Source organism: Lithobates pipiens, unplaced genomic scaffold (genome assembly GCF_037356315.1).
Source record: "Lithobates pipiens isolate NorthernLeopardFrog02 unplaced genomic scaffold, aLitPip1_a1.2 Scaffold_3, whole genome shotgun sequence".
NCBI lineage: Eukaryota > Metazoa > Chordata > Amphibia > Anura > Ranidae > Lithobates > Lithobates pipiens.
Window position 1 is genome coordinate 269,144,824 of NW_027507790.1, and position 134,676 is coordinate 269,279,499.

The window sequence follows — 134,676 nt, forward strand, 5'->3', positions numbered from 1 at the left end:
TAACAAATATAAATTTATCCGAAGTTATGAATTATCTGAAATAACAAATGCCGCATCGAAACAAATTGGAATGGAACAAATGAATAATAAATAGGTTTTATTGTTATTTATTATTATTAGATTGTTACGCTTCATTTGTTTAGATGCAGCATTTGTTATTTCAGATAATTCAGAACTTCAGATAAATTTGAGCATACACACGGTCGCATTTTCCGACGAAAAGCTCTCATCTGTCTTTTGCTGGCCGAAATTCCGACCACGTGTACAGGGCATTAGAGCGGCAAGGATGTGGAATTCCCTTCCACAGGCGGTGGTCTCAGCAGGGGGCATTGATAGTTTCAAGAAACTATTAGATAAGCACCTGAACGATCGCAACATACAGGGATATACAATGTAATACTGACATATAATCACACACATAGGTTGGACTTGTGTCTTTTTTCAACCTCGCCTATTATGTAACTATGGTGCTGTATATGCCTCTCTGCTGTAGCAGGGAGGTCGGCTCATTACTTTTAACTTTAATACTATTTGTGCCCAATCAGATCAGGGTGTAACAATGCATGTGTATGGGCACGCTGCCAGCCTGTCACTGGCTGCGGTGATATTTGACTGACGTGTCTTTAGCGATGACCATTCGGGGGTCAACAGCCTGAAGGTCTCTGTAGAAATAGATTGAGCCGTGCTGCGTGGCCATGCCCTCTGATGAAGACGTGATGACAAAACGCATTAGGATCTTCCACACTGACAACAGTTTGCAGCTCTTTCCCGGGTATCACCGTGGTCAGTATCCAGGAAGCAGTGAGAGCACACAGGCTGGTTGTTCAGCAACATTGGACTCAATGCGAGTTTGCTACTTTGTTTCTGTAAGCAGATTTTATAACAAATTTTAAAACAGGATTACGCTAGCTAGCTTGGTCCCTTACTTTTTTTTCCCCATGTCTGGCGGAACCGTTTTGATGAGGATCCCTCACTTTGAGTGAACGTTTGTCGATCAAGGCGATTGGAGACACAAAGGCACATTTTTTACTTTTACTTTTTCCCCTCAGTTGTGGCGAGTTTATGACCATAGGGGAGAGGAATTCATGGAATTCAAAGACATTGTCTGCCCCGTTATCACGTCTGAATGGATGGAGGTCACATCATTCATCTCTATGAACTTTCTAGAAGTCTCATTTATTGCACTATTGTGGCTCCACGGTGTACGTTACGGAGAGCGCTGTTAATGCTGAAACAATTTGGTCCTTTTTGCATAGTTTACACTTTGTAATGTGCTGTAAAAAAATAAATAATAATAAAAATAAATTAAAAAAAAGCACCTTTACGCCAGTTTTTTTATGGGGGATTGGATAGCGTACTTTTCAGGCGATCTTCCATATGGGATTAAATTTAAAGCACAACTCCAAACATTTTTTCCCCACTGGGTTATCTATGTACATTGTGGGAAATTTGGGAGTGCTATAGCCAAGAGATGGGTTTCTTTAAAACGCTACTTAACGCTTAAAAAAGTGCAAAAACGCCAACGCAAAACGTGGTAAAAAATTAAGTTTTTTAACGCCAATTTTTCCAGGTGTCAGAGCTAGCTTTGCAGCCATTTTTTTAAAACGTCCATGTGCATGAGCACTTACCATCCGACCCAACAGAACTGGAGAGGATCTGCAAAGAGGAATGGCAGAGGATCCCCAAATCCAGGTGTGAAAAACTTGTTGCATCTTTCCCAAAAAGACTCATGGCTGTATTAGATCAAAAGGGGGCTTCTACTAAACGCTGAGCAAAGGCTCTGAATACTTAGGACCATGTGATATTTCAGTTTTCCTTTTTTTAATAAATCTGCAAAAATGTCAACAATTCGGTGTTTTTCTGTCAATATGGGGTGCTGTGTGTACTTTAAAGCGGTTCTTCACCCTAAAGGGGAAGTTCCGCTAATTTGATCCCTCCCCCCCTCTGGTGCCACAATCGGCACCTTTCAGGGGGGAGGGGGGGTGCAGTTACCTGGATAATCCAGGTATCTGCACCCACTTCCGGGACAGACAGACAGCTGCAGACGCGACGCCCCCCCCCCCCCGTTGTGTTCTGGGAAACACACAGTTCCCAGGACACAGCGGGGACCAGCAGAGACACGCATGCGCAGTAGGGAATCGGGCAGTGAAGCCGCAATGCTTCACTTCCCGATTCTCTGACAGAGGATGGCGGTGGGAGCAGCAGAGAGACGAGCGATCGCTCGTCATCTGTCGCCGACATCGCTGGACCCTGGGACAGGTAAGTGTGATTTTATTAAAAGTCAGCAGCTGCAATATTAGTAGCTGCTGGCTTTTAATATATATATATATATATATATATATATATATATTTTTTTTTTAGGTGCATGAGGGAAAAAAAATGAACTTAAATGATTTTAGCAAATGGCTGCAATATAAGAGTGAAAAATGTAAGGGGGTCAGAATATTTTCTGTCCGTATATATATATATATATATATATATATATATATATATATATATATATAAATAATTTTAAATAAAAACAATATATAAAGTGTATCGCTAAAGAAGAAATAATAGTGCATAACTCTGTGCTATAGTTTTGCTTATGTGTGAAAACTCACATAATTATTGTTGGTCTACACAATAAAGAATATTACATCTCCAACAATCAAATACATATTAGTGTACATACATCAATGGGTGACTGAACCTTGTGTATAACAAAAAAATAACTTTTTTTGTGAAAAAGATAGACAGTCCTTTATAGAAGTGAAGTCCCAAATATGAGATTGAATATCAGATGAACCGTCCAATCATAGCTCAACCAAGCAGCCACCCGTGTGACGATACCACCACCTTAATAGATGTAAGCTTACCAAATGGTGTTGACCCAAACGAAATTATATTCTAAGGGTCATACGTGCTCAATAAACTGGTTGTAAAAAGCGAACTTCCCAGGTCATAGGATGGTCGAAATCAATATAGAAGATGCCCTCCTCCAACGTATGGATATGAACAGATTTTCTCCACTTAACAGAAATCTCCAACATCAACCGAAATATATATATAGGGCAGAAGAACAGGGCCATATAGCGTAATTCTGTTTCAAATAGTATTTATTTAAAAAAAAAAAGTATCAAACTTACATTTATGCAGTTGCTGAAGCGCTTATCAATAAAAAATAGGCATTAGTGGAGTACTCCCCCAACGCGTTTCGTCCTCATGGACATCATTTGAGGTGTACTACCACTGCTGCCAAACTTACTTATATAAGATACCCGTTTGTAATTTTTTCATAAACTGATTGGGTAATTCCCTTGTAAAAAATGCGTTGTGTGTCAACATAACACTTTAGGGAAATGCAAAACAGTTGAGTTTATGTCAACAGTCACCAATAAGAAATATACGATCAAGACGTTCTGCAAGTGTAGTACTAGAAACGTGGTTTATTTGATTACCTGTCCATGTGGTAGACAATATGTTGGCCACACGAAAAGGACTTTTTCAACTAGAGTAGGCAAACATATTGCCCTTATCAAGAGTAAGGACTCTGTAATGTCTAGGGACACTATGTTTAGAGTTCTATAATAGTAACCCAAGGGGAACTCAGTTTGTTGCTAATCGATAAATATATACCACCTCGGAGGGGGCTATGACAAGGGGAGTATCACGATTAGAGACCTATTGGATTTATGAGCTCCAGTTCCACTCCCTGTTCGGTATGAATGTGGAGTGGGACATTAATGCTTTCATCAATGAAGCTTGAAACTATTTTTTTTTTTTGTTGTGTGAACAGAATCCATCTCACTGGGTTGCTTAATTTGGAGTAGTTCCAATTTTGAGGGACACAAGTGGAGTAAGGGTTTCTGTAATATAAATGTGGGCACACAAGGAGAGATAAATTATTTTTAATATAAATGTAGGTTCAATTGAGTGACAACATATATAAATGTGCATAATCAAATGTTTTCACCTGACGAGCATATGGTTCGTTTGGGGTGGCAAAGAGATTTCAAAATACATACCATCTACTATATATCACATTTTTTGTGGGTTACCCATGTGGGATATATGGTGGGGTTATATAGAAGTGATTTTTAATAATGTAAACTAATTAACATTGGTTACATATAATTTAGAATCTCGCCCGACATGATGGCGTGTAATTGCTCTAGGAGTGTCACATTTGAGGCTGCCTAGTTTGAGGTTTAGGGATAATGGAATGCAAACAATAGAGCGATATTGAGGCTTGGTATACAAGCTTCGGTGATATCCGTTTTTAATAACCGGAAGTGACGTGCCGTTTCTTCGCATGACTTCCGGTAGCCCCACAAAGCATCAGTAACGACATCGAGGCTTGGTATGCAAGCCCCGATGGGACCTGGATAACCCAGAAGTGACGCGATGAATCCTTCCGTGTCGCTTCGGCGGTCTGTGTTTATAAATATGAAACCACGGGCGTATGGGGAACCCCTGAGAGCTGACCATTCTTTGTTTGGTCTATACCAAGTAGTGCCCCGATAGGTCATATCATTAGTCTAATGAGACACCCTTTATAGATTCCAGGTGGAACGCAAGTTTGTGTTATGTAAGGGAGGCGTGGAACACACACCTAGCGGCCATTTTGGCCGCATACCGGAAACGGTGCGTGGCGACACAGGGGGATGGAATCTGGCTCATTTGTACTTGGTATCTTATATAAAAGTTTGGCAGCAGTGGTAGTACACCCCAGATGATGTCCATGAGGACGAAACGCGTTAGACGGACTCCACTACTGCCTATTTTTTATTGATGAACGCTTCAGCAACTGCATAAATGTAAGTTTGATAGTATTTATTTAAAAAAAAAAAAAAGTATTTTAAAACGGAATTACACTATATGGCCCTATTTTTCTGCTATATATATATATATATATATATATATATATATTTTTTTTTTTTTTTTTTTTTTTTCGGTTGATGTTGGAGATTTCTGTTAAGTGGAGAAAATCTGTTCATATCAATACGTTGGAGGAGGGCATCTTCTATATTGATTTCGACCATCCTATGACCTGGGAAGTTCGCTTTTTACAACCAGTTTATTGAGCACGTATGACCCTTAGAATATAATTTTGTTTGGATCAACACCATTTGGTAAGCTTACATCTGTTAGGGTGGTGGTATCCTCACACGGGTGGCTGCTTGGTTGAGCTATGATTGGACGGTTCATCTGATATTCAATCTCATATTTGGGACTTCACTTCTATAAAGGACTGTCTATCTTTTTCACACACACACACACACACACACACACACACACACACTTTTGCCATTTTTTTTTCCTCCCACGAAAGTGGAGTTATCCTTTAATTAATGGCTTCTGCGGGTCTCCGTAATGGCACTCAAGAAGAGGAGGAGCCAGGAGCTCCGCTGAGGAGTATTGGGGCCCTTCTGGGCAAATTTAACCAAACCCGATTTTAGTCGACTAAAATGCATTTTAGTCCCGTTGTCCGGAGCTCCAACCATGGCTTTCCGTCGGGTTCGGCGGGATGCGGGGAGCGCAGAGTTGAGAGAAAACTTCCCCCCCTCCCTACTCCTCCCCTCCTCATTTATTGGTCCGTATCCCTCTCCCCCCCCTTTTTTTTTTTTTTTTTTTTGGGTGTGTGTTGTGTGTGTGTTATCTTTGGTTTGCGCAACTATTGACACTCTAATTAAGCAGGGGCCTTAGACTTAGGTCCAGCTCCCAGAATGGGTTTTTTTATTAGCATGCCTTACAAGCAACATGTTTGTGTGTTCTTTTGTTAACCAGTTTTCTTATATCACTGTTAATAGCCTTTTGTACACTGTACTTTGGAATACAACTGCATGTGCATTACTTGTATGTCTGCATATTTCTTGAATAAAAATTGTTTATGGGAAAACAAAAATGCATTTTAGTCAAAAGATACTAAAGAAAACTAAAATCGAAAATTGATGTCAAAATTAAACACTGCTGCTGGGCACCACCATCTTGGATGTAATATCAGAGTGATACTATTCCCCTTCACTCCTCTCCCCTGTAGCTAAATAAAAGTTTATGTAGGGAGGAGAAGAGAAGGGGGTGGAAGAGCTCCAGGAGGCTGACATTGGGATTTGAATCTACCTGGGAGTAGTCACATATATTAGTAAGCTCAATGGCACGTTGCAAATGAAAAAAAAAAAATATATAAAAATTTCTCAAAAGAAAAAAAAAAAAAAAAAAAAAAAAAAAACGCTGCAAGTAACCATTTAAAATCCTTAACTTTATCTGCAATTTTTTTTTTTTTATTTGGCGACAGGGTCTCTTTAAACAACCGCTGCAATAATCATACCTGTACAGCAAACTGAGGATGTCGGAATACAACCTCAAATTATGGTATGAAAATAAGAAATCTATATAAAAAAACAAAAAAATAAAACTTCCCACTTCCCGGACAGTGCAAAACTGCTGTATTCAAATTATTTATATATATATTATACATCACAAAATAAAAAAAAAAAAAAAAAAAATAAAAAAAAGTTCCTGAACTGTAGAAGAAGATTCAGCCTAAGTGCAATGAAGGGGGTGATTAGCTCTGCTTCCAATCTTGTGTGTCTGAAAATTTGTCATCTGCCCCGTTGGCGACCACCAAGGGAGGGTCCGGGCCTTTCTGGGGTAAGGCTTTGGTCAGCGTGCTGTAAATTCCCATCGCCTGAATAGAAGGAAAAGAGAAGAAGAAGGATTACGGCACGGCTGCACATCAGGAGATAAAAGCGTGGTGAGAGGTTTGGTGGAGAGAAGAGTCACTGACCTGGGTGACCATACTACTGATGTCACCAGTGTTGGTGGGCAAGAGGATCGTGTTGGATTCTTGCGCCAGCTTGGAGAAGGCAGTGACGTACTGCTCCGCTATGGAGAGGGACGCGGCTGCATCGCCGTACTGGAAGAAAAAAAAAAAAAAAAGGGGGAGGTATTATAGTCATTATCAGGCATTTGTTTTGCAACATAATCGTCCAAAAGGCAAACAGTTGGGCAACAGACCACAACTATTATCTATATCTAGATATTAACCACATAATGCATACAATGTGGTGGTAAGAGAAGTAGGCTTTAATGTCCAGCCTCTGCACATATATGGGTTGTGTGCGGAGAATGTGCTCACTGTGTGCTCCCAGCACACTGACCGAGCTGTCGCTGACAGCTCTTGGTCACAGCTTCTGATCGGGAGAGCCGGGGGGTGGTCAGTCGATCACGATTTGATAAGTTGCCGATCCCTGGGTTAACTGCTTCCGGAGGGGCCACCACATATACAGGGCGGCCCAGCCGCGCAAAATCACGTACCTGTATGTGGATTTTGTGCACGCGGTGTACAAAACAGATCTGTTTTCCTCCAGTGTGTCCGTCCCCTACACAGTTAGAAAGCACCTCCCAGGGACACACTTAACCCTTTGATCGCCCCCTAGTATTAACACCTCCCCTGCCAGTGTCATTTAGACCCCTTTCACACTAGGGCCGCCCGTGTGTTTGCGGTAAAGCGGCACTTTACCGATGTTTAAGCGGCGCTTTTCGGCCATAAGCGGGGCGCTTTTAACCCCCCAAAAAGGGGTTAAATACTCTTGTGTTGCAGCGCTTCGGAAGTGCTGCCCATTCATTGCAATAGGCAGGGGTGTTTTGGGAGCGCCCTACACAGCGCTTCCAAACCGCCCCAAAGATGCTGCTTGCAGGACTCTGTCTAACGTCCCGCAAGCGCACCTCCCAGGTGTGAAAGCACCCATTGCAATGAAGGGGAGGCAGTTTTCAGGTGCTATATATAGAGCTAAAACGCCTGAAAACTGCCTCAGTGTGAAAGGGGTCTTACACTGCGACACTTTTATTTAGCACTGATCACTGTATTGGTGTCACTGGTCCGCAAAAAGTGTCACTTCGTGCCCAATTTGCCCGCCGCAATGTCAGAGTCCCGCTAAACACAAAACAAATGGAAAAAAACCCGCTAATCACCGCCATTACTAGCAAAAACAATAAAATTTTATTTAAAGTCCCATAGTTTGTAGACACTAAACTTTTGCGCGAATTAAATATACGCTTACTGGGAATTTTTTATTTATTTTTTACCAAAAATGTGGAGCAGAATACATATTGGCCAAAAATTGATGAAGAAATTCGATTTTATACATTTTTATTCATGGGTGTGTTTTATAGCAGAAGAAAAACATATTTTTTTTCTTTTTTCAAAATTTTCGGTCGTTCATTGTTTCTAGAGCAAAAAAAATAAAAATGCAGAGGTGATCAAATATCACCAAAAGAAAGCTCGATTTATATACATTTTTTTTTTTTTTTTTTTTTAAGTACAGCATCGCAGCCCAAATTCGGGCACAATAAACTGACCGCAGTAAAAGCAGTTAGTTATATTCCCCCCCCCCCCCGTCATGCAGGCTTTATAATACATATGAAAAAATCTGCTTGTTTACATGTCAGGGAAATTCATCTTGTGCTGTACTTCCAGGCCACTCAAATACCAGCTCTAGAGATCTCATACAGACCCCAGCACTATGCTACTGTCTCTGCTTCCCTCTCCTCCTGGCCATTTACAAAACCAAGCTTGGGGATGCGTGTTCTGTGACTGGCCAGAAGGAGAGGGTGCCGAGATGCAACCGCTGCTTTGGGGCCATCTGTCTGACCTGCAGCACTTACATCTGAGACTCCCGGAAGCTCTACCAATCCATTGTAGGGATTTCTCCTCTCCCCCACCCCCCCCCCCCATTTTGAGGACATTTCTCCTCATGTCCTGTTGTGTTTTTGGAATACCGGGATAAGGGGTTTTCACCCCTTCCCCACTCAAAATAACAGCTGCATGCTAATATCTCACAAATCAATTTCTGATCTTCAGCTGGAATAGCTCCAGATTTTCCACTTACAAAAACTTTATTGAACACAATGGCGGTTATTTACTAAAGAAAAACACACTCTGCACTTCAAGTGCAATTGCTATAGATCTGGTAGGGACATGCGAGGAAAATAAAAAAACAGCATTTTAGCTTGCACGTAATTGGATGATAAAATCAGCAGAGCTTCCCCTCATTTCAGATCTGCCCCTTAGATTTAGAGCGACTGCACTTCCAAGTGCACTTTCAGTGCAAAGTGGATTTGCCTTTCGTAAATAACCCCCTACGTGTATAAAGTCAGACACTAGAGAAGTGTAAGCCCTTGTACACACGATCGGACAACATTCCGACGGAAAATGTCCGATCGGACCGTGTTGTCGGATAATCCGACCGTGTGTGGGCTCCATCGGACTGTTTCTGTCAGAATATCCGACCGATAAAGTTTTAGAGCTGGGCTATAAAACTTTCCGACAACATGATCTGATCGGACTTTTTCCGATCGTGTGTAGAGAATTCTGATCGGACAAAGTGCCACGCATGCTCAGATCAAATTCCTAGACCAAAGCTATTGGCTACTAGCCTGAACGTAGTCCCATCATAACGAAATAACGTCGTCAGGTTCTGAACGATCGGATTTTCCGACAACTTTGTCCGACCGTGCGTATGCAACACAAGTTTTGGACAAAATCCGTCAGACAAAATCTGACGGATGTTGTCGGAATGTCCGACCGTGTGTACAAGGGCTAAGAAGGGTAACCTGTTCAACAATTTTGGTGAATACGGTCGTCACTATGGTGAGAGATTGTGTTACCTGCTTTGTGAGAGCGTCGGCTACCAGACGAATGGCTTCTCCTCGGGCTTTGGCTTTTGCTAGGATGGCATTTGCTTCACCTGTTGGTACAAGACACAAAAGCTTTATAAAAACAGGGCACAGCACTGATAGAAGGCAGCAGAGCTCACAAGAAAGAGAAAAGATTAATAGGATTAAATCAATCCGGGGGGTCTCTCTGAATGACGTTGTAGATTGTGACACACATTTTTAGATCTATCAGCTTGCTTTCTGGCTCTTTGTATTCTGTCACATGAAATCTCAGAGCCGCAATGGAAGCCAACACTGGAAGATTTCCTTCTGCTAGACGCTACAATAATCCCAGCATGTGTCAACGCAGGTACCCCTTTAAATCAAAGTCTGAATGGAAAAGGATCTCAATCTCAGAATATACACCAGTATCTCACAAGAGTGAGTACACCCCTCACATTTTCGTAAATATTTTACTCTATCTTTTCATGTGACAACACTGAGGAAATTACACTTCGCTACAATGTAAAGTAGTGAGTGTACAGCTTGTATAACAGTGTAAATTTGCTGTCCCCACAAAATAACTCAACACACAGCCATTAATGTCTAACCAGGTGAGGAGTACAAAGACAAGTGTGTCTTGCCTACAGTCAAGCATGGTGGTGGGAGTGTCATGGTTGGGGCTGCATGAGTGCTGCCAGCACTGGGGAGCTACAGTTCATTGAGGGAACCATGAATGCCAACATGTACTGTGGCATACTGAAGCAGAGTATGATCCCCTCCCTTCAGAGACTGGGCTACAGGGCAGTATTCCAACATAACAACCCCAAACAAAACCTCCAAGATGACCACTGCCTTGCTAAAGAAGCTTAGAGTAAAAGGTGGCCTGACCAAGCATGTCTCCAGACCTAAACCCTATTGATCATCTGTGGGGCATCCTCAAATGGAAGGTAGAGGAGCGCAAGGTCTCCAACATCCACCAGCTCTGTGATGTCATCATGGAGGAGGGGAAGAGGACTCCAGTGGCAACCTGTGAAGCTCTGCTGACCTACATGCCCAAGAGGGTTAAGGCAGTGCTGGAAAATAATGGTGGCCACACAAAAATGTTTTGCCCAATTTGGACATTTTCACTTAGGGGTGTACTCACTTCTGTTGCCAGCGGTTTAGACATTAATGGCTGTGTGTTGAGTTATTTTGAGGGGACAGCAAATTTACACTGTTATACAAGCTGTACACTCACTACTTTACATTGTAGACAAGTGTCATTTCTTCAGTGTTGTCACATGAAAAGATGTAATAAAATATTTACAAATGTGAGGGGTGTACTCACTTTTGTGAGGGTGTGTGTACATATTTTTTATAATATATACACACACATTATATATATATATATATATATATACACACACACATACACACACACACACTCTGCATATTCGCAGTGCTTTACTTTTACCACATTTTGTTATGTTACAGCCTTATTCCAAAATGGATTAAATAAATTATTTTCCTCAAAATTCTACAAACAATACCCCATGATGAACACATGAAAGAAGTTTGTTTGAAATCTGCAAATTTTTATTAAAAAACAAAAACCAAAACAAAACAACATGTATATAAATATTCGTAGCCTTTGCTCAATACTTTGTTGAAGCTCTTTGGCACCAATTACAGCCTCAAGTCTTTGAGTATGAGGCTATAAGCTCGGCACACCTATTTATGGTTAGTTTCTCCAATTTTTCTTTGTAGAACCTCTCAGGCTCCATCAGGTTGGATGGGGAGCGTCAGTGCACAGTCATATTCCGATCTCTCCAGAGATGTTCAATTGGGTTAAAGTCTGGGCGACTCAAGGAAAAAAGAGCTGTACCGTAGCCACTACTTTGTTATCTTGGCTGTGTGTTTAGGGTCGTTGTCTTGTTGGAAGATGAACCTTCACCCCAGTCTGAGGTCCAGAGTGCTCTGGAGCAGGTTTTAATCAAGGGTGTCTATGTACATTGTTGCATTCATCTTTCCCTCGATCCTGACAAGTCTCCCAGTTCCTGACACTGAAAAACATCTCCACAGCATGATTCTGCCACCACCATGCTTCACTGTAGGGATGGTATTGGCCAGGCGATGAGCGGTGGTTGGTTTCCTCCAGACATGACGCTTGCCATTCAGGCCAAAGAGTTCAATCTTTGTTTCATCAGACCAGAAAATTCTGTTTCTCATGGTCTGAGAGTCCTTCAGTTGCCTTTTGGCAAACTGCAGGCGGGCTGTCATGTGCCTTTTACTGAGGAGTGTCTTCCGTCTGGCCACTCTACCACACTGGCCTGATTGGTGGAGTGCTGCAGAGATGGTTGTTCTTCTGGAAGGTTCTCCTCTATCCACAGAGAAATGCTGGAGCTCTGTCAGAGTGACCATCGGGTTCTTGGTCACCTCTCTGTCTAAGGCCCTTCACCCCCGATCGCTCAGTTTGGTCGGGCGGCTCACTCTGGTGGTTCCAAACTTTTTCCATTAACAGAGGGGGGGGGGGGCACTGTGCTCATTGGGACCATCAATGCTGCAGAAATGTTTCTTTACCCTTCCCCAGATCGATGCCTCCATACAATCCTGTCTCTGAGGTCTACAGACAATTCCCTGGACTTCATGGCTTGCTTTGTGCTCTGACATGCACTGTTACCTGTGGGACCTTCTATAGACAGGTGTGTGCCTTTCCAAATCACGTCCAACCAACTGAATTTACCACAGGGGGACTCCAATTAGGTTTTAGAAACATCTGAAGGATGATCAGTGGAAACAGGAGGCACCTGAGCTCAATTTTGAGTGTCACGGCAAAGGCTGTGAATACTTCTGGGATTTTTCAATTTTTCTTTTAATAAATTTGCAAAGATTACAAACTTCTTTCACATTGTCATTATGGGGTATTGTTTGTAGAGTTTTGAGGAAAATATTTAATCCATTTCGGAATAAGGCTGTAACATAAAATGTGGTAAAAGTAAAGCGCTGCGAATATGCACTGCGTCCTACACAGCCTACCCCAAACCTTCCCTGTGCGTCCTACCCCAAACCTACCCCAAACCTTCCCTGTGCGTCCTACCCCAAACCTTCCCTGTGCGTCCTACACCAAACCTACCCCAAACCTTCCCTGTGCGTCCTACACCAAACCTACCCCAAACCTTCCCTGTGCGTCCTACACCAAACCTACCCCAAACCTTCCCTGTGCGTCCTACACCAAACCTACCCCAAACCTTCCCTGTGCGTCCTACACCAAACCTACCCCAAACCTTCCCTGTGCGTCCTACACCAAACCTACCCCAAACCTTCCCTGTGCGTCCTACACCAAACCTACCCCAAACCTTCCCTGTGCGTCCTACACCAAACCTACCCCAAACCTTCCCTGTGCGTCCTACACCAAACCTACCCCAAACCTTCCCTGTGTGTCCTACACCAAACCTTCTCTGTGTCCGGCCCCATCCCATGTACGATAATCCCTTTCAGCATGTCCCTCGCGACCTATGTTCTTCTAGTATGAATAAGGTCCACCATCTTTCGACCCACTTTCTGTCTGCCCAAGTTGTCATGCACCCACCCACTAAGCGTGTATGTAGACGTCCTGGACAGCACTCCACTTACACATGATTATGTAGAACTTTAAAAAGAGAAAAAGTTGAGTGAGTCTGTAACTATCAGTAAGCACAATCATCATATGACTAGAGTAGCTGGCAATGAGCTTTAAATAACAAAGGAGACATCCTGGGCGGATCTCATAGAGAACACTGCTGAGACTCACCTGCCACTTTGTTGATTTGGTCAGCTTTCTCAGCCTTGGATGCCAGGATCTGGGCCTGTTTACGCCAAACCACCTCTGCGTGTCCTACACAGCCTACGCCAAACCACCTCTGCGTGTCCTACACAGCCTACGCCAAACCACCTCTGCGTGTCCTACACAGCCTACGCCAAACCACCTCTGCGTGTCCTACACAGCCTACGCCAAACCACCTCTGCGTGTCCTACACAGCCTACGCCAAACCACCTCTGCGTGTCCTACACAGCCTACGCCAAACCACCTCTGCGTGTCCTACACAGCCTACGCCAAACCACCTCTGCGTGTCCTACACAGCCTACGCCAAACCACCTCTGCGTGTCCTACACAGCCTACGCCAAACCACCTCTGCCTGTCCTACACAGCCTACGCCAAACCACCTCTGCGTGTCCTACACAGCCTACGCCAAACCACCTCTGCGTGTCCTACACAGCCTACGCCAAACCACCTCTGCCTGTCCTACACAGCCTACGCCAAACCACCTCTGCCTGTCCTACACAGCCTACGCCAAACCACCTCTGCCTGTCCTACACAGCCTACGCCAAACCACCTCTGCCTGTCCTACACAGCCTACGCCAAACCACCTCTGCCTGTCCTACACAGCCTACGCCAAACCACCTCTGCCTGTCCTACACAGCCTACGCCAAACCACCTCTGCGTGTCCTACACAGCCTACGCCAAACCACCTCTGCGTGTCCTACACAGCCTACTCCAAACCACCTCTGCGTGTCCTACACAGCCTACGCCAAACCACCTCTGCGTGTCCTACACAGCCTACGCCAAACCACCTCTGCGTGTCCTACACAGCCTACGCCAAACCACCTCTGCGTGTCCTACACAGCCTACGCCAAACCACCTCTGCCTGTCCTACACAGCCTACACCAAACCACCTCTGCCTGTCCTACACAGCCTACGCCAAACCACCTCTGCCTGTCCTACACAGCCTACGCCAAACCACCTCTGCGTGTCCTACACAGCCTACACCAAACCACCTCTGCGTGTCCTACACAGCCTACACCAAACCACCTCTGCGTGTCCTACACAGCCTACACCAAACCACCTCTGCGTGTCCTACACAGCCTACACCAAACCACCTCTGCGTGTCCTACACAGCCTACACCAAACCACCTCTGCCTGTCCTACACAGCCTACACCAAACCACCTCTGCCTGTCCTACACAGCCTACGCCAAACCACCTCTGCCTGTCCTACACAGCCTACGCCAAACCACCTCTGCGTGTCCTACACAGCCTACGCCAAACCACCTCTGCGTGTCCTACACAGCCTACGCCAAACCACCTCTGCCTGTCCTACACAGCCTACGCCAAACCACCTCTGCGTGTCCTACACAGCCTACGCCAAACCACCTCTGCGTGTCCTACACAGCCTACGCCAAACCACCTCTGCGTGTCCTACACAGCCTACGCCAAACCACCTCTGCGTGTCCTACACAGCCTACGCCAAACCACCTCTGCGTGTCCTACACAGCCTACGCCAAACCACCTCTGCCTGTCCTACACAGCCTACGCCAAACCACCTCTGCGTGTCCTACACAGCCTACGCCAAACCACCTCTGCGTGTCCTACACAGCCTACGCCAAACCACCTCTGCCTGTCCTACACAGCCTACGCCAAACCACCTCTGCCTGTCCTACACAGCCTACGCCAAACCACCTCTGCCTGTCCTACACAGCCTACGCCAAACCACCTCTGCCTGTCCTACACAGCCTACGCCAAACCACCTCTGCCTGTCCTACACAGCCTACGCCAAACCACCTCTGCCTGTCCTACACAGCCTACGCCAAACCACCTCTGCGTGTCCTACACAGCCTACGCCAAACCACCTCTGCGTGTCCTACACAGCCTACTCCAAACCACCTCTGCGTGTCCTACACAGCCTACGCCAAACCACCTCTGCGTGTCCTACACAGCCTACGCCAAACCACCTCTGCGTGTCCTACACAGCCTACGCCAAACCACCTCTGCGTGTCCTACACAGCCTACGCCAAACCACCTCTGCCTGTCCTACACAGCCTACACCAAACCACCTCTGCCTGTCCTACACAGCCTACGCCAAACCACCTCTGCCTGTCCTACACAGCCTACGCCAAACCACCTCTGCGTGTCCTACACAGCCTACACCAAACCACCTCTGCGTGTCCTACACAGCCTACACCAAACCACCTCTGCGTGTCCTACACAGCCTACACCAAACCACCTCTGCGTGTCCTACACAGCCTACACCAAACCACCTCTGCGTGTCCTACACAGCCTACACCAAACCACCTCTGCGTGTCCTACACAGCCTACGCCAAACCACCTCTGCGTGTCCTACACAGCCTACACCAAACCACCTCTGCGTGTCCTACACAGCCTACACCAAACCACCTCTGCGTGTCCTACACAACCTACACCAAACCTTCTCTACGTGTCCTACACAACCTACACCAAACCTTCTCTGTGTGTCCCACATAGGGATGAGCTCGGGCGTGTTCGCACACTCCATGTGCAGAGCCCACCAGGAAGTCAGCAGGGCGCTGCACTAATCACAGGCAGTGAGGCATTTTCCCGATGTGCGGTTGCAGAGATCGGGAAATGTCTCTCTGCCTGTGATTAGTGCAGCGCCGTGCCGACTTCCTGGCGGGCTCTGCACGTGGAGTGTGCCAACATGCCCGAGCCCATCCCTAGTCCCACACAACCTACACCAAACCCTCTCTTCTTGTCTTATACAACCTACACCAAACCTTCTCTGTGTGTCCCACAAAACCTACCCCAAACCATCGTGTCCCCTACACAACATACACCAATACTTCTGTGTGACCTACACAACGTACACCAAACCTCCTCTGTGCGTCCTATAAAACATACACCAAACCCCCTCTGTGTGTCTGGCCCCATGTGTGCCAATCCCCGTGTGTCCCTCATGCCCTATGCTGTTCTGGTTTGAATAAGGTCCACCATCATTCGATCCACTTTGTGTGTGCCCAGGTTGTCATGCACCCACCCACTAAGCGTGTTTGTAATCCCTCTGACCTGGGTTTTCAGTACTCCTGGACAGCACTCCACTTACACATGGGACTTTAAAAAGAGAAAAAGCGGAATGAGGCTTTAACGATCGGTAAGCACAATCATTGACCAGAGTAGCTGGCATTGAGCTGAAAATTGAAAAAGGGGACATCCTGGGCTGACCTCATCTCATAGAGAACACTGCTGAGACTCACCTGCTGCTCTGTTGATTTGTTCAGCTTTCTCAGCCTCAGATGCCAGGATCTGAGATTGTTTCTCACCCTCAGCCACATTAATGGCGGCCTCCCTGGTCCCTTCAGATTCTAGCACCATGGCTCTCTTCCTCCTCTCCGCCTCCACCTGAAAACACAAGACCGGTAATAAAAATCTGACGGATGTTCTAAACTCACTGATGGAGAACCTTGGCAACCCAGATGTTTTGGAACTACATTTCCCATGATGCTCATCCACTCTGTAGTGTAGTTGACCATCATGGGGACTGTAGTTCCAAAACATCTGAGGGGTACCAAGGTTCCTCATCACTGTTCTAACTCATCCCTCCCTAATAGAAGAACTGATTTGGATTGATTGCTTGTGCCCCCAATGGAGAGATTTCCCCTCAGTTCATGTCTTGTCTGACATCCTATAAGTGAGATAAAATCTTTCTAGCTCCATACCACGCTATACAAAATATGAAACCTTTTGGCTGGACTTAGGTATTATAGAGGAAATCTCTCTAGTATCATGCTTGGACAATGTTAAAAAAAAAAAAAAAAAAAAATTTATACATAAAGTCTGATGATATGGACACCTCTGCCATATAGCGTAGACCGGTGGATGAACTCAGTTTTCTATACTTCAATTAGGAAGCACAACTTTTTTACCAACCTGCCCCCAGCATTGGACAATGAAGGAGAAAAAGCTTGGAGATCAGGGTCATAGATCAGCTCTTTGCTCTAGTAGCTCAAACGGTTGGTTAAGATAACTGGGCAAAGCAGTAGTGGTTTAGAAACTGCACTCAGATGGAGCCTCATTTTCTGGCTGGATGACATCCAGTATAATTTAGCACTTTCCTCTCCATGTCAGGCTGTCCCCAACATGCCCCTTTAACCACTTGCCATCTGGGCCATGTTTGACATTTCTCACGTACCTGTCCATCTTTGGATGGGAAGGATGATCTCTCAGTCCCCCCCCCCCCACCCCCCGGTTTTATTGGGCTCTCCCGTCCCATCAGGGATCCCAGTAAGGATGTGACCATTGGCATCCATCCGCTTCCTGGGACACAGCGAGAGGAACTGATGTTGTTCCCGCGTGACGTCAGAAACCGGAACCAACGGGGGATTTTGTCACTGCCAGTATTGGTCTGATGTAAACAAGCGGTTAACGGCCTGTGAAAGCATTGGATAAAACTGAACTCCGATCACATGCTTTGGAGGCCAGAAGAGAGGTCTGGGGTCCAATAAACCCCACATCTCTCCATAAAGCGGAGCTGTCATGGCCTATGCTATCACAGGGGATGCCGTCCATTCCTTGTGATGGCAGTAAAAGTGATCAAAAAACAGTAAAAAGGGACAGTGTAAAATAAATAAAATTTAAAGCGCTCCCATTGCCCCATGCTCACGCACAAATGTGAAACGTGCACATTGGTCCTGCATGAATATGTAAAACGGTGATCACACCACACGTGAGGTATCGCCGTGAACATCAGAGCGTGAGGAATAGTTGTAGCACCAGACCTCCTGCATACCTTTAAACTAGTAACATGTAAAGACTTACAAAGCGTCGCCTATGGAGATTTTTTAGGTACCGTAGTTTGGCACCATTGCACGGGCGTACACAAATTTAAAGTGTGTCATGTTTGGTATCTAATTACTCGGCGTAATATCATCCTCTATATTTTACCAAACAATTGGGTATTATATTGTGTGTTTGTTGCTAAAATTCATTAAAGTGTGTTTTTTTAAACAAAACCTACCGTATTTATCTGCGTATAACAAGCACATTTTCAGAGGGAAGTTTTAGGGGGGGGGGGGGGGGGGGGGGGAACTCAAATTTTAAATAAGGAACTTTGAAGCAAAATAAGGGTCAGTGCTCATCTGTAGCCTCACAAGTGCCATCAATGACCCTGATCAATGCCCATCTGCAGCCTCACAAGTGGCATCAATGCAGCCTCACCATTGCCATTAATGCAGCCTGATTAATGCCCATCTGCAGCCTCACAAGTGCCATCAATGAGCCTGATCAATGCCCATCTGCAGCCTCACAAGTGCCTTCAATGCAGCAGCCTCACCATTGCCATCAGTGCAGCCTGATTGATGCGCATCTGCAGCCTACAGGAGGACAAGGAGGGGGGCGGGACGAGTGCGGACAGATCACATACAGTGAGAATCTCCTATGATAGACAGAACAGTGGTCCAGTGGTGGCCCAGGAGACGGGACTTCCTATTACAGGTTTCACGCTAAAACTAGCGCTTACTCATAGCTATGAGTAAGCGCTAGTTTTAGCGTGAAACGTGTCAGCAATTTTGTTTTATACTTTTTCCCTCTTGCTGCTGTTATTTGTGTGATGTGAGGTTTTTTTATTTTGATGAAATAAAGGCATTTTTTACTTTTCATCTGATCCGGAGTGCGGCTGTCCAGAGTTTGTTCACCCTTCATCTACTTTGTTTGTGCAATCAGCCTGCAACTGGGACCCCTGGAGAATGAGCAATCTTTTGGTGGACTGACCTGGAGCGGTGGGTTCCTGTTTCTCTTATCCACTTTCTGGATTTTCGCAGAGGCCACCAAGTAAACGGGAGATTGTCACTGTATGTAATCTGACGGCGCTCGTCCTGCCCCCCTCCCTGTCCCCTCTGAGGCAGCTAAAAATTGAAGTATTGGCGTATAACACGCACACACTATTTGCACCCGATTTACATGGTGAAAGAGTGAGTGTTATACGCCAATAAATACAGAATGTATGATGTGTGGTTAAAATGCTGATTTTTATATGTAGGAGAGGAATGTCAGAATTGGTCCAGACAGAAACTGGTTAAGGAAGTATCAATGATTAGGAGAAGCCGCAATAATGTGTGTCCTTTATATCCCCCCGGAGTTCAGGTTTGAGTGAGAGAACAGTGCAGGGGAATTTGCACTTTGTACACAATGCAACTATCCTCATGAAGATTTCACTGAATTACATAAGACTTCACATTACTCTGCATTGCATCAGCAAGTTTTTAGACACAGATTTGTGTAATACACAGCAGAATTAGTACAGGGGACCATTTTATTGGCTTTCTGGTCCCATAAAAATCATATGACACTCTTATCCTTTCAGCTATATAATACTAATAGAATGCCAGCCACATTGGGAGAACCAATTTCTATTTGTTACACGTTGCCATTCACACAGCATAGAACTTTAACTACCGTATATACTCGAGTATAGGTCGATCCGAATATAAGCCGAGGCCCCTAATTTACCACAAACAAAATGGGAAAACGTATTGACTCGTGTATAAGCCGAGGGTGAGACATGCCTGCCCATCCCTGTGTGTCCGTCCATCCCTGTGTCCTGTGCCTTTGTCCTTCTGCAGCCTGTGTCGATCTGCATGTAAAAACATGCCAGGATCGCCGCACCTCTTCTTGTCTGTGACAGACGGCGGCCATTCCACTGTTCAAAAGCCGCGCCTCCGTCTGTGATAGGCGGAACACTCAATTTCCCAGCAGTCAGTGTTCCGCCTATCACGGACATCCTCTCATCCTCGTCCATAGTACGAGGATGAGCGGATGTCCGTGATAGGCGGACCACTGACTGCTGGGAAATTGAGTGTTCCGCCTATCACAGACAGGGAGGCGCGGCTTTTGAATTGTGGAATGGCCGCCGTCTGTCTGCTCGACACGCTGATCGGGTAGACAGACGACGGTGACTCGAGTATAAGCCGAGGGGGGCACTTTCAGCCTCAAAAAAGGGGCTGAAAATCTCGGCTTATACTCGAGTATATACGGTATATCAAAATTGCTGCTTACCTACTTGCTGAAAAATCTTACTCAACTTCCTCCTTCTATGCAATGTTGACGCGTCGCCATCGACTGTACGCTATATACGTGGCAGCATGGCGGTGGGCTTTAACAACGTGCAAAACACATGTATGTACAAAGCTGCCACCGCTGTTCTGTGCTGGGAGCACGCTCACTTGCACCCTCTGGCACCATCGCCAACAGCTCCCGCTCACATAGCAACACGCCAGTGATAGGGACCACCACTTATCCACTTGACCCCTGAAAGATTTACCCCCCCCCTTCATGACCAGGCCATTTTTTGTGATATGGCATTGCGTTATTTAACCACTTGACAACTGGGCACTTAAACACCCTTAATAACCAGACCAATTTTCAGCTTTTGGTGCTCTCACATTTTGAATGACAATTACTCAGTCATGCAACACTGTAACCATATGAATTTTTTGTCCTTTTTTTCCCCACACAAATGGAGCTTTCTTTTGGTGGTATTTAATCACCTCTCGGTTTTTTATTTTTTGTGCTATAAAAGAAAAAAGACCGAAAATTCTGTAAAAAAATGAATTTTTCTTTGTTTCTGTTATAAAATTTAGCAGATTAGTAATTTTTCTTCATAAATTTCTGCCAAAATTTATACTACTACATATCTTTGGTAAAATTAAGTACAAATTGGTGGATATTATTTGGTCTTTGTGAAAGTTAGAGAGTCTACAAGCTGTGGTGCCAATATCTGAAAATGTATCACACCTGAAGTACTGACGGCCTATTTCAATTCTTGAGACCCCAACATGCCAGAAAAGTACAAATACCCCCCAAATGACCCCTTTTTGGAAAGAAGACATTCCAAGGTATTTAGTAAGAGGCATGATGAGTTTTTTGAAGTTGTCATTTTTTCCCACAATTCTTTGCAAAATCAAGATTTTTTTTCCTTTGCCACAAAATTGTCATATTATCAGTTTATTTCTCACACACAGCATATGCATACCACAAATTACACCCCAAAACACATTCTGCTATTACTCCCGAGTACGGCGATACCACATGTGTGAGACTTTTACACAGTGCGGCCACATACAGAGGCCCAACATGCAGGGAGCGCCATCAGGCGTTCTGGAGCACCCAGGACAATTCTGACATTTCTCTCCTACATGTAAAAATCATCATTTATTTGCTAGAAAATTACATAGAACCCCAAAACATTATATATATATATATATATATATATATATATATATATATATATATATATATATATATATATATATTTTTAGCAAAGACCCTGGAGAATACAATGGTAGTCGTTGCAAATTTTTATCTCACACGGTATTTGCGCAGCAATTTTTCGAACACGTTTTCTTGGGGGAAAAAACTTGTGCTTTAAAAAAAATAAAAAAGTAAAGTTAGCCCAATTTTTGCATAAAGTGAAAGATGAAGTTACGCTGAGTAAATAGATACCTAACATGTCACTCTTCAAAATTGCACACGCCCGTGGAATGGCGCCAAACGTCGCTACTTAAAAATCCCCATAGACAACGCTTCATTTTTTTTTTACTGGTTACATGTTTTGAGTTACAGAGGAGGTCTAGGGCTAGAATTATTGCTCTCGCTCTAACGTTCACGGCAATACCTCACATGTGTGGTTTGAATACCGTTTTCATATGTGGCCGGGGCATACGTATGTGTTCGCTTCTGCATGCGAGCACATGGGGACAGGGGCGCTTTAAAAAAAAAAAAAATATGTATTGTTCATTTTACTTTATTTATTTTAGTTTGACATTTTTTTTCCCCAAAAATAAATTTTTGATCACTTTTATTCCTATTACAAGGAATGTAAACATCCCTTGTAATAGGAATATGGCATGACAGGTCCTCTTTACAGTGAGATCTGGGGGTCAATAAGACCCCGCATCTCACCTCTAGGCTGGGAAGCCTAAAAGAAAAATTAAAAATAAAATAAAAAGATTCTGGCTTTGATCGTACTGGCGAGTTGGTAGAAGCACCGGAGGGCAGCGAGGGGGGGCGTCTATGGCTGGGTATCTCCGAGTATGGCTGGGTATGGGAATTTATGGTGGGGTATTGCAGAGTATTGGCTGGTAGTGCAGAGTATTGCCAGGGTATGGAGGGGTTAAATTCGGTGAGCAGCGATGTGGGGACTGCAGATGCAGCCCACAGCGCTGCTGACACCGATCTCTTTCCCCTCCGCTGTACCGATCGGTACAGAGAGGGGGAGGGAGGAACCGGCGTCATAACATGACGCTGGTTTGTTTACAAGTGATCACTCCGTCATTTGACGGAGCGATCACGTGGTAAACGGCCGCTATGAGCGGCTGTTTACCGTGATCCATGATGCACCGGGTCCACTGGACCCAGGGGGCGCGCAAGAGCAGAATTCTGGGAGGCCGTTAATTAATGGCCTCTCAGAGTTAAACAACCGCCCTTAAGCCGTTAATCGGCTATGGGCGGTTGTTAAGTGGTTAAACTGACAATTGTGTGGTCATGCAACACTGTACCCATGAATTTTTTTATTTATTTTTTTTAATTAAAAGTATGCAATTTTTCCCCCCACAAATAGAGCTTTCTTTTGGTGGTATTTGATCACCACTATCATACACCAGCCAAAGGGATAGGGACTGGGCGGGCAGCTCCCTGTATGTGGCTCTGCCCCCTTTCTATCACCTAACAGGCAATGATTGGGCTGCTTAAGGGGCGGAGCCACATACATGGAGCGGCTCGTCCAGCCCCCATCCCATTGGCTGGTGTACGATAGCTGATGGAAAGGGAGCGGAGCTTGTGTTGGCTTTTGTTTGATAGGCTAGCTGTTTGGTCCCACCCACCCCCGACATCACCGCTGAGTTTTGACAGTCTCTGCAAGTAGGGACATTACATGACAGTTTAACGCACTTAGTGGCTCTTACAAGCCTGGCGATCAGCTAAATGTGAAAGCACTATACACTCTCTTGCAGCATTTCACTGGAGAACTCTGGAGACAGCCGGCATGCAGCTACACTAATGGGGTGATTAGGGTGTGCCCAGGCACATGCCTATGAGCGGAATACATATTGGCCTACATTTTATGAAAGAAAAATACATTTTTTGGAAATTTTGTATTCGATCTCTTTTAACATTTTTATTTTTTATTTATTTTTTAAAGAGTACCTGTCATCACCTATTACTGTCACAAGGGATGTTTACATTCCTTCTGGACAGCAATAAAAGTGATCAGAATTAGTTTTTTCTCAAAAGGGACAGTGTAAAAAAAATTAAAATAAAACATAAATAAGAAATCAATCTTATCCGTGGCTTACAGGCTTACCTGTAGGTCAAAGTGGTTTACAACTACTTTAAAAACTTCAAACTTAAAGAAAAAAAAAGTTTTTTTTTTCTTTAAAATTCCCTCCTAAACTTAGGGTGTGTGTTATACGCCAATAAATATGGTACATTTTTTTACATTGTATCTACTTGTGACAAATAAAAAAAAAAAAAAAAAAAAAAAAGTTTAACTCTACACCTGGTCTGTCCTTCAAAAATCCAGAGGGGTTATACTGTGCCTTGAGCACCAGGTTTTCTCTTTTGTCTTTATTTTCACCTAGTGATCCGGCTCACTGCTTTGATCTGTGGAAAAGCAGTCTATTCCAGCTTAGGTTGCTCTCCTGATTAAAGGGGTGTTGCTTTTTAGTTTAAGAAATAAATAGGAAATGCTACTGGCACAAGGTTTTCTCTTTTGTCTGACATATTGGATTGGACGGACCGGGTTCTTTGCACACGCTGCCAATCCCTGCCTTATTTATATTAATGTATAGAATGCATTAAGATAGAAAAACCTTCTACCTTTAAATTTAGAACCACTTTAAACACTTTTGTACCCTCAGGTGGTCAGACCATTTTTGCAATTTTTTCCTTTTTTATTTTTCACTTATAGCTTTCAGAATTTGAGAAAGACATTTTCTGAAAGCACATGATAAGTAGAATAAAAAGAAGGTGCTACTGAAAAAATGTCAAACTAAAATAAAGTAAAATGAACAAAAAAAAAACAAAAAACAAAAAAAACACACAATTTAAAGCGCCCCTGTCCCCATGTGCTCGCATGCAGAAGCGAACGCATACGTATTTGATCACCATTATCATACACCAGCCAAAGGGATAGGGACTGGGCGGGCAGCTCCCTGTATGTGGCTCCGCCCCCTTGCCATCACCCAACCACAGGCAATGAATGGGCTGCTTAAGGGGCGGAGCCACATACATGGAGCGGCTGGTCCAGCCCCCATCCCATTGGCTGGTGTACGATAGCTGAAAAGACCTGCATTAATTACCTGCATCTGCATGGCCTCTCTGACCTTAGGAGGCACGTGAATGTCTTTAATCTCATACCGCAGGCATGTGATCCCCCAGTAATCGGAGGCCTGGTTTATGATGTCCACAATGTTGGCGTTCAGATTTTCTCTCTCCTAAAAAAAAAAAAAAAATATATAATATAATATAATATAATATAATATAATATAATATATATATATATAGATATATATATATATATATATATATATATAGTTTTAATACAAAATGAGTTCATGGATCTAACAGTAATTAGTGAAGGAAGTCAAACGCCACATGGATAAAAGAAAAAGTAAAGCGTAAAATGTAAAATGTGTCCCATAGGAAACCATGTTAAATGGACCGTAGTGCATTTCTACAAAAAGCACAAAAAGTTATAGGTGTGAACCAGGCCTAAAAGGGGTGCACAGCCTTACATTTTGATTTATTTCTAAAGCAATAGATAAGCCTGTCCCCTGCCAGCATGTTGCAGAGAAGGACCCTTTCTGTGCGGGTGGAAGCAGCGCTCCTTCTGCAGAGCCCATTCGCTGCAAAGTCAGGCCTATCACTCTGAGTATGGGCTTTGCGGGTTGTGGAGCAATAAGTGTGACTCAGTAGGGGACCCGTTGAACCTCTCAGAGAGACTAAGAGAAAGGGTCCTTCTCTGCAGTATGCTGGCAGAGGACAGGCTTTCCCTAGTCAGGCTGTAGCGCAGGCGTCTCAAACTGGCGGCCCTCCAGCTGTTGCAAAACTACAAGTTCCATCATACCTCTGCCTGTGGGTGTCATGCTTGTAACTGTCAGCCTTGCAATGCATCATGGGACTTGTAGTTTTGCAACAGCTGGAGGGCCTTCAGTTTGAGACCCCTGCCGTAGCGGTTTTCTAAAACCAAAAGAATAAAAAATAAAACACACAGCATTTTACTCATCTTTTGATGTACCCGGGACTTGTTTAATTGGTTTGATCTGATGGCATTAGGCTCCTTTTACATTTGTGCAACTTGGGATCCGACTTAAGAGACCCCAAGTCGCAAGACGTGTGAAACGTATTGTATTTCTACGAGAGCCGTACCTGCTGACATAACAGAAGTCGCTGCAACTTCAGTCCAGAGAATGTAAAGTCAGATCAAAAGTTGCATCAAAGTCACACTGACCACTTTGTCGTCTCACAAAATGTCAAAAGAAGCCTTAAACTGAACTTGATGTTAGGAGGAAATTCAACAAATCTCTGAATTGTCAAAGAGCAGGGAGAAGGTGTAGACTCACCCGAAACACCTTGTCCAGCGTCAGTTTCCCCAGCTCAGAGCGCATGGTGGTCTGCGCTAACTGCGTCACCGCGTACTCTGGGTCCTCCACCCCGTAACTGGCCTGTGGACAGAGACATTGGACATTGGAGGTGAGAGCTTATAGAATATTCCTCAGCTACACAAAAACTTTAAAGCAAAAACTAAATAAATAAATCACATGGAACATATATAATCAAATCACAACCAACACTGTACCTGTACCTGTATGTTAAAGAGGAAGTAAACTTCCTATGCTGACATTTACCTATAGATAAGCCTATAATAAGGCTTTTACCTACAGGTAGTGTAAATATCTCCTAAATGTGCGCCGTTTAGGAGATACAGTGAGGAAAAAAAATGTATTTGATCCCTGGCTGATTTTGTATATTTGCCCTCTGACAAAGAAATTATCAATCTATAATTTTAATGGTAGGTTTATTTTAACAGTGAGAGACAGAATAACAACAAAAATATCCCCAAAAAAATAAAAAAATTATAAATTGATTTACATTTTAATGAATGAAATAAGTCCAAAGACATGCAGGTAGGTTAATTGGCTTCTGTCCAAAAAAACTGGCCCTAGTATATGAATGGGGACTTTGGACTGTGGGCTCCTTGGGGGTAGGGACCGATGTGAGTGTGCAATGTACAGGGATAGGGGTAGACACTCACTGAGGTTGAACTGGATGGACTGATGTCTTTATTCAACCTTACTAACTATGAAACTAAGTATTTGATCCCCTATCAATCAGCAAGATTTATGGCTCCTAGGTGTCTTCTATACAGGTGGTGAGCTGAGATTAGGAGCACTCCAAGCGAGTGCTCCTAATCTTAGCTTGTTACCTGTATAAAAGACACCTGTCCACAGAAGCAGTCAGTCAGATTCCAATCTCTCCACCATGACCAAGACCAAAGAGCTGTCCAAGGATGTCGGGGATGAGATTGTAGACCTAAACAACGCTGGAATGGGCTACAAGACCATCACCAAGCAGCTTGGTGAGAGGGTGACAACAGTTGCTGCAATTATTTGCAAATGGAAAAAACACAAAATAACTGTCAATCTCCCTCGGTCTGGGGCTCCATGCAAGTTCTCATTTCGTGGAGTTTCAATGATCATGTGAATGGTGAGGAATCAGCCCAGAACTACACAGGAGAATCTTGTCAATGATCAAGGCAGCTGGGACCATAGTCACCAAGAAAACAATTGGCCGTGAAGGACTGAAATCCTGCAGCATCTGCAAGGTCCCCCTGCTCAAGAAAGCACATGTACAGGACCATCTGAAGTTTATTAATGGACATCTGAATGATTCAGAGGAGAACTGGGTGAAAGTGGTGTTGTCAGATGAGACCAAAATCCAGCTCTTTGGCATCAACTCAACTCGCCGTGTTTGGAGGAGGAGGAGGAGGAGGAATGTTGCCTATGACCCCAATAATACCATCCCCACCATCAAACATGGAGGTGGAAACATTATGCTTTGGGGGATGTATTTCTGCTAAGGGCACAGGACAACTTCACTGCATCAAAAAGGGACGATGGAGGTGGCCATGTACCGTCAAATCTTGGGTGAGAACCTCCTTCCCTCAGCCAGGGCATTGAAAATGGGTTGTGGACGGGTATTCCAGCATGACAATGACCCAAAACACGTGACCAAGGCAACAAAGGAGTGGCTCAAGAAGAAGCACATTAAGGTCCTGGAGTGGTCTAGCCAGTCTCCAGACCTTAATTGCATAGAATGTGGAGGGAGCTGAAGGTTCCCGTTAACAAATGTCAGTCTTGAAACCTTAATGACTTGGAGAGGATCTGACATAAACCCGGTGGCCAACTACAAGAAACGTCTGACTGCTGTGATTGCCAACAAGGGTTTTGCCACCAACTACTAAATTAAGTTTTGTGAAGGAGTCAAATACTAATTTCACTCATTAAAACACAAATTGATTTATAACTTTTTTGAAATACGTTTTTCTGGATATTTTTGTTATTTTGTCTCTCACTGTTAAAATAAACCTACCATTAAAATTAAAGACGGATCATTGCTTTGTCAGTGGGAAAATGTACAAAAATCAGCAAGGGGGGGTCAAATACTTTTTTCCTTCCGAGCCCAGTGCCGTGAACTGCGGCTCTCACATGCATGCGCGGGAGTGATGTCATCGCAGCTCCGGCCAGTCACAGAGCCGGAGCCCACGAACCCGGAAGCAAGACAGTTTAAAATGGAAGCGGCTGCAGCGCTGACATCGTGACGCTGGAACAGCTTTGTTTTAAGGCAAGTTTCACGTAATGACTTTACCTTGCAGGAAGAAAAATAAAAATAATAAAAATGTCCAGCGGTATACAGCCGCTTTAACCACTTGCCACCAAATGGTTGTACCAGACAGAGGGGGTTATTTACTAAAGGGAAATCCACTTTGCACTGCAAGTGCACTTGAATGATCTGAGGGGGATATGCAAAGAAAATAAAAAAGCATTTTAGCTTGCATATGATTGGATGATAAAATCAGCAGAGCTTCCACTCATTTCAGATCTACCCCTTAGATTTAGAGCAACTGCACTTTCAGCGCAAAGTGGATTTGCCTTTCGTAAATAACCCCCAGAGCGTACCAGGCATCACCTGTTTTTTAAGAGCCGACAGCCGGCTCTCTTGTAATAACCGATGTGGCTAGGCAGCTGCTTGGTTGTTATTACAAACAGTGGGATCACCTCCTAGTGTTAACCCCTTCCCTGCCAAAGTCATTTATACAGTAACAGTGCATAATTTTTAGCTCTGATCACTGCAATAATGTCACCGGTCCCAAAAAAAGTATCAAAAAAGTGTCTGATCTGTCCGCTGCAATGTCGCAGTCCTACTAACAAAAATTGCTGATCACCATCATTACAGTAATAAAAAAAAAATGATAATAAAAATACCATAAATATCTATCCCATATTTTGTAGACGTGATACATTTTGCACAAACCAATCAATATGCAATTTTTTTTTTAACAAAAATGTATAAAAAAGAATACATATTGACCTAAACTGATGAATACATTTGTTTCTTTTACATTTTTGTATGCATATGTATTATAGCAAAAAGGAAATAAAATATATATATTTTTTTCAAAATGGTCGGGCTTTTTGTTGAGCGCAAAAAATAGAAAACCGCGGAGGTGAGCAAATACCACAAAAAAAACAAACAGCTTTATTTGTGGGGGAAAAAAGAAGGACTTCAATTTTATTTGGGTACAGCATCGTACGACTGCGCAATTCTCAGTTAAAGTAGCGCAGTGCTGGATCGCCAAAAATTGCCTGGTCATTAAGGGGGTAAATCCTTCTGGGGGTGAAGTGGTTAAACCGCCTCCGCATGTGTAAAGGCAAAACATATACGTAGGTCATGTTCACTCCACACGTGAGGTATCGTTACTAAGGATGAGCTCCGGCGTGTTCGCATACAGCACGTGCAGAGGCTGATAGGATGTTGGCAGTGCTGCGCTAATCACAGGCAGTGAGACATTGCCCGATGTCTGCAGCCGCACATCGAGACAATGTCTCACTGCCTGTGATTAGCGCAGCGCACTGCCGACTTCCTGGCGGGCTCTGCACGTGCTGTATGCAAACACGCCAGAGCTCATCCTTAATCGTTACTAACGTTATACCGAGAGCAATAATGCTAGCACCAGACCTCCTAAGTAACTCTAAACTGGAAACCAGTAAAGGCGTTTAAAGTGTCACCCCACTTTGTAGAGACTGCCTCCTGCTAGACCACCAAGAGAATTAGCTCACTTTTATTTTGCTGAAGAGGTTCTTCCTTTACTGATAAAAGTAAAATAAATAAAAACGAATAAAAAAAATAAAAAAATAAAAAAATAAAAAAAAGAAGGGGGGGGGGGGGGGGGTGACCCATGAGCAGGTAAACATTTTACTTTGTAGGGATCCATAATGCGCAGGTACAGGACACCGTCTATCTGTAACGTGACGTTATCTGCAAAGAAGATGAAAGAAAATCAGCAGCTGTACAACAGTGCTAGCATAACAGTGCTACTATTTATTATAGCAAAACAGAGTGTAACTGTAATGAGAGTTAAGGGAGTTAATCAGCCCTTAGACAAGTAAGTAATGGGTTAAGTACCCTGCCCTACCCAGCCCAGACCTGCTCATATGTGATCAGTTCATTTCTGGAGTCTGATCCATTCCTTTGAAGAAAGCCTTGAGGGATCTGAGAACTGACAATATGGTGATAATCAACGTCATTCTACGAGAGTCCATTGAACGAAGAACTAAAACCACAAGAGGGCAGAGAGGCCAAGAGCCACGTGACAGTCACCCAGGGAGTTGTATGGCCACTGGAGATTGAGAAAGTGGCTATCCCCCAACTACAGGAGGGAGGGGCCAGGAGCACTGGCGGGGGACCTGAGAAGAGGAGGATCGGGGCTTCTCTGTGAAAAACCAACTGCACAGAGCAGATAAGAATGGCATGTTTGTAACTTAAAAAAAAATAAAATAAATAAAGACTGCCTTTAATATGACTTTAAATGTTGGCTGCACTTATGCTGTAAAGCAGAACTTCAGCCAAAAATTAAAGTTGATCTCATTGTTGCAGCCTTATGGGTATCTTATGTTGCAATGTACCCGCTTCAACTTCCTTAATCTTTGCCAAGAATGGCATCACCTCGGGGCCCGCAGCCTCCTAGCACACATCACACGTCTCAGGAGGCTGCAGGACCAGTCCCACAATACCATGTGATCTTGTGCAGAGGGAAGCTGGCTATGGGACCTCAAAAAGTCACAGCCAGCTTCCACATCCAACATGGAGGCACTGGGGTTCCAAGCCCAAGACATCGCTGGGCTCCATGGGCTGCTAAGTACCTGTTTGTTAAAAATCATTAATTGTAGCTGCTGACTTTTCATTTCAAGGAAAACAGGTGATGTTGCTCTTTAATCACCACAAACACTTACCCAGACTTACAGCAGACTGCTCCGGGACATTGATGACGATCTCCTTCAAGCTCTGCACATAGCGGATTCGGTCCAGAATTGGAATGAGAAAGTTCAAACCCTGCAAAGAAGGTGGTGGGATAATCTGAGAGCTGACAAAGACCAGAACAATCTTCCATTCATTATATACTTGAGGGTAGGGACTGATGTGAATGTACAATGTATATGTAAAGTATAAGTACCTTACATACTAATAATAATAATACTAATATAGCAACTAGATCATAATATCAATAGGCACATTTAACAGAGTTGTCCCATAGCCAATGCTTTGTTATCTAGGCTGTGTGCTTAGGTTCATCTTCCAACAGAACAACGACCCTTCGCCCCAGTCTGTCTCTGTACATTGCTGCAATTCATCTTTCCCTCGATCCTGACTACTCTCCCAATTCCTGCCGCTGAAAAACCATGAGCAGTGCCTGGTTTCCTCCAGACATGACTCTTGACATTCAGGCCAAACAGTTCAATCTTTGTTTCATCAGACCAGAGAATTTTGTTTCTCGTGGTCTGAAAGTCCTTCAGGTGCTCCAGGAGGGCTGTCATGTGCCTTTTACTGAGGAGTGGCTTCCCTCTGGCCACTCTACCATAGAGGCCTGATTGGTGGAGTGCTGCAGAGATGGTTGTTCCTCTGGAAGGTTCTCCTCTGACAGAGCTCCAGCATTTCTCTGTGAAGAGTGACCATCGGGGTCTTGGTCTTACCTGACTAAGGCCCTTCTCCCCCCTGATTGCTCAGTTTGGCCGGGTGTCTCATTCTAGGGAAAGTCCTGGTGGTTCCAAACTTCTTCCATTTATGGATGATGGAGGCCACTGTGCTCATTGGGACCTTCAATGTTGCAGAATATTTTCTGTACACTTCCCCAGATCAGAGCCTCCATACAATCCTGTCTCGGAGGTCTACAGAAAATTCCTTTGACTTCATGGCTTGGTTTGTGCTCCGACACGCACTCTGGGACCTTATATAGACAGGTGTGTGTCTTTCCAAATCACGTCCAATCAACTGAATTTACCACAGGTGGGCTCCAATCAAGTTGTAGAAACATCTCAAGGATGATCAGTGGAAACAGGATGCTCTGGTGAGCTCAATTTTGAGTGTCATGGCAAAGGCTGTGAATACTTCTGCACACGCGATTTCTTAATTTTTAATAAATTTGTAAAGATTTCAAACATACTTCTTTCACGTTGTCATTATGGAGGTATTGTTTGTAGAATTTTGAGGAAAATAATGAATTTAATCCCTTTTGGAATAAGGCTGTAACATAACAAAATGCGGAAAAATTGAAGCACTGTGAATACTTTCTGGATGCACTGTATATTGTGATCAGCTGTGTGCAAAACGACACATTGATCACAAAGCATGCCGGATGCGCAGTGTGGGGGGGGGGGGGGGGAGGTGGTTTCGGAAGGATGTCCATGAACACCCTCCCGGAACAACAGAACCGTGCTTTAACCATCTTTCAGCTATAGCGCAATAAAGAAGAGGTTAATGTAGAACTAAAAAGGCAAAACTTTTTTTTTTTCCCTCCCATTTTGTATAGAGTAACCCCTGTCAGTTGTTTTAGCCATCTGTGTCCCCTTGGGGAGATTTCCCTTCACTTCCTGCCTCAAAGCTAAAACTCTGGTGACAGTGGTAGTCTGCATTTTAGTGGAACCTTCCACTAAAAATTGGAGTAGCTGTTCCATTGAAGGATTATTGACCAATACAGGGTAAAATACAGACTTCATTGGAATGTCTTTACCCCCTACGGCAGGGGTCTCCAAACTATGGTCCTCCAGTTGTTCAGGAACTACAATTCCCAACATGCCCAGTCATGTCTGTGAATGTCAGAATTTTTACAATGCCTCATGGGACGTGTAGTTCCGCAACAGCTGGAGGGACGTAATTTAGAGATTACTGCCCTACGGACTCAGGCAGCATCTACAAGGCATGGGCCTTTAACATCTGTGGTTGAGTTGTCTACAACTTCTTACGACCTATATGTATACATTATGTCGCGTACACGCGACCGGACTTTCCGGCAGAAAAGGTCCGATGGTCTTCCCGACGGACTTCCGAGCAAACAGACTTGCCCACACATGGACGGACTAAAGTCTGTTCGTTTTGAACGTGATGACGTACAACGCGACTAGAAAAGGAAGTTCAATAGCCAGTAGCTGCCCTTGCGTTGTATTTGGTCCGTCGGACCAGCACACAAACGGTTTTCCCGATAGAAATGGATTCCATCAGACAGATTTGAAACATGTTCTATTTCTAGGTCCGTCTGAATTTTTTTAAGAAAAAAGTCTGATGAAGCCCACACACGATCGCTATATCCAACGGAACGATTGAGTCTGACCTTTTCTGCCGGAAAGTTCGGTCGTGTGGGCGCGGCATGTCAGACGATTATCACTCTAACCCTTAGAGAAGAGTTAGACGGAAGTGCGCTGGGTTTTCCACATGGCTGTAGTCACTTCATGGAGAGACCTGCTTGTACTATGGGGGCCATGTGGACTATGGAGTGGCTTAACAACATAATGACTTGAGGGTTTAGTACTATATGTCAGCAATATATAGCAAATGATTTTTTTTTTTTTTATGGAAGAATGTTTTACTACAATTATCTTCAATAAACGTTAATGATTTTACATGCAGTGTCTACAGAGAGTTCTGCACTCTTCCTTGTGCCTCTAAAGTCCCCATCACAGTCCATGTGCTCTCTACGTATCTCTAGAGATGTTGTGGCATTGAATAATCCTTCATTTTGGTGCTCTGTATTTGCATGCCTACATGAACTAATATACGAGTAATAATAAAAAAAAGGCAGTCTGGGGGAAGTCAGCCTGGGGAGGAAAGCGCTAGAGGATGCTGGACGTCCTCCAGCCAGGAAATGAGGCAAACTCCGTCTGACCTGCTGCAGCTTCTAATGCACATTGTGAGATGCTCTCAGTGTGCGGTGATATCAGAGTAAGCTATGTCAGTCCAGGAGAGGAGCACAACTGTACAAGATGGAAGGAAATGCTGAAGTTTAGCTTTGAGAGTCCTACAGCAAACTTGTGCTGCCCATATCCACTCTGCACTAAAAACTGTCCTGGGAAGCCAGACTTAGGAAAAGCTTTAAACTTTATCATCAAGATCTGTATTCATGAAAACACTGAGGCCATGTGCGAGGAGAACTTACCGGCTCCAGGATGCGGTGGAAGCGGCCCATCCGCTCCACCACCCAGGCCTCCTGCTGGGGTACGAAGAGAACCACCGTGTTCATCGGCAAGCCGGAGGAGGCATATCGCTGAACCTGCGTGTTCCAGACCTTGTGGGAGTTTATCTGAGAGCCCTGCAGAGGAGAGAGGAGAGGGTCAGACAACAAAACACAATCTAGCCTGCTGACACCAGGCAGAGGACAACATGGAAGATAGTGAGGACCCCCATGCTGGAAGTCAGAGGATGGCGAGGAACCCGTGTTGGACATCAGAGGTTGGTATGGTCCTGATGCTGTAAGCCTGAGGCCAGCTGGGACCCTGCGTGCCATGTAAGGTGCCCGAGGACAGCAGGGACCTTGTGTCAAATGTCGGAAGGGAGCCCCGTCCCATGGGGGTTGCCCCGTGTCGGGCGTTGGAAGGGAGCCCCATGTTGAGAGGGAACCCTGTGTAGGGAGTGAAGCCCTGTGTCAGGAGGGAGCCTGTGTCTGGTGTTGGAGGTCAGCGGAGACCCTATGTCAGGTACTGGAGGACGGCGGAGACCCTGTGTTGGGTGTGGAAAGGGACTATGTTTCAGGGGAGGCCCCGTGTCAGCTGTCAGCGAGGACCTCGTGTCGGGGGTCAGAGTTCAGAGAGGACCCCGTGTTGGGAGTCAGCGAGGACCTCGTGTCGGTGGACAGAGGTCAGCGAGGACCCCGTGTCGGGGGTCAGCGAGGACCTTGTGTCGGGGGACAGAGGTCAGCGAGGACCCCGTGTCGGGGGTCAACGAGGACCTCGTGTCGGGGGACAGAGGTCAGCGAGGACCCCATGTCGGGGGTCAGCGAGGACCTCGTGTCGGGGGACAGAGGTCAGCGAGGACCCCGTGTCGGGGGTCAGCGAGGATCTCGTGTCGGGGGACAGAGGTCAGCGAGGACCCCGTGTCAGGGGACAGAGGTCAGCGAGGACCCCGTGTCAGGGGGCCAGCGAGGACCTCGTGCCGGGGGACAGAGGTCAGCGAGGACCCCGTGTCGGGGGGTCAGCGACGACCTCGTGTCGGGGGACAGAGGTCAGCGAGGACCCCGTGTCGGGGGACAGCGAGGACCTCGTGTCGGGGGACAGCGAGGACCCCGTGTCGGGGAGCCAGCGAGGACCTCGTGTCGGGGGACAGAGGTCAGCGAGGACCCCGTGTCGGGGGTCAGCGAGGACCTCGTGTCGGGGGTCAGCGAGGACCTCGTGTCGGGGGTCAGCGAGGACCTCGTGTCGGGGGTCAGCGAGGACCTCGTGTCAAGGGTCAGAGGTCAGCGAGGACCTCGTGTCAAGGGTCAGAGAGGACCTCATGTTGGGGGACAGAGGTCAGCGAGGACCCCGTGTCGGGGGTAGACTTGCCACCTCATCCCTTTAAACCCGAACACATGAATTACACAGGTTGTGTGGCTAATTGAATGCAGGCAAGGCACCGATAATGACACCACCATAATCAGCCACAGAACTTGTGTAATTTATATGTCTTCAGGTTTAAAGGGATGGGGGGGCAACCCTAGTTGGGGGTCAGAGGTCAGCGAGGACCCCGTGCCAGGTCAGAGGTCAGCGAGGACCCCGTGCCAGGTCAGAGAGTATCCGTGTTGGGGGTCAGAGGTCAGTGAGGACAGGTGCGAAGCTTACGTAGTAGACAATGTTAGAGATAACCTCCCCCCATAATACACGGTGTCAGAGTTCGGTGTCCCCTCACCCTCAGTAGGGCTCTCCCTGCCAAGCTCGCCGCTCTCAGCATCTCTCCCGGCTCCTGCTTGCAGTGTGCGCCCCACTCTGGCACCGCCCGATGACGTCGCCACCCGGCTGAGGCAGAGCCTGTCTCCGTCTGATGACGACATTGGCTGGAAGACGCTGATGTCCGCTTGCAACGCCCCTTTTCTCACTGTAGCCTTACTGTGGAGGAGTGTGGGGTGTAGCAAGATGGCGGCGATGGAACGTCACTTCCGTTACAATCTCTGACAGAATCTGACGAAACACTGTGTCTCCCTTGTGAGAGCAGCGCCGCCCTATTGTGGTTGACAATCCCATTCTCAAGTAGCCACCTTTTTTCTTTGTATTTTTTTTATTCCCCCCCCCCCCCCCCCACCGTGTGTTTAGTTTTTATAATTTCACAATTTGGTATCATATTATCTCCCGTCCCGTATGCAGCACTGATGGGCACTCATAGGCGACACTGGGTACTTATGGGTGGCACTGATAAGCAGCACCGATGAGGTGGCACTGATATGCAGCACTGATGGGCGGCACTGATCGATGGCATTGATAGGCATTGAGGATGGGCACTGATTGGCAGCTGCCTGGGCACTGATTGGAAATGTCCTGGTGGTCCTGGGTCGGCATCCGGGGGGGGGGGGGGGGGTGGCGGCTGCGCTGATAAACAAGCTGTTTACCACGCACACCGATATACGTCGGCGCAATGGCAGCGGTGGGCAAATGGCCGCACCTGTACGTCCACCTTTAATTAGCGAGGCTAGGTGGCGTGCGCGCACAGCATACAGCGTGACCATGCCCGCAGACTCGATGTCCGATGGTGTCCCGCAATCGTGTCACAGAGCCGCAGAAAGGGTAGATGCCTTTGTAAACAAGACCTTTCCCTGTTCTGCCCAGTGCCAAGACGGGGATGTACTGCTCCTTGTCATCGGGAGCTGTGATCAATGTCATGTCAGGAGTAGACCACCACCACCCCCCCAGTTAGAGTCAGTCCCTAGGACACACGTAAACCCCTTGATAGCCCCCTAGTGTTTAACCTCTTCCCTGCCAGTGTCATTTACACCGTAATCAGTGCATTTTTATAGCACTGATCACTGTATAAATGACAATGATCCCAAAATAGTGTCAAAAATGTCCGATGTGTCTGCCATAATGTCGCAGTCACGATACAAATCTCAGATCCCCACAGATCACTAATTTAAAAAAAAAAGATTAATAAAAAAAAAATGCCATAAATGTATCCCCTATTTTGTAGATGCTATAACTTTTGCACAAACCAATCAATATACGCTTAATGCAATTTTTATATATTTTTGGGGGATATTTATTATAGCAAAAAGTAAAAAATATATATATATATTTTTCAAAATTGTCGTTTTTTTTTTTTGTTTATAGCGCAAAAAAAAACAGAGGTGATAAAATGCCACCAAAATAAAGCTCTATCTGTGGGGAAAAAAATGGACGTCAATTTTGTTTGGCTGTAACGGCGCACGACCGCGCAATTGTCAGTTAATGTGACGCAGTGCCGAATCGCAAACAGTGCTCTGGTCAGGAAGGGGGTAAAATCTTCCCGGGCTGAAGCGGTTAAAGTCCAGCTGAATTGCAGTCACACGGATCCAGTGGCCTGTGTCCTTTTTAAAGCAGAGCTCCACCCAAAAGGGGAAACTTAACCTTCTGCGCAAGCCAAACCTTGGGATCTCCGCTGCCACATTTGGCACCTTTCGGGAAGGGTGGGGGTGGGGGCAGGTATTTGTTTTTGACAGGTACCCGTCCCTACTTCTGGGTAATCTCACCCGGCAAAGTCTCCTGAAAGTTCACAGCATGCGTACTGTTTAGGACTGGTGACTTTCCTCTGACTTCACTGGCTACATGCTTGTTCCAGGTTGTTGGCTAAATCTATGGAGGCCAGGGAACAGCCTGGCCCTTTGCTGAAAGAGGTCAGCAATAGTATATTAAAAAAAAAAAAAAAAAAGACCCCGTCCCCAGGCTATTCCTTGTGGAAACACTCTTCCCATAAGATTATATGTGCTTTTAATGTATTTTATGCATGTTATTTTCCACGAAAAAAAATTGCCCCTTGTGTAGACATCCAAAACTCAGAGTGCCGCTGGGTGCCGCCATTTTTAGTGTGATGTCAGCAGACTCAGAGCTGTTCCTTAAGTGACCAATTCATAGAATTCCCATTCTCTCCCTCCTCCAGTAGCTACAGAAAAGGTTACTGTATGTAGGGTGGTGAAGGGAGGGGACGGAGGAGCTAGGCCAGCACAGACACTAATTAGATGCCATGTGGCCTTCTCCTTCTTTGTGCCTTTCAGTTTGTTTCAGGATTTGAATGGAACACAGCCCCCGGCTTTTTCTCTATTTGGCACAGTCTCCATTTTCTGACATGTCGCAGCTGAATACTTCACAAAATGGTTTATGTCTCATGACTGGCAGATAAAACGCTGTTGCACGGCAGAAGCTAAACGCCAGGCAAACAGTTAAATACGCAGATGAAATCCATATATAGCATCCATTTTTTTTCTTCCCAGTGATTTGTATTTCTGTCCATGCAGTCTTCAGCTTGACATACAGTATCGCACAAAAGTAAGTACACCCCTCACATTTTTGTAAATATTTTATTCTATCTTTTCATGTGACAACACTGAACAAATGACACTTGTCTACAATGTAAAGTAGTGAGTGTACAGCTTGTATAACTGTGTAAATTTGCTGTCCCCTCAAAATAACTCAACACACAGCCATTAATGTCTAAACTGCTGGTAACAAAAGTCAGTACACCTCTAAGTGAAAATGTCCAAATTGGGCCCAATTAGCCATTTCCCCTTTCCAGTGTCAAGTGACTCGTTAGTGTTACAAGGTCTCAGGTGTGAATGGGGAGCAGGTGTGTTAAATTTGGTGTTATCACTCTCACACTGGAAGTTCAACATGGCACCTCATGGCAAAGAACTCTCTGAGGATCTGAAAAAAAAAGAAAAAAAAAAAGAATTGTTGCCCTACATAAAGATGGCCTAGGCTACAAGAAGATTGTCAAGACCCTGAAACTGAGCTGCAGCATGGTAGCCAAGACCATACAGCGGTAAAACAGGACAGGACAGAACAAGCCTCGCCATGGTCCACCAAAAAAGGTGAGGTCATGTGCTCAGCGTCATATCCAGAGGTTGTCTTTGGGAAATAGATGTAAGAGTGCTGCCAGCATTGCTGCAGAAGTTGAAGGGGTGGGGGGTCAGCCTGTCAGTGCTCAGACCATACGCCACACACTGCATCAAATGCTAAAGATGATGCACAAGAAAGCCCACACTTTGCTGAAGACAAGCAGACTAAGGACATGGATTACTGGAACCATGTCCTATGGTCTGATGAGACCAAGATAAACTTATTTGGTTCAGATGGTGTGAAGCGCGTGTGGCGGCAACCAGGTGAGGAGTACAAAGACAAGTGTGTCTTGCCTACAGTCAAACATGGTAGTGGGATTGTCATGGTCTGGGGCTGCATGAGTGCTGCTGGCACTGGGGAGCTACAGATCATTGAGGGAGCCATGAATGGCAACATGTACTGTGACATACTGAAGCAGAGTATGATCCCCTCCCTTCAGAGACTGGACCACAGGGCAGTATTCCAACATGATAACCACCCCAAACCCACCTCCAAGACGACCACTGCCTTGCTGAAGAAGCTGAGGGTAAAGGTGATGGACTGGCCAAGCATGTCTCCAGACCTAATCCCTATTGAGCATCTTCAAACGGAGCGGCGCAAGGTCTCCAACATCCACCAGCTCTGCGATGTCATCATGGAGGAGTGGAAGAGGACTCCAGTGGAAACTGGTGAAGCTCTGGTGAACTCCATGCCCAAGAGGGTTAAGGCAGTGCTGGAAAATAATGGCGGCCACACAAAATATTGACAATTTGAGCCCAATTTGGACATTTTCACTTAGGGGTCTACTCACTTTTGTTGCCAGCGGTTTAGACATTATTGGCTATCAGTTGAGTTATTTTGAGGGGACAGCAAATTTACACTGTTATACAAGCTGTACACTCACTACTTTACATTGTAGACAAGTGTCATTTCTTCAGTGTTGTCACATGAAAAGATAGAAGAAAATAGTTACAAAAATGTGAGGGGTGGCTCACTTTTGTGAGATACTGTAGCTCTGCCGAACAGCTAGGTGACTTTCCTCTGTTACAGTTAGAACAGTGGTTCTCAACCACGGGGGCCACCACCTTCCTGTTCTTGTGGACATTTTATTTAGATGTATTTAATATGTATTGTCACAATGTCTCCCACTGTTAAATCTCCTGCAGCCCGCTCTAAAGAACGGACTGAGGCAGACTGACGCCAGACTGACGCCAGCTGAGACACGTTTTGGTAGCGGAAAGCTTCCGGAGGTTGCAGATGTTTGCAGAGTGGGGATATGTCCACCAGAGTAGGGCCCCTGTGCAATGCACAGACGTTAGTCTTGGGGGGGGGGGGGGATGTGTTCAGTCTGCAAAGACATTATTGGTTATGGGGGGGGAAAATCTACGCTCGTGTGTCTGAGCAGCATGTAGGGAGGCTATGACGTGTTCCTGCAGATAATCTCCCATCCTCAGGTATGGTAGTATAATCCGGGTGTGAGTTGTTCTCTGAAAAACGCAGAATAAGGATTCGCGACAATGGTAAAAACGGGAGTCTTTAGGTGCGTTATGGGCGGACAGCGTCCGTGATTTCAAGGCCAACCATGTGGTTTCTTTCGTCTTACAGGTAGAGGGGGCAGGAAATAAAGCACACTGCCCCTGCCCAGACACCACCCTAGTCATTGTTCATTGGTTGAGATTTTTCCTCCCGTTTGCCTGTGCTTGATTGGCCGATTTCTGAAGCAACAAAGCTCTATTGTTATATAAATAAAGACTGACCCCATTATCAGTCGAGCTGTGGAGCCAAGGATGTAAGGCTGGTGGTCATGGCTGTGTTGGGATGATACGGGAAACGGGGTCGTACCAAGACCCCTTTCACACTGTGCCACCCATAGCGTCGGCGGTAAAAGGCCGCTATTTTTATCTGCGTTTTACCGTTGGATTTGCGGTGCATTTCAGCTGCTAGTGGAGCGCTTTTAACCCCCGCTAGCAGCCAAGGATTAAAACTGCCCGCAATAGCGGCGTTTTGCCGACGGTATAGCTGCGCTGCCCCATTGATTTCAATGGGGAGCAGCGGCAGAGGAGTGGTAAACACACCGATCCAAAGAAGCTGCTGGCGGGACTTTTCCCGATGTCCTGCCAGCGCACCGCGCCGATGTGAAAGTCCTCGGGGCTTTTACACTGGAGACAATGGAGCAGCTGTTTGAGGGCGGATTTCAGGCGCTATTTTTAACGCTATAGCGCCTGCAAAACGCCCTCGGTGTGAAAGGGGTCTAAGATGCATTATACCAAAAGGCTGAAAGTGACATGGATTACGTGCAGCGTATAGTGGAATTTCCATGACACCGACTCCTCCGACAGATACACTTTACCTTTTGGATGCTGCCAATAACCATCTGTGCAAGCCAAAGCCTGGGACGCAGTGCAGTGGATTCAGTACTCCCACCTAAACCTGGAGGGGGATGGGGGGACGGGACTTGATCGCAATCTACCCGTCAATCACAACCAAGTTGGGGCATGGAAGATTTTGTAAGACTACCAGGCCCATCTAAGGTTGAGACTCACCGAGTTGGTGAACTATTACTGAATGTGATTGGGCAAGGACAGAGAAGCAGTAACGCAAAGAGCTCATCACAACAGATTGGCTGCTAGTGTGCTTCTATGCAGATACCAAACCAGATTTGAAAAAAAAAAAAAAAAAAAACGCACAACATTAATTGGCGTTTCTTATACATCAAAACAGCCATAACATTATCACCACTGACAGGTAATGAGCTATACCCCTCATTTGTCACTTTGACAATAGTAGCTCGTTCATCACTTGGATAATAAAAGTGTCTCTGCGCTGTTGAGACACAATCATTTCCTGCTTGTGCGCAATGATGTCATGAAGCCCCGCCCCAAATCTTCCCAAGTCTGCACACCTGCTGTGCCCATTATGGGGGTTGCCACCATCCCTGTGCCGAGTTCCTGGGTCTGTATACCTTCTGTGCCCATTATGAGGGGTTCCCACCATCCCTCTGCTGAGTTCCCAGGTCTGTACATCTGCTGTGACCATTATGGAGAAGTTCCCACCATCCCTAAAGCCGAGTTACCAGATCTGTACACCTGCTGTACCCTTTGAGGGGTTCCCACCATCCCTGTGCCAAATTCTCAGGTCTTTTTTTAAACCTTCCGTGCCCATTATGAGGGGTTGCCACCATCCCTGTGCCAAGTTCCCAGGTCTGTACACCTGCTGTACCCTTTATGAGAACTTCCCACAATCCCTGTGCTGAGTTCCCAGGTCTTTAAACCTTCTGTGCCCATTATGAGGGGTTCCCACCATCCCTGTGCTGAGTTCCCAGGTCTGTACACCTGCTTTACCCATTATGAGGGGTTCCCACCATCCCTGTGCTGAGTTCCCAGGTCTGTACACCTGCTGTGCCCATTATGAGGGGTTCCCACCATCCCTGTGCTGAGTTCCCAGGTCTGTACACCTGCTTTACCCATTATGAGGGGTTCCCACCATCCCTGTGCTGAGTTCCCAGGTCTGTACACCTGCTTTACCCATTATGAGGGGTTCCCACCATCCCTGTGCTGAGTTCCCAGGTCTGTACACCTGCTTTACCCATTATGAGGGGTTCTCATCATCCCTGTGCTGAGTTCTCAGGTCTTTAAACCTTCCGTGCCCATTATGAGGGGTTCCCACCATCCCTGCGCTGAAAATCCCAGGTCTATAAACCTGTGCCCATTATGAGGGGTTCCCACCATCCCACTGAACAGAAGAGACATGTTGCAGACAAAAATATACATCTTCAGAACACTTATTCCTGTGAAATCACAAACAAAATCTTTGTAAATTTCCATTTTAATGAAAATATTTGAACATGTCTTAAGTTACAGAATATTAAAACTGAAAGAATACCAGAGGAGGATGATTAATCAAAAAAATAAAATAAAAATTTCAAATAAAAACATTAACAGAAATCGCCCGCCTGGCTTTGGCGCCAAACGGCACTCGCGTTTAATCCCACAAGCCTTGCATAGCAAAACATCATGTGACCAAAACAAAAAGAAAAAGAAAAGGGGGAAAGGAAGCACTCGGGTCAAAATGGACTGAACAGAGTCAGAGTGAGTTTAAACATGATTCTGTGGACTTGTCGGATTCTCAGGGATGGTTATGGAGGAGATTATGGGGAGGTCCCATCAGGCTTTGCTCATGGCCATTCATTCTGAGTCTCCAGGCTCCTATTCCCAGGGATGTGTTTTTGCAGAGGGACTATTGGATTTCCCATCATGATTTGCTCATGGCCATTCATTAAAAATAAAAAACAAATCTTTTGGCACACAGTGAAAGAGGTCAAACTTAATCTGCTAAAAAAAAAAAAATGCATTGGGATATCTAAAACTGTGGGAGCTTCTTAATGAGAACCTGTACTTTGCCTGTAAGAAGTTCCCTTTACTGGAGGCAAATCAGTGCCCTGTACTACTAGGTATGGGTGTGTATGTGTCCAGTACTATATGTTATGATTTAAAAATCAATTTCCACGAATTCCTGAAAAATCCTTTTTTTTTTTTGCTTCCTCCTTATCCACTCCAGTGCTTTATACTGGCATAGCTGAGTAATGGCCACGCCCCCCATGTGCACTCACACATGTATAGAGTAGGAGAAAGACAGGGGGTGTGTCTACCCATTAGGGAAGGGGCGTGTCTTGGACCTGGTCTGCTAGATTACAGGAGGGCTCTTGACAGAGTGGTCAGACTCCAATGCCTATTAGACTGCACAGTCATGCAAGCTAGAGATTGATAGTCTGACGTCCGCTCAATTTTGGTGGCTCCAATCCGGCTTTAAATATCCGTTTAAAGCTTACATTCATTTTCTAGAAATAAAAAATGATGCCCTGCCATCCAATACAAAAATGGGAATGACCCCTTGTTGATCCCACCAATAGATCAGTTGTTATTTTTCCACTTCCTGTAACAGGGTCACAACTCTGCAGTCCAATGGCACAGCAGCGTTGTGTCATACTGTGGACAGGGTAGTCTTAGATGGACATGGAGTTTTAAAAAAGGTATATAAAATTTTTTTTAAAAAAAACGTATTAAAGCCCAACTCCAGCTAACAAATCGTAAGCTACTGGAGCAACAGTTTGAAACCATATGAATAAAAACCCGACCACTGTAAGCACCCCTGGCAGTGTTATATGGTTTGTTCTAACACTGTCACCGTCACTATTACTGGACAGCTTGGCCTGGTAAAAAAAAAAGTGGAAAAAAACTGATCTACTGGCAGAATCAACTGGTGATAACACTGTGATAAGGGGGGGGGGGGGGGGGATTGTGTCAATTGTGGCGATAGACAGCATCAGGTCTGCCAGTTTTTATTTATTTTTACCCCCCCACTACATGTGACTTCTGTTCTTAGTGCACAGACACAACACATCCTTACACTGGATCTCCCTTGCAACATTTTTTGACAGGTCCTCCACAGGAACCATAAATTATAGGATAAAAAAAAAAAAAAAAAGGAAAATGGCATGCTAAAATATTATTAGAGTGTAATATATATATATATATATATATATATATATATATATATATATATATATATATATATATATATATATATATATATACACATGCACACATACACACAGTCAGTCTCTCTCTCTCACATATATTGCCTTCTGTGCAACATTTGTCTATAACCTCGGTGCCCAATCTGCGGCCTAGGAGCTGCACGTGGCCCTTTGGCACTTTCTGTACTTCTGTTGCTTACTCTGGCCAGTGATGGAAAAATATTCTTTAGACTGGTTTCTAGTAGTTAAAAATTTTACTTTTTGTTGTCCATTCTATTTTTATGTCCCCCCCCCCCCCCCCCCCATCAGATTTTTTTTTATTTTATATAATGGACCTTGCATATAGAAATCACTAGTGTGGAGACATGGATTTGTTAGGGGGCTGTAATAGTGATCTTAGCTTCATGTATTGTGTCTCCAGTCCCGGGCCTTCTCCCTGCGGCACGCCTCCAGTCCCGGGCCTTCTCCCTGCGGCACGCCTCCAGTCCCGGGCCTTCTCCCTGCGGCACGCCTCCAGTCCCGGGCCTTCTCCCTGCGGCACGCCTCCAGTCCCGGGCCTTCTCCCTGCGGCACGCCTCCAGTCCCGGGCCTTCTCCCTGCGGCACGCCTCCAGCCATCTCCCGTAGCACGTCTCCAGTCGCGGACCTTCTCCCGTAGCACGTCTCCAGTCGCGGACCTTCTCCCGTAGCACGTCTCCAGTCGCGGACCTTCTCCCGTAGCATGTCTCCAGTCGCGGACCTTCTCCCGTAGCATGTCTCAGGTCGCAGACCTTCTCCCGTAGCATGTCTCAGGTCGCAGACCTTCTCCCGTAGCATGTCTCAGGTCGCAGACCTTCTCCCGTAGCACGTCTCCAGTCGCAGACCTTCTCCCGTAGCACGTCTCCAGTCGCGGACCTTCTCCCGTAGCACGTCTCCAGACATCTCCTGTAGCACGTCTCCAGTCTCGGGCCATCTCCTGTAGCATGTCTGCAGTTTCTAACCATTTCTTGTATTGTGTTTGCAGTCTCTGGCCATCTCCTGTAGTACATTTGCAGTTTACAATAATCGCCTGTAGACCGTCTGCAATCTCTGACAGCTTTCACCAACTATTATGTGCAGCCCTTTGGGGATGTCAGGGGCCCCACCGAGGCCCCATATGTCAACCAAGTTGACCTCCACTGGTCTACATCTATTAAAAGGAAAGTACTTTAACCCTAGAATTATATCACCATATCTAGCCTAGTCATATTAGCTCAGCTATTTGCACTGTACACTCAGCATGTTGACCTGTGTCCTACAGAATTGGGTACAATTGGCCTTATTGGATAAGGCGGCGATGAGCAAAGGATGGTAAACCCCTAGTGACTAATGAGGTTTTATCTCTCGATAAAGTCAGTGTTTTAATTGGTTGTTTGGATTGATGCCATTTGCCCGGCCTTCGTCGTGCAGGAAAAGCAGCGGCTCTACCTCATCAACATTCTCGGCACACACAAAAAGCTAGAAGCCGGATAAATTTCCATTTCTCTTAACGTTATCGCTCTACGCTGGGCGCCCAGAATATGCGGCCCCGCCATAATAATTCAGGTACATCGTGATAAAGTAATTAGTACAAAGGGACAAGCGATTCAGAAAAAAAGATCTCTTCTGGGTTTCGACTAAAAGAACTGGAGCGGGCCAGAAGATAGAGGTGTGGACATAAGAAGAACGGCTGGCATTTTTTACATCTCCCCTCTGCAAGGGAAAACGAGTGCGCCAGCCACTCCAGAGACCAGAGGCTGGGGGGGGGGGGGGGGTAGGTAGCAGGGGGTGCGGGTAATAAATAAGGTGTGTGATCTGAGGAGATATAGGAGGGGTACAGTCTATAGGAGGAGAACGTTCGGCCCATCGGTGTCCTCCCTAGTGCTCTGTCCTCAAATCCTCGGGGAGTATTTGGGGTTTTTGGGGGCTTCCGTGAAGGATTTGAGTTCATAGGGGATGCCAGTGTCCACCTCGATGGATTTGCGGGAGAAGAGTAAGCGAATGTCTTCGTTGAGGTAAATCTTCCCGGATTTCGACCGCTGAAACCTGGAGAAAAAAAATAAAAAAATACACAGAACGTTGGTGATCAGTGGAAAACCTCTACTGAGACAAAAAAATAAAAAATGGAGGATGTAATCTTTTGAGAAATGCTAGTTCTCTGGCTGTCAGCCTGAATCAAGGGCTTCAATGACAACAACTTTAATAGTGGCCCCACCACCTTCTCATTGCGTCCATTTTTTTAAAAATTCTATTCAGCTGTCAGGAATGAAAAAAAGAAATAAATGAACAATTGGTCCTTCAGAGAATGGGGAAGAATGTGAAATCACTCCCCTTGAATTTGCCATGTGAATGCATTAGTAACTGCTCAGGTATTTCGTGTTTTTTAGTATTTAGCTTGTTTTAGACCATACTCTCCACCTCCCCACTCCTGCTGCCCTCCCTTGCATCTCCTGGCTCACCCATAAGATCGGTGAGGTGGAGAAGGAACCGACCGGCACCGGATGAGGCGCATAGAGATGTCCTGTGGGCCAGATGGTCCCCGAAGTTGCTATGATCATTAGAAGGCCGGGCGCAATGTTATGGCGTCACACCTGGCCTCTGCATTAGAAAAATAAAATAAAAAAATGGCGCCGCCTGGGAAGCCAGGATCTTTTTTTGATTTCAAGCTTCCCAGCCTAGAGGTGAGATGTGGGGACTTATTGACCACACATCTCACTGTAAAGAGGATCTGTCACGCACAATTAACAAGGGAGGTTTACATTCTTTGTAATAGGAATAAAAGTGATAAAAAAAAAAATAAAAAATGTAAAAAGAAAGCATCAAAACGAGAACAATAAAAGTAAAATTAACAAAAAAAAATAAAAGTAAAGCGCCCCTGTCCACACGTAGATGTCAACGCATACGCAACTTGAACCCACATATGTAAACGGAGTTCAAACCACAAACGTGAGGCATCGCCGCGAACGTTGGAGTGAGAGCAATAATACCAGCCCAAGACCTTCTCTGCAACTAGAAAAATTTGTTAACCTCTAAAAAATTTTAAAGCGTCGCTTACGGGGATTTTTAAGTACCGAAGTTTGGTGCCATTCCACGTGTGCAATTTTCAAGCACGACATGTTCGGTATATATTTACTCAGCGTAACATCTTTAACATTATGAAACAAAAATTATTATTTTTTTTTTAAAGTTAGCAAAATTTTTGTTGCATAATGGGAAAGATGAATTTACGCCGAGTAAATAGTTCCCGAACATGTCCACGCTTCAAAATTGCATGCACTCGTGGAATGGCACCAAACTTCGGTACTTAAAAATCCCCATTAGCGACGCTTTAAATTTTTTTTTACAGGTTAACACATTTTTAGAGTTACAGAGGTGGTGTAGGGCTGGTATTATTGCTCTCACTCCAACGTTCATGGCAATACCTCACATGTGTGGTTTGAACGCCGTTTAAATATGTGGGCGCAAGTTGCGTACATGCTGACTTCTGCACGTGGACAGGGGCGCTTTATATTTATTTTATTTATTTTTTTATTGTTAATTTTACTTTTCTAGGTTTGATGCTTTCTTTTTACATTTTTTTTTTATAAAAAAAATTTAAAAATTTGCTGCGCAAATACCGTGCAAGATAAAAAGTTGCAACAACCACCATTTTATTTTCTAGGGTCGTTGCTAAAAAAACAACCAACCAAAAACCTATATAATGTTTGGGGGATTCTGTGTAATCTTCTAGCAAAAATAAAATTATGATTTTTTACATGTAGGAGAGAAATGTCAGAACTGGCCTGGTAGGCAAGTGGAGTTACCCTTTAAAAAAAAAAAAAACAGAAACACACACACACACACACACACACACACACACACACACACACCCCACCACCACGGGCTACACAAGCAATGCCACATCTGACCTCAGGTGCATGAGGTAGCAGAGAATCCTCTTGGCTTTCTCCTTAGCAGCTCCGCCCCTGGCGTCCTCCTGTTCCTCGTTCTCCTCCTCGTTCTCCTGCACAGGCACTAGGAAGATGCGATGGCGCAGGAAGGTGACGTGGTTTGCTGGCATGTCCTTGAAATCGTACGTGACGAGAAACATCTTCACCACCGTCTTGTTGGGGTTAAATAAGGTCTGTGGAAGAGGAGGGCAGATCACAAAAAGGTGTAAATTGGTGGCACATCTTTACATGTATGTCTGCATCTAATGTTAAAAGGGACAGGTAGAGCAGCAGCTGGTATGGAACTACTAAGGAAAAATGACAGGTACTCTAATCTTCTCTCCCCAACAGCACAGGTTCACCTTTAATTCATCTCCTTCACCGATCCATCCAGGTGCCAGGGATAATTTACAGCAGCACCGCCTAACATGGGGAGAAAAAAAAAAAAAAAAAAAAGTCGACCATAGCCCCGTGCAAGAGCTTCTATGGGACAGCTCCTCCTCCTGGCTGCAGAACGGAGCGGTGGGGAGCAGAAGGAAAGATGATCTGCTGCTGGGGAAGGAAATCTTATGCTCAACAGCATATCCAAAAGTCAGGTTTCTGTCTGTATCCAGATGGGAGGAGGGCGGTCGCCCCCTCCCGCCACTTGTAATAATAGCGGAGCACCTGCTTAGCCACATCGGTTATCAGAAGGAAGCCGACCGCCGGCTCTAAAAACATGGTACTGGAGAGATGCCTGCAAGCAGCACATCACCCCGGTACAACCACTTGAAACCGAGGCCGCATATTAGCATTACATCGTTGTCTAAGGTGTTAAAGTTGGAAGGGCCTCTGGTCCTGATTGGTTGGCTCCATCCTTTTACAACAAACCATTGTCACCCCGGGTACCTCCAGAGGTTTCCTGGGGGTTCCCGGAGCCATGCCTGGAAGGTTAACCTTCCATGTGATGAAGCTCGCTACACATAAGTAATTAAATTTCCTTACAAATCAAAATCCAGATGAAAATTTCCATCAATTCAGATGAAAATTTCCATTAATAAGGAGATTCAGATGTATCCAAATTCACAAATCACAATAGTAACAAGTACAGGGATATACAATTTAATACTGACATATAAATCACACACACACACACACATACACACACACTAGGTTGGGCTTGATGGACTTGTGTCTTTTTTCAACCTCACCAGTTAACTATGTGCTTATCACAACTTCCAGTCCTAAGGACGCCACAGGAACCAAAGCATGCCTTAAGCCGCGTTTTGCGCACGCATTAGACGCATTCAAGTCAAGCTTTTGTGGGTTAATAGGAGGCCATTGGCCAGATTATTAATTTATTCTGGCCAACAAAATTAACGCTCAAGCGTTAAAACGTTAGACATGCGCACTGCCGAAAAATGGATTTGTTATTTTTTTCATAAAGTTGTAAAATGGGAAATTCGAAAATCAGAAAAATAAAAAAATAAATACAAAAACTAATAACCAACTATTAAATTATAGGTATTGAATTTCCTTTTTGAATTTGGATGTTAGTGAACGTTACAAATACGAATTTATCTGAAGTAAGAATTATCCAAAATAAGGAATGCTTCATCTAAACAAATGGAACAAATTAATAATAATAATAATAAAAAGTAATTTGTTACGTTTCATTTGTTTAGATGCGGCATTCATTTTGGATAATTCGTAACTTCGGATAAATTCGTACTCGTTACATTCACCAACAGCCAAATTCGAAAAGGAAATTCAATATCTATAAATTTAAAGAGATTGTATACCCAAATTATTAACTTTTACCTACAGGTAAGCCTATAATAAAATCCTTACCTATTAGGTAAAATTAATAATCTCCTAAACCTGTACAGTTTAGGAGATATTCACTTTGCATACAGCTGCCGACGTCAGCGGCGCATGCACTGTGAATGTCAGGCTGAAGGTCTGGCAGACGCTGCCGGACCTTGCCAGGAAGATGATTTCCGCCCGCATGCGCGGGGAGCATCGTCATCACGACTCCGGCCACTCACAGCTCAGAACCCTCACAACACGCCGGGGGCAAAATGTCAGCTCCCTCGGTGTGGACCAGATGAGATACTGACGCCTCATTCTAAGGTAAGTATTTCATAATGAGCTACTATGCGCGGCATACTAGCTCATTATGCCTTTGCCTGCCTTATGCCCTGTACACACAAGCGGATTTTCCGTCGGAAAGAATTTGGATGGTTTTTCTGACGGAATTCCGCTCAAGCTTGGCTTGCATACACACGGGTCACACAAAAGTTCTCTGAACTTTCGACCGTCAAGAACGCGGTGACGTACAACACTACGCCGACCCGAGAAAATGAAGTTCAATGCTTCTGAGCATGCGTCAAATTATTTTGAAGCATGTGTAGGAATTTTGCTAGTCGGAATTTGTACAGGACGATCGGAATTTCCGATCGGAACTTTTTCCGACCGAACAATAGAAAACCTGCTCTCAATCTTTTGCTGGCTGGAATTCCGCCAGCAAAAGTCCAATGGAGCGTACACACGGTCGCAATTTCTGACCAAAAGCTCACTTCTGACTTTTGCTGGTAGAATTTTTGAGGTGTATGGTGCTTTACAGTTTGTTTTTTTCCTGCGGGTATACAACCACTGTAATAGTTAAAAAAAAAAAAAAAAAAAAAATGTTATATATATATATATATATATATATATATATATATATATATATATATATATATATATATATATATATATATATATATATATATATATATATATATATATAATGTATTTTTTTATTAAAAAGGAAATTAAAACAAACAAAAAAAAAATGTATATGTGTGTGTATATATATATATATATATATAATTTTCCCGAGGGGGGTAAGATAAGGCCATATGCAAAATAATATTTTTTACAATACTTTAAGCTTTAAAGTGATTGAGAGGCTAAAGAGAACCAGATTTATAGTGAACGCGCTTCCTCACTAGAGATACATTAATTTAAACGATTCATTCAGGAATGATTCTCACGCAGAGCCATTAAGAGTCCCAATGCTTGCAGAGCAATTCATCTGACTCAGCTTTTATTACGTCTTTATTTAAGTCCAACAATAAAATGTACTTTCAATAAAAGTTCTCCTTTTCATTACACAGCCATTAGGTTCTGTGATCAGTTTAGTGCTCAGCGTCGTCCCACAATTAGGCTGAACACTGAACGCATTCTTGCAATAGGGCACTGCTTGCGAGAAATGAGGAAAGACTGCCACCATCTGTTCAAACACCAGTACTGCATGTGTGACAAAAACACAGGAGCTATTAATAGGGGCATCAAAAAAATAAAAAGTAAAAAGTTTGCGTAGCTTGAGAAGTCAGAACATCAGCTCCCATGTGGGCTGTCTGAATTATTCCAAATTGTATTTGTTGATTTTTCCGTTTCTCTGCAAAATGTTTAATTCACAAGGTCTTGCTACTTTTAATTTTTTTTTGCATAAATGAGTCATTAAAAATGATTAAAATGCTTCTATTTCACATGAGTTTACATTATCCACACCAGTTCACAACTCCTTATAGGTAAATCGCCATCCAAAATCTGGCATATTTTTAAAAAAATGGACCTATCAGGTTTTTCTTTTTTCTTTGCTTCCTTCAGCCTACTAATTAAGGGGGTGGTTAATTGGGCACAGGTGCTTGAGGCCTATATAACCTTCTGTAGAACTCATTGTGAGCCTGCTCATCTTGAGTCTGCTGGAACTCTGTCTAAGTGGAACTGGTCAAAGTGGCGAGTTAAAAACCAGAGTTAGTGGAACTGGTCAAAGTGGCGAGTTAAAAACCAGTTAGTGGAACTGGTCAAAGTGGCGAGTTAAAAACCAGAGTTAGTGGAACTGGTCAAAGTGGCGAGTTAAAAACCAGAGTTAGTGGAACTGGTCAAAGTGGCGAGTTAAAAACCAGAGTTAGTGGAACTGGTCAAAGTGGTGAGTTAAAAACAAGAGGTTATAAACAGGGGTCATAGTACCCGTGTAGTGCGAGTACCTAAGTGTTGTCTGAGTAGTGTGTGGAACGTTAGTACTTGTGTATTGTGGGTGCACGCTGGTCTGTGGGTACCTGTGTACTGTCTTGTTGAGTATTAGTGTCAGGAAGCTAGTTGTTAGGTCATTTGGATTGGGTATAATCTCCAATCCTCATTAAAATAATAAGTACGATGCCCGGCAGGTGTGGAGAGGCGACTTGGTGTACATCTTGCAGCATGTGTGCGTTCCTTCATCATCTGATCTATCAAGGGCGAATACTGCTGTGAAAAGTGTAAGCACATTGTTTCCCTGGAAGCCCTGGTTCTGAGTCTGGGAAAGCAACTGTCAGCACTGAGAGGACCCCCCCATACTAAAGGAGAGCCAGGAACGTACCCGGCAGGTGCCAGCACAGAGGCGGGTGGAGACAAAGGTGCAGGCACTAGGAAAAAAGAGTAGATGGGTAACAGGAAGGGTAGAGGGGGAAGTGCCAGGGAGGCCGATCCTGGGCTGGAGCATCCCAATAAGTACGCTCCATTGAGTGACATTGGTGATCCCAGTCAGGGACCAGCACCGATGGAGCTCAGGAATACTCCTCCAGTGAGGGGGGGGCGAAGGGAAAGGAAAGACAGATTCTGGTGGTAGGGGACTCAGTTCTTAGAAGGACATAGAGGGCAATTTATAACAAAGACCTGAAGCGCCGACCTGTATGTTGTCTACCGGGCGCTCGGGTTCGGCACATCACGGATCTGGTGGACAGATTACTGGGAGGGGCTGGGGAAGACCCAGCTGTCATGGTGCATGTTGGCACCAATGACAAAGTCAGAGGCAGATGAAGTGTCCTAAAGAATGATTTTAGGGACTTGGGAGCTAATTTGAGGAAAAGGACCTCCAAGGTAGTATTTCTCGGGAATACTACTGGTACATTGAGCCACACCAGAAAGGCAGATTGAGATTAGGGAAGTAAACAAGTGGCTGAAGAGCTGGTGTAGCAAGGAGGGGTTTGGGTTCCTGGAGGATTGGGATGGATAACCAGTACTATAGAAGGGATGGACTGCACCTAAATGAGGAGGGTGCAGATCAGTTGGGAATAAAGGATGGCCAAAAAGTTAGAGGAGTTTTTAAACTAGGCGATGGGGGGGTCCAGAGATACAGATAGTCAGCGTGGAACATATTCCAGAGGATAATATTAGGGGCATTAGTGGTAGGATAACCAAAGCACATAAACCCAAAAGGTAAGTATAGTAGCAAGTCCTAGTTGCAATCTCGGAACACCCAAGAGGATAGTATGTGACCGGTCAAAATATATTAATGCATTCAAATGTTTGTTCACCAAAGCCAGAAGTCTACCAAGCAAAATAGGCAAGTTGGAAGCTCTGGTGCATCAGGAGAGCTATGATGTAATTGGTATTGCTGAAACTTGGCTTCATTCCTCACATGACTGGGCTATTAATATTCCTGGCTATGCACTCTTTCGGAAAGAGAGTAAAAAGGAAAGGCGGAGGGGTCTGTCTGTATGTGAGAAGTGATCTCAAAGCGAATGTGAAATAGGACCTGGTGGATGGAGAGTGTGATGAGTCTGAAGCATTATGGGTGGAACTGAATACAGATGTGCGTAGTTCAAAGTTAATCATTGGAGTTTGTTATAGACCACCCAATGTTAATGAGGAGGTGGAGACTCAGCTCCTTGCACAGATGGAAAGGGTTGCAAGGGCTGGGAAAGTGATAATAATGGGGGATTTTAACTACCCAGAAATTGACTGAAGTAATGGCACTGCTGGGACAAATATTTATAAACCTATTACAGGACAATTTTATGGTCCAGTTTATTGAGGCCCCACCTCTGTTGGACCTGGTAATCTCAAACCATGCAGAGCATATTACTAATGTTCAGATAAAGGGCCACCTGGGTAGCAGTGACCATAACATGATTTCATTTGATGTTAGCTGTAAGCAAAAATCACATACGGGAAAGATAAAAAAACACTTAATTTCAAGAGAGCAAATTTTCCAAGGATGAGGGCTGCTCTCCAGGACTTAGACTGGGAGAGAATATTGGCACCAATGGGCACAGAACAGAAATGGGAATTCTTCAAAGACTGTTTAAGATCTCACTGCAAAGTATATTTCCATGGGCATGAAGTTTATGGCTGAAATTGCATCGCATCCGGTCCAAACTTGCACAGGACCCTTTTTTTAGGCCGCAGCAGAATCGGATCACATGGATGTTAACACCGGTGCCATCTGATTCCTCCCGAATTTTCAGTTCGCACTGATATGCAAACTGATTTTGGGGGGGTGGTGTCAAAGAGGAGCTGCAGTCTGCTCACATAATTTATAATAAAAACCATCTTTGCCATTCTGAAGCTTCCCTCCAACCATTTTGCATATTATTTTATATATACTGTGATTCCGTACTTGCCAAATATACTGCAGAAATCTCCCTCCACCGAGTCTGGCGGCAGCCATTTTAACTGTGGGCAGCTGAAGCTGCTGCCTGTTCACTTCCTAGATTTCCACAGACACCCCTCCAGCTCTGCAGCCCTCATTGGCCCTCTTATGACTCACACCCTGACCCCCCCCCCCCCCCCCCCAGTGTGAAACAAACCTTATAAAGTGTCTTTAAACCAAAGAACAGAAATGTCTGGGGGGGGGGGGGGGGGGGGGGTGGGGGGGTGAAGCTCTGATAATTATGGACTTACCACTTGTATAGTTCCTGTGCTGGGGACATTGTACCCCTTCCTGCCGACACTGTCCAGGTCAATCACTCCCTGTGGGTAGAACATAATATATAAAAATTGTTTTTCATGATATCTTTAAAAACACACTTCTGCTGCCAGCCGGATAATGAAACATCAGCTGGAGGGTCCAATAGTATCCTGTATGTCCATTATCTCACTGAGAAACCAAAAGGTCTAAAAGGGGTTGTTACCCCCAATACTTCACATTCCTGATATGTGCCTGCTGTACCATGTACTTGTATGGAGAAAGTCACCTCTTCTCTTTGTATTGCTTCCTTTATGTGAAATCCCTGGTGTTTTGCCAGTTCCTCTGCTTTCCCAATAAAAAAAAAAAAAAAAAAAAAAAAAAAAAAAAAACTGACCACACTAAGCAGGAGAGCACAACAACATGGTCAGTTCTCTAGCTATGCCTGGAACTCAGTGTGCTCTCCAATGATCAGACTTGTCCTGACAACCCCCACTGCACAGCCATTCACTGGGAAGCTCGGTGTGCTTCTGCTCCCCCCCCCCCCCCCCCCGCCCAGCTCTTATGCAGCTGAAAACAGAGGGAATGTGATCTCTTACAAAAAAAATAAATAATAATAATTATAAAGAAGGGAAGAAGGGGGAGACTTTGTTTTTTATAAATCTATACACAAATGTTTTGCCTTTCATTAAAATTTTAAACTGAAGGTGTTTTACGTGGTGATTGTTTACAAATCACTTTAAAAAAGATGCAACTCTAACCAAATATATATATATATATACACACATACACACACACACACACAGGTTTTATATAGTGCCAACAGTTTGTGTATATATATATATATATATATATATATATTTAACCACTTCAATACAGGGCACTTTCGCCCCCTTCCTTCCCAGCCCAATTTTCAGCTTTCAGCGCTCTATCGCTTTCAGTGACAATTGCGCAGTCATGCTACAATGTACCCAAATGAAATTGTTATAATTTTGTTCGCACAAATAGAGCTTTATTTTGGTGTTATTTATTCACGACTCCGTTTTTTTTTTTTGCGATATAAGCGCAAAAAAAGCGGAAATTTGGGAAAAAAACAATATTTTCTTTTTTCTATTTGAAAAGAAATCCAATAAAATCAAATTTTGTCATAAATTTAAGCCAAAATGTATTCTGCTACATGTTTTTGGTAAAAAAAATTCCGTTAAGTGTATAATAATTGGTTTGTGTGATCACGGACATATGTACGCAAATGATCATGTACATATGTGTGCAGGTGATCACGTACATATGTGTGCAGATAATCATTGGGACAAGTGATTTTAGTGGGACATATGTGGGGGACATGTTTTTATTATTAGGGACATGTGTTTTTATTATTTGGGGACATGTATGTTTTGGGGACATGTGTGTTTTGGGGACATATGTGGGGACTGTGTTTTCACTGTGTGGTGTGTTGTGTGTTTACACTACACTGATGATCAGTGAGTAAAAAGCTGTGAAAAGCAGCCCATACTCACTGATCATCAGCCGGCTGCAGCGTTCTGCTCTCCTCTTCTCAGCGGTGACTTCCGTGTGAGGAGAGGAGAGCCGATTGCCTAGCAACCGGCTGTTTGTTTACATCACATGACGGCCGTGATTGGACACGGCCGTCATGTGATCAGGAGGGCCAATCACAGAGCCCTCCTGCCGATCTGAGATGTGCCGTGTCCGGGTGACACGAGCACATCGGGATCGCGCCGCTGCGCGGGCGCGCGCGATCCCGCTGCTCCTGAATGACGTTCCTGAACGTCCTATCAGGAGCAGGCGGCTCCCACCCGGCCGTATATATACATTGGCCGGGTGGGAAGTGGTTATATATATATATATATATATATATTATAATATATGTGCATGCAAACTGTTGTATATATACACAGGTTTTATATAGTGCGCTATTCAGAGATAGATATTCAGAGATAGATATTCAGAGATAGATATTCAGAGATAGATATATATATATCTATTATCTATCACACACACATATCTTTTATTATATATATTATAGCAGAAAGTAAAAAAGATTTTTTTTTCCCAAGAGGAAAAAAAACAAACAAACAAAAAAAACACTTTATTTGGGCACAGCGTCGCACCTCTGCGCAATTGTCAGTTAAAGCGAAAAAAATAAAAATGGCCTGGTCATTAGGGGGCAAATCCTTCCGGTCCTTAAGTGGTTATAGTGAAACACCATTTCCTATTACTTCCTATTGTATAAAAAAAAAGTTGAAAAAGTATTCAGACCCCTTGAAATTTCCCACATGTTGTCATGTTACATGTCATGTTGGGATTTTATGTGATGGACCAACACAAAGTGGCACATAATTGTGAAGTGGAAGGAAAATGATAAATGGTTTAACTTTTTTTTTTACAAATAAATATATGAAAAGTGTGGAGACAGAGCGAGGAGAGCCAGAGCGAGAGCAGCCAGTGCGAGAGAGGAGAGAGAGAGCGAGGCGAGAGACAGAGCGAGAGCAGCCAGTGCGAGAGACAGACGAAAAAAAAAAAAAAAAAAAAAAAAAAAAACACATGGACAACATGCATACTTGGACTGGCAGAGAACACATCCCTTGTACTGCTCTTACTCACCAGGAAAGGCGAGGGGGCGCTGTGCTCAGATATGTGGAAATAGGTGACCTCTACTGGCAGGGTGACGTGCTGGGGGCAGTATGATCCGCTGGCACCAATCTCTGCAGTAAAGCCTTCAATCTGACCAGACGGAGCAAACCGGCCCCTCAGAATAGATTCCTGAGATAGGGGGAAAAAACAAAACAAGAAAAAACGTAAAAAATAAAATCTGAAATCTTTTCTACTAACAGTACTGGTTTGGTCCGGGCCTTCTACAGATCTATTCCTGACATCACCTCCTTTGCTCTCTTTCACGTCTTACCTCAAAGTTGCCCAGGAGAGATCGGCTGACGCACGATGTTGCCCAGTTGCCTGTACAGCCTCGGCCAGGCCCTTTCCTCAGACTGCGCAGAGTCCTCCTTTAAAATAAAGAAATTGTTCAGACCTTTCTTAAAATAAAAAAAAAACGCAACATGCAAAAATATCTTTAAATTCCAAGTCCTATATGGGGCCCGTTCTCAATGTACATGGAGATGACAATATGAAAAGCTATAGAGCAGCATCAGCAGGCGCACAGCAGAGGGAAACACAAAAGCCCAGATTCATCAAGCTACAGGCAAACTTACAGCAAGGCCCCCTAAAGTGCACTTAAGGCATGCCAAATTAACCCTTAGTCAATAATATGGTGCAATTTTAGCATGCCTTAGGTGCTACTTACCTGTCTAAACAGACAAACCCAAGTATTTTCCGTTGTGTCTGTTTAGACTGGTTCCTAAGCGAGAGTATATAGGTTACAGGCCGGAATAGTATATAGGTTACAGGTCGGCATCTATTAATAGTTGGATAAGCCGGTGAACACTGAAATTAGGGAGAAGCTTTTAAATAATAGGTTTTTAATTATTAGTGTTTCATTTTACTGTGGCCTTTGACTTAAGTGCTAGTTAGTCTACACACTGTAGACTTCTGCTGCATGGGAGGTGATCACGCATTTGGGAAACCCATCAAGATGACTTGTAATGATTGCTGCATCGCTTGATCCAATGTGATTGCTGGTTTCCCCAGGTCCCCCCTGGACTGTTATTCTGCATGTTTAGCACGCTAGCTAGCATGCCTTAAGTGCAATTTCAGTTTCATGAACACAAGTCAAATTTAAAGTGGGGAGAACTTTGTGGCTTGCCAGGTGCCTGGTGAACCCAACCCAGGTCTTTGGCCACCTTCTATGAATGGAGAGCTGTGGGATTGCCACTTACGATTTCAGGCGGAGTCCCCTCTTCAATCTTCGGCTGGTGCAGTCCGACGGGCTCTGGAGGAAAGCAAAAAAAAAAAAAAAAAAAAAGGTTCAGTTTCTGGGGACACAACACGAGGAGCCATCACCAGGAGACGCCAAAATGGAGATCAGTTCCATCATTGCTCATAAGAGATAGTCTACGGCGGGCCGGTAATAAAGTGCAGCCTACCCAAAATTTCATTGGCCATTAATTGGGTCCCGACTACCCACCACTGCCTCCGGTGTGGCCAGTGAAACTTTATTGGGTAGGCTGCTTGGAAAGGACATTTGGTCATAATTATGGGCAGGTCACACCGGAGACCCCTTAATGCCTGAAACAAACAATGCAACTGTGGTCACTTTCCCTAATGGACGCGGATCCCTCACTGGTTGGACTACGGCAGAACCCAATTTTGGGGGGGGGGGGGGGGCGCGAAAAACAGAGCAACAGTTAAGCCATTAAGTGATGACATAGGAGAAAGGGGAGTGACATTTTTCACTGGCACATTGTCACCTTGACCCTAAATTCAGTCCCTTAGTGAAGACATGGAGCTGGTTTCAGAAAGGCACACAGAGGTCAGTTCTTCTAGAACATATCCCGTGGCATCTATTCAGGACTGTAGATGTACCCGATACTCCAGGTATGGTTTGCATTGATCCTATTGTAAGTAGACATATTCCATGCTGTGTGACCGTTTCGGATGATGCGGAGAATCGTAGTCGGCGGCGCTACAACAGTTATCAGCCTGGCTTTCCATTTCGCATTCCGAGCGGCTGCCCTGCTGCCTAGTGGCCACAAGGGGTCACTTGCTGCGTGAAGTCGCCTATCGCCTGCCTTGTAGTTTTTGTTCTGATTGGTTGGGGCAGTGACGTCGGCATAGGAACTGGAAGACCAATGCAAATCAGGGCTGGGACAAGGGGTGGGCAGGAGGGGCGGCTGTGCACTGGGGTAGCATGCGAGTTGTGGTAGGGAGGCGAGGGGCACTGCAAGGAGATTGGATTTGTGGTAGAAGGGCAAATTTGGGGGGGGTCGGCAGGGGGGGGGGCAAGTATTGCTGATAGTGGTGGTTTAGGGAGATTTGTGTCGGGGGGGGGGGGGGGAGGGGGGGTGGTAGGACGATTTGTACTAGCAGAGGGAATTTTAAGGGTTAGAGGATTTGTGCTAGGAGGGGTAATTTTTTTTGGGGCCCCCACCCCAGCTCAAAATTTCCCTTCCCCTGAAAAAATAAATAAAATTGGGGTATGGGTCAAACAGGAATCAGCCAGGTAGGGAATATCCTGAATAATCCTGCAGGTAAGGAGTCATAGCATCACTCCGACTTTACTTGCTGCATGCTTGTTCCCAGTCATTGACTTAAGTGTAGAAACCAGAGGCAGCCAGGGAAATAGCATTTTTATTGCAGCAATGGCAGCCTTTTCTTAGAAGAGGTTCAATTTGATACAGCAGGGCACATTTACAAGATTGGGTGTGAAGAAAAAAAAATATATATATATAATTTATTACACTCACACACAAACTATACTTCTCGCTGGCAAAATATTTTTTTCTAAATTTCTTCAGCTCATTGACCCCCAAAACAGTATTATATAATTATAAAATAGTTTTTCTATTTTACAATGTTAATATATATATATATTTTTTTTTATTATTTTAAATTGAAAACTATAGATTGGTGTGGGACTGTATAGAGACCGCAAAATGATTAATTGACCCCAAAACGACCTTTGGATAGTACCCTTGAGGGTCAATACCGACCACTTTCGGGAACTTAGAAGAAATATATTTAGAAGAAGACAAGAAACTGAGTTTTCAAACGTGTAGAAAATACTTTGGAACGGAAAAAAAAAAAAAAAAAAAAAAAAAAAAAAAAAAAAAAGGAAAGAAAAAGGACCATCTCAAATAAACAATAAACCTTGTATTCATATACAAGAACCTGAATCTGATTGGCCGATAACGTACAGCTCCGCATTTTATCAGTTTAGCAGATTTCTTTCCCCAAATATGAGAGACGACACCCCAGCGATCACCTACCAGTGTAAGATCCATGACTCCTTGTCCCAGCCTCCGTCTGTGCCCACTGCAGGCCCCACAGGGGCCCAAGGTTCCTGTCTGACAGGGCCACATTGCAGAGGTGACCCTGCACCCATGAAGCCAGTCCTGCTATCCATTATGACCAGACTCTCTGCTGAGCCCTGTGTAGGGTGTTCTGTATTGTGTTCACCTACCTGCCCATCACCCATACACCTGTGACACAGGGGAGGGGGAATTTTCCAGGGAGGGAGGACAATGGGGGACAGGCCTGTAAAAGCCTAGCATAGACTATATAAAATACAGGATAACTGTGCAGCCAAAGTCTCTGCTCTGTGGCTGAGATTTGATGTGGTCTATTGCTGCTGGGCATGGGTTTTGACTTTAGATAGGAGATTAAAGATAGCTCATATCACAATAAATATATATATATATATATATATATATACACACATACATATATACATACATACACACACACACACACACACACACACACACACACACACACACACACACTATAATATATATATATATTTATTTTTTATTTTTTTATTTCACACACAATAATATATATAAAAAATTTTTTTTTATATATTATAGTGTGTATGAGAAATAAAAATAAATTATTTTTATACATATATATTATCAATCTCACCAAAAAGTGTGTGGGTGGCGTGTGTGTAAAATAAAAATTATATATATTTGTTTATATTTAATGTCTGAGGTTTACAACCACTTTGAACATTCTGTTGCATTAATGAGCAGATGTAAAAAGCAATGCACCAATGTGTTGCAATGGGACCCCCTCCCCATTCATTATGAATGGGCTGCCAATACACAACAATGGATAAAAAAAAAAAAAAAATAAAAAAAAAAATAAATAAATAAAAACCCCAAAGAATTAATCAGCATGACTGCTCATTTATTCTAGGGAATAAAAGCAATTTTGCTTACCGATTCTTCAGTCCCCTGACACAGTGGTTCTCAAGTACCCCAAACACGCCCTGTTTTTGGAATTTCTCTTAGATAAAATAGCTGTCCAAAATACCAAGCCATTGACTCCGATTTAACCACTTCAGCCCAGGAAGGATTTATGCCCTTAATGAGCAGGCCATTTTTTGCGATACGGCACTGCGTCGTTTTAACAGAAAATTGCGTGGTCGTGCGATGCTGTAGCCAAACAAAATCAGATGTCCCAGAGAGAGAGAGAGAGAGAGAGAGAGAGAGAGAGAGAGAGAGAGAGAGAGAGAGAGAGAGAGAGAGAGAGAGAGAGATGTTCCCGATGGGCAGACACTATTTTTTTTCAAATTTAATTGTCTGAAGCTGTAGTTTGGCTCAGACTAATTTCTCTAAAAGTTCTGGTTTCTGTCCCAGTCCAGTTGGGTTGCACTGATTCCCACTTGACCGTAGGTGTCGCTGTCACCATCGGTAGGTGTGGAACAGCAGTAGGCTGGATGCATTGAATGCCACCTCTAACTCGGAAATAGTTCAGTGGGTGTGGTTTCTCTGCTGTGCATTCTGGGAGAGGGTATTTAAGGTACCGACACCATTTTTTTTGGGTCCGTTTCCCGGGTCCCTGTCTTGGGGTCCGCTGTCCCGACCTCATGGCCCTCCTGGGACCTGTGTCGCATGGCCTTGCGACTCGGGGCTGGCTGGCCCGAAGCTTCGCAACTGAGAGTGTAGGCCCAGGAATATCTTGGGGCCTGCTGATCCAGGGGTGGTCCTGTGCTCTCTCGTCTGCGGGGAGAAGCCAAGAAAACTGGAGGATCCAGGGGAGGACTTCTCAAGTGGAGGACCGAGCGCAAGGCTGGTGTCTCTGGAGGAGGCTGGAAACTCAGTTGGAGGACGCAACCCGGATCAATATCCTTACAGTATCGCCGGGTTGGCTGAAAGAATCTGGTACTGTATGGTAGCTCTTCCTAAAACTAACAAAATCTCTAAGTTCGATTGACAAGTCTGTGGCAGAGACTTTGTTGAGCATCTCATCGGCTGCAAGGTCAAGTGAGAGAGGCTTATCCGGTGACTGCTGGATCCAGTCTGTGGAGCGGTTTGTCCTCTGGATCTGACCAATACCTCTAACCCGCAATTACCAGGTGCCTGAACTCCCCTTTATCCTCTAACCCTCTATTGAAGGGCTTTGTCTTGTGTCTTTCTTTGGTGTTATCCCCAAATAAATCTTCAAAAATGAGATTTGTTGTTTACAAGTTAAAGTGGGAGTTCCGCGTTTTTTTTTTTTTTTTTTAAAGCCAGCAGCTACAAATACTGCAGCTGCTTACTTTTAAAATAAGGACACTTACCTGCCCAGCGCACCCGCGATGTCGGCACCCGAAGCCGATCTCTCGATCGTCTCTCGAGTGCTGCCGCCGCCGCCATCTTGGGTATGGGAATCAGGAAGTGGAGCCTTGCGGCTTCATTTCCCGGTTCCCTACTGCGCATGTGCGAGTCGCACTGTGCAATAAGGATGGTCCCCGCTGTCTTTGGGATCCGTGTGTTTCTCAGCAGACAGCGGGGAACCTGCGGAAAGAGGCGTAGATTCTGCAGATATCTATGCCGGAAGTGGGTGCAGATACCTGTACTGTACAGGTACCTGCACCCCCCCCTCCCCCCTGAAAGGTGCCAATTGTGGCGCCGGAGGGGGGGGAGGGTTCCAATGAGCGGAAGCTCCACTTTAGGGTGGACCTCCGCTTTAAAAACACTTTTTTTTGCACGAAAATTAGAACCCACAAACATTATACATTTTTTTTTTCTAACACCCTAGAGAATAAAATGGCGGTCGTTGCAATACTTTCTGTCCCCCCTTTTTGTGCAGCGATCTTACAAGCGCACTTCTTTGGGAAAAAAAAATATATTTTTTTTATTCAAAAAACTATTTAAGACAACTGTAAAAGTTATCCCAATTATTTTTTATAGTGTGAAAGTATGTTACACCGAGTAAATTTATACCCAATATGTCACGATTCAAAATTGCGCCCGCTTGTGGAATGGTGACAAACTTTTACCCTTAAAAATCCCCATAGGCGACGTTTAAAAAAAAAAAAAAAAAAAATCTACAGGCTGCATGTTTTGAGTTACAAAGGAGGTATAGGGCTAGAATTATTGCTCTCACACTACCGATGGCGGCGATACCTCACATGTGAGGTTTTCATATGCGTTCGCTTCTGTGTGTGAGCTCAGCAGGACGGGGCGCATTTAAAACTTTTATTTTTTTTTTTTCTCCTTATTTATTTTACCTTTTGATTTTTACACTTTTTTTTTTATTTTTTTTTTAAGTGTCACTTTTATATTACATTCCTTTTAATAAAAAAAGCATAAAGACCTCAGATCTCATATTTACACAAAAATGCAATAAAATTGAAAAAAAATGGTTATGTAAAAAAAAAAAAAAAAAAAAAAAAAAAAAAAAAATATATATATTTTATTGCATTTTATTGTAAATATGAGATCGTGACACTTTTTTTTTTTTTAAATGACAAAAGACCCTTTAAGAGCTATGGGCGCAAGTGATGTTTTGGCGTTGTTTCCGCCCCGAAACGTTATGGAGACGGGTAGGGGCCATCTTCCCCTCACTCGTCTCCATACCCAGGAAGGAGAAGCATCCAAATTGCCTCAGCCACTACCGACGGTTCCAGTAAGCAGTGGAGAGCCCTGGAGCACGGCGGGAGGGCCCCTCTCCCACCACCGATAAAAGTGATCTTGCGGCGAATCCACCACAGAGACCACTATTATCGGAAAGCAGACTGCACGTTGAAGAAGAGGATACCGGGGTTTATAGCAGCTAGCTGCTGCCATAACAAAGATATCCCTCTACAAAGTCAGGACGTATATCGGCGTGCGGCGGTCCGTAAGTGGTCAATGTTGGATGGAGGACATGCTCCTTTCCAGTCATCAGGAGGACAAGGACCGCCAGGCCTATAGCGTATCATTATAAAAATCCAAAACGCTAAATCAAAAAAATACCCCCAGTTTTCAGTCTATAATATATTGGAGATGAGCAGATCAATTTCTGGATGGGAGGTTCTGCTGGGACTTGTAGTCCTCCTGTGGATGGAGGAACTCGGGTTACCCTATAAATTGAGCCACGGTGACATGCCAGCGGGGTAAAAAGTTCAGCCAGAATTCATGGTAAGCCGATTCCTTTAACCACAAACAGATGTTAGTGTGCTGATGAAGAACGTGTGCGTTCCCTCTTCCAGGCCTAGCCGTACCCACCACGGGACGTTCCAGGGTCCACCTGGGTCCCAGGAACCAGAGCCTGAAATTACGCCGTGCCCGCTTTCTTACACCACCACCAGATCCAGACAAAGCCGGACCCCACCGACTATATTATTCATTAGGGAGACCAATGTGCCAACCATGACAGGAGCAGCGATAAGAATATTAAAAGGATCTGGAAACTGGTGAGAGTTGACCCCTTCTTGTAACGTGGCACCACGAGCCTGGCGGCCAGGAACGCAGCGTGACAGGAGAAGAGATATTCCATCTCCCCCTGTGACCATGGGGACACATGTGACACGCTGAGCCCATTCCAGAGAGCTACAATCACAGGCAGGGGACAATGAGACACCAGAGAGACCGCATGGGACCGAGAGGAAGGAGAGAGAGAGCCCGCAAGAGCGACACAGACAGAGAGCGACAAACAATTATATAGTAATGATAGATGGACAAAAAGGTGAAAGGGGAAGATACACAGAGAAAGAGGGGGGGGGGGGGAATAAATAAAAGAGCGACAGACAATTAGAGAGAGACACACACATAAAAGAAAGGAGGGTAAAAAGATTCAGCTACATACAGTGTGAGTGCGAGACAGAGGCACAGAACAATCTGGACAGAATAAGAAAGGAGAGCGACAGAGTGCGCGAGAGAGCGAGCAAGATGCCCCCTAGACCGGGGACGTGCGGTGACGCACTGGTTAGTATCAGAGCCAGATACACACAGGTTACATACGCTGCGATCGTTAGATTGAAAGCAATAATTCTACTACTAGACCTTCTCTATAACTCTAAACATGTAACTTGTAAAACATTTTACAGAGTCGCCTATGGAGATTTAGGTACCGAAGTTTGGCACCACTTGGGGGGGTTGGCTACAACTCACATGACAGATCACTGCTCCCGATGACAGGAAGCAGTGGATCTCTGTCATGTTATTAGACAGAACAGGGAAATACCTTGTTTACATAGGCATCTCCGTTCCATGATCGTGGGACACTAGCGGACATTGAGTCCGCGGGATCCGCGGTCACGCTGTACGCGGCGGGCATGCTATAGCCCCACCAATTAAGGGGGACGTACAGGTACGCCCATTTGTCCACTGCTGCCATTGTGCCGACGTATGTCGGCGTGCATCGGTCGGCAAGTGGTTAAATTCATGAAAGTTTATTTTCAAAGAAAACATTTGAAAAATTGCTGCGCAAATACGTGTGACATAAAAAGTTGCAACCACCTTTTTATTCTCTAGGGCGTCTGCAAAATCTATGTATGCACACACAGTATCTCACAAAAGTGAGAACTCCCCTCACATTTTCCGGAAATATTTTATTCTATCTTTTCATGTGACAACACTGAAGAAATTACACTTTGTTACAATGTAAAGTAGTGAGTGTACAGCTTGTATAACAGTGTAAATTTGCTGTCCCCTCCAAATAACTCAACACACAGCCATTAATGTCTAAACCACTGGCAACAAAAGTGAGTACACCCCTAAGTGAAAATGTTCAAATTGGGCCCGATTAGCCATTTTCCCTCCCCGGTGTCATGTGGCTCATTGGTGTTACAAGGTCTCAGGTGTGAATGGGGAGCAGGTGTGTTAAATTTGGTCTTATCGCTCTCACTCTCTCATACTGGTCACTGGAAGTTCAACATACATGGCACCTCATGGCAAAGAACTCTGAGGATCTGAAAAAAAAAAAAAAAAAAAAAAAAGAATTGTTGCTCTACATAAAGATGGCCTAGGCCAGTGATGGCGAACCTTGGCACCCCAGATGTTTTGGAACTACATTTCCCATGATGCTCCACTACAGTGCAGAGTGCCAGAGCATCATGGGAAATGTAGTTCCAAAACATCTGGGGTGCCAAGGTTCACCATCACTGGCCTAGGCTATAAGAAGATTGCCAAGATCCTGAAACTGAGCTGCAGCACGGTGGCCAAGCCCATACAGCGGTAAAACAGGACAGGTTCCACTCAGAACAGGCCTCACCATGGTCCAAAGAAGTTGAGTACACGTGCTCAGCATCATATCCAGAGATTCTCTTTGGGAAATAGACGTATCAGTGCTGCCAGCATTGCTGCAGAGGTTGAAGGGGTGGGGGGTCAGCCTGTCAGTGCTCAGACCATACACCGCACACTGCATCAAAATTGGTCTGCATGGCTGTCGTCCCAGAAGGAAGCCCCTTCTAAAGATGATGCACAAGAAAGCCCGCAAACAGTTTGCTGAAGACAAGCAGACTAAGAACATGGATTACTGGAACCAAGTCCTGTGGTCTGATAAGATAAACGTGTTTGGTTCAGATGGTGTGAAGTTTGTGTGGCGGCAACCAGGTGAGGAGTACAAAGACAAGTGTGTCTTGTGTACAGTCAAGCATGGTGGTGGGAGTGTCATGAGTGCGTCATGAGTGCTGCCCCAATTCAGACATTTTCACTTAGGGGTGTACTCACTTTTGTTTGTTTACTTTAGACATTAATGGCTGTGTGTTGAGTTATTTTGTGGGGACAGCAAATTTACACTGTTATACAAGCTGTACACTCACTACTTTACATTAGAGCTGCACAATTAATTGTCAAGAATCATTATCACGATCTTGACTAAAGCTTTTCACAATTCTTTCTATGCAAATAATTTGCTCTTCTGAAGCCACAGCCCTCAAAAGAAAGGAAGAGAAAAACTGGGCAGTCTGCCAAGAATCACAACATTCTTTATCAGTTGAACTTAAGTATAAAGATTGTAACAATTTGTGGAATAGAGAGAGTGTGTGTGTGTGTGTGTGTGTGTGTGTGTGTGTGTGTGTGTGTGTGTGTGTGTGTGTGTGTGTGTGTGTGTGTGTGTGTGTGTAAGTGAAAAAAGTTTAACAACTAAACCTTTTTCTGACATGTGTTGGTTTCAAGTTAAAATATTTTTTTGTTAAGAGACAGAGAGCCAGACAGAGAGAGACAGAGAGACAGATCCTAGAGAATAAAATGGTGGTTATTTTTTATGTCACACTGTATTTGTGCAGTGATCTTGAAAAAATTGCAATTTCTTTGAAAAAATGACTTTAATATAAAAAAAAAAAAAAAAAAAAAAAAAAAAAAAAACGAACTAACCAGTAAAGTTGGCCCTTTTTTTGTAAAATGTGAAAAATTTTAAGTCGCAAGAATCGTGATCTTTTTATTCTAAGCAAATAAATTATAAGTTGGGCAGACTCATGCAGCTCTACTATACATTGTAGCAAAGCGTCCCGTGTACGGGCAGAATGAAGATTTTCTATTTCCAGGAACATTTCTCCATCCCATGTTGTCATTTCTCTTTCTGTTTAACAAAAGAACAGATCATGGTGGGAAAACACAGGAGGTTCTGGGACCCTCACTACACACAAGTCCCTGCCCTGGAACATGCATGTGTATAAGCGGTGACCCTTTATTCCGGGCCTGGCAGTATCAGAGGCAGGGAGGGAGGGGGGGGGGGGCAGGCCAGAATAAAGCATGTATTGTGTAAGCAGAGAATATCAGGACAGCAATGACCCGGGATAGAGAATGACACTGATCCCTGCTGAGCACAGCATGTACCAACAATACCCAGCGACCTCCGCCCGCCCTTTAACCCCCGACTCGCTGGGACTGTCCCCGTGACCTACTTGTGTCAATCACACCGGCATTGCGCATACCTGTCCCCCATCTGCCGGCCCCTCGCCGCCCGTGCCAAGCCCAGCTGATGGGTGAAGTGTGCCGTCACCTAACAAAACTTCAACAGGCCAGAATTAGAAAGCATTGACGCCTCAGTGTGATCGCGCGTTTGGGATTTTTTTTTTCCTTCCGTTGCATTTTTGACGTCCTGTGTGCAAGAGGTCTTAAAAAATAAAAAAGGGACAAACATCTCCCATATGAGTATTTTACATGTGTATTTAACCGCTCACTGTTACATTAATGATGGGCCTGCCAGAAATATAGATTTAATGGTGCAGAGAGTCTTATCCGGTGCAGACCGGACATCTGGGCACCGACCCCCTCCTGAAGGACGCCCCCCCCCCCCCCCCCTCCATGGAAAATTGGTCATTACAGATTAGGAAGGCTCAAATAGAAATATTCCATACTATGAAGGTCAAAAAAACACTACATATGCACTATATTGTCAAAAGTATTGGGAGAGAGATAGTGTGAGAGTGTGTGTGTGTGTGTGTGTGTGTGTGTGTGTGTGTGTGTGTGTGTGTGTGTGTGTGTGTGTGTGTGTGTGTGTGTGTGTGTGTGTGTGTGTGTGTGTGTGTGTGTGTGTGTGTGTATTATATATTATTCTAAAAAAAGTGTAAGAAAACAGTAAAGTTAGCCCAAGTTTAATTTTTTATATATTGTGAAAGATAATGTTACACCTAGTAAATTGATACCAAAGATGTCACGCTTCAAAATTGCGCCTACTCGTGGCATGGCGACAAACTTTTACCCTTAAAAATATCCATAGGTGACGTTTCAAATTTTTTACAGGTTACCAGTTTTGAGTTACAGAGGAGGTCTAGTGCTAGAATTATTGCTCTCGCTCAAACACCTCACATGTGGTTTGAACACCGTTTACAGATGCGAGATTCTTCTCAATTATTTTACTTTTTATTTTTACACTATCCCAAAAAAAATGATAATTTATAGTGTGTGTATATATACATTTATATAAATTTTTATTTTTATATAGACACTCACACATATATATAATTTGTTATATAATTTGTTATATATATATATATATATATAACAAATTATATATATGTGTGAGTGTCTATATAAAAGTAAAAATTTATATAAATGTATATATACACACAAAAAAAAAAGTTGGTGTTAGATAGATAGATATAGATATAGATATAGATATATAGATAGAGATAGATATAGATATATATATATATATATATATATATATATATATATATATATATCTATATATCTATATCTATCTCTATCTATGTGTACACACGGTTGGACTTTCCGACAACAAAGTTTTGATGGTTTCATTTTAGGAGGCAAGAAAAATAGGACAGCGATTTTCTAACTATAGATGCTAGTATCTATGTCCCCATTGGAGAGATTTTCCCCATCTTCCTGTCCTGGTGACACAGAAAAAGGAGGCAATGGAAGGGCAGACAGCAATGAATAGTTCTGGATGGATCTCAGCACTTCCTGTCACGGGGGACGGGAAGTAAAAGGGAAATCTCCCCAACAGAACACACAGATGAAACCCTCCAAACAAACAAAAAAATAATAAGAAGAAGAACGAGAAGAAGAAGAACGAGAAGAAGAACGAGAAGAAGAACGAGAAGAAGAAGAACGAGAAGAAGAAGAACGAGAAGAAGAAGAACGAGAAGAAGAAGAAGAAGAACGAGAAGAAGAACGAGAAGAAGAACGAGAAGAAGAAGAAGAACGAGAAGAAGAAGAAGAACGAGAAGAAGAAGAAGAAGAATGAGAAGAAGAAGAAGAAGAAGAATGAGAAGAAGAAGAAGAAGAAGAATGAGAAGGGCTGTAGCTGAAGACAGCGGTGAGGCCGGTTTAGTGACTTCAGGAAAAGTTTGGCAATTTAAATTTCTCAAGTGACCTACGGAAATAAAATAAAGTGACAGATGTAGGACTGTCAGGAAGCGTTTCGTCACACATGACAATGTGATTACAGCTGAAGGCCCCGGATAAGATCAAGCTTTAGGTTTCATGATGACGACACACATTGGGAGGGGAGATTTATCAAAACCGCAGAGTGCAGAATCTGGTGCAGCTGTGCATGAGAGCCAATCAGCTTCTAACTTAGCTTATTCAATTTAGCTTTGACAATACCTGGTAGCCGACTGGCTTCAATGCAGAGCTGCAAAAGGATTTTACACTCTCCAGTTTTGGTAAATTCACTGCCCAGATAGAGCAGAACTTTTTTTTTTTTTTTTTTTTTAATGCTAAAAAAAAAAGAAAAAAAAAAAAAAAGAAAAAAATAGTGCTGCATACATACATGCAAATATATACGCCTTGAGATTTTCTCCAGCTGTTCTGAAGGACCCAGGATTCTGCAAGATAGGCCTTCTGATCTCACTGCGAGCTTCTCACAATGTGCATTAGAAGCTGCAGGTGGTCAGATAGAGTCCACCTTATGTCCTGGCAGGAGGGTGTCCGGCATCATCTAGCTCTTTCCTCCCCAACCTTACTGTTCCTGTTCCATCCCTACCTTTCACCTGGCGAAAATACAACCCGCCCGGGGGGCGGCCTGCGTGCAAACACAACCCGCCCGGGGACACCCAATTTTCCAGACTGACATCCACCATATTTATATTTTTATTTATATTTGCATTGCTCTTCCCATGAGTTAGCCCACTGTTTGCATCAGAAAGGAGGGGTCTTGAGGAGTAGTGAGGCAGGGTGTTGTGATGCTGTCAGGGAGTTATGTACACCACCCTGTTGGCCCCTCCCCCCCAGCCATTATCTGCCTGCACTGCATAGAGGAGTCAAGAGACCCAGTGACCAGGCAGTACAGCCAGTCCTCCTGCACTGGGCCCGGGCCCCATCAGTTCCAAAGGATTGCTCAGTCGCCTGATGAAGCAGGAGGGCCGGCTGTACTGTCTTATTGCAAACACTGATCCTTGTCTACCTTCTCCTGTAACGCTGCCAGCTTCTACCCTCAGGCTTCGCTACAGGGGAATGGTTCTACCACATGCACCCCTTCCATGTGCTGTCGGGGCCCCCCCGTGTGCCCCTTTCCCCATCAGTGCTGCCAGTTTCACTCCTGGAAAACATAATTTATTGGCTCCTTTCTTTCCTGAATGAACACAGTGGATGATCAGTACCAATCACTCCAGTGTCCATTCATCAGAGGCATAGTGAACGATTTACTATGCTTCAGTGGGCTTCCTATTAATTCATCTAAGCCTGAAAAGAAATAACCTGATAAAGCCATGTCCTCAGCCACTTTCGGCTGGGGGGGGGGGGGTGGGTATGGGGGTTTGCCCTTTCAGGTAAGCTAACAGCAGCTCTGCCCAATGGTGGCCTCACTGGGTCTAAAGTAAGGTATGTACGGAAGGAAGGAAGGAAGGAAGGAAGGAAGGAAGGAAGGAAGGAAGGAAGGAAGGAAGGAAGGAAGGAAGGAAGGAAGGAAGGAAGGAAGGAAGGAAGGAAGGAAGGAAGGAAGGAAGGAAGCGGCTAACACCTGTATATAGAAAATGTATGTATAATAAAAATAAATAAATAACCTTACCTTCTGAGCATTGCGTGAAGATGGCAAAAGATGGTTCCAGAAAGGTGCCCCCTTGGAGTCAGTACTTCTGCAAGATCCATGAAGGGCCTGGCAGGTCTCGGCTCCCTTCCATCTCTTCCCAGGTCCTTCATCATCAGAACAAGAGTCCCCAGTGTCGGTGGATGGAAGTAGTTTTCTCTTCACTGCAACGCTGCTGCTTCCAGGGATGCCCAGGCGGGCAGCCCCTGGAGGAGTCCTCTCCAAGGAACTCAGGTCTTCGCCATCAGCAGTAGGCAGCTTCCCATCTTCTACATAGACTTTAGAAGCCTCCTTAGATGCTTCAAAGTTGCCATTGGCACAGCCATGACTGCCACCAGGGCCGTCTTCTTCTAACTTTTCCACCAAGGTCTCTGTATGTGCAATGTTGTGCAAATCAAGATCAAGTACGTGCTGGTTGCTGGTAGATGCCTCTGAAGTCCTTGGGTCAGTTGAGAGAATAGTCCCATTGGATTCAGAGGCGATAGACAGTCCTTCAGAGTTCCCCAGCTGTCTCTCTTTCAGACTGCTTCTGTGCAAAGTGGTGCAGGGCGGAGGAGAGAGGGATTCAGTTCTTCTACAACCGACCTTCTGGAGAGGTGGAGAGGTCACTCCCCTAGTAGGAGAATCCTTGGAAGGGAAGCCCTCCGCTCTGTGTTCAACGACTCGCAGTCCGCTATGGGAGAAATGCTGAGCGGAACTGCACATTGGCATCTCTTCTGAAAGCAATCCATCCTCAAACATGTCCTGATCATCTTCATCATCCACAAGCGAGCTACTCGGATAGTCCCCATCTGACTGGCCGTGTCCAGGTGGGCAGTCACTTCTGGACTGGCCCCACATGATTCTCCTTGGGCTCCTCGCAGGCTCCGGAAGCTGTTCCGGAGGACCTCTCTTCAAGGCTTGACGGCAAATGGCTTTAGGCCCCGGGATATCAGATGTTATAGATACATGATAGACTTTCTGCCGTTTGTGCTCTGTTTCGGGGTATCCAACAAGAACCCTACAGTCCTGAGCAACGTTCAGAACTCCCACCTGGCCGGCAAACGCTGCGTCAACATGGGCAGGCAGCCTGTTCTCACCACCTGCCTCCTCCTTGGGTGGTGTTTCCATCTGGATGTGCCTCATGGATCTAACACTGGGGAGCCTCCAAATACTGGGATTAGCAGGAGAAATGGACCAGCTCCAGGGTAGCCGGGAACCTATGGATGGGGCCAGTGGACAGCCTCTCTGGAGTGGCTTACACAAACCCAACAAACTCCAGAGTGATCTGCATCTGAAGAGAGAAAACAGCAAAAGGGTTAGAAAGCCTACTTAATGGAATAAACAGGTCATGAACAAAATATGGAGAAGCCATTGTTGATGTCCTTCTGAAAATACTAGTCGCTTGGTCATTCTAAAAGCTAGGGGTATATATATATATATATATATATATATATATATATATATATATATATATATATATATATATATATATATATATATATATATATATATATATATATACACACACACACACATATACACAAACTCCCGAACTCTTTAATTCTTCCAAGTTAAAGTTTTGGTATTCTTTCCAAGCAACCAGTATTTTCAGAAGGGGGAATCATCAGCGGTACACAACATTTTTTTTTGCCCCAGCAATTTCCCCTCACTTCCTGTCTTGGTGACACAACAATGTCAACACCACTAAAACCTGATATTCAGTCTAAAACTATTGGGCCGGGAAACATACTTCTAACCCATCTCTCATTTCACCTACCAGCAATCCCCCCCGGTGCAATTAACCTGTGCCCCTCTAGAACTAACTTGTACAATCTACCAGGGCTGCTGTTAGAAATCACAAGGCCCCATACATCCTACCCGCCAAGACCCCCCAGCCCCCCCACCGCCAGCCAAAAGTGACTTGCAGTCCCCTTCTCTGAAACCTCAACTGCCCAGATGAGTGAATAGGAGGCTTTCTGCTCATTCACAAACAAAGCATAATAAATACAGTTCACTATGGTTCAGTGGTAAATGGACACTGGAGTGATTGGTACGGATCGCTCACTGTGTCCATTCAGGAAAGGAAGGGGCATATTTACTGGCCCCTCTCTCCATCCTGAAACATCCCCGTGTGCCTGCAGCAGCTGCCGGATGCCGTTCCCTGTACAGGATGGCTGGCTGCACTGTCTTATCAATGCCCTGCCATCTACTACACTAATCTTGTGCACGCCACTATATTAGTGGAACCTTACACGGGTCCTAGCAACTCTTCACCCCATGGATGACACTGGCAAAAAGGAGTTCATTCGTACACACACACACACACACACACACACCCCTCTTCAAGAACATGGGGAGACCATCATTTTTAAATGTTAAAATGCCCTCCATCTCCCACCCCCACCAAGGGACTCACCCCTGTACGTATGTGCGCTGCCTGTGGCAGTATGATGCCCCTTCTTTGGCACCTAGGACGCTCCTTCCCTGGCACATCTAGCTGGTGAGTCTGCTCATACTGGCACCTACAACTGCGAACCAAACGCAGGCTCCGAGCTTCGCTCCACACCATACCGGAGAGGAACCCTCCAAAATCAGAAGCAGCGCTGCTATGGTCCAAGATGACTGCAGAAAGAAGGGAAAGAAAAAAAAAAAAAAAAAAAAGAGAAGGCGCAATGAGACACATATTATGCACTTGCTTAAGGTTAAAGAATGTAACACACTTTGTAAGTATGAGCACATAACTCCCAACTGTCCCTGATTTCAAACAATGTCCCTCATTTTGGTCCGATATAGAGATTTTTTTTTTTTTCTTTATAATTAGATAAAAAAAAGTGTTTTCTAGCACTATACCTTTCATCCGATTTCGAAATTGCTGTATTTGTAAAATCCAATACAAAAAAGGAATAGTAGTGCTAAATATATATATATATATATATATATATATATATATATATATATATATATATATATATATATATATATATATATATATATATATATAAAATCCTTTGTAAAAATATATATTTTACACTTGCAGCTGAAGAAAAATTTGGACTTTTAAAAAAAAGAGACCTTAGAGATTGTAAGCTTTAGAAGTCATCTTCCTAAAGAAATAACACCCCATGCTTCCCCATCACGCCTTATTCACGTCATCAGCTTTCGGCAGCACCTCGTTTTTTTAACAATTATATTCAAAAGGATGAATCACATGAAGGGCAGAATTAGAACCAAAATATGTGATGAGCACCTTGAGAATTCACGGAGAATTGAAAACTGGCTACAAGGGTGAGTTCAGAGGGTGGTAATAAATGGGGAGTACTCAGAATGGTTGGGGGTGGGTAGTGGGGTTCCCCCAGGGTTCTGTGCTGGGACCAATCCTATTTAATTTATTCATAAACAGCCTGGGGTGGATGGGGTAAACAGTTCACTCTCTGTATTTGCGGACAATACTAAGCTAAGCAGGGCAATAACTTCTCCGCAGGATGTGGAAACTTTGCAAGAAGATCTAAACAAATGAATGGGATGGGCAACTACATGGCAAATGAGGTTTAATGTAGAAAAGATGTAAAATAATGCATTTGGGTGACAAAAATATGAATGCAATCTATACACTGGGGGGAGAACCTCTGGGGGGGGGGGGGATCTAGGATGGAAAAGGACCTGGGGGTCCTGGTAGATGATAGACTCAGTAATGCCAAGCTGCTGCTAAAAAAGAGAACAGATTATTGGCATTAAAAAAGGGGATCAACTCCAGAGATAAAACGATAACCTGAACGACCGCAACATACAGGGATATACAATGTAATACTGACATATAATCACACACATAGGTTGCACTTGATGGACTTGTGTCTTTTTTCAACCTCACCTACTATGTAATAGTTACTCTATCCATTCTACCAGATATTGATGCGTTTCGTTTATCAAAAACAATATCAAATATTGCACTAGTTTTATGGCGCCCTCTTTTTTTTTTTTTTTTTTTAATCATTTAAAAAAAAAAAAAAAAAAAAAAAGGGAGAAGTTTTAATACTCAGGTACTGTACATAATCTATATAAGTGATCATTAACCACTTGTGGACCGCCCTACACACATATACCGCAGCAGGACGGCTGCTCGGTGCCTGGTCAGGCACCAAGCACGTGATCGGAAACTGCTGGGATGCGCACACTCGTGTGGCCGGATACCCGCTTCCGCTGCAATTGGACACAGCGGGAGCCAATCAGCGGGTCCAGCAGTCGTTCAGGACACAGGCACAGTCTGCCTATATAACACACGACAGTGGGGCTGAAACAACTAATCGATTATGAAATTAATCGTTTACCATTTTCATAATCAATTAATCGGCCAGCAACAAAATGGGGTTAAAGTTTATGACTCTGATGATATTTACCAGATTGACCCTTTAATAGTATATACACTATATATCCTCTAGTATATACAGTATATATACTATATATATCTCTCCTCTAATGGTATATATAGTATATATCCCCTCTAATAGTATATAGCCTCTAATAGTATAGACAGTATATCGTCAATAGTATATACAGTATATCTCCTCTAATAGTATATATCCCCTCTAATATATACAGTATATCTCTTCTGTCTTCTCAGAGTGGATTAGATATTTTGCTCCCTAACCATATAGTTGGTTACCGTATATACTCGAGTATAAGCCGAGATTTTCAGCCTCTTTTTTGAGGCTGAAAGTGCCCCCCTCGGCTTATACTCGAGTCATCGCTGTCTGCCCGCTCGATCAGCGTGTCGAGCAGACAGACAGCGGCCATTCTGATTCAAAAGCCGCGCCTCCGGCTCCGCCTTCGCCTGTGATAGGCGGAACACTGAATTTCCCAGCAGCCTGTGTTCCGCCTATCACGGGCATCCGCTCATCCTCGTACTACGGACGAGGATGATACGACGTCCGTGATAGGCGGAACACAGGCTGCTGGGAAATTCAGTGTTCCGCCTATCACAGGCGAAGGAGGAGGCGCGGCTTTTGAATTTTACAATGGCCGCCGACGAAGAGGGCACGGGACGGAGGCAAGGCAACGCACGGCACGTGAGAGGACGGGACGGGACGGGACGAAGGCAAGGCACGACACGGGACGGAGGCTCGGGACAAAGGCTCGGGACACAGGTAGGCTGGACACACACACACACACACACACACACACACACACACACACACGGATGGAGACACACACACACGGATGGATGGATGGATGGAGACACACACACACACAGGGATGGATGGATGGATGGATACACACACACACAGGGATGGATGGATGGAGACACACACACACAGGGATGGATGGATGGATGGAGACACACACACACAGGTATGGATGGATGGATGGATGGAGACACACACACACAGGGATGGATGGATGGATGGACACACACACACACAGGGATGGATGGACGGACACACAGGGATGGACGGACACACAGGGATGGACGGACACACAGGGATGGACGGACACACACACAGGGATGGACAGGCATGTCTCACCCTCGGCTTATACACGAGTCAATAAGTTTGCCAGTTTTTTTGGGGGTAAATTGGGGGCCTCGGCTTATATTCGGGTCGGCCTATACTCGAGTATATACGGTATTTATATTTACCACTGCATATAGAGATATTTAAGAATAAATTGCCTTTTTTTTAAACTTTACATATTAACTAAATTACACACCACACTTTTTTTTTTTAAGGTTATTAACTGATTAATCGAAACAATAAATCGGCCAACTAATCGATTAGGAAAATAATCATTAGTTGCAGCCTTACACGACAGCCAGCCATTCTCTGAGAGGGGAAGGTACCGATCCTGTGTTTCTGCTAAAGCAGGAACACGGATCTTTACCTTCCCCTAGTCAAAGCACCTCCCTCACAGTTGGTAATCACTCCCAGAGAACACATATAACCCCTGATGTTAACCCCTTCCCAGCCAGTGTCATTAATACAGTGCATGTTATAAGCACAGATCACTGCATTAGCGTCACTGGTCCCCAAAAAGTGTCAGTGCCCCGACTGCCCACCGCAAACCAGCTATAAAAGTCACCGATCGCTGCCATTACTAGTTAAAAAAAAAAATTATATATATATATATATCTCTCTCTATCTCATAGTTTGTAGACACTATAAAACTTTTGCGCAAACCGATCAATATACGCTTATTGGGATTTTTTTTTAACCAAAAATATGTAGCAGAATACATATTGGCCTAAACTGATTAAGACATTTGATTTTCTACATTTTTGTGTGTGTGAAAAAAAAAATAAAGAAAAAAAAAAAAAAAAGGGCTAAACATTTAATTTGGGTACAGAGTTACATGACTGTGCAATTGTCAGTTAAAGTAACTCAGTGCCATATAAGAAAAAATGGCCTGGTCATGGGGGGGGGGGGGGGGGGTAAATCTTCCAGAGCTGAAGTGGTTACCTTTTGCGCCACTAGGTGTCTGTGTTTGCATTTCAAGTGTTAGATTTGCCTTCTTTTCACCTTCTGATAAACACATTTAATTTTTTAAGTGGCAGCTGGAGGGAGGGGGTATATGAGCGCTGTGATGATACACCAATTGGGAGGTTATTGAGGGTGTATCTCAAGTTGTTTGTTACCTTTAATCTGCCCGACTTTTCTGCTCTTGAGCTCTCCTTGTTGTGTTTGTGTATTTTATGTGCGGCCCAAGACAATTCCTCCTCTGAGGGAAAGGTTCTTAGCCAGTTCCCGACCGGCACACGACGATGTACTTCGGCAGAATGGCACGGGCAGGCAAATTGGTGTACAGGTACGTCCAGTTGTATTTGCCGCCCTGCCATCACGTGCCGGTCAGGGCCTCCACGAGTCTGGTCGCGGGTCCCGCGGACTCGATCGCCACGGGGATACCCAAGATCGTCTCACGGGGAGATGCCATTGTAAACAGCATCTCCCCGTTCTGCCTAGCAACAAGCGACACTGATCTCTCCTCCATGTGATTGGAGCAGAGATCAGTGTTCACTAACACACAGCCCAGCCCCCCCCCACAGTTAGTAACACACCTTTAAACACACATTTAACCCCTACACTGCCACCCCCTGGTTAATCCCTTCACTGCCAGTGTCGTTTACACAGGAATCAGTGCATTTGTATAGCAGTGATTTCTGTATAAATGACAATGGTCCAAAAAATGTCCGATGTGTCCGCCATAATGTTGCAGTCACAAAAAAAAAAAAAAAAAAAAAAAATTTCTAGTAATGGCGGCGATCATTCATTTTTTTTTTTTTTTTTGTGACTGCAACAAATGAATGATCGCCGCCATTACTAGAAATTATTTTTTTTTTTATAAAAAAAATGCCATAAAAACTATCCCCTATTTTGTAAACGCTATAAATTTTGCGCAAATCAATCGCTTATTGGGATTTTTATTTTTTTTTTAATAAGAATATGTAGAAGAATACGTATCGGCCTAAACAGAGGGAAAAAAAATAATATATATATTTTTTTTTTTATATATTTTTGGGGGATATTTATTATAGCAAAAAGTAAAAAATTGTTTTTTTTTTCAAAATTGTCGCTCTATTTTTTTTTTTTATAGCGCAAAAAATAAAAACCACAGAGGTGATCAAATACCACCAAAATAAAGCTCTATTTGTGTGGGGGTGGAGGGGGGTGGAAGGGACGTCAATTTTGTTTGGGATTTTTTTGTTTCGCACGACCGCGCAATTGTCAGTTAAACCGACGCAGTGCCGAATCGCAAAAAGTAGTCTTAAGCCAGCAAAATGGTCCGGTCTGAAAGTGGTTAATGAACCCAATTGCATAAAAAAAAAAAAACACAAACAAACAAACAAACAAACACACCTCTTTTTTTTTTTTTTTTAAAGCTGTAAAATTTGTATTTTACTCCATCTAAAAATTGTTAAATAAAACCCCAAATGATGTGGTATACAGTGCCCCACTTTAATACATACAAACATAACAATAGCACTATTGTTATTAATGCATGCATTGAAGTGGGGTCCCATATATTACAATTTGGTTTGTTCAATCTTTTTAGATGGCAGAATTACATTTATATATCTTTTTTTTTTATAGTAAAAAAAATTAAAAAGTAAAAAGAAGGTTTTGTACTTTGCGTTTCTTTCCTCCCCCCCCTTTTTTTACATTGTACAGACCTATGCTTGGCGTTTTTTCTATACAATCCATCCATCACAAAGAATATTTAAACAATCTTATTATAGTAGACCTATAAATTTGGTTTGACAATCCTGATCCTTTTATTAATGAAAAGGAAAAAAAAAAAAAAAGAAAAAAGTCATTATGCAGCGTATAGGTGGAGTAAATGGCAGGGCTGCCTTATGATTCAGGAGGGTGTGGAACACATGACAAATGTCATTGTAAATTGCTATATTATGATTGGCTGGCCTCCAAGGCAGGAAAGGAATGCTTATAATTCTAAATGGGTAACAAGTCTCCTATAGTACAATATATACATAATATTATTGTATGCAATTATGAGAGATAGAGATGAGAGAGAGAGATAGAGAGATCTAAAAATATTTATATATATATTATATATATATATATATATATATATATATATATATATATATATATATATATATATATATATATATATATATATATATATATATATATATATATACACACATACATACATATATATACACACACACACACCCCCTCACATTTTCTTCTATCTTTTTATGTGACAACACTTAAGAAATGACACTTTGCTACAATGTAAATTAGTGAGTGTACAGCTTGTATAACCCCCCCCCCCCCCCCCCCCCCCAGGCTGCGACTGGACAGTGAAAAGAGAAGCAGCACAGGGACGAGCTCACCCGTCACTCGGCTCTCTCCCCCTATCAGCATGTTCCCTGTTAAACACATGAGCACAAATCAATTGGCTTCTTTTTCTCTCGCCGTCAGCCTGAGGCAACAATCGCGCTCCCCCCCGCACACGGGAGACAAAATGGGAAATTGGGTATCAGAGGCCTTACCTTAGGAGGCACGGTGGAAGGAAGAGCCAGGAAGTGTGTCCTGAGACCCGTTTGGCCAGGGAATCTTAGGGTTTCCTGACCAATCGAGTTTAAGGACCCGCTTCCCGATTGGCCAGGAGGATAATCAGGAAGACCATGGTAAATATTAATTGCCTAATGTCACACAAGTGGGTGGGCTCAGGACGCAGTGCTCTGCTCCCCGAGCCCACCCTTTTTTTGAAGCCAATTAGAACCTCAGGCTCTAATCATGTGCGAAAAAGAAAAAGAAAATCCCCATTAAAATCAATGCATCCGATGCCCTGCATGTAGATCGGGGGGGGGGGGGCCACCCCTGCTCAGCACTCCTCTCAAGGACCCCCCCCCCCAAGTGCAAGCAGTGGGCCGGCTCTTGGGAGAAGTGAATATCAAAATGCATTGGTGGGAGAAGAAAGCAAAGAAAAGAAAGGGAAGAAAAGAGAAGAAGAAAGCGAAGAAAAGAGAAGAAGAAAGCGAAGAAAAGAGAAGAAGAAAGGGAAGAAAAGAAAGGGAAGAAAAAAAGAGAAGAAAGGGAAGAAAAAAAAGAGAAGAAAGGGAAGAAAAAAAAAGAGAAGAAAGGGAAGAAAAAAAGAGAAGAAAGGGAAGAAAAAAAGAGAAGAAAGGGAAGAAAAAAAGAGAAGAAAGGGAAGAAAAAAAGAGAAGAAAGGGAAGAAAAAAAGAGAAGAAAGGGAAGAAAAAAAGAGAAGAAAGGGAAGAAAAAAAGAGAAGAAAGAAGAGAAGAAAGAAGAAAGAAGAGAAGAAAGATGAAGAGAGAGATGGCTGCTTGGCCATCAGTGGATTATTCGGTGGTGACCGGAGAGGAGCTTGGGGGGGGGGGGGGGGTTTCAATCAGCTCTTTCATTCAGAAACCTTATCTAAGCCCAGCACTGAGGAAGGGGGGGGGGGGACCCTGCAGTGTGGCAAATAGAGCACACTGGGGATTCCTAGCAGCTGAGATAAGAACACACCACAAATAGCTTCACATAGAGAAGAAGGCCACACGCCCAGCCATCCCACCGCACCCGCATCATAGGATGTGTCACCCGGGTGCCTCCCCGCCTGGCAAGGGAGAGACCCGCTTCTTTTATGTTGGAGCTGCAATTGTTCTGGGTACCTGACAAGTCCCCCCATCTGCAGCAATGAGAAGTGAAGACATACAGGCCTCACCGATGTCACCACCACAAAATATCCACTTCTACACCATACACATGTAATAAAAGGATAAAAAAATAAATAAATAATAATAATTTATAAAATTAGCAGGGGTTAAAAGTGCCCTGCTAGCCAAACAGTTTGGACGGGATACACATTAACATTTTTAATTCATCGTTCTGTAGGAAATTTCCAAATGCGTCATTCATTTTTTTTCTGCTCAAAAATTGTACCGATTAATGATTTTGTGCCCATTTACTATCCGAAAAAGGAACTGCGGCCTATTTTTCGTATAGCCAGCATAAGACTGGGATGCCAAAAAAAAAAAAAAAAAAAAAAAAGAGAGACACAAAAATATATTATATATATATATATATATATATATATACACACACACACACACTTGCAGTCCTTCCATCATCAGCCTTTTATAAGTTGAACCCTCAGCCAGGCATCACCCTTCATAAAAACAAAAGCCGACAATAAAAAGTGTCACTTACAGATGTATATAAAGTCTTCCTGGCTGGAAGTTGGACTTTTATGGAGCAGTAAAGTGGCATCACTATGTCATAGGATGGTACTCTGCCCTCAGTGAGGTCATCAGCTGGATCTAAATTTATTGACAATGACCGTCTTAGCCCATTGATGGATTTATTTTATACAGAAAGTCACTTATCAGAAAACAGAATATATTACAGTTCACCAGCACTTAGATGTGGTGGCTGCATTCATGATCCTGCCAGTCATAGACTTCCTGTCTCAGGCAGAGTGACAACACTCACTCACTATCATCCATGGAGGAGCAGTGTTGTCATCCAAGAACAGGAAGTGTGTCAGGACTATAGGACACCCCTCCTCCTCTTCTCCGTGACATAGGAGGGAGGTGTTCTGTCACTCGCTGTACTCTATAGAGAAGCAGAGTTGCCACCCCACGACAGGAAATGTGTAAAGACTATGAAGCACCTCCCTCCTAGGTTATGGAGATGAGGATATGGGGGGGGGGTGTTGTCACCTTAGGACAGGAAGTGAGTTAGGTCTACAGAACACCCCTCCCTTCTCCATGACATAGGAGGGAGGTATTCTGTCACTCACTGTTTTCTCCTCTATGTTGTCACATTAGGACAGGAAGGGTATAAAGAGGAGTTTTCCAACATAGTGTCAAACACCTTTCCTGTCCTGGGGTGAAAACATTGTATTGTATTCTCTGGAGGAGCAGCGTTGTCACCCCAGGCCAGGAAGTGTGTAAAGACTATAAAGCACCTCCATTCTAGGTTATGCAGATGATACTGGGGGGGTGGGGGGTGCAAGTGTCACCCTAGGGCAGGAAGTGTGAAAGACTATGAAACACCTCCCTCCTATGTTATTGTGAAGAGGATACGGGGGGGGGGATCCATAGTTCCAGCACCTTTCCGGTCATAGGGTGACAACACTTACTGTACTATGCTTTCCGGAGCAGCAGCGTTGTCACTCTACGACAGGAAGTGTGTAAAGACTATAGAACACCTCGCTCCTATGTTACGGAAATGAGGGGGGGGGGGAATCCATAGTTCCAACACCTTTCCTGCCCCAGGGTGACAACACTTACTGTATTCTCTCTCTCCTATATTATAGAGAAAGGGGGGTGTTTTGTGGTGCTAACACTATACTAGGATGACAACACTTACTATATTCTCTCTCTCTCCTACATTATAGAGAGGGGGGGGGGTGTTTTGTGGTGCTAACACTATACTAGGATGACAACACTTACTATATTCTCTCTCTCTCTCCTATATTATAGAGAGGGGGGGGTGTTTTGTGGTGCGAGCACTATACTAAGAGGAACCCTCAGCCAGGCATCAACACTTACTGTATTCTCTCTCTCTCTCATATCATAGAGAATGGGGGGATATTTTGTGGTGCTAATACTATACTAGGATGACAGCACTTACTGTATTCTCTCTCCTATATTATAGAGAAGAGTGGTGTTTTGTGGTGCTAACATTATACTAGGAGGAACCCTCGACCAGGCATCAAAACACTTACTGTATTCTTTCTCTCCTATATTATAGAGGGGGGGGGGGGGGGTGTTTTGTGGTGCCAACACTATACTAGGATGACAACACTCACTGTATTTGTCGAAGAGTGACAGGAAGTAGAGGATGACCCTGGATGATGCCTCAAAAAACACGGTGTTGTACTGCTGGGGAGTAAAAGCAGTCTTTAACCACTTGAGACCCTCGCTATAGCCAAACGAAGGCTACAGCGCGGACCTCCTTTGCCGGGACTACGTCTATTGACGTTGTCCCGTGCACAAGCGGCCTGCGCGCCCCCTGAGGGGCGTGCGCGGCGCGCTCTGTGATCGGCGAGTCTATGAGACTCGCCTGATCACCGATCCGAGCAAGGGGTCCATCCCGACCCCTTACCACGTGATCAGCTGTCAGCCAATGACAGCTGATCATGTGATACAACGGAGCCAGTAATCGGCTATTATTCCTCCTCGCACTGACAGCTGAAAAAAAAAAAAAGAGCCGATCACCGGCGGCCGTGATCGGGACATCAGTCCCGATCACGGCCAGCTTACCAGTGCCCACCTGCCCCCCCTTAGGAATAAATAAGTGCCCCCGTAAGTGCCACCCAGCAGTGCCCACAGTACTACCCAGCAGTGCCCACAGTGCCACCCACAATCTGCCTCAACAAAGGTGCTGCACCCCAGTGCCACAGATCCGTGCCCATCAGTGTCATCTACCAGTGCCGCCCATCAGTGCCCAGCAGTGCCACCTATCAGAGCCACCTATCAGTGCCCATCAGTCCCATCTATCAGTGGTACCCATCAGTGCCCCTTAGTGCCACCCATCCGTGCCACCTTATCTGTGCCTATTAGTGCCGCCTTAACTATGCCTATCAGTGCAGCCTATCAGTGCGCCTCATCCGCGCACTTTAATGAAGGAGAAAAATCACCCGTTTGCAAAATTTTATAACAAACTATTAAACATGATTTTTTATTTATTTTTATTTTGCATCTTTTTTTGTTTGTTTAGCAAAAAATAAAACTCCCAGCTGTAATACCACCAAAAGAAAGCTCTATTTGTGGGGAAAAAAAATGATAAAAATTTCATTTGGGTACAGTGTTGTATGGCCGCGCAATTGTCATTCAAAGTGCATCAGCGCTGAAAGCTGAAAATTGGTCTGGGCAGGAGGGGGCTTTAAGTGCCCAGTAAGCAAGTGGTTAAAAGAAGATCAGTTTTAAAGAGAGACCCAGTCGTTACTTACAGTTCTGTGAGTTACTGCAACACACGACACATGCGGTGCAGTACAATTTTTGAAAAAAGGAGGCCATCCTAAGCATTACAGCACCATCTTTGTTCCCGGCATCATCCACATATACAATGAGAGAGGGAGAGGTCTACCTGGGACAGGAAAGGTGTTAACTATGATTTTTTTTTTTTTTTAATAACGAAGGAGATGTCATCCAAATTTTGTGGATTAGGATTAGCATGCCTGCGCCCATTGTTCAGTGACAGAGGACCCCATAGGGTGTCACCGGTGGTGGCAGGCAGGCCTCCCCCCACACAGGGTGTGACACATGGGCGTTTTTTTTTTCCTGCTCAGTGCTGTGACATTCAGTCACTCATTGGGGCGGATTGGCTGTCACATAAAACAGATCCTTTCATCCCGCAGTCCTACGATGTGCTGACATGCGTTGCCAATCTACCAGGGTCCAGGAATCCCAATGGGGCCTATTCAAACAATGCGTGGGGGGGCCCTTTATTCTGACCAGAGCAGTCTTTAATATTGATTGGACCCGGGGCAACAAAACACTTCTTTTGGGCACTCCTGGGGCTCAAGGGGCAGCTGCTTTGGGCCCCACAACAATTACCGGACCAGGAGCAGCTGCCCCTTGAGCCCCAGGAGTGCCCAAAAGAAGTGTTTTGTTGCCCCGGGTCCAATCAATATTAAAGATTGCCCTGGTCAGAATAAAGCCACCCCCCCCCCCCCCACACAAATTGTTTGAATAGGCCCCTTTTGCCTTGTGTTAAAGTCAGCCCTGCAGCCGACAGACATACATTGCAGCACTAACGTGGGGGTGCATTGTCAAAAAAAAAAAAAAAAAAAAAAAAGTGTTTCTAAAAGGCACAACGCAACGCATGTTAGTACATCGTCATGCGTTGTGATGTGCTTCACCGTCTGTCCACAGCTGACGTTCAGAATGAATTTCACAAGGCCCTCTGGGCGTGGTTCACATCTATGCAGGGCCACAATTTTGCGCACTTCCCCCCCCCCCCCCCCCCGACATGCACAGAAACACGATGCATAGCAAACGTCAGTGTTTTTTACACGCCAAACTGTATGGTGCTGCAGGAATTTACAAAAAAAAAAAAAAGGGGGTCGGGGCGCGTTTCTCTGGGGTAGCGCTACCCACCAAAATTAAAAAGGGGCTGCACACAACACGCAAGAACTGCACGCACCCTAGGTTGCACCGTACTGGTGTGAAGCTAACCTTAATGTGCGTTGCAGTAATGCATGCATTGCCACAAATAAAAGGGTCTGAATGAGCCCCCCTGATGAGTTGCGTTTCCGCCGGTGCAAATACGTGCATTATTTTCACTCCTTAACAGGTGTTGCATGAAAAACCATGCAAATGAATAGACTGGAAACAAAAAAAAAAAAAAAAACAAAAAAAAAAAAAAACCCCCACACATAACACAGGCACTTTGTTGGGCAACACAGTTCACAAAAAAAATAAATAAAAAAAAACACAACACCACACACACACACGGTTAGTGCGTTTTAAGTTTTGCAGAAACACTACAGTACATTTAACATGGTTTCCTATGGGTCATGTTCACATCTATGCGTTTCCCACCGCTGCTTTTTTGGGAAAGGGTCAGGGACTTTCCCCCTCCCAGGGGCAGGTAAGGTGATCAGAATCCGGCATGTACCGTCACGTGACCCCTCAACCCCCCCCTCCCCCCCAAGCAAATCTCTGCTTGAGGAGTCTGCTGACATGGGCTCCCCAGGGTGCTGCCGCCTCTAGGTCACATGACTCACCGCAAACTCTGCTTATGGGAGTTTTACAACTGTACCGCCCCCAACACGCCTGGCCACACCCACATCACAATCAATGACCTCTGTATAGAGGCCAACATAGAAACCCTCAGCTGACGCAGGAAAGATTGTTTATAAAAGAAAAACAAAATATCACATGGTTTACAAAACACACAATGTAACTATAAATAGAAAAAAAAAATACTGCGAGGAGGTTCGCATTGGCGTGACTTGTCATGTGATTTGACAGGACCAAACAAAAAACAAAACGCATGGCGAGTCACACTGTTCAAATCGATGAGACGCCTGCACTACTTTTTGCGATTTTTTTGGGTGCGACTTGCATAGACGTCTATGCATGAAGCCGCACAGAAGTCTTCCAAGTCGCACAATTTCAAAGCCACAGTCAAAGTAAATGGGGGGACCAATCACTGGAATCTCCTCTGCTTGGTGCTCAGGCTTATTCCCATTGTGTGTAGCGCGTTCCTAGGTTTTGGGGGGGGGGGGGGTTCTTTTTGGCGCCACTTTTATGCATTTCCACGTCACACACAGGGTAGCTTATGCACATATTTTCTTAGCGTGCGTTTGCCGTATGACAAAATGCGCTACTGCTTTTGAGGGAGCCTTGAACAACAATTAATGGCACCACAAGTGTGTTTTCAAAAACATGCGGGGGGAAAAAATAAAATAAATGTGCATTTTCTGTGCTTTGACTTTTTTTTTTTTTTACGCAAACTGGAAACACCAAGCGTGAATGCGGGCAGGCGTCCATTCACATCCAAGCACATGTTTTTGTGCACGTTCGTAGAACACACGTGCCACACTTGGTGCCAATCTTTAATATTTTTGTGCATTACAAAATGCGTTAAGCGGCATTCGAGACCCACAAACCGGAAACTAAAGCTATTTAAATTCATTTTTTACTCCTTGGACTCGGCGCCTCCTGGCCCTCTAACCACTTAGGCCCCTTTCACACTGACGTCCCGTTCAGGCCCGCCTGTCAGTTTTTCAGGCGGACCTGAACGGGTGCTCCATAGAGCGTCGGATGTCAGCGGTGACATGTCCGCTGACATCCGACCCGCTCCGATCCGAAAAAGTGTAACGGAGGAAAAAGCTATTTTTCCATCCGTCTGCGGATCGGATCGGATGACGACGGGCACTGCGGTCCGTCGTCATCCGATCTCCCATAGGGGAGAGCGGCGCTGTGACAGGTCCGTCCCTGCACAGTGTGCAGAGACGGACCTGTCATCTTCCTGGTCAGCGGGGATCGACGGAGTGATCCCCGCTGAGCAAACGGATGTCCACGGGGCGGATCAGAACTGATCCGCCCCGTGTGAAAGTACCCTTAAGGGCTGGGCCTATTTTTCAAAACTTGAAAGAGTTGTCTTTTTAAACAAGTTAAAATCATTTTTGTTTTGCTAGAAAATTACTTAAAACCCCAAAACATTATATATCATTTTTTTTCCAGACACCCTAGAGAATAAAATGGCGGTCGTTGTAAAACTTTATGTCACACAGCGGTCTTACAATGGCAATTTTATTATATATATATCCATAGGAGACGTTTCAAATTGTTTACAGGTTACCAGTTTTGAGTTACAGAGGTGTTCTAGTGCTAGAATTATTGCTCTCACTCCAATGATCGCGGCGATACCTCACATGTAGTTTGAACACCGTTTACAGATGCGGGCGCTACTCACGCATGCGTTCACTTCTGCACACAAGCTCAGTGGGACGGCGCTTTAAATTTTTGTTTCTTCTTAATTATTTTTACACTATCCCCCCCCAAAAAAAACTAAAAAAATAAAATGGGGATCACTTTTATTCCCATTACATCGCTAGTAATAAAAAAAAAAAAAAAAAAAGCATGACAGGTCGACTTAATGTCAAAAAGACCTCAAATCTCATATTTACACTAAAATGCAATAATAAAAAAATAAAAGTCCCTTTAAGGCATTGGGGCGGAAGTGATGTTTGACGTCACTTCTGTCAGAGTCACGTGGGGGGGGGGGGGGCCCCCCCCATCATTCCCTCGCTCTACTTGGTGCCACAGAAGGGAAAAGATCGGATCGTCCCTGCTGCTACCGACGGATCCGGTAAGCGACAGGGACGAGCGAAACACGGCGGGGAGGAGGAGGGGGGGGGGGTGGTTTCACCTCTCCCGCCGCCGATAAAAGTGATCTTGTGGTGAATCCGACGCAGAGACCGCTTTTATCTTAAAGTATACTGCCCGCCATTTAAGAAAATACCTGGGCTGTCTGCTGCCATAACCTCGGTATTTAACATCAAAGTACCGGCGTATAACGATGACAGGGCAGTCCGGAAGTGTTTTTTAAGGGGTTGTGACCACCGTGACAGCGAGTCACATGATCGCAAGTAGCATTCGAGAGCTTTCCGTTTGCCGCTGGTAACTGACAGGAGCCCGCTCTCGGCACAGCTGTATCTACACCAAATTCCCTCTCAACGCCAAGGCCCCTCCACCGCGAGGCCGCATATTTGCACGTGGCCGGCGCCAACGGGTTATTATTCAAAGCAAACTCCCTGCATCCATCCACATCTCCGTTCTTCAATTTTGTTGAGAGATCACTGTGGGGAAGAAAAAAAAAAAGACACCCTCCCCTAGCATTTCTGGCGGTGGCCATCTTGAGTAAGGGCAGATGATTCATGTAGCATTTACTTCCTGGAACTCATCTGCCCTTCGCTCAAGAATGCATGCAGGAGGGTGTGCTTAGCTGAGGAAACTCCCTCCTCCCCTGGGATGTACGACATCATTTGCCTAGGCAAGAAACCAGGAAGTGACTGAAGAAATTAGAAAAAAATAAAAAATAAAAAGAAAGTATAAAAACAAGTAAATATGATACACTTTCCTATTTACTAATGTTAGCAGCATGAGGATTAAAAACAATCAATGCTGATTGGGGGAGTGAATTTCCGCTTTAAAGGCTAGTTCACACCACATGCAGTCCAGTGCGCCCCCCTCCCCCACTATACTAGGGTCCAGTGCATCTTACTGTGTTCCAGTGCAGGAAAAGTGTGTTTGTTTTTTTTTTTTTTTTTTTTTTTTTTTAGAACTGACCACACGTGAACAATGCAATTAGAAACCATATCACCTACTTTCCATGCCAGCATGGAAAGTAAGTGAATATGGTTTCCAATTGCATAGTTCACATCTGTTTAGTCAGTTCCAGAAAAAAATAAAAAGAACTAAATAGATAAAAACACATTTTTCCTGCACTAGAACGCAGTACAATGCATGAACGCACTGGAATGCACGGGAACGCATCAAAACTCACTGGACCCTAGTATGGGGGGGGGGGGGGGACAGGAAAGAAAAAAAAAAATAATAAATAAAAAAAGAAAAAAGAAAAAGGGAAAAGAAAAATAAAGCACCTGGAATGCACCCGGAAACGCATCAAAAACTCGCAATCAGAAACGCATTCGTAACAGATCTAGAGTGCGTTAAGACACACGAAGTTTGATGCCCAAAAAAAAAAAAAAAAGGCGCATGTAAAGCAGCGCAGTCAAATGAACAGGCTGCCTTATTTGTGCAAACTCGCTGTGCGTTTACGTGACGCTAGGTGCTGTGAACCTCAAGTCTCCATTCACACTAGAACGTGCGACGGTGTCATCTAGGTCGTGTTTTTGCGATACGCACACAGGGTGGCCTTTAACCGACGCACAAGGGACAGTCCGTTTTACACCAGACGTAGCTTTTATTTTTATTTATGTTATGCTATTTATTTTATGCTATTTATTTTTTTTACGCACCTGTTGAATATTTTTCTGCGCTGAGCTTGGGCTGCCATTTACAAAGAACAGCAAAAGCTAGCTCGGCATGCGTTTTTTTCCAACATTTTAAAAATACACTCTTTTGCGCACGTGCGTTCAAGGGAAACACTTAAATGTGGGGGGGGGGCCTACAGTACCCCGAATTAAAAAATGATCTGATGAGGACTCTGCTAGGCCCTGAGCAAGGGATGGGGGAGGGGGGGGGGGTCTCCAGACTCTGCAGCCATAGGACAGGTTGGAATGAACAGAGGCATTAACATGCTGAGGGGTGGACGCACACAGGAGCAACTCAGTATATTTCCTGTGTGTCGTGTGAAATTGTTATAAATGGGCTGGCAATGCACATGAACAGACAAAAAAATAAAAAACAAAAAACAAAAACACAAACAAACATGACAGCACCGCAACGCATGCGCATTACACATGCATTGCCTCAGCCTACATTCTCATTTATGTATGGAATAAAAAAATAAATAAAATTTGAGCAGTTTTCCTGACACGCATTGAAAGGTGCTGCCCTTTAGCAGATGGGTGTCAGAGCCATTTGCTAAACGCACACAACATAATGCGAGTAGCGGAAACACGCGCGCAAAAGTGTGTTTCACCTGCGCAGGTCCGTTTACACTACTGAGTCGCAGTAACAAGGGCGATACTGAAACACGCAGCAAAAGCGCGATACGGGCGTTGGTGCAACACGGCGCTGCTTATCGTGAATGGCATTGCACCAACACACAGAACATGCGTTGCAGTAACACACTTCTTACCGCCAACGCAATAGTGTGAACGGGCCCTCATTCTGAATGGCGCTCCAAGACGACGCGTTGCAGTTTGCTGCTGAGACTGCTGCATGCATTCTAGTCTGTTGTTCTGATGCAATGTGCAGCCCGTTTAAGTAAGTGAGCTGCGCCGATGCACCGCAGCCGACCAGGCTGGTGCAGATGGGCCCAAAGAGACAGAAAACATTTTTTTTCCCCATTATTATGACTTATTATTGATTATTAGGATTGCTATTGATGATTATTATGACTATTATCATAATAATATTATTAAACAGTAAAGTTATTTTCATTATGATTATTATTATAACTTATTGTTATGATTATTAATAATAATAATATTTATATTAAACAGTAAACGTTTTTTTTATTATGAATATTATTATTATGACGATTAATAATATTATGAATATTTTTATGCCTTAATGATTATCGTCATAATAATAAAAAACTTACTGTTTAATAATATTATGAATATTATTATTAATAAACAGTAAAAGTTTTCATTATTATGACGATGATTATTAAGTCATAATAATAATAATATTCATAATATTATTAAACAGTAACGTTTCTCATTATTATGATTATTGACTATTATTGATGACTTAATAATCAAAATAGTCATAATAAAATTATTAATATGACTATTATGATTATTAGTCATAATCAATAATCATAATAATGAAAGACTTTACTGTTTAATATTATGATTATTAATAATCATAACAGTCATAATAATATTCATAATATTAAACTGAAAACGTTTTTTTCATCATTATTATTATGACGATGATTATTATTAATAATCAAAATATCAAAAGGTTTTTCATTATGACAATTATTATTAATAGTCATAATATTCTTAAACAGTAAAGATTTTATTATTATTGCTTATTATGACTATTATTAATAACCATAATAAAAAAAATAATAATAGTCATAATAATATTATTAAACAGTAAAGTTGTGCTAAACATTGGCCATGTGGCATAGGATTAGCGGACTTCTAAGGCTCCATTTACACTTGCGATACTTGTCAAGTGACTTTTTGAAAAAAAAAAAAAAAAAAAAATCGCAAGGCAAGTCGCAGGCCCATTGGTTTTTAACGGCACTTGTTCCAAGTTGCAGCGACTTTGAAAAGGCGGCTGCACTACTTTCATGTGGCATTTGATCTGACTTTGCCTTCTATGGACTAAAGTCACGTTAAAAAATAAATAAATAAAAAAAAAGTGCAGGCACCCTTTTCAAAGTCGCACCAAGTTGAACGGGTGCCATCAAAAAACAATGGGCCTGCGACTCGCCATGTGACTTTGATGTCTGAAAGTTGCTGCACAAGTGTGGATGAAGCCTTTACAAAGAGGGTGGCAAGGATCCCGGTGCTCGCTACCCACTAGGGTCGGGACAAGGGGTGGGTGGCTGCCCTGGGTGCAGTGGTATCATTGGGGGGGGGGGGGGGTAGGGGCCCACAAGGAGATTAGGGAGGAGGATTTGTGTTGAGAGGGGGAATATGGGGGGGGGGTGCAAAAAATGGTGATTTGGGGCATTTGTGTTGGGATGGGGGTGAGGGGGAGGAGAGGGAGAAGATGTGAGCTAGGTAGGGAGGATTTATGGGGAATTTGTGCTGGGGGGGGGGGGGGGGGGACTTGAAGGGGGAGGGGGGGGTGAAGAGAATGTGGAGAGGAAATTTAGGGGAAGAGAATTTGTGCTAGGAGGGGGTGATTTTTTTTGGGGGGGAGGGGCAAATATTTGTGCTGTGAGGAGGGATTTCAGCAGGGGGGGGGGCAGATTTGTACTGGAAGGAGGAGGGATTTATTCTGAGGGGCAGTGGCCTGGGCCGGTCCATAACCTCTGCCCCATAACCATGCTGGGCGTCAGATCCACCAACTTGTGACACTAGCGAATCAATATTTGCTATTGTCTTCCGGCTCCTCCTCCTGGCCAATCAGGACAGGAGGTGGATCTTAAAACCAGATTAAAGCGCTGCGTAAATTGTTGGCGCTATATAAATCCTGAATAATAATAAATAGCCGGAAGAGAAGCCGCAACCTGAATGGGGTAATTGCAGACTGGGGGGGGGGGGGGTGCGATTGTTCACCCCACAAAAAATGGGGAGCCTCTGGGGGCGCTTTTGTTTGGCATAAAAAATAAAGAAAAAAATAGGGGGGGGGGGTTTGGGGGAACCAGCCACCACCGTTGACATGTAATGCTCATACATCTTTGGGGGGGGGGGGTGGCTAGTTTGGCATGTCCGCCCTGGCCATTAGATGACCTTGTGTTGGCACTGCCCCCACCTAGCCAAATATGCCTTTATCTCGCCCAAGAAAAAAAAAAAGGGGGGGGGGGGGGAGACTGCGCCATCTTTGTCCAAGCATCATCCTCCAGCCCCACCTTACTTCCTGGACCGAGAGGCTTGCTCGGAGGATGACACAATCACGTGTCCACAAACGCCTCACACAGATCAGCCCCCTGCCTACAAGGTTACAATGTACAGTCTGATCACTAGGAGGAAGAAGAGACCAAGGAAAAGGCATCCCCCCTGCCTGCAGCAGACTGATGACATCATCCCAGCCTATTCCCAGGCAATTCTTATTGGGAAAAAATATATATATATTTCTCAGTACAAACCCACTAAACAGGGAAAAGGACGAATAAAGAATTTGCGCTACTCACCGGTTTTCTGCGTTCGATAAGCACGGCGCCCGTAGCTGGGGGGGGGGGGGGAATTTCAGATCAGGGCACTGATGAGTGGTATCTCCTACCTGGGCACCTTGTCTTCTAGGCCTCCTCTGTTTGGGCAGCTCTGGGTATGAACGCAGAACGCATAGCGCCTACATAGGCCGTGGCGTCTGCATGCAGGAATAAGCCAGGCACTAGGCTGTGGGAACACCAGATGTCCGAATGATGACAGCAGTATATATATATATATATATATATATATATATATATATATATATATATATATATATATATATATATCTCCCCTACTTCATCAGTATGGGGAGACACTGAGCACAGCAGCTGATATAATTACCTCCAGCCTGTATCTATATGAGCCACCCTGCCCCAGACCAGAGCTAATGGAAGATTGCTGGGGGGATTAATATGTATGCAGCAAGTTTCTAATGGGGGCAGGGATTGGGGGGGTGGGGGCAGGAGGGGGGGCTGGGTCATCAGCTAGAGAAGGTGACAATTTAGGAGTAGCAGCAATAAATAGAAGGAGCAGAAACTTATTTTTTAGATTGCAAGCCTCTAGGGCAAGGCCCGGCGGTGAGCTCCAGCTGACAGGGGATTGCTGTACACAGCACTGACTCATCCACACCCCCCCCCCCCCCCCCCCGAAATAATAAAGAGCCCAGCAGGGGGGGCCCAGCTACCCCCACAACCCCTCCCATCACACAGCACAAACAAGGAGACTTACCCCAAACTTTTCCAGGGAGGGCAGCAGAGTGTCAGCAGGAGGAGGAGGAGGGGAGGAGGAGAAGGAGGGGGCTGGGTGCAGTTTGGGGAGGGGGCTGTGCACAGAGGAAGCTCTGCTTATGGGGACAGTTCCTGTCTGTGTCTCCCAGGCTGGTGTTTGGGGGGGTCCCAGGGGCTCCTCCAGGGATAAGGGGGGCACCTGGGGGGAGGAGGGGGTGGTGATGTCACAGCTGGATGTTGGGGGTGATCAATCTGCTCCCCCCTCTCTGCTGCCCTCTGCACACTCACTCTGCTGCTCCTGCTGCCAGCTGATTGTGCTTCTCCTACTCCCCCCCACCCCCTATCATAAGGCCCCGCCCCTACAGCCTGTCCGGACAGCTGATTGGGGAGCACCGCTCTCTACCATTGGCGGGGAGGGATGCCACTGCAAGACTTGTCCCCGCCCAGCTCACCTTGCAGCATTAACCCTTCCCCTGCATGCTGTGCCTGGCTGCTGACACCATTAACCCCTTCACTGCTGGATCTATACGCGACCAGCATTAACCCCTTCCCCTGCCCGAGCTACAATCTACCAACATTAACCCCTTCCCTGCCAGGTCTGTACCCTGACACCATTAACCCCTTCCCTACCAGATCTACACTGCCACCATTAACCCCTTCCCTACCAGATCTACACTGCCACCATTAACCCCTTCCCTGCCCGAGCTACAATCTACCAACATTAACCCCTTCCCTGCCAGGTCTACACTTTGCCACCATTAACCCCTTCCCTGCCAGGTCTATAAGCTACCACCATTAACCCCTTCCCTGCCAGGTCTATAAGCTACCACCATTAACCCCTTCCCTGCCAGGTCTATAAGCTACCAACATTAACCCCTTCCTTGCCAGGTCCTCACTCTGCCACCATTAACCCCTTCCCTGACAGATCTACACTCTACCAACATTAACCCCTTCCCCTGCCAGGTCTATAATCTACCAACATTAACCCCTTCCCTGCCAGGTCTATAACTAACCCTTCCTGCCAGGTCTATAATTAACCCTTCCCTGCCAGGTCTATAATCAACCAACATTAACCCCTAATCTGCCAGGTCTGCATCCTGACAGCATTAACCCCTTCCCTACTGGATCTACACTCTGCCACCATTAACCCATTCCCTGCCAGGTCTATAATCTACCAACATTAACCCTTTCCCTGCCATGTCTACACTGTCACCATTAACCCCTTTCCTACTGGATCTACACTCTGCCACCAATAACCCCTTCCCTGCCAACTCTATAATCTACCAACATTAACCCCTTCCCTGCCAGGTCTACACTCTGCCACCATTAAACCCTTCCTCCCCAGACCTTATAATATGCCAACAATAACCCCTCCCCTGCCAGATCTATACCCTGCCAGCAATAACCCCTTACCTGCCAGATCAGTTCTCTGCCACCATTAACAGCTAGATCTATACCCTACCAGATCTGTCCCATACCATTATAATCAACTTCTCTACCAGCTGTATGTGTGCTGCCACCATTACCCCCCACCCCACCAGCTCAGTACTTTAACAGCATTTTTCTTTCCCTGTCAAATGTGTACAGTGTCAGTATTATTAGTATTATTATTATAATACAGGATTTATATAGCGCCAACAGTTTGCGCAGTGCTGTATAGTGTAGAGGGGGGACAGTACTATTACAATAAAATTCAATACAGAAGGAGGGCCCTGCCTTTGATCAATATGTACCCTGGCAGCATTAACACCTTCTCTGCCAGCTCTACCGGAGTGCTACCATCAGTAACCATTTCCCTGGCAGGTGAAACCTTCACCCGTCTGTAATCTCCAAGCATTGAATCCTTCCAAGCATGTACTCTCCTGTCATTAGAGCGTTCCTAAACCCAGGACCCTGCATTCACTATATCCGGTCTCCCCAGGACCCTGCATTCACTATATCCGGTCTCCCCAGGACCCTGCATTCACTATATCCGGTCTCCCCAGGACCCTGCATTCACTATATCCGGTCTCCCCAGGACCCTGCATTCACTATATCCGGTCTCCCCAGGACCCTGCATTCACTATATCCGGTCTCCCCAGGACCCTGCATTCACTATATCCGGTCTCCCCAAGGACCCTGCATTCACTATATCCGGTCTCCCCAGGACCCTGCATTCACTATATCCGGTCTCCCCAGGACCCTGCATTCACTATATCCGGTCTCCCCAGGACCCTGCATTCACTATATCTGGTCTCCCCGGGACCCTGCATTCACTATATCTGGTCACCCATAGTACACAGAACATGGAAATGCAATTATTTCAGTAAATATAAACTGCTACATACCTTTTCTCATCAGCAGTATATAGCAGTCTTGTGACTTCTATCAGTGTCTGGTTAGAGGAAGTAAACCCTGATGAGTTTACTTCCTCTTTTTTTCCCTGCAAAGGTAAAGCATAATGGACTACTATGCATCGCATAGTAGCCCATTATGTGTCACTTACCTGACACAGGAGCCAGCGAAGTCGCCGCTGTCCCCTGTAGTCCGCCGCATCCATCTTGCTGGTGGCGTCTCGCAGCTCCGCCGAATGACAGCGGCGAAGCCGCGATGACGTCACTCCCGCGCATGCGCACGGGAGTGGCGTCTCGCAGCTCCGCCGCTGTCATTCGGCAAAGCCGCGATGACGTCACTCCCGTGCATGCGCACGGGAGTGGCGTCTCGCAGCTCCGCCGCTGTCACTCGGCAAAGCCGCGATGACGTCACTCCCGTGCATGCGCACGGGAGTCGACAAATGCGGCAGCTCCATTCTTGGAACTGCTGCGTTTAGTGCGCCTGCGCGCCGCTGTCTACAATATCTCCTAAACCATATAGGTTTAGGAGATATTTCTTGGACCTACAGGTAAGCCTTAATCTAGGCTTACCTGTAGGTCAAAGTGGTTTGTAAGGGTTTACTTCCTCTTTAAAGCTGGTAGAAGGAGTTTTCATTCTACTCTGAGCTGTCCTATCAGGATCCAGGACCCCTGACCCTCTGTCTGGATAGTTCTGATTGGCCCTGTGGTGATCACACGTACTCTCCCAAGGAAAAAAAAAAAAAAAAAACCCTCTCTAGCAATACACATTGCATGTGCAGCTTGCCCTCAAGGCTCTGTACTATCAGGAGATGGGGACAATGGAAGAAGGGGAGATCAGAGAAGACAGGATCAAACAACCTTTTACACAATGCAGAGGAACAACCCGTAGTGAGTATAACAAGCATGCTTTACTGCATATACAGACTGATTTTACTGTTGTGGGTCTAACAACACTTTAATACCTTCTCTGTCTTCCTTTGGTATTAATAAGTCATGCCTTACCAGTTGTGGATGTACGCCACTGGTATTAACCCCCCATATCACCCTCTCTACATTAAAGCTGGGCGCTGTGGAAAAATAAACTCTTAGTTCAATACACTCCTCCATAGCCACAAAGGTTCTAAAGTCACTTTGTAAACACCAAATGCCATTACAAACCCAGATATTATCTTGTAAAAGTAGCAGTGACATCATCACTGTGCAGGGAGGGAGGGTCCCAGTCCACCCAGACTCAGTACAGGCTACAGAAGACTACATGAGGGGGCGGAGATAAGACCAGTCACCCCGCCCAGGGGGAGAGAACAACGATGAGCGGTCTTTATTACAGGAAGTCACAGACTACATCACTGCAAAGATATGGAAGAAATACACAAAGTCTCCTTCTTGACACTTGTGTGTCTCCCTGAATTAACCCCTTCTTGTACTATGTAAACAATAACCTTTCCCAACCAACCAGCCATGCTCACCTCCCTTCCCTGCCGACATCCTGCCAGCGTTAACCCCTTTCCTGCCATCTAGATTGGTATCCTTCTGACATTCAAGTAGAACTAAAATCTTTTTTTTGTACTTTGAATAGAGTAAGGGAGGGTTATAACCCCTGGCAGTCTTTTTTTTTAATTTTTTATTTTTAGCCACCTGTGTGGCCTTGTATGATAAACTCCTAAACAGCCACATTGGTCTGTACAGTCAGCATGAACACCTGAAAATGCTTGTCCCATCTCAGATAGCTAATGTAGTAGTCACCCTAATGGCGGCTTTCTCTAGAGTCATTAACCCTTTCAGAGATCACTCACTCCGCCTCCTCTGACTTACCTGAGATGTGACATAAGTGACTGTTCTTATCAATACACTGCATGGTCAGAAAAATAGATCCCCCACCTCCAGCACCAAACAATAAGAGGCTGTTAAGGCCTTAGATGTGGGCTTCTCAATCTAATAACGGAGAACCTTTTCCAAGAAAAAGTGACAATTACATTGATATTTATATATATATATACATCTATATACATACACTATATCTTAACATGATACACTCTTTATTGTCACAGAATAAAAATATACAAATTCCATCATAATCCATTAAAAAATTATTTTTATAATAAATAAGGTAATATCTGATTTAGTAGTTATTTGTACACTCGCTTTAAATGTTGTTATTTTAAGTTTTTTCACTTTCTTTTCGGGTACCCCTCTCTTTCTTTCTCACCTCTCTCTCCTCTTTCTTTCCCTCTTCCTTTTTCTCTCTCTCCTCTCCCTCTTTTGCCATTGTCTTCTTTCTCTCACCTCCCTCGCTCTCTCTCTCCCTTCTTTCTCTCCCTACTCCCCCCCCCCACTCTCTCTCTCCCCCCCCCACTCTCTCTCTCTCCCTTTCTCCCCCCACTCTCTCTCCCCCCCCCTCTCTCCTCTCCCTTTTCTTGTCTTTCTCTCATTCTCTCTCTCTCTCTCCCCCCCCTTCGCTTCCATTTCTCTCTTTCCTTTCTCTCTTTGTCTTTCTTTATTTCTCCCCTTTCCTTCTCTCCCCCCCCCCCCCCCCCACCACATCTCTTTCCTTCCTTTCTTTCCTCTCCCCCTTCCTTCACACATCTCTTGCTCTCCCCCTTCTCTCACACATCTCTTGCTCTCCCCCTTCTCTCACACATCTCTTGCTCTCCCCCCCCTCTCTCTCTTTCTCTCCCCCTTCTCTCTCACGCACCCTCTCCCTTTCCTTCTCCCCTCCTTTCTCCCCCCCCCTTTCTCTCTCACGCACTCTCTCCTCTCCCTTTCTTTCTCTCTCTCCCCTTTCTTTCTCCCCTCCTTTCTCTCTCTCTCTCTCTCTCTCTCTCTGTTTCTCTCTCTTTCTTTCCCCCTTCCTTTCTTTCTCTCCTCCCTTCTCTCCTACCCCTTTTTTTTCCTCCCCTCCTTTCTCTCTCACTCCTCTCTCTCTCCCCCTTCCCTTTCTTTCTCTCCCCCCCCCCCCTCACATATCTTTCTCTCTCCCTCTCTCTCTTTTTCCCCTCCTTTCTTTCTCCCCTCCTTTCTTTCTATGTCTTTCTTTCTTTCTTCCCCCCTCTCACACACACATCTCTCTCTCTTTCCCCTTTCTTTTTCTTTCTCCCCTCCTTTCTCTCCCCCTCTCTCTCTCTTTCCTTTCTTTACAACGCCTCCTCACCAACTTTCAAATGATCTCCGAAGAGCGATCCAAATGTGGATCCAATGAGGATACAGCGCCTCCTCACCACCTTTCAAATGTTCTCCGAAGAGCGATCGAAACGTGGATCCAATGTGGATACAACGCCTCCTCACCATCTAGGAAATACACAGGTGTGAATGCAGCCTAATGCCCTGTACACACGAGCGGAATTTCCGGTCGGAAAAATCTTGGATGGTTTTTCTGACAGAATTCCGCTCAAGCTTGGCTCGCATACACACGGTCACACAAAAGTTCTCTGAACTTTTGACCGTCAATAATGCAGTGACGTACAACACTACGCCGACCCGAGAAAATGAAGTTCAATGCTTCCGAGCATGCGTCGAATTGTTTCTGGGCATGCGTAGGAATTTTGTATTGGTACAGACGATTGGAATTTCCGATGGGAACTTTTTTCGACTGAAAAATTGAGAATCTGCTCTCAATCTTTTGCTGGCGGGAATTCGGATGAAAACTAGTGCAGGAACTAAATAAGTGAAAAATAAGTGATGGCGCCAAAAAAAAATTAAACAGTGTGAGTGCAGCTCAGTGTCAGAACTACCAGGGTCGCAAAGGTCGCACTCGCGACCAGGCCCTGGTGTTCATCCACTGTGTGGCGGACCTAAGAAGGCAGGAAGGGGGTCTTCTACAGAAAATGTGAAAGGGTCCTGCTGCGGGACCCTAATAAAGAGCACCGCAATGGGTGTGAAGGGCCCCAGGTTCAAAGGGAAGGGTACCGGGTACAGAGGGAAGAGTCCCGGGTACAGAGGGAAGAGTCCCGGGTACAGAGGGAAGAGTCCCGGGTACAGAGGAACAGACCCTGGGCTCAGAGGAAAGGGCTTCAGGCTCAGAATAACGGGTCCCAGGCTTAGCTGTAAGGGCCCCGGGCTCAGAGGGAGGTTCTAGTTATGCCTTTGGTGCAGCTGCCCCTTTTAAAAGTGAAATAAACTACCTTGAGCCCTGGCTCACAGTGAAGCGATTTTACATGTCAAATCGCATGCCAGATCGGCGACAATTGCTGGAAACGGTACTGTCCGATTCCCAAAAGTAGTTTCTATACTACATTTGGAGACTTTGGGATGCACTTTCCATAGGCATCTGTTCAGCAACCCTTACAGATGTCTCTAAAATCGTCCCCGAAGTCGGGACTGACATGCGGGAATGAAATCTTGTGAGTTCAGTTGAACTTGCACAATTTCATTCCAGCTGTCAGCGTGAACCCACACTAAATAAAATCACATGGCAAATGAAAAAGTATGACGCTAACTTTTGGTTATGAATTAGCGCCAAACTTTTTCATTGCCATAGTGCAGGAACTACTTTTGCAAATCGGTACGGCGCTGCAAAAGTCAGCGTCGCACCAATTGGAACAGTGCCATTGCCAGCAATAGGCTGTGACTTGTCATGCGAGTCAAATCGCATGACAAATCGCTTCAATGTGAACGGGGGCTTTCGTACCTCCCCAGACACAATCAATAAGTCCCTTGTGCTGCTTTCATGGAACATAAGACACATGATTTAGGTTCATATTTACGTGTCGGGAACGCACGCAAAATCAAGCGCTTTCCTGACACGGAGAGAAATACGCTGCATTTTAGCAAACGCATGTTTTGTAATGCCCCCCCACACATCTGTAAAATGCATACATATTCCTGTGCACCAAGCGGTTTGGTGTGGCACATTTTTTGAAAAGAGTCAGGAATCTCTTTTGCCGTATTTCTCTTGCATAGGGCACTCTATTGAAATAAATGGGCTTCCCTACACGCGGGAACACACGCATTTTTTTTGGGAAGGTGCAGGGACTTTTTTACATGCAGCACAGTGCGTTTTTGAATCAAGACTTTAATGCAACTGCATCAAAAAATGTATGTACACGTGTTTTTGGTGCATTTTTTCTGCATGGCAATAGACACCTCGTCTTAGCAACACTTCCCTAAAAACACCTTAAGGGTCAGTTCACACCACATGCAGTCCACATGCATGGAAAGTAGATTATATGGTTTTTAATGCCATAGTTCACACCGGTGCTTGCAGTTCCAGTGCGTTCCAGTTCCAGGAAAAAAAAGAAGTAGAACACGCTACATTTTTCCTGCACTGGAACGCTGTAAAAAACAAAAAATGCACCGGAACGCACCCAAACACACCAAAAATGCACTGGAACACACATGTCCCTATTTAAGGTTTAGAAGAAAAAAAAAAAAGGGGGGGGGGAGAGCACTGGATTGCATCAAAAATCGCACCAAAAATGCACTGGAATGCATCAAAAACACGTATGCAGAAAAGCAACGTTTTTATGGTGTGAACTGGCCCTAAGTGCTAGTTCACACCAGATGCAGTTCCCTGCACTTTTTTCCTGCACTAAAAATGCATGCACAGTGTTTTCTAGGTATTCCAATGGCTCTAGTTCGCACCAGTGCAGTCAGTTTCAGTCAGTTTCCGGTGCAGAAACGAATCGGAAACTGATTGGAACCGACTGCATTGGTGTGAACTAGAGCCACTGGAATACATGGAAAACACTGTGCATGTATTTTTAGTGTAGAAAAAAAAAAAGCTCAAGGAAGTGCATCTGGTGTGAACTGGCCCTAATGCCCCGTACACACGATCCGAATATCGTACGACCGTTTTCGGTTAATAATCGAAAATTCTTGTACAATAAAAAAAAAATCGTAAGTGATGTCATGTGTTGTAATGTATTTGTATTGCATTTTCCGCGACAACTATACTGACTAAACGAAAATCGTACGATCTGGAATCGTACGAGGAAAATTTCCGTGCATGTCCGATCGACTAATATCAGATGAACAGTCGTGATCGGCTGTTGAAAGTAGTGTACACACGATCCGAAAATTGTACGATCCTTCCTTGGACGACCGTTTTCTTACGATATTCGGATCGCGTGTATGGGCCATAAGGCTGGGTTCACACCATTCGTGAATTGGATGCAGGTTCCCAACATCCAGTTTGCAATAGCAGTAGATTTTGACCGGCTCTCTATCTCTGCTCTCTATCTCTGGTGCGATTTTGCACAGGAGCCCTGTGCGTCTTTTGGTCCGTTTCAGGTCCGAATTAAGCCAAAAATAATGAACGGTGATGCACCGGGCTCATGCTGGGAGCCGCATGTGGAGATGGTGTGAACCTGACCTAAAACACATCAAAACTTGCGTGAAAAAAAAGCGCAAAATGCGACAGAAATCGTGCCGCATAACCACATCAACCGCACATGCATAGGTGCGAACCTAGCCATATAACGTGTCATGACAGTACGAGCAATTCTATGAAAATGATGAGGAAAACGCAAATGCAGCTTCTCATGAAGAGATTGGCCACTTGCGCAGTTGTTTGCGGGGTTAACATGGATGCACTGTTGGTCCCTGGTAGGGTGACAGCCAGGACATGGGGTATTTTCTGTCAGCTCAGGAGAAGTGCTGTGGTAATCAGTCAGGAGTTTGTGTTATTATGACTTTGCATGGTCACCGTGGTAGCAGGGCTGAGGCCTAGTCTGAGTTCTCTGTGTCTACACAGATCATTATCATACGGAGCAGACATCAGACACCTCCACCGCGCTCTGTGTGCCCGCAGACATGATCCGGAGGGGGGGTGCAGGCTCCCTCAGGAAGGCACAGGCCAATGTGCTCAGCGCTGTATCCTGTAGCAACCAGAGTCCATTATTTTCCTTGACCTGACTTTGCTGAGCTGACATTTGTTTTGGTTACGGCCTCCGAATGTGCTCATTGCTTTATTAAATAAGCCTTGGCCTAGACAGAGATGGCTATGTGTTGCTCATAGGAACCACGGTGCGGCTGTCGCTTTTTAGAACACTGGCATAACCATGTGGAGGAAAGCAAAGAGGGGTAACTCATAGCAACCGATTAAAAAATCACCTCGCCATACGCTTTACCAACTGACCATACAATTATATATATATATATATATATATATATATATATATATATATATATATATATATCTCTCTCATTCACATCAGTCCCTGCCCTCAAGGAGCTTACAATCTAATCCCTAACTCACATTTATACACATACTAGGACCAAATTACATTGGAGCCATATATTATAATTATACAGGATTTTTTTTTTTTTTTTTATAGGGCCAACAGTTTATGCAGCGCTTTACAATATAAAGGGAGCCAATACAATTACAAGAAAGTTAACAGGGTCCTGCTCATAAGTGCTTACAATTTAACCAGTTAGTATCCAATCAGGAAGACCCTTACGCTACATCATTTATGGTAGATCTAAAGGAGACCAGATTGTAATGTGCACCCTTTGGCCAGCCATCTGCAGTGGATCACTTTTCAGAGGGTGCTCAACAGCCAAATCCCCTCCTCACGACCTTTTTTAACCCCTTAAAAGACCACACCGCCACCAGGGCCATCTTCAATATTAATTGGACCCTGGGCAAACATTTTCCTGCCCCCCATCATTACACTGGACCAATCCCGCATACTACTGTCATCATTACACAAGACCCCCTTCCCCATACTACTCCCTTCATCACATAGGACCAATGCACCATACTACCTCCATCATTACACAAGATCCCCTTCCACATATTACCCCCCCCCCCCCAAAATTATTATACAGAACCATTCCCCCATACTACCTCCATCATTACACAAGACCCCCTTCCCCATACTACTCCCATCATTACACAGGATCCCTCCCCCATACTACCTCCATCATTACATAGGACTAGGGATGAGCCGAACACCCCCCGGTTCGGTTCGCACCAAAACTTTCGAACGGACCCCAAATTCGTACGAACGTTAGAACCCCATTGAAGTCTATGGGACTCGAATGTTCGAAATGAAAAGTGTTAATTTTAACGGCTAATATGCAAGATACTGTCCTAAAAAGGGTTTGGGGACCTGGCTCCTGCCCCAGGGGACATGGGTCAATGCAAAAATGTTATATCTGGTTCCTGCAATATGGTTGAAAATCATTGAGAAAAATGGTATGGGTAGCCCTCCCTGCCCATTACCAGCCCCTTTGGGTCTTGTACGCATATTAAGGGGAACCCCGTACCCATATTAAAAAAAGGAAATACGTGTGGCCCCCAGGCCCCATATACTCAGAACAGCAGTATACAGGCGGTGCAAACAAGACAGGGACTGTGTAGGTTTGTTGTGTTAAGTTGAATCTGTTTGTAATTTTCAACCGGTACATTTTTAAAGTGTAGCTCCAGTCAAAAAAACTATTTTTAAGCTTTTTGGAAAACATAGGGAAGGGTTATCACCCCTGTATAATTTGTTTTGCCGTCCGTCTTTTTCAGAGCACGCAGACAGCATGCACAATCTCCTACCGCTGACTGCAAGCTCTATTTAAAACGAGCAAGATAGTTAACTATATAGGTGGATATAGCGGTGTATACTGCGTTCAGAGCACGCAGACAGCACGCACAATCTCCTAACACTGACTGACAGCTCTATTATAAAAGATAGATATATCGCTAGATATATAGGTGAATATAGCGGTGTATACTGCGGTCAGGGCACGCAGACAACAACCACTACAGAAGAGCAAGAACGAAAAATCGTCCGATAACGATCGGTGTATACTGTGTTGAAGGTACACAGAACACCCACTAACTGCTACAGATGCCAACACACTACACAAGGCCGCCGCGCTGGCGGCCTTATATAGTGTGGGGCGTGTACTACACAGCCTGAGCTATGATTGGCCACAGGCATCCTGCCTGTGGCCAATCATGGCTCTCCTCGCTGCCGGCGCTGTGATTGGCCAAGCATGTGGGGTCACAGTGCATTCTTGGCCAATCATGAGCCAGCAATGCACTGCGCTATCGCAGTGCATTGTGGGTCGTGAGCGCCACACGAATTTGGTGCGAACGGCCCATAACGTTCGGAATTCGCCGAACAGGCGAACAGCCGATGTTCGAGTCGAACGTATGTTCGACTCGAACACGAAGCTCATCCCTACATAGGACCAATGCACCATACTACCTCCATCATTACACAAGATCCCCTTCCCCATATTACCCCCCCCCCCCCAAAATTATTATACAAAACCATTCCCCTATACTACCTCCATCAATACACAAGACCCCCTTCCCCATACTACTTCCATCTTTACACAGGATCCCTCCCCCATACTACCTCCATCATTACACAAGACCCCCTTACCCATACTACTCCCATCATCACATAGGACCAATGCCCCATACTACCTCCATCATTACACAAGACCTCCTTCCCCATACTACTCCCATCATTACACAGGATCCCTCCCCAACCCTCCCCAATACTACCTCCACCATTACATAGGACCAATCCCCCATACTACCTCCATCATTACACAAGATCCCCTTCCCCATACTACCCCCCAATTATTATACAGGACCAATCCTCCATACTACCGTCATCATTACACAAGACTCCCTTCCTCATATTACTCCCATCATTACATAGGACTAATCCCCCATACTACCGTCATCATTACACAAGGCCCCCCTTCTCCATACTACTTCCATCATTACATCATTACACAGGATCCCTCCCCCATACTACCTCCGTCATTACACGAGACCCCCTTCTCCATACTAATCCCATCATCACATAGGACCAATGACCCATACTACCTCCATCATTACACAAGACCTCCTTCCCCATACTACTCCCATCATTACACAGGACCCCTCCCAAATACTACCTCCACCATTACATAGGACCAATCCCCCATACTACCTCCATCATTACACAAGACCCCCTTCCCTATACTACCCCCCACCCCATTATTATACATGACCAATCCCCCATACTACCTTCATCATTACACAAGACCCCCTTCCCTATACTACCCCCCCCACCCCATTATTATACAGGACCAATCCCCCATACTACCTCCATCATTACACAAGACCCCCAAATCTACTTATCAATTATTTGTGGGCAGCACGGGCTCAAGGGACAGATGCTTTGGGCCCCACAACAATGTCGGCCCAGGGCAGCTGCCCCTCTTGCCCCGCGTTAAAGAGGCCCCTGACCACCATGCTATAAAACCTGTGCTTTGCAAACGGTTGCAGCATGGCCCCACGAGTCGCATTCAGCTGGTGGTACATGACAGAGGGGATCATTTACGCACCGGCATGTGTATACCTCACCCCTTCACAGCTGCATTTGTAGTGTGGGGAGCAGTAAAAATATAGCTTGTCTACCTGTTTTTACCACCACCGCCCAACCGCAAAGGTAAGCTAGCCTTAAACCTGAACTCCAGGTATGGCTTGTTATCAGTATGCAGGATTTATATAGCGCCAACAGTTTGCACAATGCTTTGCAACATGAGGGAAGACGGAATAGTTACAATACAATTCAATACAGGGAGAATCGGAGGGCCCTTGGGCTTACAATATAAAGGGGGGGGGGGGGGGGGCATGTGATACAAAAGGTAATAACTGTGGGGGGCGAGCTGATGGAGAAAGAGTTGTGAGGTGGGATAGGATTATATAGGCCCAGCTTGGACCAATGTAAGTATACAAATACCATACCTGTGGGATCCACATGGAAGCTAGAAATCAATGTAGCAGTTGGCACTACCGCAGTGATCTCTGCTGTCCCATGCCATGCGGCTGCCCTGCTGCATAGTGAATGTAGGAGGACACTTTCTCAATATGGGCGCCATTTGCAGAACGCCTTGCATTTTTCTCAATGAATATAAGCAATTCTCTGAGGTGGAGTGGTGATGTTGTGATCTCCACCTCATCCAATCTGAGAACGTCTTGCATTCATTGAGAAAAATGCAAGGCATTGTGTGAATGGTGCCTGTGACAAAGAAGGAACCCCCCCTTGTGTTCATTCTGCAGCAATGCAACTGTTGGGTATGGGACCTGGAAGACATGGGGTAATCACTGTAGTAGCGGTGACTACTATATTGATTCCAGCTTCCACAGGGATCCCACATGTATGGTATATGTATGTTCCCCTCCACCTTCACTCTCATAAATGACCTTTTATGGGGCAGGAGCAAATGTGAATGCTATAGAGTGTCACCTAAGTGGGGCTGCTGATATCACTTCCAACATGGCGGCACCCAGCATCAGTGTCAGGGCTTTGGGATGTTTATACAGGTAAAGAAAATCTCTGGTAAATGTACATATTATCTTGCTGTTGAAATGAATGGTCTGGTCTTGATAAGGTAAAAAAAAAAAAAAAAAACAAGGACTTTAGAACCACTTTAAGTCCTCAAGGCAGTGGTATCTGCAGCCCTCAGGCAGCTGCCATAAAACCTCATGATAATTAGGACACCAAGCAGTGCTGCTAAGTGAACCAAGGTTGAGGGGTAGCCGCCTTGAGGGCAAGACCGGCTTCAACATAAGCTTCTGATATAGTTCACCGTTCATGGGGGGAGGGCGCACTTTGGCCTTTTCGCCCTGGGTGCTAAAAGACTTTGTCCCGACACTTGTGTACAGACCAAGTAAATGGGATCCAGAGACTCCTTGGATAACGACCCCCAGGCACCTCAAGCTTTGACAAGTGTTGAGTCTTTACATCCCTGGTGCTTAACTTATTAAGCAGCCCTGGGCGCCCCTGCCGTCAGTAGATAGTGATTTCCTCACCTAGGTGCCAGTTAAGAAAAATACTTTTTACTAGGTTCTAGTAGTTACTGTACAGGGTTTGGGTTATTTCTTTCACACTATCTTACTTTCTATAGAATGCCTATAGTCTCCAACCAGCCCCTGAAGTATATCTGCAGTCTCTGACCATCACTTATAGTAATGTCTGCAATCTCTGACCATCTCGTGTACTATGTCCATAGTCTCTGACCATCCCCTGTAAGATATCTGCAGTCTCTGGGCATCTCTTGTAACATGTCTTAAGTCTCTGACCACCACCTGTAGTATATCTTCAGTCTCTGACCACCATTTGTAGTGTGTCAAACATCTCTGGCCCTCTCCTGTATCATGTCTTTAGTCTCTGACCATCTCCTGTATCATGTCTTTAGTCTCTGACCATCTCCTGTATCATGTCTTTAGTCTCTGACCATCTCCTGTAGCATGTCTTTAGTCTCTGACCATCTCCTGTAGCATGTCTTTAGTCTCTCACCATCTCCTGTATCATGTCTTTAGTCTCTGACCATCTCCTGTATCATGTCTTTAGTCTCTGACCATCTCCTGTATCATGTCTTTAGTCTCTGACCATCTCCTGTATCATGTCTTTAGTCTCTGACCATCTCCTGTATCATGTCTTTAGTCTCTGACCATCTCCTGTATCATGTCTTTAGTCTCTGACCATCTCCTGTATCAGGTCTTTAGTCTCTGACCATCTCCTGTATCATGTCTTTAGTCTCTGACCATCTCCTGTATCATGTCTTTAGTCTCTGACCATCTCCTGTATCATGTCTTTAGTCTCTGACCATCTCCTGTATCATGTCTTTAGTCTCTGACCATCTCCTGTATCATGTCTTTAGTCTCTGACCATCTCCTGTATCATGTCTTTAGTCTCTGACCATCTCCTGTATCATGTCTTTAGTCTCTGACCATCTCCTGTATCATGTCTTTAGTCTCTGACCATCTCCTGTATCATGTCTTTAGTCTCTGACCATCTCCTGTATCATGTCTTTAGTCTCTGACCATCTCCTGTATCATGTCTTTAGTCTCTGACCATCTCCTGTATCATGTCTTTAGTCTCTGACCATCTCCTGTATCATGTCTTTAGTCTCTGACCATCTCCTGTATCATGTCTTTAGTCTCTGACCATCTCCTGTATCATGTCTTTAGTCTCTGACCATCTCCTGTATCATGTCTTTAGTCTCTGACCATCTCCTGTATCATGTCTTTAGTCTCTGACCATCTCCTGTATCATGTCTTTAGTCTCTGACCATCTCCTGTATCATGTCTTTAGTCTCTGACCATCTCCTGTATCATGTCTTTAGTCTCTGACCATCTCCTGTATCATGTCTTTAGTCTCTGACCATCTCCTGTATCATGTCTTTAGTCTCTGACCATCTCCTGTATCATGTCTTTAGTCTCTGACCATCTCCTGTATCATGTCTTTAGTCTCTGACCATCTCCTGTAGCATGTCTTTAGTCTCTGACCATCTCCTGTAGCACGTCTGAACTCTCTGACAGTGTAGCATTGAATTCACAGAATATTACGTGGGCCTTTGGTCATTTTAGGAGCTGCACTTGAGGCCGACTCTATCAAGTTGACCACTGCTGCAGTCGTCAGCATTCTTCCCACACAACACCGATAGACTACAGTGCCGCTGACTGTTGAACAAAAGGGTTTTTATGCATGTCAGTGCCCCATGAGGGAGATATTATTCCTCACTTCCTGTCCTGGAGCTTCAACAGGAAATATTTGTATTTGTTTGGAGATGAACCCTTACCTAATCATCTGGGGACCACCACAACATTTTGAATTTTACCATTGCTTTCTATTTCAGTGACAGTGGTCACCAGCATGAATAGAAAGGGATGAATCTCCCCTGTAGTTACCTCTAATCCACCAGCTACTCAAGAGAGACCAGAAACATGGACCTTCCACCCTCCAGGGACAAGGGACTATGCTACACCATTCTGCACAAGCCAACATGTTCTCTCCTGAATGGGGCCATACAGGGAACACTTTCAGGGGGATTAAGGACCTCCTCTTAAGGACCCCTTGGAGAAATATCCCATGATTGCCCCCAGTTATATAGGGTGCGGTCAACGCTTCCCCTACAATTCTACCATTTCAGCCACCCAGCATGCTACAATAGACATTAGATGATAGTCCTTAGACTTGGACATTTTTGGTAAGATATGATGACAATGTAACATCTATGAGCAGACTGCAGATGACACCAACCAATCTCTGTCTGGAAAACCATGATCGGAAGGGTTTGAATGCCTTTCATCTTTAAAACGTTCCTCTACCCTGGTTCATAGATCTGAAAACAGAGTTGTGTTTGCTGGATACCTTGCCCAAATTCTGGGCACCACAATGAATAGAAAGGGAGGAATCCCCCCAGTAGGGACCCAGACAGCAATGAAAAACAACAGGGCAACCCCAAACTTTCCTACGTGGTGCCCTCTACTCGGCCAGCTACTCAGGAGAGACCAGGAACATGACCTTCCACCCTCTAGGGCCAAGGTACTATGCCATGTATGTCAATGTTCTGTCCTGACTAGGGAAATCCACCAATCACAGAGGGGGTAGGCCATACAGGGAACAGTTTCAGGGGGGTTAATGACCTCCTCTTAAGGACCCCCTTGGAGAAATATGCCTTGATTGCCCCCAATTATATAGAGTGAAGTCAATGTTTCCCCTATAACTCTTCTACCATCTCAGCTACCCAGCATGCTACAATAGACATTTTAAATGTCAGTCCTTGGACATTAACTATGCCATGCCATGCTACATACGCCAAGATGCTCTCTCTTGACCAGAGAAATCCACCAATAACAGAGAGGGCATACCACACCGGAAATAATCTCCTTTTAACCATGTCAGTACCCAGGTATTTTCACCCTCTTGCTGCCCAGGCCAATTTTCAGTGGTGTCACATTTTGAATGACAATTGCACGGTCATGCAACACTATGCCCATATGAAATTTTTATCACTTTTTAGAGACAGATCGCGCTTTCCTTTTGTGGCATTTATTCACCGCTGGGGTTTTTATTTTTTGCTACACAAACGAAAAAAGACTGGAAATTTGGAAAAAAAAAAATATTTTTGTGCACTGATGTGGCTGCACTGACGGGCACTGATGAGGCTGTACTGATGGAACTGCACTGATTATCAGTGTAAATGTGCTGTGTCAGAATTGACGGTTACCGGCTCTCTTCCCTTCAAGCTGTGACAGCGCTTAAGGAAAGTAATAAGCGGCAAGTTTGTTGACATGTGAGTGCTTGTGATTGGACACAGATGATTACATGGTAAAGGGCCGCTGTGCAAGGGCCTTTACAATGACCTGTGATCAGCTGTTTTCAAAGGACGCAGTGACCACAGAGCTTGCTCCATGCACGCCCCAGGGGGGGGCCCAGGAGGGATGTGGTTCTGGGAAGATGCCCATGGGTGCCATCCCAGAGCTGGACAACTGCGCTGTAACCGTCTTTTGGCTATATTGCGGTGGGGGAAGTAGTTATGGACCCCCTTGGAGAAATATGTCATGATTTATCCCATTTCTTCTTGCTTCAGTCAGCGATTCCCCTGTGATTCTTCTACCATCCCCATCACCCAACATTCTACGCTACAATAGACAATAGATGCCAGTCCTTAGACTTGGCCATTTTTGTTCAGATATATATATAGTTACATATTAGGTGAGGTTGAAGACACAAATCCATCAAGTCCAACCTATGTGTGTGATTATATGTCAGTATTACATTGTATATTCCTGTATGTTGCGGTCGTTCATGTGCTTATCTAATAGTTTCTTGAAACTATCGATGTCCCCCCGCTGAGACCACCGCCTGTGATATGGTAACAACGTAACATCCATCAGCAGACTGTAGATGCCACCAACCGAGGCCTGATGTGGGATCCATGATCGGAAAGGATCCGTGATCAGAAGAGTTTGATAGTCTTGTATATTCAAAACGTTCCTCCAACCTGTTTCACAGCTCTTTTAGAAGGACAACGTTGTCGTATTAAACTTTTTTGCCGTCTTTTGTGAATGTTTACAAAATGTTCATTTGTGTGCAATTTTCAATAAAGCTTATCTTAGGACTGGAGTACTCCGCTGTGTGTTCCCACCTCTCTTCTTGAGGGTACAGACTCCCTTTTTTGAGGATATCTTTCCTCACCCTCTGCCCATTCTGAATCCCATATTGGTCCTCATTGGTGAACTCCATCCTCACTTTGGATGAGTCGGAACTCCTACCATTGACCTGGTCAGTTGACACTCTGGCCAAAAGGTCCCTGTCCTTTCCCTCCCCCTTTTTGTGATACTAAAAACAGTTGTGTTGGCTGAAGGTGTCGCCTAATGTCTGGGCCCCTTTAAGCTCCTTTGCCCAGTCATTGTCGCACTCATTGTTGGCATTGATTGTTGTTGGTATTGATTGACAGGAACCTCCAGCTGATGTTGACACACCAGTCAGCTGTTACTCCCAGCATGTCAGCAGGACTTTAGACAGAAGGTGACGTGGATCTGGTACATACAGATGAACGCTTTATCTGATGTTTAGAGGAGGACTTGCTCAGGGCAGAGGAGTCTGCAACAGGCTGATTACGCCTCGCCCATCTCTGTCTTTACATGAAATTCACTCGCTTGCTCAGCTAGATCCGAAGCTTGCAATCTGACACCCAGGGCATGGGTAATCAGTTTTACTGTACACACAGTATAGAGATAAAGGTGTAGAAAACTGAGGTCACATTTAAAGCGACATGAAAGACACAACACATGGTGTGAATGAACCCTTGGCTCTCTGCTCTCGGAATCTGGTGCTGTTAAAGTGGAATTAAATCTCTCATTTTTATTTTTTATTTTTAATGAGGCCCTAAGGAGCTGTTAGCCATAATGTACCGGTATACACAGCATATTAGCACATTACGGTGGACACACCTGGCAAACGATCCCCTCCAGCGCTGTGCTGTCAGCGCCTGCCTCGGGCACGGGTGCAGCCACCTCCTCCTGGTCTTCCTTCCAGGTTCCAAACCTTTAGCCATATGGCGGGCTGGGCCGTGATGACATTACTCCTACGCATGGGCACAGGGGGCACATCATCTCGCCATGTACACCGAGTTGCGCATGAGTGAGACAGAGATGTTGAGATTTTTAAGGTACATATAAAATATTTCATATTAAAGCGGAACTCTACCCAAAAGGGGAAGCTCTGCTTGTCTGCCTCATCCCCCTGCCACTGCCCCATTTGGCACCTTTTGAGGGGAGGGGGAGGGGATAACAGGTTTTGACAGGTACCCACTCCCACTTCCGGCCATGGCAAACTGAGCCGGAAGTTTGCTCCCCCCCTCCTTCCCTCTGCCATTCACAAAGTCAGTGCTGGGACAAGGTCATCTAGAACCCAGGACGAACATGCCATACTGAACCCCCGCCCCCAAGATGTATGAGCATTACGTGTCAGCAAACAAAATCCTCCCCAGAAAATACTGAACTCTAATCTGCATGCTTACTCCCAAGCCATAAATCCCCCCCCCCCCCCCCCGAGTACAAATCAGCCCCCCTGATGAAATCCCCCCCCCCCAGCAAAGATCTTTGCCCCCTCATCCCTCAATTCCCCCCAGCTCAAATGCCCCCCCCCCCCAAAAAAAATTCATCCCTCCTAGCACAAATCATGTAGCCTTAAAATTTCCCCTCCTAGTATATGTGTTCTCCCACACTTCACATTTCCCCCTTCCAGAACAAATTCCCCCCAAATCCCCCCTTGCTAGTACAAATCTTCATCCCCCTATCCCCCCTCCCAACACAAATCCCCCTAAATCACCACTGTTAGCACCCCCCTAAAAAATTCCCCTCCTAGAACAATACTTACCCCCTGCCACCCCCCAAATTCCCCTTCCAACACAAATCCCATCTCCCCAATCTCCTTGTAGCACCCTCCTTATACCTCCCATGATACCACAGTGCCCAGGGCAACCTCCCCTTGTTACAACCCTGCAAAAAGTGCAGCGCACTTTGTACACACACAATAGAAAACCAGCTCTGAAGCCGCAAGGCTTCCCTGGCAGTTTCCCTTGGTCAAGATGACACAATCAGCTGGGGCGAGGACACCGCTGGATTCCTTGACAGGTAAGTGCCCTAAAAATGAAAAGTCAGCAGCTACTGCACAGGTGTCAAACACAAGGCCCGGGGGCTGAATTCGGCCCTCCAGACCATTTCATGTGGCCCTCGCACCTCTCCTGCAGCTGCACCTAGCACACGGGTCAGAATGGGGATTTCTGTGTGTAAACACACAAATCTCGGTTCTGACAGGGGAGGAGAGACATATTGTCTGTTCCTACTAAGGAGGAACAGCGATCTGGCTCCTCCTCTAGTCAGTCCCCTCCCCCCACAGTTAGAACACATGGTGAGGGAACACATTTAACCCCTTGATCGCCCCCTATTGTTAATCCCTTCTCTGCCAGTGACATTTATACAGTAATCAATGGCAATTTTTAGCGCGGATAGCTGTATAAACGTCCCAAAAAAAAAAGTGTCCGATCTGTCCGCCGCAATGTCGCAGTTCCAATAAAAATCGCTGATTGCCACCATTACTAGTAAAAAATAAAAAAATTATTATATTATATATATATATATATATATATATATATATATATATATATATATATATATATATATATAGCCATACATCTATTCCCTATTTTGTAGACGGTATAACTTTTGCACAAACCAGTCAATATACGCTTTTTGTGATTTTGCAAAAAATATGTAGAAGAATACATATCGGCCTAAACTGATGAAGAAATTTGTTTTATAAAAAAAAAAAAAAAAAAAAATGGGGATATTTATTGGAGCAAAAAGTTAAAATATTGTTCTTTTTGCCCAAAATTGACGCTCTTTTTTTGTTTATAGTGCAAAAAAAAACATTAAAAAAAAACGCAGTGGTGATCAAATACCACCGAAAGAAAGCTCTATTTGTGGGAAAAAAGGACATCAATTTTATTTGGCTACAGAATCACATGACCGCGCATTTGTCAGTTAAAAGCGACGCAGTGCCTGTCGAGAAGGGGGTAAATCCTTCCAGGGCTGAAGTGGTTAAGCCCATGATTAGAGCCTGAGGCTCTAATTGGCTGAAAAAAGGTTGGGCTTTTTGGTGATTAGCAAATCAATATTCACTATAGTCTTCCGGCTTCTCCTCCTGGCCAATCAGGACAGAATGAATTAGCCGGGAGGAGAAGCTGCGATCTGGATGGGGTAAGTGCAGATCTGACGGGGGGTTTGTTTGCCGCTGAATGTACAGAAGTCAGTGTTTAGACTAATGCCGCGTACACACGGTCGGACTTTCTGGCAGAAAAAGTCAGATGGAAACTTTTCATCGTCTATTCCGATCGTGTGTGGGCCTCATCGGACTTTATTTTTTATTTTTTTCGAAAATTCCGATGGACCTAGAAATAGAACATTTTAAATCTTTCCGACTGAACCATTTCGTATCGGGAAAACCGTTCACCTGTATGCTGTTCCAAAAACCACGCATGCTCTGAAGCAAGTACGAGACGGAAGCTATTGGCTACTGAACTTCCTTTTTCCAGTCCCGTCGTACGTGTTGTACGTCACCGCGTTCTTGACGAATGGACATTGGTGTGATCGCGTGTAGGCAAGACAGTTTCAATGGAACTCCATCGGAAAAACCTTCGGTCGTGTGTACGCGGCATTAAGTACAACCAGCCATACATGGATCGAAATTTGATTGATCCTTGCTGAACCCGCCAGATTTCAATCCACGTATGCCCGCCTTAAATCGTGAGTTCTGCCGTTTTTTTGTTTTTTTTTCAAAAGTCAGCAGCTACAAATACTGCAGCTGCTGACTTTTAAAATATGGACACTTACCTGTCCAGCGTGCCCGCGATGTCGGCACCCAAAGCCGGTCTGACGCTTGGTTCTCAGGTGCTGCCGCCGCCACCTTGGGTATGGGAATCAGGAAGTGAAGCCTTGCGGCTTCACTTCCCTGGTTCCCTACTGCGCATGCGTAATACGGACGGTCCCTGCTGTCTCTGGGATCTGTGCGTTTCCTAGCACACAGCGTGGGGGGGGGGGGACAGAAAGTGGCATAAATACCCACAGATTCTGTGGATATCTATGCCCGGAAGTGGGTGCAGATACCTGTGTTACAGGTATCTGTACCCCCCTCCCCCCTGAAAGGTGCCAATTGTGGCACCGGAGGGGGGAGGGGGTTCCCATGAGCAGAAGTTCCACTTTAGGGTGGAGCTCCGCTTTAATAGCCTCTTGTAAGCTTTACATTATCATGAGTCCTCCACACTTTGATCAAACACTTACACCGGCACAGTTTGTTCTCCTTTGTCCTTTGCAGACGCTTTGTCTGATTTAATCTGGATTTTGTACCTTGTCTGTCCTTGGGAGAACCATAGACTATGAAATAAATTAGAAGAGTGTGTGTGAATGTTGGGGGAATGTCTAAAATGATCTTTCTCCAGTGTTAAATCCTCTAGGAATGCCGCCGATTAGCACACAACCCTGTTCAATCGTTTTCAGTTGATTGCTATGGATTTCTCCCAACGGGCGCCTCCGCTAAGTGCAATCCGCTTGCTCAGCGGGGAGGATCTCTCCACCGATCCCTGTTGAGCGGACGAATGGCACGGTCCGTGTCCGCTCCCCTGTGCAGAGCAGACATGGACACAGTCCCGCTCTCCTCTATGAGGCAAGACAGGCGGTCCGTTTCCATCCGATGGGGAATCGGACCACCATCCGTCTGTTTTTAGCGGACAGGGTCGGATCGCATGGCAGCGGGTGACACCGGCCCGCCTTCATAGAAAAGACTGGAGGATCCGACCAGGTTCTGCCTGAAAAACTGACAGGCGGAGCTGATTGGACAGGCCGTGTGAAAGGGGCCTAAAGGCGGTCATTTATTTTTATTTTTATAGCTGGTCAATTAAAGCAATCGAATCATAAAGCAATCGAATAGCCATCACTTCCCTTCCGATCTATTTAGATTGGAATCAGTCAATCTCAGGGAGGAAAATGATCAATTGTTTTGCACCACAGTTGGATCAGTTGGCAGCGCGGAGACGATTCGGTCATAAATGTGATTGTATTCAGGGATTCGGATTATGAGGTCACCTGGTGAAATCAGAAATCACATTGATAGCTTTTTGATCAACTGTTGATCGAATTCCAACTTTCTGCATACCTCCCCACCCATAGGCGTGCGCACAGGGTGTGCCAGGTGTGCCTGGGCACACCCTAATCAACCTATGCTGGGCAGATTTCCCCTGCTGCTTGGCTGCAGAAAAAAAAGGGACTGGGGGATCTCTGTCCTCAGTCTCTTTCTCAAAGTGAGACATCAGGGGTCTGTTTAGACGTGATATTTCACCAAAGCTCCACCAATGGGGCTCCTACATTAAAAAACAAACAAAAAACAATAATAACAATAAATTAGAATGTAAATAGTACTCCCTACTGTCAACTAATTAGAAAACCGAGGGATCACTGCTGCAAACACCTAATTAGCTCATCCTTGGCAGATAAACAAGTGAAGGAATAAAGTTGTGATGAACTCTCTGACCAATGTTGTGAACCCCTATAATTAAGTGCTAGTGGTTACTGTGACATTGTGTGAATGCATCAATGCTGTGCATGTTATCTCAGCTTGCAGAGCTTAGATTCATTGAATGAGTTTACCAAAAATGTAAATATTGCAGAACATACAGCCTCATGCTACATAACTAAGCTCCATTTCACGCTGAATAAACTAAATTATTAATGTATCCTAACCGCTTGACGACCAGCCGCCGTCATTATACTGTGGCAGGTTGGCACGATCCCACGAACCGTCATAGCTGTACATCGGCTCCTTTAGGTGGGCACCCGCTGCATTGCGCGGGGGTGCCAAAGCTCGTGGCCGACCGCCGGCCACTCACGATCGTGGGCACGACAGGGCAGAACAGGGATGTGTGTGTAAACACACACATCCCTGTTCTGTGAGGAGAGGAGAGGCAGATCGTGAGTTCCTAATAGCTAGGAACCACGATCTGTCATCTCTTATAGTCAGAGCCCTCCCCCCACAGTTAGAACACACAGTCAGGGAACACAGTTAACCCCCTTGATCGCCCCCTAGTGTTAACCCCTACTGACATTTATACAGTAATCAGTGCATTTTTATAGCACCGATCGCTGTATAATTGTCAATGGTCCCAAAAATGTGTCATAAGTGGCCGATGTGTCCGCCATAATGTCGCAGTCCCAGAAAAAAATAAATAAATAAATAAAATTGCAGATCACCACCATTACTAGTAAATAAAAAAAATAATAAAAATGCCATAAATCTATCCCCTATTTTGTAGATGATATAACTTTTGCGCAAACCAATCAATATACGCTTATTGCGATTTTAATTACCAAAAATATGTAGAATACATATCGGCCTAAACTGAGGAAAAAAATAGCTTTTTTAAAAAAAAATTGGTAATGTTTATTACAGCAAAAAGTACAAAATATTGTTTTGTTTTTTCAAAATTGTCGCTCTTTTTTTTTTGTTTATAGCACAAAAAAACAAAACAAAAAACGAACAAAAACGCAGAGATGATCAAATACCACCAAAAGAAATCTCTATTTGTGGGGAAAAAAAAAGGACGTAAATGTTGTTTAGGTACAGCGTCGCACGACCGTGCCTTTTTCAGTTAAAGTGACACAGTGTCGAATCGCAAAAAAATGGCCTGGTCATTGAGCAGCTGCCAAATCTTAAATAGAAAATTATCTTTAGATGTTTACTCCAAAAGCACTTTATTAAAATAAATTTGATAAAAATCTATTTAAATAAATGTAAAAAAAATATCAGATTTTTTTAGATTTAAAAAAAAAAAGTAATTGATTTATATCCACCCTGGTTTTCATTAGCAGGCCGCAAGACCTAACCATTGCACCTGCACTAGAATTTTTTTTTTTTTTTTTTTTTTGTGTATGTTACTCTGCACCTACATGTGTTTTTTTCACTTGGATGGTTGGGTGTGAGTTTTCAGGCCTGCCCAAAAGTCTAGGGGGAGGGTGTGTGGCCCTTAGGTTCCTTTACTCCCCTGTCTTGGGTGTCTCTCTGTGGGAGAGACCTTGTAGGAGTGGGGCCAGGGGCCGATGTACCCAGACTCACAGTCACTCACACAGTCCAGGAGGTTGTATTGTTTCTTATATATTGTAATATAATTAACAGAACTAAATGCAATTAGTTGTTTCAGGCACCTGTATCCAAGTAGAACACTGTAGGGGTGTTTATAGAGCTAGGGAACAGTTATTAATGACACAGTGTTGCAGCATTGATATACTCAGTAAATCACAGTATTACAACAGCAGATTATTCTGCAATGGCTCAGTTTTGCAACAGCAGATTACCTGTCAATGGCTCAGTTTTGCAACAGCAGATTACTCGGCAATGGCTCCGTTTTGCAACAGATTACTTGGCAATGGCTCAGTTTTGCAACAGCAGGTTACTCAGCAATGGCTCAGTTTAGCAACAGCAGGTTACTCGGCAATGGCTCCGTTTTGCAACAGCAGGTTACTCGGCAATGGCTCTGTTTTGCAACAGCAGATTGCTTGGCAATGGCTCAGTTTTGCAGCAGCAGATTACTTGGCAATGGTTCAGTTTAGCAACAGTATTTCATTCAGCAACAGTATTGCAATAAAGTGGCATTCCAGGCTTAGCCTGATTTACTAAAGGGTGGCACCTGCTGGAGGGGTGTTGGACTGTGACATAAGGTGGCAGCACTCTATTATGCTGACTGGATACCTGAATGCCTGCAGAAAGACCCTGCACTGTTATTTTCCCTGACAAATTAGGTCTCTGTCCCTCACCCAACTGCTCGCTCCAAGCACACTCAAATAAAGTGTGCACCCTAATTCATATAGTGTCCAACACCAAAGATGGCTGCCAGAGGTCATCCGAAGTGGCAGCGTCCAATCAGCGAGCTATAACCTCTGTGACAACTATGGAGTCTCTCAAGGAATAGTTTTCCCTTAGAAATTCCACTCCATCAGTACAGCAGCACAGCACCACCTACTGGATGTAGGACAAATGCTCCGGCCTTCAAACCTCTCAACTAGTACTCATGTGGCCTAGTGTGGTCTCCATACAGCAGGGCTGGAGTGTGAAAAGAAGGAGCAGCACAAGGAGCCAATCAGTTTATGTGCTGACAGGAAGCATGCTAATAGGAGGAGAGAGCAGAGAGATGCACTAATCACTGTGCTGCTTCTCCTTTCACTGTTCAGTCACAGGCTGGGGACGAGTCCAGGATGACCTGTGTTCAGAGAAGGGGAGCGGAATCCGGGATGGTCGGGAGATATGTTTATCAGTCCAGGGGAATTCGGGATGGTCGGGAGATATGTTTATCAGTCCAGGGGAATTCGGGATGGTTGGGAAATATGTTTATCAGTCCAGCGGAATCTGGGGTGGTCGGGAGATATGTTTATCAGTCAGGGGGAATCCGGGATGGTCACTAGATATGTTTATCAGTCCGGGGGAATCCCAGATGGTCAGGAGGTATGTTTATTGGTCCTAGAGTTGCCACCTCATCCCTTTTAACCCAAACACCTATGAATTACACAGGTTCTGATGCTAATTTAAAGCGGGAGTCCACCGGGACTCCGCGTTTTTTTTTTTTTTTTTTTAAAAGCCAGCAGCTACAAATACTGCAGCTGCTGACTTTTAAATAGTGACACTTACCCGCCCAGCGCGCCCGCGATGTCGGCACCCGAAGCCGATCGCTCGCTCGGCTGCCGGGTCCCGCCGCCATCTTGGGTATGGGAATCAGGAAATGGAGCCTTTCGGCTTCATTTCCCGGTTCCCTACTGCGCATGCGCGAGCCGCGCGGCGCAATCCGGACGGTCCCCGCTGCCTCTGGGAGCTGTGTGTTTCCCAGTAGGCAGCGGGGCACTTGCTGAAGGGGGCGGGCGCTTGCGGAACGGGGGCGTAACGTACGCCCCGTTCCGCAGAGAGCTAGCCCGGAAGTGGGTGCAGTTACCTGGATTATCCAGGTAACTGCACCCCCCTCCCCCCTGAAAGGTGCCGATTGTGGCGCCGGAGGGGGGGGGATTCCGATGAGCGGAGGTCCATTTTAGGGTGGACCTCCGCTTTAATGCAGATAAAGCACCAAGTGAGTTTAATTACCACCTAATCAGCCACAGAACCCGTGTAATTAATCCAGCAGAATCCAGGATGGTTGGGAGGTATGTTTATCAGTCCAGCAGAATCCAGGATGGTTGGGGGGGTATGTTTATCAGTCCAGGGGAATTCGGGATGGTTGGGAAATATGTTTATCAGTCCAGAGGAATCCCGAATGGTCAGGAGGTATGTTTATAAATCCAGCAGAATCCGGGATGGCTGAGAGATATGTTTATCAGTCCAGCAGAATCCGGGATGGTTGGGAGGTATGTTTATCCGTCCAGTGGAATCCAGGATGGTTGGAAGGTATGTTTATTATTATTATTATTCAGGATTTATATAGCGCCAACAGTTTGCGCAGCTCTTTACAATATGAGGGTAGACAGTACACTTACAATACAAATCAATACAGGAGGGATCAGAGGGCCCTGCTCATTAGAGCTTACAATCTAGAAGATCTAGAGAAATCCCGGATGGTCAGGAAGTATGGGTATCCAGCAGAATCCCAGATGGTTAGGAGGTATGTTTATAAATCCAGCGGAATCCTGGATGGTCGGGAAATATGTTTATCAGTCCAGCGGAATCCGGGATGGTCGGGAGGTATGTTTATCGGTCCAGCGGAATCTGGGATATTCGGGAAGTATGTTTATCAATCCTGCAGAACCTGGGATAGTTGGGAGGTATGTTTATCAGTCCTGCAGAATCTGGGATGGTCACGAGATATGTTTATTAGTCTTGCAGAATGCAGGATAGTCGGGAGGTATGTTTATCAGTCCTGCAGAACCTGGGCTAATCGGGGAGTATATTTATCATTCCAACGGAATCTGGAATATTGGGGAGGTATATTTATCAGTCCTGTGGAATCTGGGATGGTCGGGGGGTATGTCTATCAGTCCAGGGGAATCCAGGATGGTCAGAAGGTAAGTTTATCAGTCCAGCAGAATCCGAGATGGTCGAGAGGTACAGGTATGTTTATCAGTCCCGGCGCAAACCGGGACTGTCAGGAGGTATCTTTATTAGTCCAGCAGCATCCGGGATGGTTGGGAGGAATGTTTATCAGTCCAGTGGAATCCCGGATGGTCGGGAGGTATGTTTATCAGTCAAGCGGAATCTTGGCTTCCGAATTCCTCTTCCATTGCATCTGGAATCTGTACCTCCCCTCTCCTGCTATTTGGAACTTTGTATCCCGGTGAAGGTTTGGATGTCCCAGAATGCAGGAAGCCTCCCACCACTTGCCATCAATGTAACAGGACGACCCACACTCTGCTTGAGTGCTTCCGTTGGTATATTGCTTCCTAAGCTCTGGAACACGAGACTAGTGGATTTGGCTATAGTAACCCCAAGAACCAGGCAACACCAGACTATCCATCTCCCACATTGAACAGAGGCCAATGTGATCAGCTCTTTCAATTAACATGTATAGTTCCGAATCAAATAAACTAGGAATAGTCTTTGTATATTTCCTGTGAGACATTGTGGATAAATATTACTGTTCCATTTGCTTGATCACCCTGTGCCCCTAATAGACACAGGGTAATTTAGACATAAAAGGGATGTGGGGGGCTGAAACAAAGGTTTCCCAGTTCTCTCCAAAAGCCCCTGTCCCGGATAGGTCTGTCACAGCCAGGAGGTATGGTTATCAGTCCAGTGGAATCCCAGGTGGTTGGGAGGTATGTTTATCAGTCCAGTGGAATCCGGGATGGTCGGGGGGTATGTTTATCAGTCCAGTGGAATCTGGGATGGTCGGGAGGTATGTTTGTTAGTCCAGCAGAATCCCGGACGGTTTGGGAGGTATGGTTATCAGTCCAGTGGAATCCCAGGTGGTTGGGAGGTATGTTTATCAGTCCAGGGGAATCCGGGATGGTCGGGAGGTATGTTTATCAGTCCAGTGGAATCTGGGATGGTCGGGAGGTATGTTTGTTAGTCCAGTGGAATCCGGGATGGTCGGGAGGTATGTTTATCAGTCCAGTGGAATCTGGGATGGTCGGGAGGTATGTTTGTTAGTCCAGCAGAATCCCGGACGGTTTGGGAGGTATGTTTATCAGTCCAGCAGAATCCGGGATGGTTGGGAGGTATGTTTATCAGTCCAGTGGAATCCGGGATGGTTGGGAGGTATGTTTATCAGTCCAGTGGAATCCGGGATGGTCGGGGGGTATGTTTATCAGTCCAGTGGAATCCGGGATGGTCGGGGGGTATGTTTATCAGTCCAGTGGAATCCGGGATGGTCGGGAGGTATGTTTATCAGTCCAGTGGAATCCGGGATGGTCGGGAGGTATGTTTATCAGTCCAGTGGATTCTGGGATGGTCGGGAGGTATGTTTATCAGTCCAGTGGAATCCGGGATGGTCGGGAGGTATGTTTATCAGTCCAGTGGAATCCGGGATGGTCGGGAGGTATGTTTATCAGTCCAGTGGATTCTGGGATGGTCGGGAGGTACATTTATTAGTCCAGCAGGATCCGGGATTATCGGGAGGTATGTTTATATGTGTGGGTAGTCAAACCCACAATGGCCATAAAATGACACCCCTTATCTGTCCATTTACATTCATCGGCCCAGGAACTAACATTGAGCTTCTAGTCAGATCCTTAGAATTGCCCCCCCCCAATGACTCGGAATCACTCTCCAGATTTGTTTGACCTCTCATTGCAAGCTGGTCAAAAAGTGCCTGATGACAGGAAGGTAGATGACATCCCGGCTCTTTAGTATTATAAAATAATAGTAAGTTAATCACAGAGAAAAAAAGACTCATAGTGCAACAATGTAACTTTATTAGAACACCCATTAAAAACAATTAGTACTCACACAGCAAGTGCTCTGCCCAGCACATAAGACTGCCAGCATACAATACGACTGGGGAGTCACACCATTGCAAAAAACCCTCGCTCTCAAAGTCCAGTGTGCAACCTCCCGCTATCTTGCCCCTCCCAGCTCCTTTACAGACAGATGACATTTTGAAGTGTATTAAAGTTTATGCATGTAAACTCATTCTGTTGGCTAGGAATATTTAAATTATTCTAGCCACTAGGATGCATTTCGCCTCCGCGTAAAAAGCACCAATGGCCTTCTCCGAGAATGCTAGTGTAAGACCTTTTTTTACGTCCCCGAACACAGCACACAAATATGTATTTTGAATGGCTGCACATGCAGGCACAGACATACAGGGGTGACGCTCCACATACAGACACCGCTTTCACAGGGCACATGGAATCCGGGATCATTGGGTGTTACCCGCTAACTCAGTAGCTCCATTTGAGGCTCTGGCTAGCGCCCCCCCCATCCCTACTGCCCTTTAAAGCACATACTGTCCACAGCCGAAATCCATATTTGACTATACTCCACTCTCTACCCCTGACGAAGGTGTAAAAAAACTGGAAACGCGTCGGATATCAGGGTACATCACCCATCGGAGAGTATTAGTGTAATTTTATATCAAATGCTACAATTTTGGTTTTTGTGTTTTGTTATGTTTGTTGTATGTACATATTTTTTTAGGCGCCACGCGTCTTTTTATACTTGATCACCTGTTTAATCTGTAACCATTGAATACAATCTTTTCTACGAAACATAGTGTTGGTGGCCTTTCAAAGTCCCACTCGGGGAGTATTTTCTTATGTTCCTGTATTTTATTGTAACTGTACCCATTAGATTGTAAGCTCCTTGAGGGTAGGGACTGATGTGAATGTACAATGTATATGTAAAGTGCTGCGTAAATTGACGGCGCTATATAAGTACCTTAAATAATAATAATGATAACTGTATTGTCTCCCTTTTATATTGTAAAGCACTGCGTAAACTGCTGGCGCTATATAAATCCTGTGTAATAATAACGTCAATGAATATTAAAACGTATGTCAACGAACATCAGCCCGTGTTAAAATGTGATTAAAATGGAAATATACATGCATTATTCCATACATTTTAGTGAAAGTCAGTGTGAATTGGCCCTAAAACGAATGGTTGCTTTGTAACAAATGAGGGAGTTTGATGGATGTAGCATCTAACAATGGGTATCTTGGCATGCTCATTTCTAGTATGTAACTATATTGTCCACAAGGTGGCAGCAGAAACAATGGAATAATACATTATAAATGCGCTAGTATTGTAGGAACAAACACAATGACATGACATGATGATAGGAGTCTGTAGATCACATTCCTTGACTTCATTCTCATCTACACACTCCGTGAACGCACGTTTTCATGGAGTGCACAAACAAAAAAAAAATGCAACACTTTTTCAGTGCCAATACTTGTTAATGGCACCCTAAACGCGTCTTTGCGCACAGCAAAATATGCGACAAATAAGCTAAAAGGCGCAGTACAAAATGCACAAAGCTCTATGTCCAGAGAAGGTGCAGGAGCTTCTTTTGTGCATTAGTCATGCGTAGGGCAGCGCATTTAAATGAACGGGCTAAACTATGTTTGTCACAAAAAAAAATAAAAGCACAAAAAACTCCCAGGCACGCAACGTGGAGGTGTGAATGGGGCCGTAGAGTGAGTGGGCACGGCATTTCTTTTTTTTCATTCCATAGATAGACATATGTGAAGCATGTTTGAAGGCTGTGGTGGGGTGTGTGTGAGTTTTGGACCGTGTGAAGCAGCACAAACTTATGGTTGCACTCTATGTTGCCTTATGTTGCATTATATATTAACAAAGAGCGGTGGACTGAGTTTGTGTGACAAATAAATAAAAGTGTCACACCGCAGGATAGTCGCTGCTATGCAATTACAACTCTGCTCTTCTTCCCGCAGCGCTGCTCACCTCCTGCCCCTCCTCGCTACAGAATCAAACCACTGTGGTAATGGTGTGCATTGGGAACCCCTCATGATGGGCACAGTAGTTGTGTAGATTCAGAAACTCAGCCCAAGGTTGGTGGAAACTCCTCATTGTGGGCGCATCAAGTGTACAGACCTGGGAACACAGTACAGGGATGGTGGCAACCCATCATAATGGGCACAGTATGTGTTTAGATTCAGCAACTCAGCCCAAGGATGGCAGGAACTCCTCATTGTGGGCACATCAAGTGTACAGACCAGGGAACTCAGCACAGCGATGGTGCCAACCCCTCATAATGGGCACAGTAGGTGTGTAGATTCAGAAACAAAGCCCAAGGTTGGTGGCAACTCCTCATAATGGCCACACCAAGTGTACAGACCTGAGAACTCAGTACAGGGAAGATGGGGACCCCTCATAAAGGGCACAGCAGGTGTACAGACCTGGGACCTCAGTACAGGGATGGTGGCGACTAGGGATGAGCTTCGTGTTCGAGTCGAACGTACGTTCGACTCGAACATTGGCTGTTCGTCCGTTCGGCGAAATCCGAACTCTTGGTCCGTTCGCGTCAAAATTTGTGTGGCGCGCACGGCCCACAATGCACTGCGATGGCGCAGTGCATTGCTGGCTCGTGATTGGCCAAGCATGCACTGTGACCCCGCATGCTTGGCCAATCGCAGCGCCAGCAGCGAGGAGAGCCATGATTGGCCACAGGCAGGATGCCTGTGGCCAATCATAGCTCAGGCTGTGTAGTGCACGCCCCACACTATATAAGGCCGCCTTTGAGGCGGCCTCGTGTAGTGTGTTGGCATCTGAAGCAGTGGGTGTTCTGTGTACCTTCAACACAGTTACACACCAATCGTTTTTGGCTGATTTCCTATCTTGCTCTTGTGTAGTGGTTATTGTCTGTGCCCTGACCGCAGTATACACCACTATATTCACCTCACCTATATAGCTAGTGATCTAACTTTAATAATAGAGCTTGCAGTCAGTAGTGTTAGGAGATAGTGCGTGCTGTCTGCGTGCTCTGTACCCAGTACATACCGCTATAATCCACCTACATAGCTGTTCTCTATTTGGGCCCAATTGTCATCTGCAGGAGTTATTGGAAGTTGTGTGTGCTTCCAGCACAGCACAGTATACATCTGTATATACCCCTTTAACTCTGCTGTTTTCTGGTTATTGTCTGCGTGCCCTGACCGCAGTATACACCGTGATATTCACCTCACCTATATAGCTAGTGGTCCATCTTTAATAATAGAGCTTGCAGTCAGTAGTGTCAGGAGATAGTGCGTGCTGTCTGCGTGCTCTGTACCCAGTACATACCGCTATAATCCACCTACATAGCTGTTCTCTATTTGAGCCCAATTGCCATCTGCAGGAGTTATTGGAAGTTGTGTGTGCCTCCAGCACAGCACAGTATACATCTGTATATACCCCTTTATCTCTGCTGTTCTATAAAAAAGGCATCTGCAGGAGTTAGTGGGTGTTGTGTGCCTCCAGCACAATATAAACTACCCAACTACTGTTTTACCCAACTCCCTTCAGGCCATTACCATGTCTGGAAGGCCAAGGAGAGGCAGACAGGCGCGAGCCGATAAAAGAGGGCAAGCAGGCTCTGTGTCTAGAGACAACAGTGCTGGTCGTGGACGCGGTGCATTGTCATCAGCACGTGGCCATGGGACATGCTTGTCCTTCTTTTCTGCAGCTGGACATGTTGAACCGCAACATGCCAACGACTTGGTAGAGTGGATGACCAAGCCCTCTTCATCCTCCTCATCCTCTCTCACCCAGTCCCAGGGTAGTAGCAAAGCAGCTGCCAACGCATCGTCTTCCCTCCTCTCAATGTCATCCTCAGTGACTCCTTCCCTAGACCCACCACGTCCTCCTGAGGAGTCTCCTGAACTCTTTGAGCACAGTGTTGGGTACATGCTCCAGGAGGATGCCCAGTGTTTGGTGGGCTCTGATGATGATACTCAGCTAGAGGAAGGCAGTAGCGTGAGCGCAGAGAGAGGGGATGCTCAAGAAGGACAGCAATCTGGCAGTCATGTTCCACAAGCTGCAGCATACTGCCAGGTTTTCTACAGCGATGAAGAGGGAGGGGATGATGAGGGCACTGACTCCACGTGGGTGCCTGGAAGGAGGGAGGAGGAGGAGGAGGAGGAGGAGGAGGCACATGTCCAACGAGTCAGGATGCCCTCCGGGGGCCAGCTTAGGGGCAGCACACCGACTGAATCACACCGCAGAGCTCCGCCTGCGCAGAGCGCTTCCTCTGCGCGTTATTCTAAAAGTTCTTTGGTGTGGGCCTTTTTTGAGACGAGTGCATCAGATCGCACCGCTGCTATTTGCAACAAATGTCTCAAGCGTATCTCACGTGGCCAAAACATCAGCCGCTTGGGCACCACATGCTTGACCAGACATATGTTGACCTGCCATGCAGCTCGTTGGCAAGCGTACCTCAAAGACCCACACCAAAGAACAAAGCGGACCTCTCCTTGCTCCTCATCAGCTGGCATCTCCAACCCCACTAGACCTTCAGTCCTCTCTGAAACCTGCTCTGAGAGGAATGAAGGTGTAGAATTAGGTGTGTCACAGCCAAGTGCTTCCGGGAACTCTGCTAGTGGTACATCCACGTCCGATTATAGCAGGCAAATGTCCCTGCCCCAGCTGCTGGACCGGCGGAAGAAGTTTACTCCCAGCCATCCACATGCCCAGCGGTTGAATGCTAGCTTGGCTAAATTGCTAGCACTTCAACTGCTGCCTTTTCAGTTGGTAGACTCGGCCCCCTTCCGTGAGTTTGTACAATGTGCGGATCCTCAGTGGCAGGTCCCCAAACGCCACTTTTTCTCACGGAAGGCGATTCCGGCTCTCTACCGGCATGTGGAAGGCAATGTCCTTGCCTCGCTGGACAAGGCGGTCAGCGGTAAGGTGCATATTACCGCTGACTCATGGTCCAGCAGGCATGGACAGGGACGTTACCTGTCTTTCACGGCCCATTGGGTCACTCTTCTGGCTGCTGGGAAGTATGCAGGACAAGGTGCAGTAGTGTTGGAGGTTGTTCCGCCACCACGCCTCCAAAATGCTACTATTGGTTGTGACACACCTCTCTCCTCCACCCCCTCCTCTTCTTCTTCCTCCATGGCCTCTTCCAGTGCTCTGTCCTCAGAACCAGCGGTGCTCCGTAGGCATTCCAGGGGCTACACAAGTACGCAGGCAAAACGATGCCATGCCGTGCTTGCGCTGGTTTGTTTGGGGGACAGGAGCCACACTGGGGCGGATGTTTTGTCAGCTCTGCAGGGGCAGGCCGAGAGGTGGTTGACGCCACGCCAGCTTAAGCCAGGAATGGTGGTTTGCGACAATGGCACCAACCTCCTCTCCGCCCTCCGACAGGGACAACTGACCCATGTGCCCTGTGTAGCTCACGTCCTTAACCTGGTGGTGCAGCGGTTCTTGGGCAGGTACCCCGGCTTACATGATGTCCTGAAGCAGGCCAGGAAAGTCTGTGTGCATGTCCGCCGATCATTTAATGCCTGTGCTCGTCTGGCTGAGCTCCAAAAGGAGTTGAACCTGCCCAAGAACCGCCTTATATGTGACATGCCCACCAGATGGAACTCAACATTGGCCATGCTGCAGCGGCTGCACACGCAGCAGAGGGCCATCAATGAGTACCTGTGCGACTACGGCACCAGGACAGGGTCAAGGGAGCTTGGTTTTTTCTCACCACGCCAGTGGGGCATGATCAGGGATGCATGCACTGTCCTGTCACCGTTTGAGGAGGCCACAAGGATGGTGAGCAGTGACAGTGCATGCATCAGTGACACTGTACCTCTTGTCCACCTCTTGGAGCATACGCTGCGTGGAATAATGGACAGGGCACTTGAGGCAGAACAGAGGCAGGAAGAGGAGGACTTCCTTGCCTCTCAAGGCCCCCTTTATCCAGACAGTGTTCCTGCTGTGCCACCCATAACACAGGAAGAGGGTGAGGAGGAGGAAGAGGAGGAGGAGGATGATTGTGTCAGCATGGAGGTGGAGGCTGGCACTCAGCATCAGCAGCAGCAGTCTTATAGGGATGATTTACAGTCCCAAGAAACACGTGGACTTGTACGTGGCTGGGAGGAGGTAGCTGCGGATCATGTTGTCCTTAGTGACCCAGAGGACTCCGGACCGAATGCCTCAGCTAACCTACGCTGCATGGCCTCCCTGATCCTGCAAAGCCTGCGGAAGGATCCTCGTATTCTTCAGGTCAAGGAGAGGGACCATTACTGGCTGGCCACTCTCCTTGATCCACGGTACAAGGGTAAGGTTGCCGACCTTATCTTGCCATCGCAGAGGGAGCAGAGGATGAGACATCTCCGGGAGGCCTTGCAGAAAGCTCTGTGCAACGCGTTCCCAGAGACTGGGAGGTTACAAACTCCTGGTCCTGGACAATGTGTTGCTGAGGCATCGGTCAGAAGGAGCGGTGGAGAAGGTGGCCGTCTGACTGATGCTTTCAGACAATTTTTTAGTCCGCAGCCCCAAGGTATGATTGGTTCCAGCACCCATCGCCAGCGTCTAATTTACATGGTGCAGGAATACCTAGGGGCAAGGTCAGACTTGGACACCTTTCCCACCGAAAATCCTCTGGCTTACTGGGTCTTGAGGATGGATCACTGGCCAGAGCTTGCACAGTATGCAATTGAGCTACTGGCCTGTCCTGCATCCAGCGTTCTTTCGGAACGCACCTTCAGTGCTGCTGGTGGCTTTGTTACCGATCACAGGGTGTGCCTGTCCACCGAATCAGTTGATCGACTGACCTTCATCAAGATGAATCAGTCTTGGATCACCCACAGCTACCAAGCACCTGAAGCTGATGTAACCGAATAATTTTTTTTGAAATACCACATCCCTTCAAGACTGCCTATGCTGATGCTGAGTGACTGTCCTGTTATGTTGATTGTCTATCCTCTTCCTCCTCCGCTGATATGTTGGAAGAACATTTTTGGTTCTGGGTGATGCCAGCAGCCCAATTTTTCTGCCCCTGTTTAACAGGGGTGTTTAATTACAATTTTTGATGCAATGCTTTGCAGCAGGGCTAATTCCTGCAATAAAACTAGAGTATATGGCAGAGGTTGGAGTGTGGTGGCACCAGCACCAGTGCCTAAGGCCCAATTTTTCTGCCCCTGTTTAACAGGGACATGTAATTACAATTCTTGATATAATATTTCACAGGAGGGCCCCTTCCTGTGCCCACCCAGAGTAACGGTGAGGACTTATAGTGTTGTGGCACCAGCACCACAACCACCAAAGGTCAATTTTTCTACCACTGTTCAACAATGGCATGTAATTACAATTCTTGATATAATCGTTCACAGCAGGGCGCTCCAGCGCCCACCAAGAGTCACTTTGAGGGCTTACAATGTTGTGGCAAAACCAACACCTTGTTCCGCCATTTCTGCAGAGCATATAGGGCAGGCCCCTACTTTCAAACATCCAACTTACAAACATCAGACAGCAGCAAGTGAGATGAAAAAAGATGGACGACAAAACAAATTATACAGGGGTGATAACCCTTCCCTATGTTTTCCAAAAAGCTTAAAAATAGTTTTTTTGACTGGAGCTACACTTTAAAAATGTACCAGTTGAAAATTACAAACAGATTCAACTTAACACAACAAACCTACACAGTCCCTGTCTTGTTTGCACCGCCTGTATACTGCTGTTCTGAGTATATAGGGCCTGGGGGCCACACGCATTTCCTTTTTTTAATATGGGTACAGGGTTCCCCTTAATATGCGTACAAGACCCAAATAGGCTGGTAATGGGCAGGGAGGGCTACCCATGCCATTTTTCTGAATGATTTTCAACCATATTGCAGGAACCAGATATAACATTAAAACCGCAAGCAGTTTTAAATGATGTTATTTCCATTTAATGTCATTTTGTGCAGGGACTGTTCTAAACACGGGAAACACGTGGCACTTCACAGGCATACTACAGACACCCCCCAGGCACCATATTTAAATGAATATTTCACATTTTTTTTTCACTTTAATTGTCATTAAAATCAGTGCTCCCGCCAAAACGGCCATTTTTAAAACTTTTTTTTGCATTGACCCATGTTTTAGGACAATATCTTGCATATTAGCTGTTAAAATTAGCACTTTCCATTTCGAACGTTCGAGTCCCATAGACTTCAATGGGGTTCTAACGTTCGTAACGAACGTGGGGTCCGTTCGAAAGTTCTGGTGCGAACCGAACCGGGTGGTGTTCGGCTCATCCCTAGTGGCGACCTCTCAAAATGGGCACAGTATCTCAGGTGGTTGCATGCATTGATCAAATGATGCTAGTGGAAAAGGTCTATCATACCTTCCATGACTCCATCCCAGCATTTGATGCTAAGTGGAACCCCTGGTTCTTGTTCAGGCTTCAAGACTGACCTAAACATGTTTTTGGTTGCCCCTTATGGGGTGTTCTCTTTTTCTTTTCTCCCCTCTCCCTCCCCCTTTTTTTTTCTTTATCTCTATTCCCTTTTGCCTTTTTTTGGGTCTTTTTCCTTTTGTCCCTCCAGCCTTCCCCTCTCCCGTTTCATCCTCTTTTGGGGTGGTGGTGGGTGGGGTGGCAGAGGAATGCATCCTTCAAGAATAACAGGTGTACACAGTCCTTGTTAGTATTTCCATGCATATTCTTTGTCTGGTACCGATGGATTGTACGTTTCAAAAGTCTAATGCACTGGTTGTTATTTGTCTATAATTGCCTGTTGTGTTATTTGGGATGTTGTGTCCTAACTTTGTATGGTGTTTTGATTTGCTTTAATAAAACGATTTGAAAACAAAAAAAAAAAATGGGCACAGTATGTGTGTACATTCAGGAACTCAGCACAGGGCTGGTGGGGACCCCTCAAAATGGGCACAGCAGATGTACAGACCTGGGGCCTCAGTACAGGGATGGTGGCAACCCTTCATAATGGGCACAGTGTGTGTGGAGATTCAGGAACTCAGTCCAAGGA

General features: G+C 45.2%; 2 protein-coding genes across 5 annotated transcripts; both read right to left on the reverse strand.

Moving 5' to 3' along the window:
• Positions 1–6,220: 6,220 nt before the first annotated feature.
• Positions 6,221–36,047, reverse strand: STOML2 (stomatin like 2). The gene is made up of 10 exons (XM_077463159.1): positions 35,892–36,047; positions 34,168–34,320; positions 30,974–31,073; positions 29,941–29,999; positions 26,024–26,125; positions 24,761–24,895; positions 16,664–16,808; positions 9,652–9,731; positions 6,770–6,898; positions 6,221–6,670 (listed from the first exon to the last, which is right to left on the reverse strand). Exons 1-10 carry the CDS (start codon positions 35,931–35,933, stop codon positions 6,548–6,550), a joined length of 1,068 nt encoding a protein of 355 aa, XP_077319285.1. The 5' UTR covers positions 35,934–36,047; the 3' UTR covers positions 6,221–6,547.
• Positions 36,048–42,847: 6,800 nt separating this feature from the next.
• Positions 42,848–96,009, reverse strand: ATOSB (atos homolog B). 4 transcript variants are annotated; one of them, XR_013263991.1, is made up of 10 exons: positions 95,685–96,009; positions 74,916–75,121; positions 72,500–73,790; positions 59,050–59,102; positions 58,122–58,218; positions 57,821–57,979; positions 55,195–55,263; positions 48,481–48,695; positions 45,470–46,618; positions 42,848–45,133 (listed from the first exon to the last, which is right to left on the reverse strand). XR_013263991.1 is itself a non-coding variant. In XM_077463160.1 (9 exons), exons 2-9 carry the CDS (start codon positions 74,990–74,992, stop codon positions 46,465–46,467), a joined length of 2,115 nt encoding a protein of 704 aa, XP_077319286.1. In that variant the 5' UTR covers positions 74,993–75,121; positions 95,685–96,009; the 3' UTR covers positions 42,848–46,464. The 4 variants fall into 4 exon arrangements, 2 of the variants coding, with proteins under 2 accessions (XP_077319286.1, XP_077319287.1); XR_013263990.1 differs by having other exon boundaries at positions 42,848–45,165; XM_077463160.1 differs by having other exon boundaries at positions 42,848–46,618.
• Positions 96,010–134,676: the final 38,667 nt, after the last annotated feature.

Bases quoted from the DNA above. Each gene is read 5' to 3' on its own strand.
- ATOSB (XM_077463160.1), bottom strand. From the start codon at position 74,992: ATGTGCCAGGGAAGGAGCGTCCTAGGTGCCAAAGAAGGGGCATCATAC. The intron at 59,103-72,499 runs GTAAGGTTATTT...GCTTTCCTCCAG, and splicing joins CTTCACGCAATGCTCAGAAG to AGCCCGTCGGACTGCACCAG. The intron at 48,696-55,194 runs GTAAGTCCATAA...CCTCTTCCACAG, and splicing joins GCACAGGAACTATACAAGTG to ACCTTATTTAACCCCAACAA.
- STOML2 (XM_077463159.1), bottom strand. From the start codon at position 35,933: ATGCTGAGAGCGGCGAGCTTGGCAGGGAGAGCCCTACTGAGG. The intron at 34,321-35,891 runs GTGAGGGGACAC...TCTCCTCTGCAG, and splicing joins CAGGGAGAGCCCTACTGAGG to GGCTCTCAGATAAACTCCCA. The intron at 31,074-34,167 runs GTAAGTTCTCCT...CCTTCTTTGCAG, and splicing joins TCCACCGCATCCTGGAGCCG to GGTTTGAACTTTCTCATTCC.